This window comes from Maylandia zebra, unplaced genomic scaffold (assembly GCF_041146795.1).
Source record: "Maylandia zebra isolate NMK-2024a unplaced genomic scaffold, Mzebra_GT3a scaffold11, whole genome shotgun sequence".
NCBI classification, from domain to species: domain Eukaryota; kingdom Metazoa; phylum Chordata; class Actinopteri; order Cichliformes; family Cichlidae; genus Maylandia; species Maylandia zebra.
In genome coordinates, this window is record NW_027490041.1 from 5419606 (window position 1) to 5563784 (window position 144179).

The 144179-nt window shown below is 41.8% G+C and overlaps 5 protein-coding genes and 3 long non-coding RNA genes across 10 annotated transcripts in view; 6 read left to right on the forward strand and 2 right to left on the reverse strand.

Annotated features, from left to right (window-relative positions):
* LOC143415952 (uncharacterized) overlaps positions 1–3342 on the forward strand; it is a 4222-nt gene extending 880 nt beyond the window's left edge. Inside the window, exons 2-5 of the long non-coding RNA XR_013096380.1 lie at positions 765–816; positions 2448–2603; positions 2848–2943; positions 3196–3342. This is a non-coding gene — a long non-coding RNA (uncharacterized LOC143415952). The remainder of the gene's footprint in view (positions 1–764; positions 817–2447; positions 2604–2847; positions 2944–3195) is intronic.
* A 472-nt stretch (positions 3343–3814) lies between these two features.
* LOC106674687 (uncharacterized) lies at positions 3815–7426 on the reverse strand. Of its 2 annotated transcripts, XM_076881366.1 has the most exons (5): positions 6978–7425; positions 5838–6088; positions 5503–5670; positions 5287–5382; positions 3815–4836 (listed from the first exon to the last, which is right to left on the reverse strand). In XM_076881366.1, the coding sequence occupies exons 2-5, from the start codon at positions 5979–5981 to the stop codon at positions 4519–4521; spliced, it is 726 nt and encodes a 241-aa protein (XP_076737481.1). In that variant the 5' UTR covers positions 5982–6088; positions 6978–7425; the 3' UTR covers positions 3815–4518. The 2 variants fall into 2 exon arrangements, with proteins under 2 accessions (XP_076737481.1, XP_024656812.1); XM_024801044.2 differs by having other exon boundaries at positions 5838–7426.
* Positions 7427–40025: 32599 nt separating this feature from the next.
* LOC143412319 (phospholipase D1-like) lies at positions 40026–55115 on the forward strand. Its single transcript, XM_076881464.1, has 5 exons — positions 40026–40043; positions 52730–52846; positions 53137–53385; positions 53809–53902; positions 54241–55115. Exons 1-4 carry the CDS (start codon positions 40026–40028, stop codon positions 53860–53862), a joined length of 438 nt encoding a protein of 145 aa, XP_076737579.1. The 3' UTR covers positions 53863–53902; positions 54241–55115.
* LOC143415954 (uncharacterized) lies at positions 42562–82904 on the reverse strand. Of its 2 annotated transcripts, none has more exons than XR_013096382.1 (3): positions 82797–82904; positions 78576–78681; positions 42562–43046 (listed from the first exon to the last, which is right to left on the reverse strand). XR_013096382.1 is itself a non-coding variant. In XM_076881336.1 (3 exons), the coding sequence occupies exons 2-3, from the start codon at positions 78591–78593 to the stop codon at positions 70917–70919; spliced, it is 1224 nt and encodes a 407-aa protein (XP_076737451.1). In that variant the 5' UTR covers positions 78594–78681; positions 82797–82904; the 3' UTR covers positions 70439–70916. The 2 variants fall into 2 exon arrangements, 1 of the variants encoding a protein (XP_076737451.1); XM_076881336.1 differs by lacking the exon at positions 42562–43046 and adding an exon at positions 70439–72122.
* LOC143416030 (uncharacterized) lies at positions 46788–49346 on the forward strand. The gene is made up of 2 exons (XR_013096457.1): positions 46788–47138; positions 47464–49346. It is a non-coding gene; the product is annotated as an uncharacterized LOC143416030 (long non-coding RNA).
* A 19596-nt stretch (positions 82905–102500) lies between the features above and the next one.
* Positions 102501–103978, forward strand: LOC143415959 (uncharacterized). The gene is made up of 2 exons (XR_013096389.1): positions 102501–103509; positions 103835–103978. It is a non-coding gene; the product is annotated as an uncharacterized LOC143415959 (long non-coding RNA).
* A 30518-nt stretch (positions 103979–134496) lies between these two features.
* The window catches only part of LOC143416088 (NACHT, LRR and PYD domains-containing protein 3-like), a 12944-nt gene continuing 3261 nt past the window's right edge, over positions 134497–144179 (forward strand). Inside the window, exon 1 of the mRNA XM_076881465.1 lies at positions 134497–134577. Within this exon, the coding sequence (XP_076737580.1) occupies positions 134497–134577 (81 nt within the window). The remainder of the gene's footprint in view (positions 134578–144179) is intronic.
* LOC143415939 (uncharacterized) overlaps positions 138621–144179 on the forward strand; it is a 282785-nt gene continuing 277226 nt past the window's right edge. Inside the window, exons 1-2 of the mRNA XM_076881328.1 lie at positions 138621–138656; positions 141295–141435. The gene's annotated coding sequence lies outside the window, so the exon portion shown is untranslated. The remainder of the gene's footprint in view (positions 138657–141294; positions 141436–144179) is intronic.

A 144179-nucleotide genomic window follows, 5' to 3' on the forward strand; every position in this document is an offset into this window, starting at 1 on the left:
AGTTCAGAGCAGCAACCATGCTGCTTAGCTTTCTTGTTCTATGTGGGGTCTTTCAGAGCATATAAGACGCTGCTTTCAGCTTTGTCCCGAACAGGGCCAGTTTTTGAGAGAACGCTGAGAGGACCGCCCGGGTCAGCAGATTACCTCATCCAGGGCCGGTCCAAAGTACTATGGGGCCTTAAGTAAATTTAGACTGGGGGCCCTACTTCCTTTCAGATCCCAGAAAATAATGAAAAAAAAAAAGCTTTGGTCCTTTTGGTCAAGCCAAAAGTGCCATCATTTCCAGTATACTGTAGTTAGTATATAGTTGGTTAGTATAGTATAGTTCCAGAAACACGCAGTTTATTTAAATCCAGGTTGAAGACTCGCCTATTCTCAGCTGCATTTGAATAAAGCACCAAATCCACACTTTTAAGCTTAAATTTCAAAACTTACTTTTAACTACTGATTTTATCTACTGTTGTGATTTTATGTGTTTTGATTTTATATACTGTTTTGTTTGTTTGTTTGTTTGCTTGCTTTAATCAATTTTAAATCATGCTTTTATTTGTTTTTGTTTCTAATGTCTCTGTAAAGCACTTTGAATCACCTTGTTGTTGAATTGTGCTATACAAATAAATTTGCCTTGCCTTGCCTAGTTACTCCCAATTTACATAAATAAATGTTTATTTCAATCCAAGCTAAACTTTCTTATAAGAGATGTTGTGGTAGATTACTCAGTGACATGTTTTGTAATGATAAAGTTTTGATTTGTATTTTTTCAGCACCATCTTCACCACCAGGAAAAAAATCTGCATCAACTACAAAGTAAAGCAGGTAATTTTACTCAGAGGACTTGATGCGTTAAATTTTGGAAGGATATGATATTGTTTTATACAAGCTGAGTAGTGGATGGTGATACCACCTAAATATTTATACTGGTTTTGTGGTGGGTTATTTTAGTCATACAAATGCCAAATCTAAATTTTGAGAATTTTTCAGTTCGGCAAATATATCGATGAGTTCATGGTCTGTCATCCAGTGTCACCATGAGTTTGGCGCAGCCCTTTAAGTGGGTATTCCCCTTGTGCGCGCAGCACTGAAGTATTTTAGTCCACGCCCACCTGCTGTGTGGGCCTCACCCTGGTCTAGTATAAGTTACGGTGAGACCAGGAAATCGGCTCTACCGTTTTTCTTCAGCCAGCCAGAAGATGTCCAGCAAGATCATTCGTCTGTGTCCATCCTGCCAGACCGGCTACATCATGTCGTGTGACCGACATGCCGTCTGTGTGGGCTGCCTCGGTCCTCACCATGCGGACCTCGCCCTCACACCTTAATCCTATTGCCGCTCCTGTTAGATCCTCCCGCCAGAGGAAAAGCAGCGAAGGCTGATGCTGAGGAGGCGTTCCCGCTAATAGAGGTATTCGCTGGAAGAAGCCATCGAGTTCTTCGATGGTGGGCCGGAATTGGATGATTCCACCCACCGTGAGGTAAACGGCAGTGGTGGCAGCTCCACTGCCTCCCAGCTGGGCAGCCTGGCGACAGAAGGGAGGTGGATGAGCGGACGCTCATCCACCCCTGGCCTTCATATGTCGGCGAGGACGCTGCTCCCAGTTGTTGGTGCGCTGCTCCTGGATCTGCCTGGCATCATCCAGGAGGCAGCTGGTGAGAAGGGACTTCCCGTCCCTCAGCCTGCTCCACCCCCATCTGATGATCTGGCGGGAAGGTATGGCTCCGCTCACTCTCATTGCCCAGATCCCATCTGGCCTCAGTTCCCGGCGGTGATGACCTACCTCTCTGAGGCAGCAGCAGAGCCAGCGAAGATTAGAGCGCCGGTCTCTACCTAGGGCTTCACAGACCGGAGTTTTCCGCCTGTTCCCCCTCTAGAGCCGAGCCTCGCTTCAGTTTTCGGCACCAAAATGACCAAGGTCGTTGGACAGCGACCGGCCCATCCCGCCAAACTTGACCAGCTGATAGCAAGGTTCACTGATCGTGCACATCAATGCACTGTTCAGTCAGCTGCAGTGACTAACAACACTGCCTTGCTAGCGTTTGTCATCTCCAGGAAGGTGGAGGAAGCAGAGCTGCCAGAGGAGCTGAAAGGCTTTCTCTGTAAAGCCGCTGACACGATTCTGAATATGTGCACCACTTCAGCGGTATGTTCCTCTCGCATCGCTGCCTGGGCAACCTGGCTCCGCCTCTTCCCTCCAAGATTATACAATCTCACAGGGAAATAGTGCAAGCAATTCATAACATAACATTTAGAAGCTTAGTGGAAGATAATACTTTATGTTAAGGTTTTAGTCTGCATACTGAACAACTCCACTTATATGGATTTATGTCTGGATGCGTAAATTAATCTTTTGCATGTTAGAAAATAAGGTCCAGGTTGCAAAAAATGGTAGATTTTTTTTTTTTTGATTGAATCAGAATTTTGGCCTTCAGATTTTTTGTCCTCTCCCATCCAGGTCAGTGCAGAGTTTCATAGGATCACGACCCTGAACCTTGAACCAAAGTTCATGTCATCGTTGGACTTGTATTCATCCAAACTCCTGTCCTTGTTTCAAGCCAAGAAAGCTGCTGCTGGACAACGCCACAGGGCACAGTTAAACCTTCTGCTTCAGGTAAGGAAGATTGCATTTTCTAACCACAAAAACGTTCCAACACAGCATTGAAGAGGCCCTTCCACTAAAAACGGCTTTTCTTAGGTTTCTGTTCAATATTTTAGTTCCACAGGTGTTCTTACCTTGATGGTGGGTGTGAAAACAGGTCAACAACAGAAAAAAAATAGTTATGTTAAAGCTAGAAATGGTAAGTCATGCTTTAAATGTGCAAATTTTGCCTCAGTTGAGACTTCCTGTTTTACAGAGTGGAAATTCCATCGAGAAAAAACGAGAAGTCATCATCAGATGTCTCATTGACCATCTGGGAGAGGATCCAAGTGCCTTAATCAAAACCTTTGAGGTTGGTGCAATAAATCTGTTTTAGTAGTAGTTTATTTTAGCTTGTGAGATCATAGAAAAGTTTTAAGATACTGTTCTAAAGAAGGGAAAAAAACACTTCAAAGCATACAAAAGAATAGCATTTGCTATTGCTATAAGATTTTGGAGCACAGTGTCTACATATTATGAGTACCGGTGATGTCATACAAATGAAACTTTTTGTTTCAATGTTTGGAAATATGTGAGCTTAAAATAGTTGTTTCTCTTTTTAAAGGACGGTGCTGATGCTGTCTTTGTTGAAGAGGCTTTGGCTGAGGAGGTGATGAAGATTTACCTGCTGCAGAATCAAGACAGGTCAGGCGAACCTACTGATGTGGGTATTGTTATTGAAGGCGTTACTGTTCTGGGCAAACTTGGGAATCTGAGCAAAGCCTCACTGTAAAACCCAATAAGTTAATTTTACTCAAAACTTTTGGTGAAACTGATTACATAAAATATTTTAAGTAACTAAAACTTAAAAATAAAAGTTAAATAAACACACTTTATTTATTAGCTTTAGATAAATATTTTTAAGTACCATTGATAAATGTTTTTATGTTATATCCACATTTTTGGTTTAGTACTCTCTACTTGATATTTTGAGTTTCAAGTACAAATCTAGCTCAAGTAACTTTAAGGAATTAATTTTTAGTTTCAAAATGTTAACCATTTTAAGCTAATACAACTCAAAAATTTTAAATACAAATGCTTGTAATATCCAAATCTACTGTGTTTTGAATTTGATTAAAAAAAAAAAAAAAGTGCCCAAAATAATTACACTTGTAAAAACATAAGACAGAAAATATAAATTCAAGTTACAGATTTATTGAGTTACTTTGACACAAAAAGCCCAAGGTGGCACAAGGTTACAATATTAGAAATAAAGAATTTCACAACATGTTTTAAGAGTATTCAAATTTGATTAACACATGAGTATGGCCTTTTTATTAAAAAAAACAAACAAAAGGAAAAGAAAATCCTGCATTATTAGGTGGGAAAACCGAATGAAAGTAATAGTATAGTGCAGCTAATACACTGAAATATAATTGGTAACCTTTTTAATATGCCAGTACTGTGGTTATGCAAAATGCACATTTGTAGAGTGCAATCACAGTCTCAACAACAAAGCAATAAAATTTTAAATAGAAAAATACTTCTTTAGAGACATAAACAAAGTGTTATAAACCTCCTTAGCGCCTTATGTCAGTTATGAGTAGTTCAGGAGGAACGTTCCTTAAGTGACATTCAAGATCCCACCTAGAAGCCAGAAATGAGATTGTCCTTCATTTTCTCTATAGATTTACAGTTATCTGACTAAAAACACAATCAAAATCAACTAAAACACAAGTGATGATGGGGGGAAAAAAATAAATAAAAATAATAAAATCACCCCTTTTACTTTGGATGTGGCTTTTAGATAATGAAGTATGAAACAGTCTGCAAAGATTTCTTTATTCTATTCTCTCTTTTTATAAAAAACTTATCCAGACTTGGAAACATGATAAACTGAATTACTTGCTTTAACAGGCACTTGAGGGCTGTGTAGGAATCCTGGACATTATTCTGCTGCCAAAAGATCATTTTTAAGACTCAGCACTTTGGGCTTCAACTTCCCACCCTTCAGACCCATCAAAACTTTCTGAATAAAGTCAAAAATGTTGGCCAAACATTTTGGGTAGCTTAGGTGCAGGACGTCAGTCAGTCCAAATATTACTAGAAATGCATCAGCCAGGGTGGTGAAAACAATGATCATGTTACCCTCGACCAAAACTGCAGTCTTCTCAGGGCAGAAGAATGTTGCATCGCTGGAATTGGCTCTGATCAGGAGGAGTCCAAGTGGCACTTCACTAATATCTGGTCTATCAGAATGCATCATCTACAGAAAACAAAATTACTACATGTTAGTGCATTCCTATTTCTCTTAGTTTCATCTATACAAGTCACATTTCTGGATTATTACTAGCTCAGAAATCAATTGTTTGAACAACAAAAAAGCCACAACACACAAAGATTTGAGAAAACAAACTGACAAAAATAGTACTTTTAGTAAAGCAAAGTCATACCTCTTCGTAGCAATAACAACAGAAAGTCAATAGGAGTTATATATATTTTTCATTTGTACAGTGATGTATGGTTGGGCTAGGAACATTATAGAAGGTCTACGCACATTAAAAACATGTAGTGTTTCCATTATGTGACATGGACACTGTTGTAGACAGATCCAAGCATGGAGATGCTTCTCAAACTCTCAAAGTGTCATAATGTTTTGAGAAATCTAAACAAGGATGCTACTAAGATATTGTTCACAACTTTGTCCAAAACTTACATCCCATGTTTTGATGAAGGTAGAGGTGTCTTCGTACAAATAGGCAGAGAGGGCATGAAGCACACCAGCACTTTGGGCATGGATATCAGCTTGTTCCTACATCACAAGAAAATTTTTATTTTAAATTATTGGCTAACCTAGTCAAGAATGGTAATTAAAATTGAAAAATTGATCAAATCAAATGAAGCTCAAAAAACAAGACAAAAACTCACTAACCTGGAGATTATAGCTTCTGAAGAGCTGAGACAGGACATCAGACACGTTCCCTGTGCAAACAGCTTTCTTTCTGAATAAGCTCTGGAGCCGGGGAGCATGTTGGTCCAGCACAGCATAAAAGTGGTTCTTCAGGTGGAGGTTTGTAATCCTGTGGAATTCTGCACAGATCTGAACACACAGGATACATTTGTGTTTACAAGTTTCAATTAGTCTATAAATCTTTGCAAAATACATCAAAATCCTTACACTCCAAAGGCATAATTTGTTCAGACAGGCCAGATAACAGGGGTTGATATAAAATACATCTTGTTAGATACATCTATATACATTCTTACCTGGGACTGGGATTTCAGAGTAGGCCAGCAATCCAGGATCTGACCTACTGGTAGGTCATCATTGATGATCTCTTTGCATTGCAAGGCCAAAGTTGTGAGCATCAGCTTTGTAATCAGGATTCTTTTCACTTTTCTCGACTTCATCTACAATCTGTAGTCTTAGCTGGTCAAGGTAAACAGCATCTTCACCCCTGAAAATTTACTTCTGCCCTGGCATGGACATAACAGTAAAACACAGAAGACAAGACAGACTACACAGAGAACAGAAAAGACACACAACCAAGGAGACACAGATGAAACATAACCAGCCCAGAACTCAACTAAACCTTAACTAATAATAACAACAATACAAGAACTTCACCTCATTTCAATATAACATAAGAAAGCAAAACTACAAAATAAACTCAAAATGCTGGTTCACAGACCCAGCCCCTGACAGATAAAAAACTAAGTCTTTCACTAATGAACACTGGGCATCAGAATAAAATAAAACGAAAAAATAACTGTTTGGTAAATATATTATTGATGGATTCACCCTTAAGCTAACCTAAAATAGACCAGGCACAACAATTTTACAGTTCAGAAGATTCTACATTTCAACTTGGTATACATAACTATTTGCAATGTAAACCAAGTTCTACCGCGTAATTATGTAATGATTATTCACTGCTTTTGTAAGTATGTCCTGTGCCTACAATTTTGCTGCCCCAGTTTTAATATGTACAACTCCAGAGAACTAAACGTAAGTTTTAAGTTCCACTAGTTAGCAAATGGGCTAGCCAATATCAATATCCACGTATGCGCTAAGTGTGAAGCAGCGCAGCAGTGCATATTGATTCAACAATTTAACCACAAGGCAGTTTATAATCTGCAAATCCAGAAATGCCTTCTAAAGACTTCTTTTAAAATAGTAAGAGATTAGAAAAGTTATTAACACATTATTAGTCCCAGGGACTAATAATGTGTTATACGAAATATGAGCGTATTAGCATAATTCATGCAAACACTTTGGGGCCAAGCCGACATGGATAAAACGACGCATGCATGTAATTCTTAAATGCCTGCTAGAGTTGTACATTTATGACGATAAAAACCCATATTACAACGGAGAACTATAGTTTCAGAAAAAATAAAACTTACCACAAAGCGCTCCTGAAGATGCCGCGAAGGCGGTAAATGCAGCTAGCCAAGTGCAGAGGGTTAGCTGTTCCAGTTCAAAAGTCCGTAACATACCATAGCATGCCCTCCTTTATCCAGCGTCAAAGGCAATGCCGCAAAAAACCCGTTGACAAATGTTTTTATTTCTGTTCGGATATTAACGTTCCACAAGTTTCTTTCGGGGTAATGAGCGGGCATTCGCACTCGAAGCGAGGAATCCAAGATGGTTGCCAGCACTTCATAAAGAAACAGGTGGCGCACGTAGGTACGTACGTAGGCACGTAAGTGACGTCAGTGTTAAAACTCAAATTATTTGAGCGCAATGCTAGAAACTAATCAATATATTCAAGTACTGATAACTTGAAAAAACAAAATTGTTCAAACTACTCAAAAAAATAAAGGTGTATGAACTTATAACAGGTTTTTAAGTAGTTGGAACTCATTTCATTTATCAAAGTATTACTATTCGGTCTTACAGTGCTGTTGATATCTTTTGGGACTGTGCTATGCTCTGGATCTGAAATACCCCAAGAATTTCAAATGCACATTTGAAGCATTTCAAAAAGTGTTCATGGAGCTGGATCCAGGAAACCTTTCTGTCAAGGTTCAAAGACTGAAAAATGACCTCTGTTCATTGTAGACAAAATTTCACAGGGCTGTTCTTAAAGTGTTAGACTTGTTAAGTGACATGTAATGCTCATCAAAAGGTTCAGTTGCGACATTGTTTTGACATTCCTGTTCATAAATAATGTTTGTACCATAAACTGTGTTTTTGTATTAACTTTCCAGATTCACATTAAGGTGTAAATGGGAGAGTATCTTCTGTATGTTTTTTTTTTTTTTTTTTTTTTTTTTTAGCGCAATCCTTTTTGAAACCTTTTTATTTAAATTATGGATGTTTTTTGGTCACTCTTTAGTTATAATCTTCCCAATTTTTTGGAATCAAAATAAGATGTTCAAAAACTATGTCACAGTGCAAATGTTTTTTTGTTTTTTTTTCAGGATTAATATTTTTTTGGGATCTTAATTTTATTTTTGTCATTTGACCTTTTCTGAAAAGGTAAAGCACTGCGTTCACTTGAGCCACTTTTATTCTTTGTATGGCAGGTACATTTTTCTTGTTGTTAGCATCAATATGCCAGTTTTACAGAGTTTTATCAAGCATGCCAATTTGGATGCAATTTTATTATATAAGGCTGTTGTGACTGAAATTTTATCCAAGTTTTATCTACTGAATGTAGAACAGATTTCAGCTCACTGTGTTCAGAGAAGGAATCTGCTAAATGTGTGATTCACAAAAAAACTGTTTAAAATAAATCATTGTGAACAATGTTGAACTGACGTGGTTCTTTTTTCCTGTGTGTGTGTGTGTGTGTGTGTGTGTGTGTGTGTGTGTGTGTGTGTGTGTGTGTATAAAATAAACTTAATTGTAATTAACGTTTTTGCTTAAGTTAACTTAAAAATATTAAGTAAATTGAACCATTATTTAAAAACAAATAATTGTAATGGTGTAGGTTAAATGTGCCAAGCATTTCAGCATTTCCTAATTAATATTTTATGTACTTTGAACTTTTGGTTACTGTTGTTTTAACTTACATTTTCAATTGTATTTACTCAATTTTGTATGTTACTGTAACATCTTTAATTGTTCATAACAACTTATTCCATTTTAGTTGGATTTACTCAATTAATAAGGTGTATTTAAGAGATGTGATTGTTTTTGCATTTACTCAGTGTAAAAGTGTTGCACCAAAATATTTAAGTAATTATCAGTTTTAGTTCTTAGAGTGTAATGTATTGTTTGGAGTTTAGTCTGATTGGTTCAGGATGACCTGCCATTATCCAATCACACGTCTGCTTACCTGCATCTTTTCTCTTTTTTCTAACCTGAGCACCTGATGGCTTTGAACTTTTGTTGTCCATCTTCCATTGGTTTGAATTTTGCGCTCCAGTACAAATGCAAATCCCCCAACCCGAGGATCAGCACAATTAACCTAACAGCAGGCACGTGCAGGGGGGGGGGGGGGGGGGCTAGAGGGGCCTTTCCTGATGGGTGCCCAAGGTGCCCTTTTGTTGAGGCAACTTTTTTTTTTTAAATTGTTTTTTGTTTTGTTTTTTTATGTGTGTGTGCGTGCGGAGTCCTGTCTGTGCCCCTCAACAATAATATTTAACTATTAATCACAGTTTTGCTAAATAAAAGGATCTGGCTTGCATCAGTCACATGATCACATTTAACCAATGATCGCCCTTGACGGCAGAACGCGCTGGTTACGAGCCGGGAACGAGCTCACAAAGAGCACGCGCATTTTTAGCGGTCCAGAGCTGTAGGAGAAACACAAGTTAACTCAGAGACACAGACTGATGCGACAAAACCAGTAAGTACAGTGGGGCAAAAAAGTATTTAGTCAGCCACCGATTGTGCAAGTTCCCCCACTTAAAATGATGACAGAGGTCAGTAATTTGCACCAGAGGTACACGTCAACTGTGAGAGACAGAATGTGAAAAAAAAATCCATGAATTCACATGGTAGGATTTGTAAAGAATTTATTCGTAAATCAGGGTGGAAAATAAGTATTTGGTCACCTCAAACATGGAAAATCTCTGGCTCTCACAGACCTGTAACGTCTTCTGTAAGAAGCTTTTCTGTCCCCCACTCGTTACCTGTATGAATGGCACCTGTTTGAACTCATCATCTGTATAAAAGACACCTGTCCACAGCCTCAAACAGTCAGACTCCAAACTCCGCCATGGCCAAGACCAAAGAGCTTTCGAAGGACACCAGGAAAAGTATTGTAGACCTGCACCAGACTGGGAAGAGTGAATCTACAATAGGCAAGCAGCTTGGTGTGAAAAAATCAACTGTGGGAGCAATCATCAGAAAATGGAAGACATACAAGACCACTGATAATCTCCCTCGATCTGGGGCTCCACGCAAGATCTCATCCCGTGGGGTCAAAATGATCATGAGAACGGTGAGCAAAGATCCCAGAACCACACGGGGGGACCTGGTGAATGACCTGCAGAGAGCTGGGACCAAAGTAACAAAGGTCACCATCAGTAACGCACTACAACGGCAGGGAATCAAGTCCCGCAGTGCCAGACGTGTTCCGCTGCTGAAGCCGGGGTGGAAACATCATGCTATGGGGCTGTTTTTCTGCCAAGGGGACAGGACGACTGATCCGTGTTAAGGACAGAATGAATGGGGCCATTTATCGTGAGATTTTGAGCCAAAACCTCCTTCCATCAGTGAGAACTTTGAAGATGAAACGAGGCTGGGTCTTCCAACATGACAATGATCCAAAACACACCGCCCGGGCAACAAAGGAGTGGCTCCGTAAGAAGCATTTGAAAGTCCTGGAGTGGCCTAGCCAGTCTCCAGACCTCAACCCCATAGAAAATCTGTGGCGGGAGTTGAAAGTCCGTGTTGCTCGGCGACAGCCCCAAAACATCACTGCTCTCGAGAAGATCTGCATGGAGGAATGGGCCAAAATACCAGCTACTGTGTGTGCAAACCTGGTAAAGACCTATAGTAAACGTTTGACCTCTGTTATTGCCAACAAAGGTTATGTTACAAAGTATTGAGTTGTATTTTTGTTATTGACCAAATACTTATTTTCCACCCTGATTTACGAATAAATTCTTTACAAATCCTACCATGTGGATTCATGGATTTTTTTTTTCACATTCTGTCTCTCACAGTTGAAGTGTACCTCTGGTGCAAATTACTGACCTCTGTCATCATTTTAAGTGGGGGAACTTGCACAATCGGTGGCTGACTAAATACTTTTTTGCCCCACTGTAGGTGTACAGCGCACACTGTAGTGTGTAGCACCCAGGAGTATTAGCTTATTACGTACACGTTGGTAAGCTGTCTTGTTGCAACTGACGAACTGAAACAAACGAGCGTGCTGTGTGTGCAACAGCGCGACAAACATTACCTGTCCTTTTATTAACTGCACAGGTAGTGCTGGTCACAGCTGCTGGCTACCTGTGTAAGGCTGTCATGGGTCTGTAGCTCTGTCACCGTTTTAGGGAACATATTTAGTTTTAAAGTATTTAGAAACATATTTAGTTTTAAAGTAAGTTTCCGGGCTTTTCCTGCCTTTCTGGAGGGATTATATTTCACTAAAAAAACCATCTAATATGCATGTCCACATAATTATGCATTATTATAATTATAATATATTAAAAACATTTTTAAAGAACATACATTAAGAAACAGATTATATTAGATTTATATTTTAAATAAGACAAAATTTGGATGTTACAGCAGTAAAATGATTGTATCTCTACAGTTTAAACATGTAATAAGCTTTGCCCTGCACAGAGTGGATAGTGAAACAAATGGAATCATCATAAATACATTATTTCATATTTATTACTTCCCCCTCCTCTTTGCTTTATTATTGTAGCTCTAGTAATAAATAATAATGTAAGGATTCTGAATCAGCACCATGATGCCCATAGTATAGACAGTATTCTGAAGAAGGTCTAAAGTGTCACTGTGTGTGCGTGCATGTGTGTGTTTTATTTAGATGGATTTTTAAAAAAAATATTACTCATGATATAACATTGTGCAGACATGGCTGGTAAGGACATGAGGAGGAAACAGCAGGAGCTGTGTGAGGCTACTAAAGGCAGGGCTATAACATTTTTCTGTCATCATTTTATTATAGATTAAGTGCAAGAGTTGTTAGGTGTGGATAATTAGATTATAGTTTATTGCAATAGCAAGTTGTGCCTTGTTCTCACATAGACAGCAAGTGGAGAGTGATATATGAAATGATGGGATGGAAGGAAGAAGAGAAGCAAAGAGTGATTCACAGGCAGAGCCTAAATTATTTCTCACAGTTTTTTGTTGCCTTATGGTTCCAAGCGCTGTCACCAATCTTTGCATTTTGTTATTATCTCATGACACTTGTTTAATCAGCTACCATCTCTCCTATGGACTTTTTACTGTCTACAGTCTCAGATCAACACAGCCCTGCCCTTCCCATATTAGATTCTTGATGAATGTGTGTTGTTGTTATTCAGCCTGGTTCAATGTGCCCCTTTTTAACTTTGAGCACCCGCCCCTTTAAACCTCTCTGCACAGCCCTGCCTAACAGACCTACACCTTAGTTCACAGATTCACTTTGTCTAAGGTTGATTTCTGGGATTTCACACAACCCAGGATTCAGATCGTGAATCCATGATGGGCTTGGATTTACATCATTATAAATGAAATGTGCTCTACTTGGAAGCAGCCGGCCCCGCCCCTTTTGACGGCTTGTGTGAGACTTTAAATCATCAAACTGTAAATTATAAATTAAATTGTTATTGATCCTTTACCCCGAGTCCTAAAGTGTAGATTTATTTTCTTACTCTTCTTATATTTATTGTTTGTTTACTTGCATCGCTGTAACTGCAGCCTCGTCGTCTCGTCGTCTCGTCTCTCTATATGCTGGACTGTCTGTAGCGGAGATGACAATAAAGTTTACTTTGACTTCAGCAGCGCGCAGGCGCACCGAGGGCTCTCGCGCTCACTTTATAGAATTTAGAAAAAACATGGGTGCAGATTATAAGTCTGTATCATAATATCTGTTTGTTGTTTTTATTTTGTTTTGCGAGTTGGTTATTAGATGCCGCTCCAGCCAGCCAGAGACTCCCCGCCGCCCCGCCCTCTCCTCCCTGTGCCGCCAGCAGCAGGCGCACCTCGCAAACGGAGGGCGCCCTTACTCCCAGCAAATGGCTGATAGAAAACCGATCGGTGCCTACGAATTTCCCAATATGCGCTGGCATGACGTCGGGGAAGCATGGGTACGACCGATTATTTTATTTTTTTCTTGCCCGTGATGCCCCCCCCACCACGATGCATTCTATTGGTTTGCACACTTACACACACCCAGCTGTGGTTTCCTGTTTTGCTGGACTCTGGAGAGCCCCGCCTTTAACGCTCTTCTCTCACAGAGAGCAACAGAAAACTTGGAAAAACTCCAGATTGACTGAACTCAGTTCAAAGTTACCTTGACACCTTTAGATGTGAGACGTAGTGATGGTCCGCTTGAAGCTGACGCTCCGGTGCGTGTGTCAGAAAGATCAACGCGCTGCTTCAGAAGCACCGTGTCGAGGCTTGATTCGTTTGGCCAGAGTCACGTGATCAGTGACGTCTGAAGCTTCGTTTAGAACGTACCTTTTTTTAAATCGAACTTTATTGAAACACAATGAGTATACAACATACAAACAGATGAAGTTTACAAAAGAACAGAACATGAACATACAGAACCAGGAGTAAAATAATTATGATATGAGTAGGCGAAAAAAATCAACATATAAATATTGTTCTGAGAGGCTTTTTGTTGGTTGAGTCTGAAATTGATTGTATGTACAATTCATATCCTTATAAAAAGGCAGAAATATGGTGTTTTATTAATAAACTTACATTTATGGATATAAAATAGCTAAAAGTATTAACAAATATTTTATAAAAAAACATTTATCATTCTTCCTGGGGAACTTAAAGAAAAAGAATAAAACATTTTCCCATCGTAAAGAAAACTCCCTTAAAATATGGACAATAACAAAACTGCTAAATTCTTCCAGAATCTCTGTGTAGAGGAACCAAAAGAGATGTGCCACAGTTTCTGGATGATCCCCACAGAAAGTTCAATTAGTATTTATGTCTCTTTTAAATGTTACCATATAGTGACTGGCTGGGTCACATTTATGAAGAATTTTATATGAGATTTCCTTCACCTTGTTCACAATTAGATATTTATGGGATCATCCAGACTGTCTTCCAGGTGATATCTGGAACATGTCGGTTCCAGTAAGATATTCTATATATGGGAGAGACATGATATCTTCTTGGAATAAACTACGTATTCTCTTATTGCTGTTACCAAGTTCCTGTGAAAAGCAGATTTTTCCCACTGCTGACTCAGCTGGATCAGGGAGAGTGACTGAGGCAGATATTGAGCTGTCAGTGTTTTTATATAACATTAAAGTCCCTGAGGGTATGGCACCAAGCACCATTGAGAATTCCCCAACACTGACGGGAAAATTATATAGTGTAAGGAATTCATTGTAAGTAAGTAGTACTCCCTCGTTAAATTTTAAAACTTAGTAGCGGCCGCCATTGTTGGCAGCTGAAATTTGGCTGGGCCGCGCTATGAATTCTGGGATATGGTGGGCCACGAAGGACACACCCGACCCATCCTTCAAACTCGGGGGAATGAAGGACGCATTTGAAGGAGTCGAGGAATCGGGACAGCCTTCGTCGCCTGGCTGTGACGTCATCGGCCTTCAAATGCGGCCTCCGGAGGATGCAGCCGACGTTTTGGGACACAGCTTGTGTGTCTTTGTTGGTCATGTGACCTCCCAGGGACTACACATGGAAACGAGCAGTTTAGCTCAAATCTGGCAGGTTTCCATCGTCTGTTTTTGTCCTGATGTCCATGAACATGAACACTGTCCCTGTCAAACACGTCCAGATAATCTGATCCAGTGTTGTTCTTCTTCTGTGGTGTTTGTGATGGAGCAGCAGCTGCTGATCCTGATGTCCTCCACCAAGGGGGCAGCAAATTCAGCTGACTGTCATCATTTATTAAAAAGATGTAACAATGTGACATAATGCAATATAATAGTGTCAGTTACACATTGTGGGTTGCACTGTGGCCAGAATGGACATTACCTCCTGCCTAATGGAAGCTGTCAGCCATCCTGCAACCATGAATTAGATAAGCAGAAGTGAAGGGATTGTTAACAACAATTTAATAATAAAATGTAATGTGATAGTTGCACTTTATTAGCTCCCCACAATCGTATGAATAATAAGCATGAATGCACTGCATGCTCATAGCAAGTTCTTTAGGTTTAAAGTGAGATCCTGCTTTAAAGGGCGCTTCATCTGCTGGGAATGACATGTTTCTTCTAGTATGTAAGGCTCAGCCCATCTTACTGGGACTTACTTTTGTAGATCCACATGCTCTAAACCTGCTGCTCCATGATTGGTGCAGAAGCTTTAAGCTACTATTAACAAATAATGACCATGGACTTAGTTGTTACTACAATAACTTATCATTGAGCAACTTTTAATTTTACTTGTAAAACTATGCAAGTAGAATTGAATGGGGCACAGTGAGCTGAGCACAGGCCCACTCTGTGACACTCAGAGGTTTGTGGATATCATACTGAGAGTATTGGACACAGTGCAGCCAGCTTGCAGCCACTTTCCCACCACTTTAGCACAATGTTTACATGAGACTCAGCCACGCTAATGTTCCTGGGCAGACATGTGGTGCAGCATGGCTGATGGCACTGTACCTGCAGCTGTCATGGACAAGAACCACTCAATACCTCACCCAAGCCAAGCCTGTGCTGATGTTGTGATCTGAGACCGAGACACTAACCCAGGATCATGATATGATGTTGTGAGAGTTTCACTAAGAATTAGCTCTGATTACAAGATTTCAATCTATCGTAACTCTAATTTGTATTTACTTCAGTTTGTTCATCTTGGAGCTGTGTGCAGCTGAGGACAGTCTTATTATTACCAGGTGAGGATATGTAACAGCCACAGTCTGTAGAGATGATGTCACCATGGAGTGGTGATGTCACTGGAGCTGCCAATATGTGCTCCAGCCAAAGCTACACCAGAGGGTTGTGCTGTGTAACAGGTTGGTGCAGGTGGTGTTATCTACATTTGAACATTAGGCAACAGTCTCATGAAGACACTTTCTATTGTTCACTAAAGACCAACAATAACAGAGACAAAGGGAGAGCAGCAGAACTAGTGCTAACAATTAGCACTGCTAGCCTGCCCACCAACACCAGCTAATGTTCTAAAAACGATGATCAATGATTTTGCTGTAACGGCTCCAGCTGTCTGTGTCAGGGACACGTTGGAGATGAAGTGAGTGATCCAGTGACAAAGGTTTGGAAACCTGCAGTCAGCTGAGACTAAAGGAGTCACCTGACCGAGAGACCAAATGTTTCACTGAGAACGTCCAGATGAACAGAATCAACCTTTGGGATAATCTGTTCCACACATCCATGTTTCACTTACTGCATTATATTTCCTCATTGCTGTGCACACAGGCCTGTGGCTTATAACCAACTCCAAGTTCAGACTCAGAGGCTGCTGAAGCTGTTTTCTGGAACAGAGACGTGTTGGATATAAAAGCAACTCTTCTTTATGTGTCAGCACTGAGGAAAGGAGCAGCTTCGTTTCTAAGTGTATGAAGGACTGTAGCAGTGTGTGTGTGAGCTTTATTTCACAGACAGAACCATGTCAAAAACACAACTTCAGGTAAAAACAATACAAAATCAAAGAGTCTGATCAGAAGGATTAAACAGAGGAGTGTGGGACTGTTTTTAACAGACAGCAGGTTAAGCCAGGCTGGAGGAGTAAACTGAGCCTCGGTGTGAGCAGCAGTGTGTTTGACAGGAAGCTGAGATAAACAGTCTGGAGCCCATTTAGTGCTTCATATGAAAGTGTGAGGATTTGAAAGCAAATCTAAAATCAAGCAGGAGTCAGTGTGAGAATGATTTGTGCTTTTCCTCAGTCAGATGCTGGGAGTTTCAGTTCATCCATGTTCAGCGTGCTGTGCTTTGTGTAACAGGAGAATATGACAGTATAAATCAAGTCTTCATGTCACTGAAAGCCTCCACAGTCTGCTATGGAGGTGCATCAGTTTGGATTTACAAGAAGAACATTTCTTAAACCTGCCACAAGATGGCGCTCCAACAGAAGGGATGTCCACAGTGTAACACAGACACACACATACTGTGTGAATGTGTGAGTGAATGGGCTTTCAACACAAGGCTTCTGCTGCTACCTTTAATGACATAATTAGCTAACAAGAACAAACTGTTAATTACCACCAAAGAACGGCTCCAGATTTTAGCTGCTGACCATTTTGTGAAACGTTGATTACATCAGCTTATTGTTGATTTTTCAACCTTAATATCAGCTGCTTTAAAGGAGCCTGGTTCTCTCGCAGTAACACTTTTCTTCACTAGATGCAGTGCAGGCACAGTCTGTGTTTCTAAACTACACACTAATGTTCATTGTTGTGCAGCTAAATCCTCCCTCTGGATGGGAAGAATCCCTGTCAGGCTTCAAACACCTGGCTTGGTGTTCTGGAGCTAATGTGTCACCTGTGAGGACTCTGAGATGAACACACAGCAGACACTTCAGTTCTCCGTCTGTGTGTCCTCAGTTTCCCAGCATGCCTTGGCTGTGGTGGTGGAGGTGAATGAGGGGGAACATGCTGCTCTGTCAGCACTCAGGTTTCATACCTGGTGATCTCAGAGGACAAAGCGGCGTTACAGCAGCGCACGTTGATGAGACCTGATGCTCTGAACAGTTCAGACTTCAGCCTCACTCTGAGAAAACAAACGACTGACTGTCAGCAGCAACTACACCTGCTCCATCAGTGACGGAGAGAAGAACTGAGACTGAGAGACATACAGCTGCAGGTCAAAGGTCAGAAACGCCCGCTCTTTGTACGGGTCAGGAGTTAGTACTGCAGAGGTCAGAGGTCAGCTTGCTGACAAACCATTTGAAACAGTTTGGAGCTAAAAGCACAACAGCAGAGGAAAGAAGAGACACTGCAGAGATGATGCAAAATATTGTGTTTTGTTCTCAGCTGTCAAAAAGTGTAACACACGTGTTCCAGCACAGCCTTTGTGTACTTTCACTTCTCCATACTGTCCATTGGAAATCCTGTTTGTTACTTTTTGATTTCAGTCCATGTGTCCAAAGCAAACTTCTGTCCCACACTTTCTCTGCTGACTCTTCACCGATGCTCAGATGATCTCAGATGATTTCACCAGAACTCATCAAAATTCGGGCTCCACAGAAACCCAGACGTCACTAAACAAGCGTAACAAGCAAAGTGAAAACTGGTCGTTCAGCTTTATTGACCAAAGATAAGCTCACATGTCACCTCATGACACAGACACTTATTTCCACAGCATGCACGAGGACTGACAATAAGTGTCTATAAAGCCACTTCTATCTGCCACACCTGTGCTTCTGTCATGGTTGCTCTCCTCTCACTCTGTCATTTATCCACAGTCTGCCTCCCTCTGCTCCGTCAGCTGACGTCCTCTCTACACCACCTGCTGTGTTTTATCCTGCAAAAACACATTTAAGAAGCGTTGCACCGAGTAACGGGAGGAACTGCTATAAAATCCATTTAAAGGAGGTGGTGCTGAGTGCTGTGACTGGGGTCCCACCACTGACATCACGGGTGGAGGACATGTTGGAAAACTGCTACAAAGTGCTGTGCAGCCAGCAGAGCTTACAGTCTGTCCTGTGTGTCATACAGGCTCTCACACTTAGTGTTTCTGTGACACATTGAAGAGAAGTTTGTGTTGTTCACAGTTGTGCTTGTACTGAGTGACAGCTGACATGACCTAACAGGAATAATGTGTCTGTGCTGAATGAGAAGTAACACACAATGAAGTCTTGATGCATCTCAATCATCCAGGAAAGTGAGTCTGTTGCTTCTGTTCATCTGGACGCAGCGTTTTGTGGGAGAAACGTGTCGTCATCATCAGGTGACGTCTTCAGTCTCAGCTGCAGGTTTCAGTCTTACAAACAGGACATTTGCATAAAGACTGAAAGCAGCTGCAGGAACGATGGGCTGGGAGCTCCGTTCCTTCATCTTAATTATGCAGATTCTCAGGACCATTGATCAACAACCACTGATCCATGTCCATGAGTCCCATTCACAGAGATGTGGGAATGGCTGCAGTCACAGCATGTAAGATGGAAATAAATGAGAAGTATTTAGCTGAAGTGGATTTGATTTATGTTACTTCTTTTTTAACTTGTAGTTCTACATTGGAAGATTATTGTGATATTGAAATATAAAAATACATTTATATTCTATTATTTTCTCAAAATAAGCGTCACACTCGTGGAAGCCGGTGTAGCCGCCGAAACGCCTGCATTTATGGAGACTTTCAGCCCCAGGTAGGCCAGTTATGGATCTTGGGATCCACATTATGTCAGCAGCTGTTCTCCACCGTGAACTGTGTTCAAACAAACACGCTCACGCCTCACAGACGACAGCTTACAGTCCTGTAGAGATAAAGTGACTTCGTACAGCCCCGTCTTCAGTCTTGTGGAGATGATCTCGATGCTTTGGTGGATGTTACTAGCTCCTGTGCAGTATTTTGTAAAGACATGATTATACCCCGTAAGCGCGTTAAAATTTACGCTAACAATAAGCCATGGGTCACTAAAAGTGTCAAATCCTGTTTAAGGAAAAAGAGACAGGCCTTTAAAGAGGGGCTGTTACCGATTTTCAGACAGCTACCAAGGAAATGAAAATCGAGATGTTGAAAGCAAAACAGACAAAATCCTTCTTGAAAGCAAATTTGCTGCAAAAACTTTTGGGTCTGCCTGGACTTGTATGAAAACCATAGCAGGGTTTCAAAATCCCCAGAGCAGCAGTCAGGTCATTTTAGATGTTTTAATTCAGACAGAGATTTTCAAATGCTTTAAACATGTTTTCTGCTCGTTTTAGTTCTTCTGATTTCAGCGAGGATATTTGGGAACTGAAACAGAAACTGAGAGATACTCAGCACTTTATCATTGAACTCAGCGATGTTAAAAAGGCCTTTCATACAGTCAATGTGAACAAGAGCCAGGTCCTGATAATATTAGTGCCGCCTAATTAAATCTTGTGCTGATGAACTCAGTCCTATATTTCAGGTTATTTTTAACAAATCCTTGCAAACACAACATGTGCCCTCTCTTTGCAAAGAAGCAGTCGTGGTTCCTGTCCCTAAATCTAAACGACTTCAGGCCTGTTGCCTCACTTCAGTTGTCATGAAAGTCTTTGAAAAAATCCTCAGAAATGTGATTATGAAGAGACTGAAGGTCAGCTGGATCCAATGCAGTTTGCATACAGGCCCAACAGAGGAGTGGAGGACGCACTTTTGACTTTACTAAATCTAATTCTTAAACATGTACAGAGTAAAGGGACTTTTGCAAGACTTCTTTTCATTGATTTTTCTTCGGCTTTTAATACAACACAGCCCCATATTTTAATTAAAAGACTTTTAGAACAGTTTGAAATCAGGAAAAACCTGCTGGGCTGGATTTTAGATTTTCTAACTGACAGGTCACAAAGAGTGAGAATAAATGGGGTTCTGTCTGACCCAGTGTTCTCCTCCACAGGTTCTCCTCAAGGCTGCGTCCTATCGCCCTTATTATTCACTCTCTATACAAACATGTGTCAGGGCAGACATGAAAACAGGGTCATTATTAAATATGCAGATGACTCTGTTATTGTCAGCTTACTGAAAGAGGGTGAAACTAACCACGGCCCAGTCATTGATGACTTTGTTCAGTGGTGGGAGGAGTCTTATCTCCAGCTGAACATATCTAAAACAAAAGACATGGTTGTTGATTTTAGGAAACAACAAAATGGGCACGGAGTCACTTTAATTAAAGGTCAGAAAATAGAGCAAGTACAATCATATAAATATCTTGGGACCATAATCAATGAAAAACTGAACTTTGATCAAAATTGCAAATCAGTTTGTAAAAAGGGTCACCAGCACCTTTATTGCCTTAGGAAACTTGTTCATTTCCACATTGACCAAAAAATTTTATCTTTGTTTTCTCGTTCTTTTATTGAGTCTGTTTTATCCTTTTGTTTGGTGGCATGGTTCGGTCAGACCTCTGTCACAGAGAAAAACTCTCTGAATCAGATAGTGAGATGGTCCAGTCGTCTGATAGCTGAGCCACAGTCTTGTTTAGCCTCCCTGTACTCTGAGCAGGTACAGAGGATGGCTTTATCAATCCTTAAAAATGGTTCCCATCCTCTAAGGGGTGAATTTCAGCTTCTTCCCTCAGGACGGAGGTTTCTATTTCCGAGATGCAGGACAAAGCGTTATAAAAACAGCTTTGTCCCCGTTGCTGTCACTGAATTAAATAAGAACTGTTTTTGATTCGAAATATTAAAGTATGTGTCACAGTGAGCTTTATATATTTACTAGGTATGTGTGTTTTTAAAGGGATGTCAAATGCTGTCATTTTTCTGTAAAGCAAATTTACCTTGCCTTTGGGTATAAATAAAGTTACCTTACCTGCAGACGCTGTGCGCAGAGGTTCAGGAGCAGAAGTCCCGTTGTAAACATATCACGGCAGACCCGACGATGTTTGCATGAACGCGCTTTTTTTAAAAGTCAGGTCAAGGCTCCAAAAGCCCAAAGGCGATATAACAGTTTGTGTTTGCTACATGGATCATTGTAGTTCAGCTTTCCTTTGTTATATTTCTTTAAGAGCTCAAAATGTGTTCATTACATAAATCAAATGTAATTTTCTCTGTAGCACTTCATGGATTTCATAAGCAACACACTGTAGTTGTTCACACAAAGCATAAAGGTAAAAACAATATACACAGTGTTATCTTCATTTTAGATGTCACAAAGTATTTGCGGCTCCCAGTGTTTTCCCGAACCCTGACCCTTTGCGTGGAAACCGGGTCCAAAAGGCTCTTTGGGTGTTAAAGGTTGCTGACCCCTGCACTAGGCCCAACTGACACATATATTTGATTCCAAATACAAAAAATAATGTGTAACCTGCTGGAAGAATGTAGGAGGTTGAGACAGGATCTCAACACTTGGTGTCTGCAACAAAAGACAACAATATGTGGGCCGATCGTGGCTCAAGAGTTGGCAGCTCGGCTTGTAATCGGAAGGTTGCCGGTTCGAGCCCCGGCTTGGACAGTCTCGGTCGTTGTGTCCTTGGGCAAAAAAGAACTTTGGGGTCCTTAGGGACGAGTAAAGCGCTCTACAAATACAGGCCATGTAATGGCAGAAACGTTCTCTAGTGTAAATCCTGACTAGTTCATTAACTACAGATCAGTTTCAGTGAACATTATTCACAGAGGGATCTGAGTTCCTTATACCAGACTCTACAGAAACTGTAACACTGTACAGCTCTGCGACTCAACAATATGACAACAATGTAACACACACTAGAATCATCAAATAAAGCCCCACTAACCACTAGAACTAACTAACTAGCACTGGACACTTGCATATTAGAGATTTCTACCACCATAGGAGGCGAGATATCATCCTTGAACCAGAGCATCCAGCCCTCAATTTCGGACATAAAAAGCGACGTGGCCAGGCATGATAACACTTTGACTGAACTGCAGGACTGTGCCTCGAACCACTCTGACACCATCGCCACTCTCCAGGCCACTGTGGAGCGTTTGTCTGCGGAGGTAAAGAAGTTAGATGAGAGATGTGGAGCTCTTGAGGCACTCCAGGAGGAATCATTTAAGAACTGCAGGAATACCAGAAGGCACAGAGGGACCCAAGATGACTGAGTTGGTTCACACCTGTTGGCGGAGGCGCTATCTCTCGAGGAGAAGCCACTCATCGATCGAGCACATAGAGTGAATCGCCAGCGTCCCAAACAAAGTCATCTTCCTCGGCCCATCATCTTGAGATTGCACTACTACCACATTGGTGAGGAAATTCTGCTGAAAGCTGCAGAGAACAAGAACCTGATGTATAAGGGTTTTTAAAATAAACATCCTCCCAGATTTCCCTCCCTCTGTTGGAAACGCAGAGCCGCATTTGCAAATATGAGAGGAAGACTACGTGGGATGACCGGCGTCAGGTACAGACTGCTATACCCTGCAAAGCTGTTAGTGACCCATGGTGATGTGAGGAAAAGCTTTAGCGATCCCAAAGAGACCGTAGACTACGCGGAGAAGCACCTCTCCCACCCACCTTCAAATGTATTAAAAGCAAGGATATATCTATATGTCTAACGCTGACACAGCACTGTGTTTCTTCTTTTCCCTTTATATTCCATGTAAAGGTGAATATGGAGCGTTTATGGAGCTCGTTTATTGACCAGCTGTCAGTTAGAAGGTAAGAGTTACTAGGTTAACAGAGGTTAGCAGTAACAGTACGGGGAAGTATATTGTGTTGTTCTTTTGTTGTTTTTTATTTTATCCTACTTTACTTTGTTATTTGGATTTTACCTGTTGTGAGTGCTTCCCGTAATTCTCCTTTTTCTTGCGCCGCTGCGGCCAGAGTTCACAACATTACATATTTTTGTATCTATAAACAGGAAGCTGACACTCTCCAGACTTTATCAAAGGTGTGAGCGTCACAGCAGAGGCCTTTGTGTCAACGTAGCTGAAGACAAAACACAGAAACACATGAAGGAGATTTTCCTGGCCTGGATTTTATACAAATATTCTGCAGTACATCAAAAATGAAAGAAAACCATTAGTCAACATATGAACATCACCTCTGAAGTTACAGAGCTTTGATTGGAGACACAGCTGAGCGTTTTGCATTTTGCATAATTAATTACATAATTAATTATGTAACCATAATTAAATGGTTACATCATCTTTAAAGTCCCCAGAGATCAGGAAAAGGGCCTGAGGGTGCTGTGTTTGGAGTCTGCTGGTTACAGTGTGCAGGACCTCACAGGCTGCTGCAGCGTTAGCAGAGGGCGGGACATACACAGCTATCATAATCACGTGTGTAAACTCTCGTGGTAGATAGTACGGTCTCATGCTAACCGCTAGCAGCTCAATGTCCTTACAGCATAGCGTCTCTTTGATAGAGAAATGCCCAGAGTTACACCATCTATCGTTCACAAACACAGCCAGACCCCCTCCTCCCTTCTTACCACTCTCCGCTGTTCTGTCATAAGAGGCTCAGCAGCTAAAGCAGCACACCTGGGTCTCCCAGCCTATTAAAAGCAGCCCTTTGCTTCACCTGCTTCACTAAACATTATTATTTTAAGCAGAGTGGTGTGATTTATGTAGGCATTGCTGTGTGACAGGATGACTTTTCTTGCACACCCACCAAATGAGGGCGCACATGCTTCCACGCCCACTGGTGACTGCACACATCCTTTCAAGGAAGCATTTCATTCATCCCTAACAAATGGAAGAAAACACTGTGCAGCGTGTTCAGGTTTGAACGTGGCCCTGGCCTCTCTCTGCATCCACCTGGCACATGCAACACACATCCACTCCCTGCTGAACTGCTTGTATTTGATGTGTTGAAGTTTTGGTAAAGTTTGAATAAATTCCACTTTATTTATAGGAACATTTCATCTGTGGACTCCTGCTTCCCCTCTCCTTGAGCCAGTTTGTGACGGGAACATGACATAAGAAAAGTAATTTATCCCTTTTTGATTCTGTGTATCTGGCGCTCATCCAGTGAGTTCACACTTGGCAGAAACAGACTGAATTTGTCTGGAGAACTTTGGCTTCAGCCAAGTTAGATAAACACACTGTGTCTCTGTCAAAACAGCAGTGTAGTTGTGGCACCCCTGTGAGGGAATGACCACATGAATATTATTTTGTGTAAAACACTCATGTAACGGGACATTTTTCATTGCTATATGTATTTATTTTCAGTTTCTTTAAGAGGATAGAAAATCCATGTAACAGGGATTCATTTTATGTTAGAAAGCAGTGAGGGCGGAACTTTGGTGCTTGCTCCGGGGTTTCGGGGAGCAGTAAGTGGAGCCCACCTTCCGCTGCTTCCTCAGACACGTTCTGGAGGAAAGCAGAGACGCATCGTGTCTTCCTTACTCTGCTCTTCACCTGCTTTTACAGGTCGGTACACGGTGCTCGCACCGAAAATGTTGTTTATTGTCACCATGGTTACCCACGTTAATGTGAATGGGAGAGTTAAGGCGGTCCGCCAAAGTTATTTATATGTAAACACGGGAGAAAACCAGAGGAGTGTCCCGCGCGACCGCACCGCGAGCCCGCTCGTTAGGTGGAGCGCTCGTGAAGCAGAGTCAGTGCGCTCCTATGCTCTGTGCAAACGTGTTGTAATGCTCCAATCAAATCAGTTCTGTGAGATGTGAATGTTAATAGTTCTGTTAAAGTGACTGAGTAGATTAGCTAGTGTAACACAAGCACTCTGAGCAACTCTGTGTAGCTAACAGAGGCATTCATGGGTTGATTCAACAAGCTGTGTTTCATGATGCACTAAATAGTGATTTTGCCAGTAAATTACTGGAGGGAACAAATGTAATGTATTTACCAATGCTGTTATTGAATAGAACTGTTTAGCCAGTAAGACACTGCAGAAGACAATGTGATGTGTTTATTGATATGATAAAAGGATGTAGCTGTTATGGAAAGAAGTGTGAACTTGAGAAACTGAACCAGTTAAAAAGAGTATATTTCACTGATGTTGTGAAATAAGTAAATGTAATTGATGTGAATGAGGAACCAGCTGAACAGTATATTGAAAGCTCATGTTTAGTGTTTTATAGCATTTATTTGTGTGAAATAAATCAGACTCAGACACGTTCTGGAGGAAAGCAGAGACGCATCGTGTCTTCCTTACTCTGCTCTTCACCTGCTTTTACAGGTAACATATTTGTCATCGAGGTCTTCATCCTTGGGACCCGTAACATAGTAACTTCTTCATTGTTATACTTCTACAGTTTTCCCATTTTGTGAGCTGTGGATGTGGAAAGTGTCTCAGTGACACATCCACATGAAAACGGCGTTACCTTCGTTCATTTGCACGTCAAATGAACGAGCTGTTTGGACTTTAACGTCACAGCTGATGCTTCGATACTCGAACTCAAGAGTTCAGCTTCCACTCAGAGGTACAAGTACACACAGCAAAGATAAACGTGTACACAAGGTTGAACCCACAAGTGCACAGCTCCAACCAGAGATGGGCAGTAATCCGATTACTTTTTTCAAGAAACGAGTAAAGTGAGGGATTACTATTGCAAAAAAGGTAATTAGATTACTGTTACTTTCCCGTAAGCATGCTGCGTTACTGCGTTACTAAAACCGCAGCTGTGTGCAGATGAACAATGGATAATCTATCGAGTGTGGAGAGAGTGTGAGCGTGCAGCGTTTAAAGCGTGGAAGCACTGACCTTACTTTGAGTTTGACTCTGTAAAAAGTGACAAAAACATTAGCATCCGCTGTTCACTGCGTGGGAAGACAACATGCTCACTCACTATGTGTTAATGGGCATGCTTATTTATAACTTTGATAAAATGTCATAAAAATAATTCCATGCCAGCTCACCATTGGTGATCAGGTAGTTTCTGTTCCAGTTCCAGTCCCATAAATCATGAAGCTTGCTGCCAGAAAAGCTTCAAATCTCCTTTGAAAGCTGTTTGTGGTCTTGATTGTGGGAGCTTCAGTTGTCTGACTCCAGCTGCCACACAGTGCTCACTGATATCATTTGCAAAAACCCCAGTGTGACAATATTTATCAGGGAAGCAGAAATCAGGAAGTGACAACTTTTCTTTGAACATTTGCTAAGGCTAAGCTGTGCTTTCTACCACAGTTGGGAATTTCCTGGTTTACAACAAATTATTGTGTCAACACCGCATAAGATTTCAAACTACAGGAAAATCACTGGAGTTATAAGAGGCAGACAACGACACACACACCACATGCATGCTGTTGCTATTTATTGTGGATTAACCTGTCAAGGGCAAGAACAAAATAATTCTGCCTCAAATACAGGAAATCATAGCTTTCCTGTATTTCCTCCATTGTTGGCATGCTGGTTAGTGCTGTTGCTCCACAGTAAGAAGGTCCTGGGCTAAATTATCCATGAATGTAAACGGCTGTGTGTTTCTATCTGATAGACTGGTGAGCTGTCCAGGGTGTACCCTGCCTGGTAACCTATCACTTCAGGGTTATTTCCCAGCCCTGCTGCAACCAGGATAGAGATAGGAGGATGGTAGTTGTTGTAGACCCATTCAATTTCAATTGAAGGATTAAAATGTTCCAGGAGCTCAACTTACTCCATCTGAACATGTTTCAATCGTGTTTTATGAACACAACATGCAGGTTTACTGAATATGAAAAGGTTGTGTTGATTTAACTCAGTTGTTTAAGTCAAAGGAGCTTGCAAAGAAGTTTCTGCCAAAGCAAAACATTTGTGTGCAACCAGTGTCCACTATTGAATCAAGTAAATCCAACATGTTTTTGTCAGTGCAAAAGGAGTTACGGTGCCTGTATTCCTGCACAATATTGTCCCGGGAGGGAGAAAAACTTTCTGGTGAAGTTTTGGTTGATTTTTGGGTTTTGCTTAACACTAGGTTGATTTTATCAGTGAGGTTTGGATTGTTTTCTTTCTCTAAGAGAGAGAAAGATGGTTTTATGCTTGGACATGTTTGCAATGGGCCCCAGTATTTGTTACTTTATTAGTATTTTATTGGTTGCGTTTGTTTGTGCTTTTGTTACAGTGCACTGAGATAAGAACATCTGAGAGGTGTGATCCACCGGTGGTGATATTTTGGTATTTTGTGAGTTCCCGATTTAACAAATCAGCTCTTTAATCCAGACCTGATTTACGAATAAATTCTTTACAAATCCTACCATGTGAATTCATGGATTTTTTTTTCACATTCTGTCTCTCACAGTTGAAGTGTACCTCTGGTGCAAATTACTGACCTCTGTCATCATTCTAGGTGGGGGAACTTGCACAATCGGTGGCTGACTAAATACTTTTTTGCCCCACTGTGTATATATATATATATATATATATATATATATATATATTAGGGGTGCAACGATATTCGTATCGATATTGAACCGTTCGATACAGTGCTTTCGGTTCGGTACGCATATGTATCGAACAATACAAAATTTGTAATTTATTTTATCAACTTTCCTTCTGACGATGCTGTCTGTGTTGAGCGCTCAGTGAATCTGCGTTCGACTACTCCGCCTAGGCTCGAGAGTACAGCCTAGGCGGAGTAGTCGAACGCAGATTCACTGAGCGCTCAACACAGACAGCATGGTCAGAAGGAAGAGCGCAGGGCAAGCTAGCGAGACAGAAGTGGACCTCCCCACCCTCATTCAGATCTGGCGTTTGGAATTATTTTGGTTTTCATGTGACGTATGACCCTGAAGGTAAGCGAGTCATGGACTCAGGTAAAACAGTATGTTGGATGTGCCATGCAATGTTCAATTACATTGGTGTGAACTAGTGTGTTAGCGCAGTTAGCTGGTTAACGTGTTGGCCGTCTAGCCCCATGCACGGGACGATCGGCGGTAGCTCGTTAACGGAGATTTGCCGTGTTGTGGCGTTAAGGTTATTTCAACGAGATTAATCTGAAAGCACTAGTGGGAACACAACGAATATGACTGCACATTTACGCCGACATCATCCTAGTGCAAAGACAAAAACAACAAGCACGCATGCTACAAACTTTAGCCGAGTCATTTAGACAGCTGTTAGCACATGATTCTCCTTATGGAGACCTGATATGTTTAATATGCTGCTGAGAATATAGCCCAGAAGAAGCGGATAGTATAGCTTTTATTTTGGAAAGAGACATTTTTCTGTAATAAACTCTCTTTTCCAAGATGAGTGATTCCTCAATCAGATACAGGGCTCGCAATATCGCTAGCCCGACGTCCCGGGGCTAGCGATTTTTTCAGTCGGGGTACCAAAATCTATCTCTGCCCTGCCCGTCGGGCTATTGTAGGAAGGAAAAATATATGTCAATACTTTTGCATTCTTTCAGAAATGTAGCTGGGTAATTATGTCATTGGGTGAGCCACTGTCAATATGTGACATATTGAAATCGCGTTTGAATTTGCGCTTGTTTTTTTGCTTTCACTTTGCAATCGCGCGAACTGTGTATAGAGAGCGACAGTACTGATTGGTGAGTGATGATAATTTGTGCACCAATTCCTCTGACATCGTCTTATTAATCGTTAGCTTACTATGCAAACATGACAAGTGAAATCTCCCGCAGCTTAAACATGTGAGAGGTTGATCGCGCAGAGAATCGCTGAGTGCGTGTGTAAAAGCAGCAGGATATATGATATATATTTTATATTATTTTAGTTCTGCTGAGCCAAATAAGACAGGTCAGGGTGAAGAAGTGACAGCCAAAGAAAACCTTACCACAAAACGGAGAAGTTATGACAAATCAGACTATAAGGCAAAAAGAAAGTGCAGCTTTATGGTTTCATGGACAAAAGAATTTCTGTGGCTGCAATATGACGAGCTATATAACCAGGGCTGCACATAAGTGGTCCACAGGTGCGTATTCGCTGTCAAAATAAAAAACACGCACAAGGGTTAGGGTTAAATTTAAAAACTGTACTTTTGAGTTAAAATATATATTTATAATTTTAATAAATGACAAATTAAAAATGCATGAACATTTTTTTGTATCGAAAAAATATCGAACCGTGACACCAAAGTATCGAACCGAACCGTGAATTTTGTGTATCGTTGCACCCCTAATGTATATATGTCTCAACGCTGTTTCTCAATAATATTAAAAACCTAAAAACTATTGTTGTGGAAGATAGAAGTCACTGTGACAGCCCTCTGACTGTGGAGGACGTTTGTAATCCTATTTCTGCACTTAAGGCCAACAAATCTCCCGGCACAGATGGTTTAACTGCAGAGTTTTATGAATCATTTTCTAATCTCCCGGCGCCGTTCTTACTGCAGCTTTTCATAGGAAGTGTAGAGAATAACATCCTCCCTCCTACTCTTACTCAGGGTCTCATAACACTTATTCCAAAGCCAAACAAAGACTTACTTCTTATTGATAATTGGAGACCCATCTGTCTGCTCAATGATGACTATGAGATTATGGCTTTAGTACTTGCTAACAGAATGAAAGAGTTCTTGGACACAATTATCGATGAGACACAATCAGGCTTTATGAGAAACAGACACCTTTCTAAGAACATGAGACTGGTTTTAGATCTACTTGATTACTCTGATTTGGTATCTGACTATAGCTTCATTCTCTTCCTGGATTTTTAAAAGGCTTTTGATACAATTGAACATCAATTTATTTTCCACTCTTTGGAAAAATTTGGCATTGTTCTGTAAAGCTATCAAAACCTTGTACACGAATGGCAATAGCTCAATTAAAACGATTAAGACTCCACCCCGAGATTTGACCTGTTATACAAGGAATCAGCACAGCTGATAAGGAGCTCATCATCAGCCAGCTAGCTGATGACACCACACTCTTCTTGAAGAATGCAAATCAAATCCGTCCAGCCCTTAGTGTTATTAGTGATTTCTCTGAGGCATCTGCTTTATGTCGAAATCTAAAAAAATGTGAATTACTAGCAATTAAAGGCTGCACTGCAAATGCTCTCTGTAACATTTCTGTTAAACAAGAAGTCACATATCCAGGACTGTTAATATCCAAAGACCAAAAGTCAAGATGCTCGTCAAACTTGTCAAACAGTGTTGGGGAATTCTCAATGGTGCTTGGTGCCATACCCTCAGGGACTTTAATGTTATATAAAAACACTGACAGCTCAATATCTGCCTCAGTCACTCTCCCTGATCCAGCTGAGTCAGCAGTGGGAAAAATCTGCTTTTCACAGGAACTTGGTAACAGCAATAAGAGAATACGTAGTTTATTCCAAGAAGATATCATGTCTCTCCCATATATAGAATATCTTACTGGAACCGACATGTTCCAGATATCACCTGGAAGACAGTCTGGATGATCCCATAAATATCTAATTGTGAACAAGGTGAAGGAAATCTCATATAAAATTCTTCATAAATGTTACCCAGCCAGTCACTATATGGTAACATTTAAAAGAGACATAAATACTAATTGAACTTTCTGTGGGGATCATCCAGAAACTGTGGCACATCTCTTTTGGTTCCTCTACACAGAGATTCTGGAAGAATTTAGCAGTTTTGTTATTGTCTATAGTTTAAGGGAGTTTTCTTTACGATGGGAAAATGTTTTATTCTTTTTCTTTAAGTTCCCCAGGAAGAATGATAAATGTTTTTTTATAAAAAAAAATTGTTAATACTTTTAGCTATTTTATATCCATAAATGTAAGTTTATTAATAAAACACCATATTTCTGCCGTTTTATAAGGATATGAATTGTACATACAATCAATTTCAGACTCAACCAACAAAAACCCTCTCAGAACAATATTTATATTGTAACAGTTGCTATTGTAATGCAGTGTATCACCACATGGCGGCGCCTCCTGTCTCACAACTGGTGTCACCCCCTTTTTGTTCTTCTTCGCACTCCTCCTGTAATGGATGCTCCCGTGTGTACACGGACTAGTGTGCTCTTTAGTAATGTGTGGTAGAGGTAGCACTTTTATTTTTGATATTGTAAATAAATGAGTACTTTTTGGAAAGTCAGAAGCTGTTGCTCATTCGCTATCCATCTGCACACCTCCGCGGCTGGCTTCATCTCCACTGCACGTTACAACTGGTGCCCGAACTTTTTCCCCTTGGACTTCAGACGATTTTTGCATCCCGCCGAGGATTCTTCTCTTCTAGCACGTGAACTGTCTCGGAAATCCCCCCAGTTTTGCGGACACTCGGACGTTTTCTCCAGCCATGGCCGCAGCCTCAGCTCAGGTGGGACCCGACTAATTTCTGGATACCGTGGTGTGCTGCTGCTCCGCTTGGGAGAAAGAAAAAGAGAGAAGCTGACTCCGCGACGCGAATGGACTCCGTGGATTTGTTATTTGTTGTTGGTTTCGTCTTCTAAGGATTAATTCTTCTGTGGAGAGCCTGGACATGAACATTTCTGCTGGCTTTTCATTCCCCTTTACCTCTGCTGAGACTGACTGTAGCACATGTAAGTGATAGCTTGGCTGACTACAACCGTTGGTGCTGGTCTTCGGCTCAGTATAACAAAACGACTTAAAACTAATCTTGCATTGAGCTCTAGTGTTGCAGACATGCTATTGTAATAACATGGTTCTGATCACTCCAGTCTAATTTCATTTGTTGGGCGAAATTTTATATGTGGTTTTTCTAAATTTAATCTTGAACGCATTTTTGCAGTTTTGTCTTTCTAGTCTGACCTAACTGACTCTTTTACTGCTATATCAATAACTGTGCTGTGCCCTGGAGCGGCTTAATTTTTTTGAAATCGCAATGGCACATTGCCCAGACGACTCTGACTCAGACATGGAACTTACCTCGTTACCTATGTGCCAGATAGTTGAAAATGTGACTCCTAGCCTTAGCCAACAAGTGGTGGAGTTAAGAACTGAGGTGAATAAGCTTAGTGATTGTTTACGTGACTCACTGAACATACAGCAGAGTTTACTAAGGCAGTGGGACCAACTCACAACAGGAAACTCTCCCCCTCCTGCAGTCCCACAGTCTCCTGTTTTCCCAATGGCCACATCGACACCTCATGTTCATGTGATGGACAAAACTGAACCCACCAACAGTACCAATCCGTTCCTGCCCAGCAACCCATTTCAACCTACAAATCCTTTCCTCCCATCTCACTCACTTGAACTCAGCAGCACTTCCAGAGTGATTGCGGCAGCTTTACATCACGCAAAGCTGGAGCCTCCTGTGTATGCTGGGGACGGAAAAGTGCAACCTGAGGACTGGTTAAATGCAGTTGGCACATACAAAGCCTCATTGAACCTAACTGATGGGCAATTGCTAAACGAACTGCCACACTTTCTTGCAAAAGAGCCCGGGAAATGGTTCAAGGCACTGAGCTCCCACATCACATCATGGGCTCAATTCTGTCAACTGTTTAAGACAGTTTTTCTGCCCTCCGACAACCAAGAACGCATCCTGAGAGGAATTTTGGATCGTGTTCAGGCTCAGGACGAGCCGCTCCCAACCTTTGTCGCCCACATGTTGAGTGAGTTTGACAAACTGAAGAGCCCCCCACCTGAAAAAGACAGAATTGACCTAATTAGTAAACATGCTCTCGAAAAATACAGAGTTGCCCTGTATGGCGCTAATGTCACTTCTGTAATGGACCTGCTGCTACGCGCTCATGAGCTTCACTCAGTGCTTGGACCACAAAGACCACAGCCTGCTTTATGTAGCAAAGACAACTATAAGCCTGAACCTTACTGCTTCAAATGCTCTCAGCCAGGGTTCACTACACGCACCTGCCCAAACTGTAACACCCAACCTCATTTGCCACAACGAGCCTCGAACACCGCTAGGCATGGCCCAGTCCAGCCATTGCCAGCACTCTGGCCCCTCTGATCCTGGCCATGAAAAGGTCAGCACCACATCCCAGCCACAATACAGGCATTCGGGAAACTACAGGGGGGGGAGGACATTTCACAGAGGCCAACCTTCCCCCAGTTACTAACGGAGCCTCACACGCCCGATTCACTACAGGGTGGACACAGTCTTGGACACTTGGAAGACAATTTTTCACAAGTCCACTGGAATACCCCACTAAGAACGAAAGTGAACTTCAATGCTTCATCTGTGGATGCTACCCTCGACACGGGTGCTTCCCTCTCGGCTGTACGAACAGATCTCATTCAAGTAAATGACTCTTACCCTAGAAACACAAGTGAGTGGAATGGTCCTGCAGTTAACCTCGCCAATAATGCTCCCTGTATCCCTGTTGGTGTTATTTGTCTCAATATTGGATTCATGAACAAGAACTTTTACCAGCGTTTTGCCATAATACCAGATTTGTCCTCTCCTTTCATTCTGGGAATGGATTTTATGGCAAGAGCTTCTGTTTCTATTCACATTCCCACTAGAACAGTCTACATTGAGGACATCCCCTGCCCACTTGCAGACAATGAAGAGGACCTTCAAAATGATTACTCACATTCACCTGGAACACTGATGTCTTTGGACTTGGTTCGCTCAGACTTAACAGCCAAACTGTCTGAAGCAAGTCTCTCAGAGAACAACAAGGATGCTTTACTAAATCTGCTCAGCAAGTTTAGCTCCTTGTTTGATGGTCAACTTGGTCGAATGGCTCTCACTGAGCACGCCATAGAGACTGGCAATGCAACACCTGTCAAACTCCCACCCTATCGCACGTCACCTGCTAAGAAACGTGTGATTGAAGAACAGGTGCAACAAATGTTGAAGGACAACATCATTGAACCTTCCACAAGCCCTTGGGCAGCTCCTGTAGTCATTGTAAATAGAGCGGCCACGGAACCAAGGTTTTGTGTGGACTTTCGAGGGCTCAACCAAGTTACCCGAAAAGACTCTTATCCCCTGCCTCGTGTAGATGAGTCTTTGGACTTTCTGTTAAGAGGAAAGTTTGTCTCGACATTGGACTTAGCGCGAGGCTATTGGCAGGTTGCTGTAGCAGAGGACTCGAAGCCTAAAACTGCCTTCATCTCTCACTGCGGTCTCTTCCAGTTTCGGGTGCTGCCCTTTGGGCTCTGCAACGCACCTGCAACTTTTCAGAGACTCATGAACTCTGTGCTTGCTGGCCTCATTTACAAAACGCGCGCAGTCTACCTGGATGACATTGTTATCACCTCACCTACCTTTGAAGAGCACTTAGTGGATCTTGAGGAGGTGCTGGGAAGACTCCAGGCTGCTGGCTTGTCATTGAAGCTCAAAAAGTGCCAATTCTGCCTCGATGAATTCACCTTTCTCGGATACCGCATCACATCATCAGGTGTTAAGCCCGATCCGGACAAAGTAAAGGCGGTTAAGGAGTTTGATACCCCAACCTCAGTGAAACACGTCCGTCAGTTCCTTGGCTTGACTGGCTATTATCGACGCTTCATTCAGAACTATCCCCGCCATGCCGAACCTCTTCACGCCATCACCAGAAAGGACAATGCTTTCCACTGGGACGACAGCTGTCGAAGGGCCATGGACACTTTGAAGGATCATGTCACATCAGCCCCGATCCTGTCATTTCCAGACTTCAACCGTCCCTTTTCCATTCACGCCGATGCATGTGACATTGGTCTTGGGGCAGTGTTGATGCAAAAGGATGACAAGGGTCGTGAGTACGTTGTGGCTTTTGCTAGTCGCTCCCTTCACAAAGCTGAACTCCCCTACTGCACTTCAGATAAGGAGTGCCTCGCTGTGATATGGGCTGTGGAACACTTCCGCCCATATGTTGAAGGTGTTCATGTTACTATCTTCACTGACCACAACAGTCTCAGGTGGCTCATGTCTCGTCAAAACCCAACGGGCCGACTCGCCCGCTGGTCACTTCGTTTGCAGGACTTTGATTTCACAATAGTGCACAAACCTGGTGCACAGAACAAAGTTCCCGACGCACTGTCACGCAACCCTTTGCCTCTGACCTGTGACAGGCCAACTGATCTTTTACCAGATCATGCTGTTATGGGCAGCCTGGACATTCGTACTCTGCCCCCCGTCATTCTGGCTGACCGTTCACAATTGAGACAGCTGCAGTTAGACGATCATGTCACAGGTCCACTCCTCAGAGACATTGAAGCAGACTCTCTGAACAGCTCGGACAATGCCACCTTGTTACAGTATGTTGTGTATGACTCTTTTGTATCACAGAGAACCCAAGTTCACATGTGCTTTGCACCCTTTGAAAGAGCTGAAACTGTTTGCCCCTACTTCCATGAGAGGCACCTTGCTGGACTATTACCATGACCACCCCACAGCAGGTCACTTGGGTGTTTCTAAGACATTGGCTAGACTGCGTTTTAGGTTTTTCTGGCCCAAAATGGCAGCTGATGTGAAACGCTATGTGATTTCATGCTCAGTGTGCCAACTCACCAAGCCAAGTCAGAAAAAAGCAGCCGGTCTTATGGTTCCCATTGTCCCCCAGAACTCCTGGGAGTATGTGGGTGTGGATTTTGTTGGGCCACTTCCCCGCACCCCCACTGGTAATGCTTATTTGATCGTGTTTGTTGACTATTTGACTAAATGGGTTGAAGCCAGTGCTGTCAAAGAAGCTACATCTCAGGTAGCAGCTGGTAAATTCGTCACTGACATTTTTGCTAGGCGTGGTACACCCACTTACCTCATTTCTGACAGAGGGTCTCCTTTTGTGAGTGAGCTTTTTGAACAGGTTGTTTCTGCCTTAGGCTCGGTGCACAGACTCACTAAGGCATATCACCCTCAGACAAATGCTACTGAACGCGTCAACCGGATTCTGAAAACTGCAATCCGCGCTTATGTAGGTGATAAGCACACATCATGGGACAAGTTTCTCCCTCAGATTTGCTTTGCTCTGCGCACCGCCCCCCATGACAGTACAGGTATGACTCCTGCCATGATGCTTTATAGTCGTGAGTTAGACACCCCGCTTGACCTTATCACTCAGCCTTCTACAGCAGGTGTTGATGAACCGGGTGTGCCTTACCCTGAGACTTTGAGAGCCTCCCTGCAGGAAGCTCACAACCACGCCAAAGCAGCTTTGGACTATAGCCATGACAGACAAAAACATTACTATGACTTGAGACATCGACATGCCACGTTTCGTGTTGGTGACCTTGTGAGAGTTAAGACGCACCCCAGGTCAGACGCTCAGTCTAACTTTACTGCTAAACTTGCACCACTGTTTCAGGGACCATTGTGTGTATCTCAGAGACTCAGTGATGTTAATTACAGGCTCACTTGGGTGGACGCCGGTGTGGATGCAGGTGTTTATCATGTTGTGAACATGCAACCGTTCCATACCTGGGACTCTCTCACTTCCAAAGAACATTCTGTTTCATTGCCTGCTGAGAGAGAGACCGCAGAGGGTCGGAACTCTGACTCTCAGGCCCACCCTGGCCCCCCTGCAGACACTGACATTGACTCTAAGCCATTCCCCTTTGATTTACCGGACATTGACTCTTCTTCTGGTGTGGGCGCTGTTCCAGAGAGTGTTTCACCCAGATCTGTCCAGCACCCAGCTGCTGGTGGACATTACAATCTCAGGCCCAGACGTTGCCCCAGAGTTACGTCTGGCTGGAGCAACAAAAGATGGACTAATGATTTTCACACAACCAGGCTTGATCTGAAGTGAAATGTTTTGGTTAAATCTGTTTGATGCTGTCTTGTTGCATTGCTACTTTGAGTCATGATATGTAGATGTTTCTGTTTGCTCTACTTAATCCAGTTTTATGGCTCTTTCGTGCGTTAAGGTTCATTCTTGGCATTTACTTAGAAAAAAAAAAAAAGAACAAAAGAAAAAAGTGAAAAAAACTAAGAAAACTGATTTTCCACTGTACATATTCGTCTTATTTTCATCAATTTCATTTTTAAATGGTCTTTTGCCCTGTGTGTGTGTGTGTGCACCAATCTTAGCTGTAACCTCTATGTATAGGGTACTGTTAGGTGTGGTGTGTGCTTTTTCAGCTGTGTACGGCTGAGGATAGCCTTTTTCTCACCAGGGGGGGACTATGTAACAGTTGCTATTGTAATGCAGTGTATCACCACATGGCGGCGCCTCCTGTCTCACAACTGGGGTCACCCCCTTTTTGTTCTTCTTCGCACTCCTCTTGTAATGGATGCTCCCGTGTGTACGCGGACTAGTGTGCTCTTTAGTAATGTGTGGTAGAGGTAGCACTTTTATTTTTGATATTGTAAATAAATGAGTACTTTTTGGAAAGTCAGAAGCTGTTGCTCATTCGCTATCCACCTGCACACCTCCGCGGCTGGCTTCATCTCCACTGCACGTTACAATATGTTGATTTTTTTCGCCTACTCATATCATCATTTTTTTACTCCTGGTTCTGTATGTTCATGTTCTGTTCTTTTGTAAACTTCATCTGTTTGTATGTTGTATACTCATTGTGTTTCAATAAAGTTCGATTTAAAAAAAGGTACGTTCTAAACGAAGCTTCATACGTCACTGATCACGTGACTCTGGCCAAACGAATCAAGCCTCGACACGGTGCTTCTGAAGCAGCGCGTTGATCTTTCTGACACACGTCAGCTTCAAGCGGACCATCACTACCTCTCACATCTAAAGGTGTCAAGGTAACTTTGAACTGAGTTCAGTCAATCTGGAGTTTTTCCAAGTTTTCTGTTGCTCTCTGTGAGAGAAGAGCGTTAAAGGCGGGGCTCTCCAGAGTCCAGCAAAACAGGAAACCACAGCTGGGTGTGTGTAAGTGTGCAAACCAATAGAATGCATCGTGGTGGGGGGGGGGCATCACGGGCAAGAAAAAAATAAAAGAATCGGTCGTACCCATGCTTCCCCGACGTCATGCCAGCGCATACTGGGAAATTCGTAGGCACCGATCGGTTTTCTATCAGCCATTTGCTGGGAGTAAGGGCGCCCTCCGTTTGCGAGGTGCGCCTGCTGCTGGCGGCACAGGGAGGAGAGGGCGGGGCGGCGGGGAGTCTCTGGCTGGCTGGAGCGGCATCTAATAACCAACTCGCAAAACAAAATAAAAACAACACAACAAACAGATATTATGATACAGACTTATAATCTGCACCGATGTTTTTTCTAAATTCTATAAAGTGAGCGCGAGAGCCCTCGGTGCGCCTGCGCACTGCTGAAGTCAAAGTAAACTTTATTGTCATCTCCGCTACAGACAGTCCAGCATATAGAGAGACGAGACGACGAGGCTGCAGTTACAGCGGTGCAAGTAAACAAACAATAAATATAAGAAGAGTAAGAAAATAAATCTACACTTTAGGACTCTGGGTAAAGGATCAATAACAATTTAAATTTATAATTTACAGTTTGATGATTTAAAGTCTCACACAACCCGTCAAAAGGGGCGGGGCCGGCTGCTTCCAAGTAGAGCACATTTCATTTATGATGATGTAAATCCAAGCCCATCATGGATTCACGATCTGAATCCTGGGTTGTGTGAAATCCCAGAAATCAACCTTAGACAAAGTGAATCTGTGAACTAAGGTGTAGATCTGTTAGGTTAATTGTGCTGATCCTCGGGTTTGTACTAGAGCGCAAAATTCAAACCAATGGAAGATGGACAACAAAAGTTCAAAGCCATCAGGTGCTCAGGTTAGAAAAAAGAGAAAAGATGCAGGTAAGCAGACGTGTGATTAGATAATGGCAGCTCATCCTGAACCAATCAGACTAAACTCCAAACAATACATTATGTTACAGATTTTAATATTAATTAGTCATTGTTACTTGTTGATTTGTCCTTTTCTCATTGTGTGACGAATTATGACGACTGTTTGGTAGCTGTTATTGTCTCTCTCTCTCTCTTCATGTGTGTTTCTCTGGTGAAACAATAGTTTTGTGTTAATGTTAGGGCTGCACGATTTTGCATAAAATGAGAATCATGATTTTTTGGCTTAGAATTGAGATCATGATTCTCTCATAACAATAAATAAACATAAAACAACAAATGTCTCACGTTTTGTTGTTGCAGCAAAATGTTGTCCTGCTTGAAATTCCGTCTCCACCGTTGCTCGACGCTGCGTGTACAGAGCAGGTAGTGCAACAATAGAAAAATAGTTGCGGGACGGCACTGTGTAGCGTTTGTCTAGGGTGTTGATCGTTTTCCTAAATCCCTCGTTTTGCACAGTGTTAATGGAGCCATATCTTTGGTCAGGTGATAAGTGATAGCCTCCGTAATGTCTTTGTGCCTGCGGGAGTTCGACGTGTATAGGGAAGCGCTGTATAAGGTTCCCGTTATTGATGTTTGGGTGGTTGACCGGGACGGATTTTCTCCTGTCACTTTCTCGTCATCCCTGACGTGCTCTCCGTTGTTGTTTCCCTGCTAATTTTAGCATCACACGGCACAGCTTCTGTATCACGTGGTATAAGGCTCCGCCCTTGTCATTTGTTGAGCAGGAAGAGTGAGCGCTTGTTTTCATGCAGAGTACGTCCCGGATCAAAATGTGAAGTTTTACAAATCACCACTTCTTTAGTGAATATCATTTCAGTCTCAGACAATCTCGTTTCTCTTACAGAGGTTGAGTGCACCTTCTGCGGATGGCGGTACCACACAGTGTGCGTGGACTTCCCCTGCACAGAAGGCAACTACAAATGCTGTGAATGCTAAATAAAGAGAAACAAATGATCCCTGTTGTCTTTGCTTGATGATTGGTTTGAGTCTTGACAATCCACATTGCTGGCGTTGCATCTTTCAATGGCAGCAATGGCAGGTATCAGTGCTCAAACCTTTTGTGTTTGTTTCCAACAAGTTGCCCACCTCGGGAAACAAAAATGTGTTCTTTTACTTGTCAGATGAACATATGAGACACTTTGACTCTTCAGTGCAGTGTGGAGCCTAACAAAGATCTGTTTTGTGTCCCAGCTGATCAGCAGGAGGAGGAGAGTCTGACGGAGCAGCAGAGGAACATTTTCAGCTACTTGGACTCAGCTCAGCCACTACAGAGGAAACAATGAGCTCAACACAGAAGGTGACAGACAGAGCAGGACCATATGACCAAAGATATTTATCACCATATACATTTGAACATTTGCCATAACGATGTAGCTGACGATAGAATTGACAGCAGACAAAATACTTTACAGCTGCACAACTTTATTAAAAACCCATCAATGTATTTTCACTGAAACAAGCAGCTGTTGTTTATGTGCATTAAAGTTATATAAAAATGTAACAGTGCAAATGCAAATTCCTCGCTGACAGTTTAACCAAAAGGCGTTTCCAGTGGAAACTGGCCGACACATCCTGAGCATAACCATGTATAATATCCACTAAACTTCAGAAGAGGTTATACAGTCGTGGCCAAAAGGTTTGAGAATTGCATAAATATTGGAACCTGGAGAAGTTGCTGCTTAAGTTTTTATAATAGCATTTTGCCTGCACTCCAGAATGTTATGAGGAGTGATCAGATGAACTGCATCGTCCTTCTTTGCCATGAAAACGAACTTAATCCCCAAAAAGCCTTACCACTGCATTTCATTGCTGTCATCAAAGGACCTGCTGAGACCATTTCAGTGATCGTCTTCTTAACTCAGGTGAGAATGTTGGCGAGCACGAGGCTGGAGATCATCATGGCTGTATCCCGATTCAGGTTCTGCAGCTTTAAAGTCCTCAAGGGCCGCGTACTCAAAGACCGCTAAGGCCGAAGTGCGAGGCTCGTAGGCTCGTGAAATGGGACGTCTAGCCTCCGTCGCGCTGCCCAGGTTGCCTAGCAACCATGATACTAACAGCTGGAAACGTTTCATACAGCTTTGTTTGACAGAAATGAAGGAGAACATATTTAGTTCATTTGTTTCTACATGAGCTCTGTGTGATTTGATGAGTATCTGAGGCTGAGACCACAGGACTGTGAAACATGATTGTTGGGCTTCATTTCTGTGCTGAACAGTCGTTTAAGATTAGCTGTAAATAACAATTAGCTGATGTTGTTCATGAGACTAAAGTCATCTCACTGTGGTAATGTAAATATAATATGTTCAATATTATAGTTATTATATTGTTGGCATTACTAAATTTGGCTCAGTGCTTACATACATGTGTAAAAAGCAAATGTACGGGCTGTGATGTTACACCCCGGCCTAGGCAACCGGAGTGCAACACGAAAAAAGTAAAAATAAAGAAAAAAAAAAAACACACAAAAAAACCCCACTAAAGCTCACCACCAAAATCCCGAAATGAAAGTATCGACAAATCTATTTACAACAAACTATTTATTTACAACAAAACACCAAACTATTTACAACACGGGGGAGATCGCGACCATGACACACTGAAACACAAGGCTTAAATACATAGAAGGAGCAATCAGGGGATGGACCACAGGAGGGAAACACAGCTGGGGCAAATTAGACCTGACGAGACAAGGAAAAGTAAACTGAACACACTAAGATAACACAGACTTTCAAAGTAAAGCAGGAAACGCATAACAGTCACGCCAAAAACAACACACTGACAACACCGAAACGTAACAGTTCCCCCCACCCAAAAATCAAACATTTAACACCAAGTGAAAAGTTTGATCCAGACAGACGAAGCCGATGAAGGCTGGAGCGGTCCCACTGACCCTCCAGCAGACGACGAAGGCTTGAGCGGTCCCACGGACCCTCCAGCGAAGGCGGATGAAGGCTGGAGCGGTCCCTCGGACCCTCCAGCGGAGACGGACAGCTGAAGCGAAGGCAGACGAAGATGATGAAGGCTGGAGCGGTCCCACTGACCCTCCAGCAAAGGCGGATGAAGGCTGGAGCGGTCCCACGGACCCTCCAGCGACGACAAAGGCTGGGGCGGTCCCCGGACCCCCCAGCGAAGGCAATCCCGGACGAGCCCCCATATGTTACACCCCGGCCTAGGCAACCGGAGTGCAACACGAAAAAAGTAAAAATAAAGAAAAAAAAACACACACACACACAAAAAACCCACTAAAGCTCACCACCAAAATCCCGAAACGAAAGTATCGACAAATCTATTTACAACAAACTATTTATTTACAACAAAACACCAAACTATTTACAACACGGGGGAGATCGCGACCATGACACACTGAAACACAAGGCTTAAATACATAGAAGGAGCAATCAGGGGATGGACCACAGGAGGGAAACACAGCTGGGGCAAATTAGACCTGACAAGACAAGGAAAAGTAAACTGAACACCCTAAGATAACACAGACTTTCAAAGTAAAGCAGGAAACGCATAACAGTCACGCCAAAAACAACACAATGACAACACCGAAACGTAACATGTGATAACTGTGTCTGATAGAATGAAGAGTAGACTGATATATGAAATATTCCTTTATTGGGTGAGAAAATCAGACCATGTCATACCTGGTTTAAGTCACACAGAATAGATATCAGAGTCTTAAACAGGCTGACGTCTGCTAAATGGGTCAAACTGGGCAGAAAGTCTACAAACACATAACATCCTTATAGAATATGATGTAACACTATAGATCAACTTAGCTCAGAATATATAAAGCATATAAACAGTTACAGCAATATGATGCAACAAACACAGCAGCTACTGATCCAAAATACTCAAAGCTTCATAGAACTGAAACCAACATTTATTTTTAGCTCCATTCTGCTGCTGATACAGACTTTAGGTTTCTGAACATTAAACTTGTTGCTGCCTTTCATAGTGTGTAACTTGAAGGCCCTGAGTACTTTCTCCCACACTGAAAACACTGGGATGATCACATTATTTGAACATTACCTAATAAGACTGATTCAGCACAGACAGTTATGTTAAACTTTCCTAGCAGTCCTTCACAAACAGGGAACAGTCTGTCTATTCTCTCCATCTGTCAGCTGCTGCTGGCTCTTCCTCCTCCTCTTCCTCACACACTGCTGAGTTTGTCCTGGTGGATCATCAGGGGTGCAAAGCCTCACAGATGATGTGCAGCAGTGGGTCCCTCAGTCTGTCCTCACTCTGGACACTTGCAGTCGTCACACATGGAAATCAAATGTGTGATAAGCTGCAGGATTCAAACACAAGTGTAACTTATAAACACATGTTCATACTTTTATTCCACAATCAGAGAGAAAGAAACAGAGAGAGAGTGCAGGACAGACAGACAGGTGACAGTCTCAGGTGTACACACTGCTACACAACAGCACAGAGAAGCAGGATTTAGTGTTTGTGTTATTACGAGTGTAAACAAGAAGAGTTCCAGATGGTGCAGTGGACACATGTGTGACTGCTGTGATTAAAGCATCTTTCTTTCAGCTTAACGAGTGAACCGTCAGCTCGTTCAAACACACGTTAAAGTCCGTTTGGCTCGACACCACCGAACAGAGGCAGCAATATAACACAGCTAACATTAACAGTGCAGTGGATCCTGCTTGTGCCGTGATGTTCAGGACTGCAAACCGAGCAGCATCACTGACTTTCAGCTTGTTGTGTTTGTGGATATATGACTGACTTTAATTATCCACAAAATCATCACATTCTCTGTCAGATTAAGGTCGACTATTGAACGGCGTATATTTTAAAGGCTTTAAAACCAAGTTAACGCTGAAAGTACAAACATCACTAATGTCACATAACTCTGCCGACAAGGCATAGCTATGGCTATGAAATGCTCTTTGTGTATCACTTCTTCATTATGAAAGATGTCATTAATGCACTAGTAATGTCTCATCTGGAGTATTGTTCAATCATTTGGTCAGCAGCTAATAAGACAGATCTTAACAGACTTCAGTTAGTCCAGAATAAGGCGTCCAGATTAGTGTGAAGATGTTCATACTATACTAATATTGATAAAATGCATAATAACCTTTCTTGGCTTCCTGTACAGGCTAAAATATTCTCTGGCTTACTTGTAGTTCTAAAAAAAGCAATTCTGTTAAACACACCACATTTATTCTGCTCAGCTGCAGTATCCAGATGAAATACATCATCATATTACACAGTTTTCAACAAGCTGCAATTTAGTAAATGCTCGAGTTAAAAGTAACGTTTTGTAAAACTGTTACATTTAGAGCAACTTTTAAGTGGAATAAGTTGCCTTAAAAAATTAGAGAATTATTCAAAACTTCAATGAACACTTAAAAGCCGATTTACAGAGCTTTTAGTTGTTGTAAATATTGTAAGACACGATTTGTTTTTGAAATTTGTGTAATGTGCCTCAATGTTATTGATATTATTATTATTATTATTGATTGCTTATATTTGAACAATTGTGAAACCTCACTGTGGATGTAAGAGTGAAATTATGTGGATATCTTGAATCCACTTTATTGTGTAATATTTTATGTGAGTATTTGACGGACAGTGTTGGGAAGGTTACTTTTAAAATGTATTCCATTACAGAATACAGATTACATGCCCCAAAATGTATTCCGTTACGTTACTCAATGACAGTAACGTATTCTGAATACTTTGGATTACTTAATATATTATCATGCTTTTTACAACAACGTGAATGTGCTATTGCTGTGTGATTTATTACTATTACTGAAGGTCCGCGACTCCGAACTGTAGTAAAGGGACCTCTGACTAATACGGCGGGGTCCCTGTCGGCTCGTAGCCGAAAAATAGCTTTACTTTGTTGTGTGGGTCAACTTTTCTTGCGAGAGACAGAGAGAGGCGTTGAAAGGCTGCTCCAACAGAACTTATTGTTTCGGAGGAAAACACGAACACGGTTTACAGTCGAGTCTTAATAGCTTACTTACAGCTGGGCTCGTCAGGCACTCTTCTTGGCTGCAGTGGTTATTATTATATTTACATGCCTCCAGCTCCCGTTTTTCCTCAATGACAACTCGTACCTTTCCACTCCCCTTTTTCTCCCTCCTCGCTCACAGACCCATAACGTGTATGGCAGTCCATTCTCCCTGCAACACGGACTACACTGCCCATGATGCTACATTCTTTAGAGCTATGCTTGTAGCATTCTGCCTTTTAGCTTAGCACAACAACAACAACAACGAAAAGGCGCTCTCTCACCCAGGAAACACACAGTCGCAAAGAGAGAGAGCGTTGCCCTGTAACCATGGCAACCGTAACGCTGCCGCCTGGAACAACAGCTGTCAAACAAAACCCAAACAGTCCTGACCCGCGACAAAATGAAACAGGAAAGTACCGCAGTGTAATCAATTTATTTCAACCATGTAACTGTATTCTGAATACCACCTTTTTAATCGGTAACTGTAATGGAATACAGTTACTCATATTTTGTATTTTAAATACGTAACGGCGGTACATGTATTCCGTTACTCCCCAACACTGTTGACGGAAGACGAGCAACATCTGTTGTGGAAGCTAACGGGGTTCCTTTAGAATAAACAAACATAGGATTTATTATCACTGAATAATTCTGTATAAATCTATACAAATTATAGAAATATGTAATAGGAAACAACAAAATAATCTAAATTATAAAAGTGTGTGTGTGTGTGTGTGTGTGTGTGTGTGCATGATTTTAGTGTTTGAACAGTCATGAATTATCTTTAACAGCAGGTTGGATGTAATGTGTTAGAACTACCAGCAGGTGGGGATAAGAGACCTTTAAGGTGTTTGGTGCCACGCTCCACCTTCAGGTTTAAAACTAGTGTTAATGGAGTTTGAAGGTTGAGTTTGTTCCACGACTGCATTTCACTCACTGCCTCTGTTTGTATCTCTGTCACTGCAGGACCAACATGGAGCCAGAAGTCAGCGCTCTCAGGAGGCCGACAAACCTCACAGAAGAAAGGGAGAGAAAAAACACACCTGTGACGAGTGTGGGAAGGGTTTTACTGTGAGGGCTAAACTAAAACAGCATCAGGTCATCCACACTGGAGAGAGACCGTTCAGCTGTGACTTGTGTGGAAAGTCTTTTTCCTTGAAGGGTTCCCTAAAAACACACCAACTCATCCACAGTGGAGTTAAAGCGTACAGCTGTGATCAGTGTGGCAGAGCTTTTACTCAAAGTAGCCACTTACAGAGGCATCTAGTTACCCACTCTGGAATTAAGGCATACAGCTGTGACGAGTGTGGGATGGAGTTTACTCTGAAGGCTTCACTAAAACAGCATCAGGTCATCCACACTGGAGAGAGACCGTTCAGCTGTCACTTGTGTGGAAAGTCTTTTTCCATGAAGGATTCCCTAAAAAAACACCAACTCATCCACAGTGGAGTTAAAGCGTACAGCTGTGATCAGTGTGGCAGAGCTTTTACTCACAGTAACAACTTACAGAGGCATCTAGTTACCCACTCTGGAATTAAGCCATACAGCTGTGATCAGTGTGGCAGAGCTTTTACTCGCAGTAGCCACTTACAGAGTCATCTAGTTACCCACTCTGGAATTAAGCCATACAGCTGTGATCAGTGTGGCAGAGCTTTTACTCAAAGTAGCAGCTTACAGAGGCATCTAGTTACCCACTCTGGAATTAAGCCATACAGCTGTGATCAGTGTGGCAGAGCTTTTACTCAAAGTAGCAGCTTACAGAGTCATCTAGTTACCCACTCTGGAATTAAGGCATACAGCTGTGACGAGTGTGGGATGGAGTTTACTCTGAAGGCTTCACTAAAACAGCATCAGGTCATCCACACTGGAGAGAGACCGTTCAGCTGTGACTTGTGTGGAAAGTCTTTTTCCTTCAAGGTTTCCCTAAAAAAACACCAACTCATCCACAGTGGAGTTAAAGCGTACAGCTGTGATCAGTGTGGCAGAGCTTTTACTCAAAGTAGCCACTTACAGAGTCATCTAGTTACCCACTCTGGAATTAAGCCATACAGCTGTGATCAGTGTGGCAGAGCTTTTCCTCACAGTAGCAGCTTACAGAGGCATCTAGTTACCCACTCTGGAATTAAGCCATACAGCTGTGACATCTGTGGAAAAACTTTCAGCCAGAGAGGGCACCGAAATGAACACCTACGCATTCACACCAGACATGATGTGTACTGCTGTGAACAGTGTGGCAAATACTTTACAACAGACGCAGACTTACAACGACACATGTTTACCCACACTGAGGAGAGACCTTATCAATGTGACCTGTGTGAGAAGACTTTTAAATCTCCACATCACCTGAGACGACACCAACAGATCCACACCAGAAAGAGACTCTACAAGTGCAGCTACTGTGAGGTATGTATTTATATTGTTATCTTGTCATTTTAGCCTGACTGTTTGGAACAACTCTGCTCATTAAACTGTGTTAGCATGTTAGCAATTCTACTGCATGGAAAAGCAGCTCTGAGTGATTATTCAGATTTTCCTTTCAGTTATGATTTTAGTATTACTGTAGTATTATGGTGGTAGTATTGTAGTTATTGCAGCCCAGTAAACTGAGTGTGTTAACTGAAACAGTCAAATGTAGTTGGACGTCTGCAGAGATGCTCTTTATTTCAGGCGACGTTCAGGATACAAATGTTGAAGGACTGACTTACACTGTCTTTGTGTCTTTGTTTAGAAGCAGAGCGACACAGATGGATCCAGTTCTCAACCCTGTCATCACTGTGGTGGTGGGAAAGACTTTCATTGTGACCTCTGTGGAAAAACTTTCAGTCGGCAAGCTGCCCTAAAAGTACATCAACGTAGACACACTGGAGACCAACGGAAATACTGCAAAGAATGTGGGAGAAGCTTCACCACATCAAGTGAGTTAAAACGACATGAACTGATTCACAGTGGGGTTAAAAAGCACCTCTGTGATCAGTGTGGGTCATCCTTCACCACTGCAGGTCAGCTTAAATCACACAAACGAGTCCACACAGGAGAGAAACCACACAAGTGCAGACACTGTGAGAGAAGCTTCTCACAATCAGGTAGTCGTAACATTCATGAACGTGCACACATGGAAGGAAACTACAGCTGTGACCAGTGTGACAAGAGCTTCAGGAATCTCAGTTCATACTCTGCACACAAACGATCCCACGTTACTAATAAACTGTTTCACTGTTACCAATGTGCCCAAACATTCACCTCATTGTCTGCTCTGTGCAAACATCAGCGCGATCACTCAGGGCTGAAATCACTCCCATCACTGGATCACAGTGAATCTGAAGACACAGAAAGATCCTCTGGTTTCTGTGTCAGACTCAAAAAGCTTGAGATCAGGCTCCACAGAGTTCAGATAGAATCATTTAAACTTGTGTTGAACTGAACTGGTTGCTGGGCTGAACTTCTACATAATACAGATCTACATGGGATCTTCTTTTCTGTTGTTTTACTGAGTCAGTTTTGTCCTGTTTTCTCTGTCCTGGTTTTGCTCGTCTGTAAATGATTGAAACTCAGTCAAATAGTTCATTGTTCTCCAGCAAAACGTTTTGGAAACTCATGTTTAACCTTTAAAACTCTGACATGTTTTAGCACACAAGGCTTCATCGGGGAGTTCACTCATGATTGGACCATGAGAACAAAGGTTTTTAGTTCTTTCAAAGAGAGTCTTGGAGATGTTTGATGTTTCTGTTTTTCTGAAACCACCTGAAAGAAAAACTATTTTTCTTGCTTTATGTATGTTGTGAATTTTAGCACTACGGTTAGCATTTACAGGATATTGTTTTTGATGATATTATACAAAGGACCCTGTTTCTGCAATGCCCTTTGTTTTAAACTTCATTCCCTCTTCTTGTGACCCCACGGCAACTTCCTTTGGCCTGCTAGTCTGGAAAATCCAACAGTTCATCTATATGTAAAGAAGGCACTTAAACTGGAACAGGCATAGCTGCATTGATCCTGCCGTGGGACAGTGCATTCCTCAGTGCAGCCTGCTAAAAGATCACACACCATTGATTACGTGCCTTTAGGTATATATGGTTAAACATTTCCTAATGCAAATAACTACATGTAGTATTCTACCATGTGCAAACTTATATCACTAAAGGATTCTAACTGTCTAGTGTTTAATGGACCTGTCAAAAGTATGTTGAGATTATAGAAGGCCCCTTTCAGAGCTAGGGGGAACTTCCTTATATGATTGTAACTTGTAACTTGAAACTTGCTGACACACGAACCCTTCTGCCTATAAAACTGTTGCACAGAGAATAAACTTTGAGTCAGTTTGGAATGACAACCTAGAACAGTCTCCGCGTCTTCTTGTTCTTCCAAACTGCTCCCGGTACTCCGGCCGGTACCGTGATTAACCGTTGATCATGCATGAGAATATTTTAATTTTGTTATATGTTAAAGGATGAACTCTGCTTATTGGTGCCCACGCCTTAGGAGGAAACTCGATCTACGGATGACGGAGATTTCCTTCAATGTAGTGTGGAAGTTTTTAATGTTTCTTCATCTGTGATGTTCTTGAATGTGTTCACGTGAAGATGGTACAAATAAACTGTCCTTTCAGCTTTAGCTCCTAATTTATTCATTATTTATGGATGTAGCACAGCAGCCGTCTCTTGATTAACACATGGAGGGCTCGGGATCTGATGGTGTCGTCTCCCTAATTTGCCCACTCAGTAAATCTCACTCATGGCCAAGAAATTGAAATAAACCTTGTTTCCCTGCTGGATAGTGATCCACTGTAACTCTGCTCCTCCTTCCTGTTTAGGATTTCTGTGGCTGAAGTAAAATTCCCTCCATCCATCACTTATCCCAGCTAACCCAAAGTGAAATAAAGTTTTGCTCGTCTTAAAAAAGCATTACAATAATGGGCATTACCAATGCAAACTGAATGATACAGAAGATGAAAGAAGAGACTTTGATCAGTTAATAAAGCTCATGATCTGGATTCATTGTGGCTGCTACACAGATACTTCTGGGTCACTTCTCTCAGTTAGGAACCTTCCTCACCAAACTGACTGTTGGACCACACCCCTGGTTTCATGAGAAATTGTTTCAGCCATGATTTCTCTTCCTGTATTTCAGAGTAAAGACTGAAGTGACAAATGGAAGCATGTTTAAAAAACACAATGTGAGAGAGACGTTGAGGTCCTTAGAAGTTACCCTGGGTTTTTCTGTCACCCTGCTAGATGTTACACACCTTGTTATTGGACTGATTTCTACTGCTGGACGACTCCTGCGGAGAGTAACAATACTCTTACTAATTAGCTCCTGTTAGAGTTTGTATTGTTGATTGTGATTTATGCTTAGAAACATTTACTCATATATGCTTAGTGTATAATCATTTGTAGATTGAAAGAATGTTTCATCTTAAAGGAGGTCTGTATTAACTCTGTGTAGAAGGAAGTGCATTCATCCCTCTAGAGTGTCCTTGGTATAAATCACATACTCCCTAGGAGAGTTTATCTTTTCTTGTTGATTTATGGTATAGCAAGCACACGTATATCTGTCTAAGTATAAGAGCCTTTTGTTAGACGGACCCAGACGTCCTGGTACAAGCTAGCGCCAGAGTCTTCACAGGGTCACATCTTGACCTCACACAGCTCTAACACACACACACACACACACACACACACACACACACACACACACACACACACACACACACACACAGGCAAGGTACTCTTTGTGTGTATGTAGACGTCATATGTTAATTAACCTATGCATATTCATGTAACCACAATAAAAGGAGTGCTATGGGGAGCCTGGCTGAGGGTCTCTGACGGAGGTCAAGTGGTGGGACAACACTTGGCTCCAGCCAGACACCTCCCTCATGCATGAGTAAACCAGAACCTTGTGTCTTGCTATGCAGTGTAATTATATTGTCTTCAACGTTCCAGCGAATAGGTTTATGCTACAAACCTATCAGCTCCCTTTCACACCTTTGGGGATATTTATTTCTGTGTTTGCAGCGCTGTGAGCCAGAACAGCGAGAGAAAAATCTGCAACAGCGACGAGCCGAATGCTTACGTGAATCGCAGCAGCTGCACATGTGCTACGCTGAATTAGAGGATATCTTTGCTCTGGATTTCTATTTCTACTCTTTCATTTCTATATGATTCTTCTTGCATCTAAACAAAGATGATTCAATTTGCTAAATGTTGATGGCTCTTCGTGCTCAGGTGTAAATGAGACGTAATATTTGCTCTTGGTTTGGTTCTCCTGTACAGAACCTTGCAGTACAACAGAAACCTAAAAACATTCTTTGTAGTTGTTATTCTTAGTTGTTCTGCTGCCTAAATACCACAGGGTCTGATTATGAAGTTATTGAGCTGCACATACTTTACGACCTGCTTAAGTTCGAGGTCACAGCGTCTGTAGAGCAGCTGGAACATAATGAAGTCTACAAGGTTAAAGTTTTCTCTTCAGTTATTGTTCTTTCTGCTGCTTGGTTTGATGGATCTGAGAGCTTTTGTTTTTATTATTGTTATTATAATTATCATTAATATTTTACTCTCTAGAAGCTTTAAAATAGTGTTTGTGTTTGAAAAAATTGATTTAAGAATTGAACAGAAACATCTGTCCTTCTGAAAATCGCCCAAAGGCACGGAGACAAAGTCAAAGGATGCAACCTGTAACTTTCTCTTCCTTCATGTCAGGACCATCATCCATGATTTATATAAAATGCATATAGCAACAGTAGCACTTTAGTTTGGACTTTATGATTTCTGTAACTGGAAAATATTATTTTGTTTAAAGACAGAAGTGACCGCATAGTTGCAACATCAAAGGGAAATATTAATTAATTAGCATCAAGTATATTTGTTGCTTAAGCGTTTGCACTATAACTTAAGTAGGATTATAACTTTTAAGGAAGGAAAGATTTCAGATATTTAGTTCACTGTTTCAGTTATTTTATATGAAATTAAAACATTTACGTTGGTCAAATATGATGCTCTAAATCAAATAAAAGTTTGAAAATAAATGATGTATTTTTAAATGCTGCAACAAATGTTCACAAAAAGTAACTATAATTAAAACCAGTTAAACAAAATCAAATGTTTGAATCATGCTTAACCAAATGCCAGGCTGGAGAGCTGAACCTAAAGTATACGTAGAAAGATTTCAACATGTGAGCAGTTTTTAATGTTTTTATCACATATAAATGTCACAGCAGTGGGTCCTGGCCCAATGCTTTGTGTTTTTGGTTTTCTTTGACTCTTGTTTTTCTTGGTTTTTGTTCTTCTTATTTATCAGGCTCTCAGTAATCTTAGTTCTCCCTCCCTCAGTGTTCATTTCAGCCTGTGTTTAGTTTCTGTTCCCGTGTCCCACGTTTCATCGTTTCATGTCGAGTCAGCCCTGTCTCTCTGTTTCCTGTGTCTCCCCAGTCAGCCCCGCCTCCCTCGGGCACTCATGTGTGATACAGAGTAATAAACCTGACTACATTTGCTACACTCTCTTTATTACCTGTTACTTTAAAATTCATACACTAATTATGTCTGCCCATCTCTCTAATGTGAAGGTCAAAGGTCAACATCCCAGTGACATAAGAATAATCCCAAAGGGGCAAAGGCAGCGGTTAATTTAGCACATTTAGCATCAAGGGTACAGCAAGGATATACTTTTACTTATTGTGGCAGGGGTGTGGTCTCTGGCCTGCTGCAGTGGAGGCTGGTGGCGGGACGTTGGACGGCACAGGTGAGGGTGATGGAGCTCATGACTCTCCCCTTTATAGTGACGGGGGAGACTGGCGTGGGGGAAGCGTGTAGTGGAGGAAGCCGAGGAGAGAGCTGGTTTCTGGCTACAAAGACTGCGTCAAACCAGAAAAGATTGCTCGTGGTCAAATAATGTGTCAATCACCTGTGAATCAAACTGTGTGTGGCTCAGTTCATGTCACAGTGTTGTTTAGTATATCTTCACTTGTCTCACTCTCCTTCTGTTCTGTCCATCAGGACGATCCTCAGCGCTTACACAGATCCTCCATCGATGTTTTGGATCCAATCAGTGATCAGTTCTACGAGGAGGCCTGGATGTTCACCAGCGCTCGCTACACCTCCATCTACCAGAAGGTGAGTGTACTCCTTTGTACTCAGATTAACATTTTACTTCTTAAAATACATTTTCATATATGAGCTTTCTATTATTTCATGGGCCATTTAATCAATATTAAAATTACAAGCATATCAACAAAGGTGAAGCTGGTTTTTTCCACTTGCTGTCACACAGTCATGGAGGAATACAATAAATACATAATCAGTCATAGATCCTGAACAATGACATTAAAAGAAAGTCTGTGGCTCTAAAAACTAAACAGTATAAAGACATGCTCCAAGCTGCTGTTTCTCTCCTACTCCTCTAGGTTTTCCACTGTCGGCCATCCAGCGATGCTGGAGGGCTACCTGGCCAATGCTGGCCTACACAAAGAGGTCCCGGCTCGGAGGAGCTGAAGAAGATCCTTGCCTTCCTCGTCAGTTTCCTCTTCAGTTCCTATCCCAACAAAACCTTCTTGCACCTATTAGCTCCAAAGAGGCTATGGTGCCCGTGGAGGTCTGGACCTGAGGCCTGTGCTCATCACGTGGATAGAAAACACTCTGACACCATTCTGGAGGTCTGATGGGACTCTGACCAAAACACAGATGAAATAAAACTTGTGGCTGGAGCTTTTAAAATGACTTTTTCACCTCATAGATTAATGCTCATGATTGCATGTTAGCAAGACAGCATCTCCCCAAGGTGAAACTCTCAGGAGACATTTACTCTTAAACTGTAATCTGGTTGAGACTACTTGAGGAGATCTTAGTAGCGAGTATGTGGATTTAGTCTCTTCACCAACAGCAGACAGACCCATGCCAAGAAAGCAGACGTGTTCTCAAAGAAAGCCGAGAGCAGAGATTGGAAAAAGCTAAAAAGAAAAAGCTGCAGCTTCAGACGACCATCTGCCTGTAAGGCTGAAAAAGTCCAGTTACGCTCTATTTTGGGAAAGCTCCCAGTTTTGGTAACCTGGACTTTTATTTCCCCTCTTCTGCTACAGATGTTGACTGTGACCTCAGAGGCCAACTGGACCACACAGCTGCAGCAGGAGTGAGGGAGAGGAGTCTTCATCCAGCTTCAAAGAAAACATCCAGGTAAAGTGACGTGGATCAGCGGATAAAGCCGTCTCCACTTTCAAAGGAGATCCTCTGAGAGAGAGACTCTCTGAGCCATTTTAGCCTCAAATTATAGGACTTTATAGTACAGCAACACTTTTAAAGGACAAAAATAACATAAACTGTGACTGTAATACAAACAAAGTATTGCATGTGTTTTTAAAAGTGTTCCTCCGATGGGCAGGATATCACTATTAGACTGTCCCACCAGCCAACTTCAACAAGAGACCACAGCAGCATTCAGTGATCAGCACAGATGTTCCTCTAACACTCAGCATCTGATCCCTGTTAGTCTGTGTGCTTCTGCTTTTGCTCAGTTAGAAACCCTGCAGCAACCCGACCCAAAACTGTGTCTTCTTGTTGGCCTCAACGTTGAAGTGTCAAACGTCCAACATCTGGAAAGGAAACCACGCCAGTGTACTGTGATGTTTCACCAACATGTGGCAGACGCTGGTCCTGCCTTTCATGCTGACATCAGCAGAGAGCCCCGCCTACCTCAAAGCCTCCCCTGTCATGTATTGATCAGGATGATTATGAAGATGAGCGAGTGCAAATAAGACTGTAAAAGTCCACGAGCAGAATGTTTGGATGCTTTCTAATGATTCATGAATATCATGAGAGTGTTTGTGTGTTTTGTCTTTTCTTTGCTGACGTTTGTTACTAACAAAGACAATTTACGCTCTGTGTGTGTTTTCATCCTTACCAGCCGCACTCTAACTGCAATGAAGGAAACAAACTGTAGAAATGGTCGACTCAGTGACTTCATAAAATATTGAAGTGGTTCAGGTAGAGCCAGTTTTTAAATGACCATGAACACTGAGCGTATTGTATCTGTACAGCATGTTTTTCTATTAGACAGATTTGTAACAGAGGCCTTGCTCTCAGTAAGTTTGAAATCCTTTTCTGATTTCTTTTGTAATCTCTGATCTTTGTGTATCCTGCTCAGTTTGCATGCTGCCTGTAGGAGTTTCTGTCTTTGTATTTGAAGAGAATTCATTGAATATACTCAGCTGCTTCCCTTTGGTGCCTCACACATCACTGAAGTTTTTCAGTGTCCAGTTATTTGTTTTTAATAGCTGTTTGAATTCTCTGTATGTTTGACCCTGTAGACTGTTTAATGGACTGCTCGTCTTCCTGTTTGTAACCACTGCCTGTTTAGGACTAAAGATTTGGATTTTTGACTTTAACACAGCCTCTGCGTGTCGTCCCTTTGTGTCCTCGTCCTCTGTGAATGTGTCACAGATGTTTCCATGATAATAACACAGCTTTCCCACAGTGGCTTGCAGCAGCATTTATTCACAGCACATTTGAGAAAGGTTCAGATTAACTCGATGAGTTTATATTCAGAATGATTCTGACAGTGGGCCACTGTGAATTGTGATCTTTCATCAGGTCAATGTTTAAGTTCAGTATTTCAAAGCAGGAGCTATGAACAGTCATCATGTTGGCATTAGAATTATTATTATTAATCATTAATAATGTCGTTACTCATGTATAACTTTGATTAGTATACATGAATTTTATCAATAGTAAAAATAATGAATAATTCATGTATAACTTTTATTGTGTTTTGTATATTAATTATATTTAAATAGAGATGTTGACCCTGTCTCTACAGTAGCATCAGTGTAACATACATTATTGGTCCAAGCTGTCATAAATGGGGAGCCTGATCCTTTATTATGAAAACATGACGAGTATTTTTCTTGTCAGTTGGGAAGAAGTTGGTCTTTTTTTCCTTCTTTTTGCTCAGTTTGTCTTTTCTTTGATAATTGAAACTCTGATCAAACCTACTCATGTTCACAGCATGTAAAAGCAGCTGACAGTCCGTGGCATTGTTGTTTGTAGAGGTGCAGTGTAGTGGGAGCATAAATCAAAAGAAAACAGTAACATTTATGTAATAAAACATCTGAATGAAAATGAACAGGCCCTTTATGAACTTCAAAGGGATCTGAAAACAACACTTTTTAAAAGAGTATCTTGGGGTGTAGGTGGTCAAAATAGAAAACTGAGCTGAGACTCTAAGTTCAATCCATCCATTGGTTTTTACTTAGGAGGAAGAAATGTCAGGCTGGTGCAGGCTGGTTAGGTGCATGTGGTTATCTTTACCTAAATGAGTTCACTTTGTGGCTGCCAGGTTGGGCAGAAGTACCTGTCCCCTGTTAGGCTTAGTTAGGCTGTTCTCTTCTAATCAGACAAATAAGGCGATGACTTTCTGTGAACAGTATTTCTTATAACTCAGCAGTATAATGCATCATAAAACAATATCATTCATTCACAATAAATCAGCAGTCTAATGCAAATCAGTTTAATAAATGCAATAGTTATTACCTTTAGGTTATTACCTTTAAACCTTTAGGAGAGCCGTCTCTGTGCTGTGGTTCACCCTAAATCCAGACTGGAATATCTCCAGGATCTGTCTATCATTCAGAAAATCAGTAATCTGAGTAAAAACAAGTTTTTCTAAGATTTTACTTAAAAATGGTAAGTTGGATACAGGTCTGTAGTTATTAAAATCATTACAATCCAAATTGCTCTTCTTCAGAAGGGGCCTCACCACCGCCGTTTTAAAGGCAGCAGGGAAGACACCCAACTGAAGAGAGCAATTCATCATGCATAAAAGCTCAGCTTCAAAAAATCCATAAAGTGTTTTAAAGAGTGAAGAAGGGATTGGATCTAAAAGACATGTGGTGGGTCTCACTGTGGAGCAAACTTTCTGCAGGTTCTCAGCATTAACCAGGACAAAGCTGTCCAGTGTCTCCTCAGGTACAATCGAGCCCTCAGATGTGTTTAAAATCATATCGCGATTAGATAAAATATCAGATCTGATGGCGCTGATCTTTCCCCTGAAGTGGTCTGCAAACTGCTCACAGAGTGAGTCTGTGGGGGTTCTTTGGGAGCTGTTAAAATCAGGGTTAAATAAATGATCTATGGTGGAAAAGAGGACCTTGGGATTATTTTTGTTATTACTGATTATTTTGGCGAAGTATGAATTTCTTGACTTCCTTAATGTATTATTGTACATTTTAAGTTGCTCACAAAATATTTGATGGTTGATAGTGTTTTTATTTTTCCTCCACCTCCTTTCTGCTGCCCTGCAATTTCTTTTGAGTTTTTTGACTTCTTCGTTTCTCCAGGGTGATGCATGTTTTACGTTAATCTTTTTGGTGGTGAGTGGAGCAATGGAGTCAAGGCTTTTCTTCAGTTTGCTGTTGAAATAACTAAAAATCAAATCGCAGGGTGCAGGTAAAATCACAGGGGGGCATTTGACTAAAACCCTGGTAAGATTTGCAGCCACTTCAGAGGTTAGATAGCGCCTCCTCACAGTTCGCACCGAGGTCTCCCGCTGAATAAAACCGGTGATGTTAAAAAACACACAGTAGTGGTCAGAGACAGCCAAGTCAACAACAGAGGACACGCTGGTGGACAGCCCATGGGTGATGACCAGGTCCAGAGTGTGTCCTCTGTTGTGAGTCAGCTGCGTGACGTGCTGGGTAAAATCCAAACAGTGAAGAATGTTTAAGAATTCTTTTGTTGCAGGGTCAGAAGGATTATCTATGTGCAGGTTAAAATCACCGGTTAAAATGATCATATTATATTTTGAGTGTATGTTTGTTAAAAATTCTGAGAATTCCTTGATAAAAGCAGCGCTGTCTTTAGGTGGTCTGTAAACTGTGACAGATGAAACTGGAGGGCTGCTGAAAACAATAGCATGGAATTCAAAAGTGGTAAAATGATCAAATAAAATTTGTTTGGAGGTGAGTGTGTTGTTGGTTAAAGATGCAGTCCCACCACCTCTCTCACCACTTCTAATAGAAAAAGAGAAATTAAAATTTGGTGGGGAGGCCTCAGTGAGAACAACTGGTGCATCCGAACCCAGCCATGTTTCAGTTAAAAATAAACAGTCAAGTTTATTATCTAAAATTAAATCATTAATAATAAAAGACTTGTGCGACAGAGAGCGTACATTTAAAAGTGCCATACTGATTGAGACTGGTGGATTTTTGACAATAGAGTTGAATGGATGTTGATATTTTTGAAGAGGCCGGAGGTTATTACTGTTTTTGGAGTTACTGGATTTATGATAATTCTGTTGCTCTCTGTTTGTGATTATGACGGGTATTGTGTTGACTGTGGGAGAGAAAGGTCCTAGTCCAGAGTTTTGTGTATTACTGTTAAAAGTGGAACAAATATAGGAGCTGGGACCAAGGGGACATCAGTCAGTAGCAGACGGATCAGCAGGTAATGTCAGTTTGGGGTAGTGACAGGGCGATGTGCGGCAGTGCTGTACGGCCAAATGGCAAATTGGCGGACAGCAAACGGCGTCCCCAGGCGTTGAGGTGGAGCCCGTCTGCCCCAAAAAGATGCCTCCTCTCCCAGAAGGCATCAAAGTTGTTAATAAAACCCAAGCCGTGGGAGACACAGGCGGAGGAAAGCCAGGTGTTAAGGCTGAGCAGCCGGCTGAAACGGCCTATCCCTCTGCCACAGGTGGGGGTGGGCCCAGAGATAAAAGCACTCACCTGCAACTGACCAAGGAGGCTGAAGAGTTGGAGGAAGTCCAACTTCAGCAGCTCAGATTGCTGTTTGGGGATGTCATTGGTGCCGATGTGGATGATGAGCCGGTTAACCTGTGGGTGGGACGCCAGAATGTTGGGAATTCTGTCCACTATGTCAACAACAGTGGCTCCCGGGAACGACAGCGTGAGCGCCCCCCTCATCCGCACGTTCCTGATGATGGAATCCCCGAGGACCAGCGTGGAGAGAGGAGGTGCCACCAAGGGCTGTTGGCCATCTGAGACGCCCGCGCCGCGACACCGGAGGTGTTCAGATGGAGATGCGCCAGCCGGACTGCGTGAGTGACTCCCAGGTTTAGCTCTGACTCTACGCTCTGCTGAATCCTTTGAACCTGCTGATCAGTAAAGCTCTACGTGCTGCAGCAGATTGACCTCATCTGTGTTCACAGGTGTGGACCTCAGCGCTGAGGTGCAGGAGAGTTTCATTCAGTTCTCCCTGCAAACAGCATCCAGCCTGGAAATACTGTCATCTTTCCCAGAAATGGTGCTCTTATCTCAGAGAAGAAGTCTGATGTAAATAACTGCAATCAACAGTGATGTTCTGCACAGATCACTTTTCCATTTTGCTCTCTAGATGAGTCCCAGCTGCCTGACCTTGTGTCCAGGTGATCGTCTCACTGAGGAGCTTTTGTTCTGAAAATCTCACGTCCATCACCTGTTTCCTTTTTACTATCTCTGCTCTTTCTTTATTCACAATGCTCATAATATCACACAATTATATTCATCACCTGCATGTTTTTATCCAGCTGCTGTTAGAACCAAACAAATAAAAAGGATGAAAAGCCTGAAATCCTTTGATTTATTACATTTGAAACAAATATGAGAGCATCCCTAACAGCACAGCTGAGACCTTTGTTTTAATCAAGCCTTTGTATCGACACACTTGTAAAGATTCATATACAAAACATAATAGAATAAATCAATATAAAATACACATAATCACAAAAATGCAGCCATGTTGTGAGTTTGCATCTAAAACATGCATGTTTCCCTTTGTACAGGCAGATTTACAGCAGACAAAGCAACACGCTGATCGACTTTGACCGCTGCAAAAACAAAATACCCACCAAGTCTGAAGTCGATCAGAGGAACTGTTGACAGACTGACAGACAAACAGATGCTTGATTCATTAGTGCGATTAAATGTTCTTCTTTAGCAGCATCACTTCATGTGTTTGTGTTCCAGGAATAAAGGTCTGTTTAAACTGGACGTCTCCTCAGCATCACTCGTGCTGTCATGGTTTCAAAGCTGTGCAGAAAGAATCTGAGGGATGATACAGAGGTGACCAAAGTTACAAACATCCAGCTGTGCTGCAAATGTTTGCAGAGCTCCAAACTCTTTGGCTTTCTGCAGAGCAAGTATGGAAGAAGCACCTGAGCTAACTTCAGTTTAGACGATATGAGGAAAAATGCTGCTTCCCAAAGTTTCCTACAAGTATCCAGTTTATATTTAGAGAAGCGAAGGCTCTTTATCCTGACAACTACTCCCTGGTGGATCCCTGTCCTGTGACAGCAGCAAAGACTGTGTATCAGTATCATCAAAGCCACTTCAATAACCAGTGTTTAAAGCTCTCTAGCAGATGGACTTCAGTGGCAGCAGCCTCTGTCTGCTGTGTACAGAAGGTTCTCTGATGAAGCACACAGCAGATGCTGCACTACAACAGCAGCAGCAGCTCAGCTTCAGTTTGCTTCGACGCCCTTTTTGACCTGTGAAACAGCAGAAAATGAAACATTTCAACACCCGTTTGTTAGCGTGAGCTATTCTGCTGTTTTTCATCATTTCACAGGTGAAATAAAATCACAGTAATTTACTTCCTGTAGGAGTGATCGTGTCCAGCCTGACTGAGACCATGCGCTCCATCCTGCACAGATAATAAACCTCTGACATGAAGGGCTGTCAAGTAGTTTTAGACAAATGGGGGTAAAAGAGACGTTAAAAGCTTAAAGAGAAACTACATTTTCTAAGAACTGTCTGACGTTCACCTCTCACTCTCAGAAAGTATACAGACTTTCTTTGATTCACTGGTGAGATAAAATGCATTTCTTGGACAACATGACTTTGATATATTTGTTTTCCAGGAGCAAAGGTCTGTTTATACTGGCGAGCGATGCAGGCAGGAGGACTCTTTACACTGTGACTGACTAATCAATCTCTTCATCATGCTTGACATGACTTGTCATGACATGAACAGGAAACATTCAAACATGTTTACTGTAAGAACTGCACAAAGGAAGGAAACACAATCCTACACACGAGCACTTTAAAATGGACATTTAGCTTTTCAAACATCAGGGAGCTGCAATAACAACACTGTGCCCATTCTGATCAGACTGAAAGATTTATAGAGATTTATCCATGTGCTGGAAAAGGATTTGATATCAACATAGATGCAGATTAGCAGGAGCATTTTCTTCATATTGATTTAGAGTTCAGTACCAGGAATATGTAGAATTAACATCTGTGTGCATGACGAGTGATGACAATTCAAAGTCAGGCTTTCAAAGGATGTCAGAATTGGTGTCTCTATCTGTGACTGTCCCAGAGGAACCTACCTGAGGGATTATTACAGATCTGTCTATATAGAAAGACTTGCATTGATTCACAGTGTACAATTCTTTCTAATCTATTAACATCTTCCTCCAAATCCTGTTTCTGCTGTTTAATGACATATGTCTGAATACAGACAGTGGAAAAATGTCAGTTTTAGTTTTACTGGATCTCAGTGCAGCATTTGATACAGTTGACCACAACATATTACTCAAACGACTGGAGAACTGGACAGGTCTTTCAGGAACTGTACTAAACTGGTTCAAAACATACTTAGAAAACAGGAAATACTTTGTATCAACAGGTAACTTCACATCTGAGCAGACAAGTATCACATGTGGAGTTCCCCAAGGTTCCATCTTGGGACCCTTTCTGTTTAACATTTACATGCTCCCACTGGCACAGATTATAAAGAACAACAAAATAAACTGTCATAGCTATGCAGATGACACACAAATATATATCACAATGTCACCAGGAGACCAAGGCCCCGTACAATTTTCTCCAGCTAAACAAAACAAAACTGAGGTAATAGTCTTTGGCGCCAAAGAAAAACGATTACAGGTCACCAGAGAACTTCAATCTATACATCTAAAAACCACAAACCAGGCGAGAAATGTGGGTGTAGTGATGGATGCAGACCTAAACTTAGAAAAACACATTAAGACAATAACAAAATCAGCTTACTATCGCCTCAAGAATATTTCAAGGATAAAAGATCTGATGTCTCAACAGGACCTGGAAAAACTAGTCCATGCATTCATCTTTAGTAGGCTTGATTACTGTAACAGCATCTTTACAGGTCTACCTAAAACATCAGTCAGACAACTACAGCTCATTCAGAACTCTGCTGCTCGAGTCCTCACTAAGACCAAAAAAGTGGACCACATCAGTCCAGCTCTGAGGTCTTTACACTGGCTGCCTGTCCGTCAGAGGATAGACTTTAAAGTTCTGATGCTGGTCTATAAAGCTCTGAATGGTTTAGGACCAAAATACATCAGTGACCTCCTGACCCAGTATGAACCTTCCAGATCCCTCAGGTCATCTGGATCCGGTCTTTTATCAGTTCCCAGAGTCAGAACCAGACACGGAGAAGCTGCATTCAGCTTTTATGCTCCTTATATCTGGAACAAACTCCCAGAAAGCCTCAGATAAGCTGAAACACTAAGTTTATTTAAATCCAGGTTGAAGACTCACCTGTTCTCAGCTGCATTTGAATAAAGCACCAAATCCACACTTTTAAGCTTAAATTTCAAAACTTACATTTAACTACTGATTTTATCTACTGTTCTGATCTGTTTTGATTTTATATACTGTTTTGTTTGTTTGTTTGTTAATTAGTTAGTTTGTTTGCTTGTTTTAATCAATTTTAAATCATGCTTTTTATTTGTTTTTGTTTCTAATGTCTCTGTAAAGCACTTTGAATCACCTTGTTGTTGAATTGTGCTATACAAATAAACTTGCCTTGCCTTGCCATCAGAAGGGCTCAAACCTCCTGCTGTTTCTACTGGACCATAAATTCTACTTTATGATCATCTTCAAAAATAAAAACGTGAGTTTATTTGTGAACTCTGTGAAATGTGTCTGATGTTTAGTTTGAACCAATCCTGTGTCAGCTGCAGCCACATCATTGCCACACATACAAATGGGTGCGTTCCTGTTTAGACCTGCTGGCTGTCAATGGGCTTCATTCCATTTCAGACTGCCGGTGGTCGGCTGTGATCTAAACTCAACATGGCTCCTGTGTTAGAAGAGCCTCTGATTTTAAACTTTGCACATTTAATAGTTTCTTTCCAACACTGTGGAGCTACCAGCCCAGTATATGTAGCCACAGTAGATGGAGTTATCAAGCTGACTGACAAACATCAGGATTCATGTGATCCCTACATGTGGACCTTTCACAGATGGATCCAAGTGCAGATTCAACTCTGCATCACATTTGACTTCAGCTGTTACACACTTTCTAGCTGTGTCACTTCCTGCTTTTTGGATCAGATAGTTTATTCATGTCCACAAATGTTTGGCTGCATGTTTTTATCATCTATATTTCCAGTCTTCATACAGCCGATATTTCATGTGAACTCCAACCTGCCAGCTGCCATCATGTTTTCAGGGTTCATTCAGTGTTGAAATGTAGGACAAACAGCAGCACATGTTCTCTAAATGTTTGCAGTCATTTTAAATGAAGCTGATACTACATGAGACATTTTCCATATTTACTGTCTTTGAACAGAGAATAATAAAGCCATCAAACATATACAGGCTGTGCAAATACAAACTTCTGTGGTGCATTTGATGACCTGCAGAGGAGAACAAGTCGGGCTTTTCAGCCCTAACACAACCTCTTTGTTCTCAATACTACAAAACCTTCAAAGGCTGATATGCAAGTTTGCATGAATCACCAACACAGTTGTGTTTGTTTCTAGTATAATTATAAATAAGCTGATCAAATATCTGCTCACTGATTAGATCCTGTATCTATTACAGATGAACTGGATATCACAGCGCATGTTGTTGATCCGTCATATCAAACTAAACCGTGTTGCTGGTGTAAATATCCTCCAATAAAGTCAGATGAGGGCTGCTGTTGCCAGGTAACGATGATGTCACACTGGATCTTCTGATCTTTAGCATCGTAGCGCTCGGAGTCTGATGTTGGCTCATGTGTTGTTAAACACCAACATGACGTTCTACTAGTCAAGGAAACACCTTCACCCACTGATGCTGATCACACAGACCCACTAATAGAACTGTTTTATCAGGTTTATGCAGCGTCAGCATTAATGTCACATTTAATCAGACCACATTTACATTACAAGCCCACTACAACCATATGGAACTCCAAAGTGTTCAAAATTAAATAAATAAATAAGTCATGATGAAATAAATAACTATGTGAATAAATAAGACACAGATATGTAATGTGAGAATGATATTGTGAAATAATTGAACACATTTTGAAAAAAAGCTCATTATTGTGAAATATATTGCATTCTGCTATTTACCGTATTTTCACGACCATAAGGCGCACTTAAAAGTCTTAGATTTTCTTCAAAAAGTACGGCGCGCCCTATAACGCAGTGCGCCCTTTGTATTGTAAGGAGGATGTAGTAGAGAACACCATGAGAACGCTAAAGGGTGAAGTGTGTGCGTTGACTTTATTGCACATACCTGTATAAAAGAACAGGTATGTGCGTTATGCAGGACACCGTTGTTTTAACAACCCTGAAAATGGCAAAGAGACACGCTTACGAAGCACAGTTTAAACTGAAGGCCATCAGCTACGCGGAGGAACATGGAAATCGAGCAGCGGCGAGAGAATTTAAGATTAATGAATCGATGGTTCGCAAGTGGAGGAAGCTGGAAAACAAGCTCCGACAGGTCAAGAATACGCAGCTGAGTTTCCGCGGACATAAGGCGATCATCGAGCAAAGAACGAGCGGGAGAAGCGTTTCGACGGTCACCATTCGGCTAAAAGCAGTTTCACTTTCACTTTTTATGAAACGGTGCCATTTTTCCATCCGGACCAGGACTACGGTAGCGCAGCAACTTCCAGCGGATTATAAGGAAAAGCTGGCCATCTTCCGCTCCTACTGCAGCAAACACATCGGCGACAAACACATCCAGCGATGGATGACCGATGGAGACCACAGTTTCACCAAGAGTGGAAGGCAGTGCCGGGCAAGTTACGCCACAATTTGCCAATGGATTGTAGATGCTTGGGCTAACATGGCTGCTGGCACTGTTGTTCGAGCTTTCGCAAAAGCCGGCATCATTTCCGAGGAGCCGCACGGCACGGAAAGTGACTCTGACAGTGAAGAAAGTGAACCTGGCATGTTTGATGGAGATTTAGCGCAGCTGTTCAATTCAGACACAGAGGATGAGGACTTCGATGGGTTTGATGATAAAAATGTGAGTACCAAACTTTGTTTTGCTCCTGCTTTATTTTTAAATACGCACACTTGTATGCTTGTGTGTTGTTGATGATGACGATTACTGGTAATAAAAATGTGAGTAAGGTACCGAACTCAGGTTTGCTCCCGCTTTATTTTTAAATACGCATACGGTACTTGTATGCGCCCTATGATCCAATGCGCCTTATGTGTGTGTTAAATACAGTAATGGCACACATAACTGAGACTGCGCCTTTTAGCACAGTGCGTCTTATGGTCGTGAAAATACGGTAAATTTACTTATTATTGTGAAATATTATTTCATGATCATTATTTTTCACAATAACAGAGTTTATTCCTGAGGCATTTTATTTATTCCCAGCCATTTTTAATCCAAAATGTCCTTTTTTTCAAAGTCAGTCTTTATTTCAAAATCCCGTTTTTCCCAATGGCCTATTTATTTCATTATTATTACACATTATTTGACCACAAGCAATCTTTTCTGGTTTGACGCCGTCTTTGTAGCCAGAAACCAGCTCTCTCCTCGGCTTCCTCCACTACACGCTTCCCCCACGCCAGTCTCCTCCGTCACTATAAAGGGGAGAGTCATGAGCTCCATCACCCTCACCTGTGCCGTCCAACGTCCCGCCACCAGCCTCCACTGCAGCAGGCCAGAGACCACACCCCTGCCACAATAAGTAAAAGTATATCCTTGCTGTACCCTTGATGCTAAATGTGCTAAATTAACCGCTGCCTTTGCCCCTTTGGGATTATTCTTATGTCACTGGGATGTTGACCTTTGACCTTCACATTAGAGAGATGGGCAGACATAATTAGTGTATGAATTTTAAAGTAACAGGTAATAAAGAGAGTGTAGCAAATGTAGTCAGGTTTATTACTCTGTATCACACATGAGTGCCCGAGGGAGGCGGGGCTGACTGGGGAGACACAGGAAACAGAGAGACAGGGCTGACTCGACATGAAACGATGAAACGTGGGACACGGGAACAGAAACTAAACACAGGCTGAAATGAACACTGAGGGAGGGAGAACTAAGATTACTGAGAGCCTGATAAATAAGAAGAACAAAAACCAAGAAAAACAAGAGTCAAAGAAAACCAAAAACACAAAGCATTGGGCCAGGACCCACTGCTGTGACATTTATATGTGATAAAAACATTAAAAACTGCTCAGATGTTGAAATCTTTCTACGTATACTTTAGGTTCAGCTCTCCAGCCTGGCATTTGGTTAAGCATGATTCAAACATTTGATTTTGTTTAACTGGTTTTAATTATAGTTACTTTTTGTGAACATTTGTTGCAGCATTTAAAAATACATCATTTATTTTCAAACTTTTATTTGATTTAGAGCATCATATTTGACCAACGTAAATGTTTTAATTTCATATAAAATAACTGAAGCAGTGAACTAAATATCTGAAATCTTTCCTTCCTTAAAAGTTATAATCCTACTTAAGTTATAGTGCAAACGCTTAAGCAACAAATATACTTGATGATAATTAATTAATATTTCCCTTTGATGTTGCAACTATGCGGTCACTTCTGTCTTTAAACAAAATAATATTTTCCAGTTACAGAAATCATAAAGTCCAAACTACACTGAAAAAAATATGTTGTTGGATTTACTTAATTCAATGGTGGACATTTGTTGCACACAGATGTTTTGCTTTGGCAGCAACTTAAACAATTTATTCATGTTCAATAAGCCTGTGCAATTTGTGTTGATAAAATGTGACTTAAACATGTTTTGATGAAGTAATTTGAGCTCTTGGAATATTTTAATCCTTCACAATTTTCTCACTTTATCCCAACACCATTCAATAACTTTTACCCAATACTACTTGGTCACTTAAATACTACATGTTATCTTCAAATTACATTTTGCTATTATATTCTAGCATCAAATACACAATTTTCAAATGGAGGCCTTATAACAGATTATATTGTTCTCTTCCAAGATGGTTGCTGGCATCCACCAGTAACCTTTCAAAACAAAATGTCTAATTTCACTGCATTGACAGTAGGTAAAGAATTAAACTGACATTACTCCTCCACTGAATCTACATAAATCAACAGTTAAATAATGTCAGTTCTTCCGTGTTCTCTGGAATCAATCACAGCAAAGAAATTAGACTGTTTCTTTTGAAAAATGTTGGGAAAGAACAAATCAAGATCAAAAATCAAGATTCAGTTAAACAACAATTATAACTAAACAATTTGAGATAATGTTAGTTTCCATTAACATTAAATTAGGTTACTGAATTGGCAAACACCTTCCTATTAACATTACCCATTTTACCCCAATAACTAAAGAAATTAGCACTTGCAGGTCAAAACCTTTATTCAAGGGATGCAAAAATAACATTGATACAGTGACTGTCAAAAATTACAGCACTGATCATACTGTGACATGTTGGTTCAAAACAGCACACTTAGAAATATTCAACGTTCTTTACTTCAACTGAATGAAACTGAAAACACCATTTCACACGACCCATATGGGATATTTAGACTGTATAACTGTTCACGCTACATCTCTTCACTAGTAAAAGAAAGAAAAAATACAAAGAGAAATTTAAAAATGCTGCCAAAATGCTGCACAGAGCAAAAGGAAAAACAAACAACAACAAAAAAATGGCCCTGTCCTCATGGCAGTTGCAGTGTATATAAAAATGAACCTTGCGATCTGTTCCTGGAATTGAGCTTCAAAAATGCAGCAGAACAAGTGTGAGATTTAAATGTCTTCTCACCTAGAGCTGATCACCTTGCATGCATAACAGTGAGCTTTCCTTGCAGGAGCAGTTTTGTCTTAGTTGTGAGCTTTTCTTGTACCGGACTCTGCGCCCCAATTTTAGTGTCAGACCACACCTTCAGAGTATTCCATCAACAACAACAACAACAACAATCTTTATTTATAGAGCACATTAAAAGCCAGGGGCATACCAAAGTGCTTTACATGAAACAATAAAACAATAAAATGATTTACACTAAAACATCAGAGTCATATAAGTGTGGGATTATGTTCACAGGTAAAAACCACTAATAGGAATAATCTATAGCACACAGCTATAGCAAAGTAGAACTGTACCATCATACACAGTGATAGAGGACATAGGCTACGCAACAATAAAATAATTAGCACTATAACGTCAGAGTCATATAAGTGAGAGATTATGTTCACAGGTAAAACCACTAATAAAATAAACTATAGCACACAGCTATAGCAGAGTAAAGCTGTACCATCAAACACAGTGATAGAAAACATTGACAGCGCAGGACAACGCAAAACAACCAGACACATTAATAGAACAACTCACTAGAAGCAAGGCGAGAATTTAACTAGTAGAAAAAGCAAGTTCAAACAGATATGTTTTAAGCCGTGATTTAAAAGATTGAATAGAATCAGACGCCCGGATGCCAATCGGGAGATTGTTCCACAGCTCAGGTGCAGCTAGAGCGAACGCTCGATCACCTCTAGACTTCAAGCGAGATCTGGGCTGAACCAACAATGACTGTGAGGAAGATCTTAAGGCCCTCGTAGGAAGATATGAATTTAAGAGTTCCTTAAGATAACTTGGCCCTGTGTTATTAGTAATTTTAAAAGTAAACAACAGAATTTTAAATTGAATACGAAATTTCACAGGCAACCAGTGCAGATCAGCAAGGACGGGAGTGATGTGAGCAAACTTCTTAGTTTTAGTTAGAATGCGTGCAGCGGCATTCTGGACTGTCTGTAATCTATGTAAAAGAGTAGAGTGGAGACCATAATAAAGTGAATTACAGTAATCTAGTCTTGACGTAACAAAGGCATGGATAAGCTTTTCCAAGTCATTGTGTGGGATGTAGTGTTTGGCCCTGGAAATAAGGCGAAGTTGGTAGAAACTAGATCTGACGACAGCAGATACTTGTTTATCAAGTTTAAATGAGCTGTCAAGTAGCACACCCAGATTCCTAACAGTGTCAGGGAAAGAACTAGTGAGAAAACCAAAAGCATCATGAAGTTTGGCACAAAGAGCGTCACTGCCAAAGATCATAATTTCAGTTTTCTTATCGTTAAGGATAAGAAAATTTGCCAGAAGCCATTGCTTGACCTCACACATGCACTCTCGAAAGTTACTCACGGACATAGCTAGATCATCATTCAGCTCAAAATAGATCTGGATGTCATCGGCATAATAGTGAAAGGCAATGTGGTATTTCTCAAAAATGACACTTAAAGGAAGCATATACAGTGAGAACAGGGTAGGGCCTAGCACAGATCCCTGGGGGACACCACAGCAAACAGGTACAGCGGAGGAGGAGGAGGTGGCCAAGTGAACCGAAGAGAGCCGATCGGAGAGGTAAGATTTAAACCAATCCAAGGCAGCGCCCTTGATGCCTACAGTGTGCTCTAGTCTCGCCAATAGTATGTTATGGTCAACCATGTCATCAGAACCAACCACGACGCAAGAGGAACACTGATGACGTGCAACCCCATGACCCAATCTGGGGCAGTGATGTACCAGCGGAGTTCAAGTTGTGGACCACCGGACAGAAGGTCCTGCACTCACTGTTCCCATGGGTCGGAACTGGAAAAAACACGTTAAGAATTGAGACTCTTGACTACCGATTTGGACTTTTCCTGAACAGCTCAACAAAGATAAATAAGGCTCAGAATGAGGAAATCGACGCGATCAGAATAGTGGTCATGCAACACAGGGTCGCCCTGGACATGATTCTCGCTGAGAGAGGGGGCCTCTGTGTCTTATTCAACACCACTTGTTGCACCTATATCCCGGACAACGTGCACTCCTTGACCATGACCACCGCCCTAGACAAGTTGCAACAACTGAGTAATGCGCAGCAACAAGACTATGTCACGAACAATGAGGACTGGCTGACCTGGCTGCTGAGTGGCAGCTGGAAGACCCTCGTGATAAAAGGACTCGTACTGATAGGAGTTCTGCTTCTATTGTTATGCTTGTTTTCTACATGTATCCTACCATGCATAAGATCCATGATTGACAAAATGGTACAGGCCACAGTAATTACCTATGTTGGACTGCCACTAGAAGATGAATCGGATGAAGAAGATTTAGTATAGAAACACACACACACATACTGAATGATGCTACAATTGAAAATGTTATAAGCAAGTGATTGTTGGCTGATAATAAAGTATGATTAAGTGAAAAATATTAACATCAGGAGGGGATGTTAAAGAAGAAACGCTTTAATGAGTTTTATGTTGCATTAAAGTACATGTTCATATTTTACTCTTAATAGGAAAAGAACAAAATGTACTACTCGCTCTGTTTATAGAAAGAGGAAGTTCACCCTATGACATTTATACGAACTTAGACACACACACACACACATATGCAAAATTAGAGGAAACTGCTATGCTTGTTTCACCCTGCTATAAATAATAAACGACTACTGCAGCTCGGTGTGAGTCCTCTCTGAGCCCTCACCCGTGCAGCACCTTAACCGTCTCCAAGTGTCTCAGTGTTGTTTATTCACCTAACTGTTTGATAACTGTAAATCTCTGACAACAGTTTATTTGTACCATCTTCACGTGAACACATTCAAGAACATAACAGATGAAGAAACATTAAAAACTTCCACACTACATGAAGCAAGAAAAATAGTTTATTCCTTTATGTAGAAAAAACAGAAACATCAAACATCTCCAAGACTCTCTTTGAAAGAACTAAAAACCTTTGTTCTCATGGTCCAATCATTAGTGAACTCCCCGATGAAGCCTTGTGTGCTAAAACATGTCAGAGTTTTAAAGGTTAAACATGAGTTTCCAAAACGTTTTGCTGGAGAACAATGAACTATTTGACTGAGTTTCAATCATTTACAGACGAGCAAAACCAGGACAGAGAAAAAAGGACAAAACTGACTCAGTAAAACAACAGAAAAGAAGATCCCATGTAGATCTGTATTATGTAGAAGTTCAGCCCAGCAACCAGTTCAGTTCAACACAAGTTTAAATGATTCTATCTGAACTCTGTGGAGCCTGATCTCAAGCTTTTTGAGTCTGACACAGAAACCAGAGGATCTTTCTGTGTCTTCAGATTCACTGTGATCCAGTGATGGGAGTGATTTCAGCCCTGAGTGATCGCGCTGATGTTTGCACAGAGCAGACAATGAGGTGAATGTTTGGGCACACTGGTCACAGCTGTAGTTTCCTTCCATGTGTGCACGTTCATGAATGTTACGATGACCTGACTGTGAGAAGCTTCTCTCACAGTAGATGCACTTGTAGAGTCTCTTTCTGGTGTGGATCTGTTGGTGTCGTCTCAGGTGATGTGGAGCTTTAAAAGTCTTCTCACACAGGTCACATTGATAAGGTCTCTCCTCAGTGTGGGTAAACATGTGTTGTTGTAACTGTGCGTCTGTTGTAAAGTATTTGCCACACTGTTCACAGCAGTACACATCATGTCTGGTGTGAATGCGTAGGTGTGTATTTCGGCTCCCTCTCTGGCTGAAAGTTTTTCCACAGATGTCACAGCTGTACGCCTTAATTCCAGAGTGGGTAACTAGATGACTCTGTAAGTGGCTACTGCGAGTAAAAGCTCTGCCACACTGATCACAGCTGTACGCTTTAACTCCACTGTGGATGAGTTGGTGTGTTTTTAGGGAACCCTTTGAGGAAAAAGACTTTCCACACAAGTCACAGCTGAACGGACTCTCTCCAGTGTGGATGACCTGATGCTGTTTTAGTTTAGCCCTCACAGTAAAACCCTTCCCACACTCGTCACAGCTGTATGGCTTAATTCCAGAGTGGGTAACTAGATGCCTCTGTAAGTGGCTACTTTGAGTAAAAGCCTTCCCACACTGATCACAGGTGTATGGCTTAATTCCAGAGTGGGTAACTAGATGACTCTGTAAGCTGCTACTTTGAGTAAAAGCTCTGCCACACTGATCACAGCTGTACGCTTTAACTCCACTGTGGATGAGTTGGTGTCTTTTTAGGGAACGCTTGAAGGAAAAAGACTTTCCACACTCGTCACAGCTGAACGGTCTCTCTCCAGTGTGGATGACCTGATGCTGTTTTAGTGAAGCCTTCAGAGTAAAACCCTTCCCACACTCGTCACAGGTGTGTTTTTTCTCTCCCTTTCTTCTGTGAGGTTTGTCGGCCTCCTGAGAGCGTTGACTTCTGGCTCCATGTTGGTCCTGCAGTGACAGAGATACAAACAGAGGCAGTGAGTGAAATGCAGTCGTGGAACAAACTCAACCTTCAAACTCCATTAACACTAGTTTTAAACCTGAAGGTGGAGCGTGGCACCAAACACCACTTAAACCCCCGGAGAGCAGCCATTTGGCTTTTAGCTAGGCTTTAGCTTCAGACAAGTGGAAGCTAAATGGGCTAGTCATTCATATGTATATTAGGTTGTTACCTGGGAATTCTGGAGGGAGGGGAGTGGGGGTGTGTGATTGAGGGGGTGGGGGAGTGGAGTGTTTCAGTTTTCCATCTTAGGGAGAAATCAACACACATGGGTGTATGTCCTTTTTTGCTGACATTTATTGATAAAAACAGTACAAAAAATCAACCATTTGTACACATATGTACAAATAATAATAAAAAGTGAGTGAGTACATTTCAACATTTTCAGCAATCACTCACAATCCTGGCACTGCCATGGTATCTGTAGTCTGCATTGACCACATGTGTATCTGTTGCAGTGAACACATCGCACAGTGGCCTGATTGTTCTTGCATTTGTGTTTGACCTGACACGTGGCTCTTTTTCCAGGGCTCGTTGTGGAGGGTTGTGTCCAAAGCAACTGTTCTTTTCTTGCCTTCTTCGCAGCTACATGAGAGTGAGCCAACTCCCTTGCAAGCTCCACCGGGAAGTCCACCCGTCTTTCCTTCATCCCGGTGCATGCTTGATACAGCACATGTGCATTCAGTGCTGCCATGTCAATCATGTTATAAAACACGGCAACTGGCCAGCGCCGTGTTCCTCTGCGGACAGTGTACTCCCGAACCATCTGGTCCATCACATCCACGCCACACTTTGTTTTGTTGTAAAGGGTGACAGTGTTTGGCTTCCTTTTGGTAGTGTTATCAGTCTGAACCACGCTGTGCATGCTGCTAAGAATATAGACTGTCTTCTTCCGTTTGGCCGCATACGCCGTCAGCGTGGCAGCAGAGGTTGAAAACACCTAAGAAATAAGATAAATTGTTTTTTCCATAGCCCTTTAGAATTCACCACTCAGGTATGTGTAAGTGTACACAGGTAAGTGTAAAAGGGCTATGGAAATAACAATTTATCTTATTTCTTAGGTGTTTTCAACCTGGCCAGTTGCCGTGTTTTATAACATGATTGACATGGCAGCACTGAATGCACATGTGCTGTATCAAGCATGCACCAGGATGAAGGAAAGACGGGTGGACTTCCTGGTGGAGCTTGCAAGAGAGTTGGCTCACTCTCATGTAGCTGCAAAGAAGGCAAGAAAAGAACAGTTGCTTTGGACACAACCCTCCACACCTAGCCCTGGAAAAAGAGCCATGTGTCAGGTCAAACACAACTGCAAGAACAGTCATGCCACTGTGCGATGTGTTCACTGCAACAGATACACATGTGGTCAATGCAGACTACAGATACCATGGCAGTGCCAGGATTGTGAGTGATTGCTGAAAATGTTGAAATGTACTCACTCACTTTTTATTATTATTTGTACATATGTGTACAAATGGTTGGTTTTTTGTACTGTTTTTATCAGTAAATCTCAGCAACAAAGGAAATACACCCATGTGTGTTGATTTCTCCCTAAGATGGCAAACTGAAACACTCCAAGTTGGTGACTTTTGGAGATTTATTTCCCTGGATGATTGAGAATGCATCAAGATGAAACACAAAAGGGAAGTTCACAGCTTTTAGCAGCTCCCCCACCCCCTCGTTCACACACCCCCACTCCGCTTCCCTCCAGAATTCCCAGGTAACAACCTAATATACATATGAATGACTAGCCAATTTAGCTTCCACTTGGCTGAAGCTAAAGCCTAGCTAAAAGCCATTTGGCTGCACTCCGGGTTTTAAAGGTAGAAAGGTAGAAGCCTGGGACTCCTAGTGTTTTAAAGGTCTCTTAACCCCACCTGCTGGTAGTTCTAACACATTACATCCAACCTGCTGTTAAAGATAATTCATGACTGTTCAAACACTAAAATCATGCCCATCCCTCCTGATTGTACACACACACACACACACACACACACACACACACACACACACACACACACACACACACACATTATTTTATAATTTAGATCATTTTGTTGTTTCCTATTACATATTTCTATAATTTGTATAGATTTATACAGAATTATTCAGTGATAATAAATCCTATGTTTGTTTATTCTAAAGGAACCCCGTTAGCTTCCACAACAGATGTTGCTCGTCTTCCGTCAAATACTCACATAAAATATTACACAATAAAGTGGATTCAAGATATCCACATAATTTCACTCTTACATCCACAGTGAGGTTTCACAATTGTTCAAATATAAGCAATCAATAATAATAATAATAATATCAATAACATTGAGGCACATTACACAAATTTCAAAAACAAATCATGTCTTACAATATTTACAACAACTAAAAGCTCTGTAAATCGGCTTTTAAGTGTTCATTGAAGTTTTGAATAATTCTCTAATTTTTTAAGGCAACTTATTCCACTTAAAAGTTGCTCTAAATGTAACAGTTTTACAAAACGTTACTTTTAACTCGAGCATTTACTAAATTGCAGCTTGTTGAAAACTGTGTAATATGATGATGTATTTCATCTGGATACTGCAGCTGAGCAGAATAAATGTGGTGTGTTTAACAGAATTGCTTTCTTTAGAACTACAAGTAAGCCATAGAATATTTTAGCCTGTACAGGAAGCCAAGAAAGGTTATTATGCATTTTATCAATATTAGTATAGTATGAACATCTTCACACTAATCTGGACGCCTTATTCTGGACTAACTGAAGTCTGTTAAGATCTGTCTTATTAGCTGCTGACCAAATGATTGAACAATACTCCAGATGAGACATTACTAGTGCATTAATGACATCTTTCATAATGAAGAAGTGATACACAAAGAGCATTTCATAGCCATAGCTATGCCTTGTCGGCAGAGTTATGTGACATTAGTGATGTTTGTACTTTCAGCGTTAACTTGGTTTTAAAGCCTTTAAAATATACGCCGTTCAATAGTCGACCTTCATCTGACAGAGAATGTGATGATTTTGTGGATAATTAAAGTCAGTCATATATCCACAAACACAACAAGCTGAAAGTCAGTGATGCTGCTCGGTTTGCAGTCCTGAACATCACGGCACAAGCAGGATTCACTGCACTGTTAATGTTAGCTGTGTTATATTGCTGCCTCTGTTCGGTGGTGTCGAGCCAAACGCACTTTAACGTGTGTTTGAACGAGCTGACGGTTCACTCGTTAAGCTGAAAGAAAGATGCTTTAATCACAGCAGTCACACATGTGTCCACTGCACCATCTGGAACTCTTCTTGTTTACACTCGTAATAACACAAACACTAAATCCTGCTTCTCTGGTGCTGTTGTGTAGCAGTGTGTACACCTGAGACTGTCACCTGTCTGTCTGTCCTGCACTCTCTCTCTGTTTCTTTCTCTCTGATTGTGGAATAAAAGTATGAACATGTGTTTATAAGTTACACTTGTGTTTGAATCCTGCAGCTTATCACACATTTGATTTCCATGTGTGACGACTGCAAGTGTCCAGAGTGAGGACAGACTGAGGGAGCCACTGCTGCACATCATCTGTGAGGCTTTGCAGCCCTGATGATCCACCAGGACAAACTCAGCAGTGTGTGAGGAAGAGGAGGAGGAAGAGCCAGCAGCAGCTGACAGATGGAGAGAATAGACAGACTGTTCCCTGTTTGTGAAGGACTGCTAGGAAAGTTTAACATAACTGTCTGTGCTGAATCAGTCTTATTAGGTAATGTTCAAATAATGTGATCATCCCAGTGTTTTCAGTGTGGGAGAAAGTACTCAGGGCCTTCAAGTTACACACTATGAAAGGCAGCAACAAGTTTAATGTTCAGAAACCTAAAGTCTGTATCAGCAGCAGGATGGAGCTAAAAATAAATGTTGGTTTCAGTTCTATGAAGCTTTGAGTCTGTGAAGGTTCTCAGTCATCCAGGTCATCGTAGTCAAAGGAGCTTGCAAAGAAAAGCGTCTGGACTTCTTTAAGTTAATTGAAGACGTTTCACCTCTCATCCGAGAAGCTTCTTCAGTTCTCTCTCTTCACTTGCATACCCACCACGGAGGCCGAGGAGACTGTCAGAAAATGACTACAAGAAGACAGCTCCTTGGAGGACAGGACCAACTTCACAGCCGATCAGATTTGCACCCTGTTAGACCTCTGCCTCACCACTACATATTTCAAATACAACGAAGGCTTTTACAGACAAAAACATGGCTGTGCCATGGGCTCCCCCGTGTCACCTATTGTAGCCAACCTTTACATGGAGGAAGTGGAAAGGAAGGCTCTTGGCTCTTTCAAAGGAAGAGTACCCAGCCACTGGTACAGATATGTGGACGACACCTGGGTCAAAATCAAGACACAAGAAGTGGAATCCTTCACTGCGCACATTAACACTGTGGATAAAAACATCAAGTTCACCAGGGAAGACACAAAGGACGACTGTTTGCCTTTCCTGGACTGCGCCGTGCACATTGAAGAGAACGGCAACCTCAACATCGAAGTTTACCGGAAGCCCACACACACGGACCAGTACCTCCTCTTTGACTCCCATCACCCTCTGGAACACAAACTTGGAGTAATCAGGACCCTACACCACCGAGCAGAACATGTTCCCTCTAAGCCTGAAGGAAAAAAGAAGGAACACACACATGTAAAGGAAGCACTCAAAACGTGCGGCTATCCTAAATGGGCGTTCTTAAAGTCAGCAAAGAGGCACAGAAAAGAAGACCAGACACCAGCGAGGGAGGATAAGAAGGACAGACGCAACAACATTGTCATCCCCTATGTAGCCGGTGTATCAGAGAAACTCAGGAGAGTTTTCTCCAAGCATGACATCCCGGTGCATTTCAGACCCAGCAACACGCTCAGACAAAAACTGGTTCACCCAAAAGATAAAACGCCAAAACACAGACTTAACAATGTGGTGTTTGCTGTACAGTGCAGCGAGGAATGCTCAGACCTCTACATTGGAGAGACCAAACAGCCACTTCATAAGCGCATGGCACAACATAGAAGAGCCACCTCCACAGGACAAGACTCAGCAGTCCATCTGCATCTTAAGGATAAAGGACACTCTTTCGAGGATGCTAATGTTCACATTTTGGACAGAGAGGACAGATGGTTTGAAAGAGGAGTGAAAGAAGCCATCTATGTCCACTGTGAGCGACCATCTTTGAACAGAGGCGGGGGTTTACGACACCAACTCTCTGCCATCTATAATCCAGTTTTGAGATCCCTTCCCAGACGCCTTAACGCCCACTCACATCCTGGGCCATCTGATCTCAGGAATTCGCATGATAAGGTGGGGCCAGGTTTCACAATGAACTCACCCGAAACTCTGGCTGATTGGGACCCACACCCAGTTTCACACCTTGGCTCAGGCGATTAGAGGATCATCAGGGGGTCCTTTTGTCCCTCTGTGGGGGGAAACTCCCACTAGGTTTATATCTGGGACTCTCCACCATTTGACCTTAGAACTGAAGAAGCTTCTCGGATGAGAGGTGAAACGTCTTCAAGCAACTTAAAGAAGTCCAGACGCTTTTCTTTGCAAGCTCCTTTGACTATGAAGCTTTGAGTATTTTGGATCAGTAGCTGCTGTGTTTGTTGCATCATGTTGCTGTAACTGTTTATATGCTTTATATATTCTGAGCTAAGTTGATCTATAGTGTTACATCATATTCTATAAGGATGTTATGTGTTTGTAGACTTTCTGCCCAGTTTGACCCATTTAGCAGAAGTCAGCCTGTTTAAGGCTCTGATATCTATTCTGTGTGACTTAAAGCAGTTATGACATGGTCTGATTTTCTCACCCAATAAAGGAATATTTCATATATCAGTCTACTCTTCATTCTATCAGACACAGTTATCACAGCTCCTACATTTGCTTTTTACACATATATGTAAGCACTGAGCCAAATTTAGTAATGCCAACAATATAATAACTATAATATTGGCCATATTATATTTACATTACCACAGTGAGATGACTTTAGTCTCATGAACAACATCAGCTAATTGTTATTTACAGCTAATCTTAAACGACTGTTCAGCACAGAAATGAAGCCCAACAATCATGTTTTACAGTCCTGTGGTCTCAGCCTCAGATACTCATCAAATCACACAGAGCTCATGTAGAAACAAATGAACTAAATATGTTCTCCTTCATTTCTGACAAACAAAGCTTTATGAAATGTTTCCAGCTGTTAGTACATAAACACATAAACAACAGCTGCTTGTTTCAGTGAAAATACATTGATGGGTTTTTAATAAAGTTGTGCAGCTGTAAAGTATTTTGTCTGCTGTCAATTCTATCGTCAGCTACATCGTTATGGCAAATGTTCAAATGTATATGGTGATAAATATCTTTGGTCATATGGTCCTGCTCTGTCTGTCACCTTCTGTGTTGAGCTCATTGTTTCCTCTGTAGTGGCTGAGCTGAGTCCAAGTAGCTGAAAATGTTCCTCTGCTGCTCCGTCAGACTCTCCTCCTCCTGCTGATCAGCTGGGACACAAAACAGATCTTTGTTAGGCTCCACACTGCACTGAAGAGTCAAAGTGTCTCATATGTTCATCTGACAAGTAAAAGAACACATTTTTGTTTCCCGAGGTGGGCAACTTGTTGGAAACAAACACAAAAGGTTTGAGCACTGATACCTGCCATTGCTGGCATTGAAAGATGCAACGCCAGCAATGTGGATTGGTTTGAGTCTTGACAATCCACATTGCTGGCATCTTTCAATATGTTTGAATGCACCAGTGTAAGTGCAGCCACTCAGACTCAATGTGTTCATAGAAACAGGTGCAGATGTGTCACGAGTTCATCCAGCAGTAGCTATGGCACTTGGCCACAGGGGGCAGCAGTGGACTGACCTGCATTTGAGACTGCTCCAGCTGCTCTGTGACAGTCAGTAGATCTGCTACAAATTGCAGATCATATGCAAGTTTTGGAAATGACATTATAAATATTCCTAACTTAGCCACGGCAGCATTGTTGATGTATTACCTATATTGGCTGAAAATGTTCATTTGCAGAGAAAAGACACAGGCAGACTGTGCTTACAGGACAACAACAACAACAATCTTTATTTATAGAGCACATTTAAAAACCAACGGCATGCCAAAGTGCTTAACATAGAACAAATTAACACAAGTATAATCAGAGTCATAAAAATAAAAGTGTAGAATTATGTTCACAGGAAAAAGCCACCAATAGAAAAAATATAACTACAGCACATAGCTATAGCACAATATAACTGTGCCATCAACACACAATGGGGATAAGACATACACAGCGCAAATAAAAAGCAAGATAGGAAAATTAGTAAAATAAATCACTGCAGACAAGGCCAGCATTTAACCGGTAGAAAACGCAAGATTAAACAAATACGTTTTAAGCCGTGATTTAAAAGATTGAATAGAGTCAGACGCCCGAATGCCAATGGGAAGGTTGTTCCACAACTCTGGTGCGGCCAGGGCAAACGCTCGATCACCTCTAGACTTCAGCCGAGATCTAGGCTGCACCAACAGTAACTGTGAGGATGATCTTAAAGCCCTAGCAGGACATATAAGCTTAAGAGTTCCTTAAGATAGCTCGGTGCTGTGTTATTAGTGATTTTAAAAGTAAACAGCAGAATTTTAAATTGGATACGGTATTTCACAGGCAACCAGTGCAAATCAGCTAGGACGGGAGTAATGTGGGCAAACTTCTTAGTTTTGGTTAGAATGCGTGCAGCAGCATTTTGGACTGTCTGTAAACTATGGAGGAGGGAGAGTGGAGTCCAAAATAGAGTGAATTGCAGTAATCCAGCCTCGAAGTTACAAAGGCATGGATGAGTTTTTCCAGGTCTTTATGCGGGATATACTGCCTGGCCTTAGAAATAAGGCGGAGTTGGTATAAACTCGATCTAACAACAGCAGACACTTGTCTATCAAGTTTAAATGAGCTGTCAAGTAACACGCCCAAATTCCTAACAGTGTCGGAAAAGGAGCTAGTGAGAAAACCAAAAGCATCACGAAGTTTGGCACGAAGGACGTCACTGCCAAAGACCACAATTTCAGTTTTCTTATCATTAAGGATAAGAGTATTTGCCAGGAGCCATTGCCTGACCTCACACATGCACTCTCGAAAACTATTCAAGGACAAAGCTAGGTCATCATTTAACTCAAAGTAGATCTGAATGTCATCGGCATAATAATGAAAAGCGATGTGATATTTCTCAAAGATAGCGCTTAATGGAAGCATGTACAATGAGAGCAGAGTAGGGCCTAACACAGATCCCTGAGGGACACCACAACAGACAGGTACAGCGGAGGAAGAGGAAGTGACCAAGTGAACCGAGGAGAGCCGATTGGACAAGTATGATTTAAACCAATCCAGGGCAACACCCTTGATGCCTACAGCGTGCTCAAGTCTCGCCAATAGGATTTTATGATCAACCATATCGAAAGCCGACGATAAATCCAATAGCACTAGGACCGAGGAGCGTCCATTGTCAGCCATTAGTAGAAGGTCATTGAGAACTCGGAGCAGCGCTGACTCAGTGCTATGATGTGGTTTGAAGGCCGATTGGAATTTATCATTAATGCTATTCTCATCCAGGTAGGCCTGGAGTTGAAGCAACACTATCTTCTCAAGAATTTTGGCCAAGAACGGAAGCTTGGAAATCGGCCTATAGTTCGCATAATCATTATAATCGAGGTTCCTTTTTTTAAGAACAGGCTGAATTATAGCATGTTTAAAGGCTGATGGTACGCAACCAGAGAGCAAAGAAGAGTTCAAAAGGGACAATATACTAGGTCCAATTGCACTAAAACAGTCCTTAACTATACGAGATGGAAGAACATCATATACGAGATTAGTATTGTTCATTTGTTCAACCAGACGCTTAAGAGTAGGGAGTGAAACGGGTTCAAACTGATAGAAGGAAGAGGAACAGTCAGGGGTAAACGCAGGGCCTGTCATTAAAGAAAGAGCAGATTTAAGAGATGAGACTTTATCTAAAAAATAATTTAAAAATTGTTCGCAAAGAACCGTGGAGCACGGCAGCGGCATAGTGGGGCAGGGGTTGACCACAGAGTTAAAAATTTTAAATAAAATTCGAGGATTGTTACCATTGGTAGAGATAATTTTTGAAAGAAAAGCTGCTTTAGCCATTTTGGCAGCAGTTTGAAACTTCAAGCGACTAGTACGTAGGATGTCGTAAGATGCCTGGAGTTTATCTTTCCTCCACCTTCTCTCATCCCGCCGACACGCACGTCGTAGAGCGCGAACAGAGTCACTTAACCAACATTGTGAGTAAGTTCTGGGGCGCTTCATTTTAATAGGTGCCACAGTGTCGAGGATGGAGGAACATGTAGTTAACAGGGTATTGGCAAAATTCTCAACCATATGAGGGGTAAGACAATCTGACGTAATAGATGCAGAATACACAAAAGAAGCAGAGAATTTCACCACAGTATCAGCATCAACAGTACGCACATCACATAATAACGTTACATGTTATTATGTGATGTTACTGAAATCATCATGAATAACAGGAGTGGTGATTCCTGTAACTTTGTGTATATAATTTGGCATTTCTTACTGATGTAGGCCAAAAATAAATACATAAACTGAGCACCTGATGGCTTTGAACTTTTGTTGTCCATCTTCCATTGGTTTGAATTTTGCGCTCCAGTACAAACACAAATCCCCCAACCCGAGGATCAGCACAATTAACCTAACAGACCTACACCTTAGTTCACAGATTCACTTTGTCTAAGGTTGATTTCTGGGATTTCACACAACCCAGGATTCAGATCGTGAATCCATGATGGGCTTGGATTTACATCATTATAAATGAAATGTGCTCTACTTGGAAGCAGCCGGCCCCGCCCCTTTTGACGGGTTGTGTGAGACTTTAAATCATCAAACTGTAAATTATAAATTTAAATTGTTATTGATCCTTTACCCCGAGTCCTAAAGTGTAGATTTATTTTCTTACTCTTCTTATATTTATTGTTTGTTTACTTGCACCGCTGTAACTGCAGCCTCGTCGTCTCGTCTCTCTATATGCTGGACTGTCTGTAGCGGAGATGACAATAAAGTTTACTTTGACTTCAGCAGCGCGCAGGCGCACCGAGGGCTCTCGCGCTCACTTTATAGAATGTAGAAAAAACATGGGTGCAGATTATAAGTCTGTATCATAATATCTGTTTGTTGTTTTTATTTTGTTTTGCGAGTTGGTTATTAGATGCCGCTCCAGCCAGCCAGAGACTCCCCGCCGCCCCGCCCTCTCCTCCCTGTGCCGCCAGCAGCAGGCGCACCTCGCAAACGGAGGGCGCCCTTACTCCCAGCAAATGGCTGATAGAAAACCGATCGGTGCCTACGAATTTCCCAATATGCGCTGGCATGACGTCGGGGAAGCATGGGTACGACCGATTCTTTTATTTTTTTCTTGCCCGTGATGCCCCCCCCCACCACGATGCATTCTATTGGTTTGCACACTTACACACACCCAGCTGTGGTTTCCTGTTTTGCTGGACTCTGGAGAGCCCCGCCTTTAACGCTCTTCTCTCACAGAGAGCAACAGAAAACTTGGAAAAACTCCAGATTGACTGAACTCAGTTCAAAGTTACCTTGACACCTTTAGATGTGAGACGTAGTGATGGTCCGCTTGAAGCTGACGCTCCGGTGCGTGTGTCAGAAAGATCAACGCGCTGCTTCAGAAGCACCGTGTCGAGGCTTGATTCGTTTGGCCAGAGTCACGTGATCAGTGACGTCTGAAGCTTCGTTTAGAACGTACCTTTTTTTAAATCGAACTTTATTGAAACACAATGAGTATACAACATACAAACAGATGAAGTTTACAAAAGAACAGAACATGAACATACAGAACCAGGAGTAAAAAAATGATGATATGAGTAGGCGAAAAAAATCAACATATAAATATTGTTCTGAGAGGCTTTTTGTTGGTTGAGTCTGAAATTGATTGTATGTACAATTCATATCCTTATAAAAAGGAAGAAATATGGTGTTTTATTAATAAACTTACATTCATGGATATAAAATAGCTAAAAGTATTAACAAATTTTTTATAAAAAACATTTATCATTCTTCCTGGGGAACTTAAAGAAAAAGAATAAAACATTTTCCATCGTAAAGAAAACTCCCTTAAAATATGGACAATAACAAAACTGCTAAATTCTTCCAGAATCTCTGTGTAGAGGAACCAAAAGAGATGTGCCACAGTTTCTGGATGATCCCCACAGAAAGTTCAATTAGTATTTATGTCTCTTTTAAATGTTACCATATAGTGACTGGCTGGGTCACATTTATGAAGAATTTTATATGAGATTTCCTTCACCTTGTTCACAATTAGATATTTATGGGATCATCCAGACTGTCTTCCAGGTGATATCTGGAACATGTCGGTTCCAGTAAGATATTCTATATATGGGAGAGACATGATATCTTCTTGGAATAAACTACGTATTCTCTTATTGCTGTTACCAAGTTCCTGTGAAAAGCAGATTTTTCCCACTGCTGACTCAGCTGGATCAGGGAGAGTGACTGAGGCAGATATTGAGCTGTCAGTGTTTTTATATAACATTAAAGTCCCTGAGGGTATGGCACCAAGCACCATTGAGAATTCCCCAACACTGACGGGAAAATTATATAGTGTAAGGAATTCATTGTAAGTAAGTAGTACTCCCTCGTTAAATTTTAAAACTTAGTAGCGGCCGCCATTGTTGGCAGCTGAAATTTGGCTGGGCCGCGCTATGAATTCTGGGATATGGTGGGCCACGAAGGACACACCCGACCCATCCTTCAAGCTCGGGGGAATGAAGGACGCATTTGAAGGAGTCGAGGAATCGGGACAGCCGTCGTCGCCTGGCTGTGACGTCATCGGCCTTCAAATGCGGCCTCCGGAGGATGCAGCCGACGTTTTGGGACACAGCTTGTGTGTCTTTGTTGGTCATGTGACCTCCCAGGGACTACACATGGAAACGAGCAGTTTAGCTCAAATCTGGCAGGTTTCCATCGTCTGTTTTTGTCCTGCTGTCCATGAACATGAACACTGTCCCTGTCAAACACGTCCAGATAATCTGATCCAGTGTTGTTCTTCTTCTGTGGTGTTTGTGATGGAGCAGCAGCTGCTGATCCTGATGTCCTCCACCAAGGGGGCAGCAAATTCAGCTGACTGTCATCATTTATTAAAAAGATGTAACAATGTGACATAATGCAATATAATAGTGTCAGTTACACATTGTGGGTTGCACTGTGGCCAGAATGGACATTACCTCCTGCCTAATGGAAGCTGTCAGCCATCCTGCAACCATGAATTAGATAAGCAGAAGTGAAGGGATTGTTAACAACAATTTAATAATAAAATGTAATGTGATAGTTGCACTTTATTAGCTCCCCACAATCGTATGAATAATAAGCATGAATGCACTGCATGCTCATAGCAAGTTCTTTAGGTTTAAAGTGAGATCCTGCTTTAAAGGGCGCTTCATCTGCTGGGAATGACATGTTTCTTCTAGTATGTAAGGCTCAGCCCATCTTACTGGGACTTACTTTTGTAGATCCACATGCTCTAAACCTGCTGCTCCATGATTGGTGCAGAAGCTTTAAGCTACTATTAACAAATAATAACCATGGACTTAGTTGTTACTACAATAACTTATCATTGAGCAACTTTTAATTTTACTTGTAAAACTATGCAAGTAGAATTGAATGGGGCACAGTGAGCTGAGCACAGGCCCACTCTGTGACACTCAGAGGTTTGTGGATATCATACTGAGAGTATTGGACACAGTGCAGCCAGCTTGCAGCCACTTTCCCACCACTTTAGCACAATGTTTACATGAGACTCAGCCACACTAATGTTCCTGGGCAGACATGTGGTGCAGCATGGCTGATGGCACTGTACCTGCAGCTGTCATGGACAAGAACCACTCAATACCTCACCCAAGCCAAGCCTGTGCTGATGTTGTGATCTGAGACCGAGACACTAACCCAGGATCAGGATATGATGTTGTGAGAGTTTCACTAAGAATTAGCTCTGATTACAAGATTTCAATCTATCGTAACTCTAATTTGTATTTACTTCAGTTTGTTCATCTTGGAGCTGTGTGCAGCTGAGGACAGTCTTATTATTACCAGGTGAGGATATGTAACAGCCACAGTCTGTAGAGATGATGTCACCATGGAGTGGTGATGTCACTGGAGCTGCCAATATGTGCTCCAGCCAAAGCTACACCAGAGGGTTGTGCTGTGTAACAGGTTGGTGCAGGTGGTGTTATCTACATTTGAACATTAGGCAACAGTCTCATGAAGACACTTTCTATTGTTCACTAAAGACCAACAATAACAGAGACAAAGGGAGAGCAGCAGAACTAGTGCTAACAATTAGCACTGCTAGCCTGCCCACCAACACCAGCTAATGTTCTAAAAACAATGATCAATGATTTTGCTGTAACGGCTCCAGCTGTCTGTGTCAGGGACACGTTGGAGATGAAGTGAGTGATCCAGTGACAAAGGTTTGGAAAGCTGCAGTCAGCTGAGACTAAAGGAGTCACCTGACCGAGAGACCAAATGTTTCACTGAGAACGTCCAGATGAACAGAATCAACCTTTGGGATAATCTGTTCCACACATCCATGTTTCACTTACTGCATTATATTTCCTCATTGCTGTGCACACAGGCCTGTGGCTTATAACCAACTCCAAGTTCAGACTCAGAGGCTGCTGAAGCTGTTTTCTGGAACAGAGACGTGTTGGATATAAAAGCAACTCTTCTTTATGTGTCAGCACTGAGGAAAGGAGCAGCTTCGTTTCTAAGTGTATGAAGGACTGTAGCAGTGTGTGTGTGAGCTTTATTTCACAGACAGAACCATGTCAAAAACACAACTTCAGGTAAAAACAATACAAAATCAAAGAGTCTGATCAGAAGGATTAAACAGAGGAGTGTGGGACTGTTTTTAACAGACAGCAGGTTAAGCCAGGCTGGAGGAGTAAACTGAGCCTCGGTGTGAGCAGCAGTGTGTTTGACAGGAAGCTGAGATAAACAGTCTGGAGCCCATTTAGTGCTTCATATGAAAGTGTGAGGATTTGAAAGCAAATCTAAAATCAAGCAGGAGTCAGTGTGAGAATGATTTGTGCTTTTCCTCAGTCAGATGCTGGGAGTTTCAGTTCATCCATGTTCAGCGTGCTGTGCTTTGTGTAACAGGAGAATATGACAGTATAAATCAAGTCTTCATGTCACTGAAAGCCTCCACAGTCTGCTATGGAGGTGCATCAGTTTGGATTTACAAGAAGAACATTTCTTAAACCTGCCACAAGATGGCGCTCCAACAGAAGGGATGTCCACAGTGTAACACAGACACACACATACTGTGTGAATGTGTGAGTGAATGGGCTTTCAACACAAGGCTTCTGCTGCTACCTTTAATGACATAATTAGCTAACAAGAACAAACTGTTAATTACCACCAAAGAACGGCTCCAGATTTTAGCTGCTGACCATTTTGTGAAACGTTGATTACATCAGCTTATTGTTGATTTTTCAACCTTAATATCAGCTGCTTTAAAGGAGCCTCGTTCTCTGGCAGTAACACTTTTCTTCACTAGATGCAGTGCAGGCACAGTCTGTGTTTCTAAACTACACACTAATGTTCATTGTTGTGCAGCTAAATCCTCCCTCTGGATGGGAAGAATCCCTGTCAGGCTTCAAACACCTGGCTTGGTGTTCTGGAGCTAATGTGTCACCTGTGAGGACTCTGAGATGAACACACAGCAGACACTTCAGTTCTCCGTCTGTGTGTCCTCAGTTTCCCAGCATGCCTTGGCTGTGGTGGTGGAGGTGAATGAGGGGGAACATGCTGCTCTGTCAGCACTCAGGTTTCATACCTGGTGATCTCAGAGGACAAAGCGGCGTTACAGCAGCGCACGTTGATGAGACCTGATGCTCTGAACAGTTCAGACTTCAGCCTCACTCTGAGAAAACAAACGACTGACTGTCAGCAGCAACTACACCTGCTCCATCAGTGACGGAGAGAAGAACTGAGACTGAGAGACATACAGCTGCAGGTCAAAGGTCAGAAACGCCCGCTCTTTGTACGGGTCAGGAGTTAGTACTGCAGAGGTCAGAGGTCAGCTTGCTGACAAACCATTTGAAACAGTTTGGAGCTAAAAGCACAACAGCAGAGGAAAGAAGAGACACTGCAGAGATGATGCAAAATATTGTGTTTTGTTCTCAGCTGTCAAAAAGTGTAACACACGTGTTCCAGCACAGCCTTTGTGTACTTTCACTTCTCCATACTGTCCATTGGAAATCCTGTTTGTTCCTTTTTGATTTCAGTCCATGTGTCCAAAGCAAACTTCTGTCCCACACTTTCTCTGCTGACTCTTCACCGATGCTCAGATGATCTCAGATGATTTCACCAGAACTCATCAAAATTCGGGCTCCACAGAAACCCAGACGTCACTAAACAAGCGTAACAAGCAAAGTGAAAACTGGTCGTTCAGCTTTATTGACCAAAGATAAGCTCACATGTCACCTCATGACACAGACACTTATTTCCACAGCATGCACGAGGACTGACAATAAGTGTCTATAAAGCCACTTCTATCTGCCACACCTGTGCTTCTGTCATGGTTGCTCTCCTCTCACTCTGTCATTTATCCACAGTCTGCCTCCCTCTGCTCCGTCAGCTGACGTCCTCTCTACACCACCTGCTGTGTTTTATCCTGCAAAAACACATTTAAGAAGCGTTGCACCGAGTAACGGGAGGAACTGCTATAAAATCCATTTAAAGGAGGTGGTGCTGAGTGCTGTGACTGGGGTCCCACCACTGACATCACGGGTGGAGGACATGTTGGAAAACTGCTACAAAGTGCTGTGCAGCCAGCAGAGCTTACAGTCTGTCCTGTGTGTCATACAGGCTCTCACACTTAGTGTTTCTGTGACACATTGAAGAGAAGTTTGTGTTGTTCACAGTTGTGCTTGTACTGAGTGACAGCTGACATGACCTAACAGGAATAATGTGTCTGTGCTGAATGAGAAGTAACACACAATGAAGTCTTGATGCATCTCAATCATCCAGGAAAGTGAGTCTGTTGCTTCTGTTCATCTGGACGCAGCGTTTTGTGGCAGAAACGTGTCGTCATCATCAGGTGACGTCTTCAGTCTCAGCTGCAGGTTTCAGTCTTACAAACAGGACATTTGCATAAAGACTGAAAGCAGCTGCAGGAACGATGGGCTGGGAGCTCCGTTCCTTCATCTTAATTATGCAGATTCTCAGGACCATTGATCAACAACCACTGATCCATGTCCATGAGTCCCATTCACAGAGATGTGGGAATGGCTGCAGTCACAGCATGTAAGATGGAAATAAATGAGAAGTATTTAGCTGAAGTGGATTTGATTTATGTTACTTCTTTTTTAACTTGTAGTTCTACATTGGAAGATTATTGTGATATTGAAATATAAAAATACATTTATATTCTATTATTTTCTTTCTCAAAATAAGCGTCACACACCACGCCCACCACACGCAGTAACCAGGTAAAATACATACTTAGGCAGAATTTTGCAAATATCTATTTTTCATTTTGTAGCAGCATAGAGCTTTTTTCCAATTATTTTTTAAAAGTCAGGTCAAGGCTCCAAAAGCCCAAAGGCGATATAACAGTTTGTGTTTGCTACATGGATCATTGTAGTTCAGCTTTCCTTTGTTATATTTCTTTAAGAGCTCAAAATGTGTTCATTACATAAATCAAATGTAATTTTCTCTGTAGCACTTCATGGATTTCATAAGCAACACACTGTAGTTGTTCACACAAAGCATAAAGGTAAAAACAATATACACAGTGTTATCTTCATTTTAGATGTCACAAAGTATTTGCGGCTCCCAGTGTTTTCCCGAACCCTGACCCTTTGCGTGGAAACCGGGTCCACTGTGGAGCGTTTGTCTGCGGAGGTAAAGAAGTTAGATGAGAGATGTGGAGCTCTTGAGGCACTCCAGGAGGAATCATTTAAGAACTGCAGGAATACCAGAAGGCACAGAGGGACCCAAGATGACTGAGTTGGTTCACACCTGTTGGCGGAGGCGCTATCTCTCGAGGAGAAGCCACTCATCGATCGAGCACATAGAGTGAATCGCCAGCGTCCCAAACAAAGTCATCTTCCTCGGCCCATCATCTTGAGATTGCACTACTACCACATTGGTGAGGAAATTCTGCTGAAAGCTGCAGAGAACAAGAACCTGATGTATAAGGGTTTTTAAAATAAACATCCTCCCAGATTTCCCTCCCTCTGTTGGAAACGCAGAGCCGCATTTGCAAATATGAGAGGAAGACTACGTGGGATGACCGGCGTCAGGTACAGACTGCTATACCCTGCAAAGCTGTTAGTGACCCATGGTGATGTGAGGAAAAGCTTTACCGATCCCAAAGAGACCGTAGACTACGCGGAGAAGCACCTCTCCCACCCACCTTCAAATGTATTAAAAGCAAGGATGTATCTATATGTGTAACGCTGACACAGCACTGTGTTTCTTCTTTTCCCTTTATATTCCATGTAAAGGTGAATATGGAGCGTTTATGGAGCTCGTTTATTGACCAGCTGTCAGTTAGAAGGTAAGAGTTACTAGGTTAACAGAGGTTAGCAGTAACAGTACGGGGAAGTATATTGTGTTGTTCTTTTGTTGGTTTTTATTTTATCCTACTTTACTTTGTTATTTGGATTTTACCTGTTGTGAGTGCTTCCCGTAATTCTCCTTTTTCTTGCGCCGCTGCGGCCAGAGTTCACAACATTACATATTTTTGTATCTATAAACAGGAAGCTGACACTCTCCAGACTTTATCAAAGGTGTGAGCGTCACAGCAGAGGCCTTTGTGTCAACGTAGCTGAAGACAAAACACAGAAACACATGAAGGAGATTTTCCTGGCCTGGATTTTATACAAATATTCTGCAGTACATCAAAAATGAAAGAAAACCATTAGTCAACATATGAACATCACCTCTGAAGTTACAGAGCTTTGATTGGAGACACAGCTGAGCGTTTTGCATTTTGCATAATTAATTACATAATTAATTATGTAACCATAATTAAATGGTTACATCATCTTTAAAGTCCCCAGAGATCATGAAAAGGGCCTGAGGGTGCTGTGTTTGGAGTCTGCTGGTTACAGTGTGCAGGACCTCACAGGCTGCTGCAGCGTTAGCAGAGGGCGGGACATACACAGCTATCATAATCACGTGTGTAAACTCTCGTGGTAGATAGTACGGTCTCATGCTAACCGCTAGCAGCTCAATGTCCTTACAGCATAGCGTCTCTTTGATAGAGAAATGCCCAGAGTTACACCATCTATCGTTCACAAACACAGCCAGACCCCCTCCTCCCTTCTTACCACTCTCCGCTGTTCTGTCATAAGAGGCTCAGCAGCTAAAGCAGCACACCTGGGTCTCCCAGCCTATTAAAAGCAGCCCTTTGCTTCACCTGCTTCACTAAACATTATTATTTTAAGCAGAGTGGTGTGATTTATGTAGGCATTGCTGTGTGACAGGATGACTTTTCTTGCACACCCACCAAATGAGGGCGCACATGCTTCCACACCCACTGGTGACTGCACACATCCTTTCAAGGAAGCATTTCATTCATCCCTAACAAATGGAACAAAACACTGTGCAGCGTGTTCAGGTTTGAACGTGGCCCTGGCCTCTCTCTGCATCCACCTGGCACATGCAACACACATCCACTCCCTGCTGAGCTGCTTGAATTTGATGTGTTGAAGTTTTGGTAAAGTTTGAATAAATTCCACTTTATTTATAGGAACATTTCATCTGTGGACTCCTGCTTCCCCTCTCCTTGAGCCAGTTTGTGACGGGAACATGACATAAGAAAAGTAATTTATCCCTTTTTGATTCTGTGTATCTGGCGCTCATCCAGTGAGTTCACACTTGGCAGAAACAGACTGAATTTGTCTGGAGAACTTTGGCTTCAGCCAAGTTAGATAAACACACTGTGTCTCTGTCAAAACAGCAGTGTAGTTGTGGCACCCCTGTGAGGGAATGACCACATGAATATTATTTTGTGTAAAACACTCATGTAACGGGACATTTTTCATTGCTATATGTATTTATTTTCCGTTTCTTTAAGAGGATAGAAAATCCATGTAACAGGGATTCATTTTATGTTAGAAAGCAGTGAGGGCGGAACTTTGGTGCTTGCTCCGGGGTTTCGGGGAGCAGTAAGTGGAGCCCACCTTCCGCTGCTTCCTCAGACACGTTCTGGAGGAAAGCAGAGACGCATCGTGTCTTCCTTACTCTGCTCTTCACCTGCTTTTACAGGTCGGTACACGGTGCTCGCACCGAAAATGTTGTTTATTGTCACCATGGTTACCCACGTTAATGTGAATGGGAGAGTTAAGGCGGTCCGCCAAAGTTATTTATATGTAAACACGGGAGAAAACCAGAGGAGTGTCCCGCGCGACCGCACCGCGAGCCCGCTCGTTAGGTGGAGCGCTCGTGAAGCAGAGTCAGTGCGCTCCTATGCTCTGTGCAAACGTGTTGTAATGCTCCAATCAAATCAGTTCTGTGAGATGTGAATGTTAATAGTTCTGTTAAAGTGACTGAGTAGATTAGCTAGTGTAACACAAGCACTCTGAGCAACTCTGTGTAGCTAACAGAGGCATTCATGGGTTGATTCAACAAGCTGTGTTTCATGATGCACTAAATAGTGATTTTGCCAGTAAATTACTGGAGGGAACAAATGTAATGTATTTACCAATGCTGTTATTGAATAGAACTGTTTAGCCAGTAAGACACTGCAGAAGACAATGTGATGTGTTTATTGATATGATAAAAGGATGTAGCTGTTATGGAAAGAAGTGTGAACTTGAGAAACTGAACCAGTTAAAAAGAGTATATTTCACTGATGTTGTGAAATAAGTAAATGTAATTGATGTGAATGAGGAACCAGCTGAACAGTATATTGAAAGCTCATGTTTAGTGTTTTATAGCATTTATTTGTGTGAAATAAATCAGACTCAGACACGTTCTGGAGGAAAGCAGAGACGCATCGTGTCTTCCTTACTCTGCTCTTCACCTGCTTTTACAGGTAACATATTTGTCATCGAGGTCTTCATCCTTGGGACCCGTAACATAGTAACTTCTTCATTGTTATACTTCTATAGTTTTCCCATTTTGTGAGCTGTGGATGTGGAAAGTGTCTCAGTGACACATCCACATGAAAACGGCGTTACCTTCGTTCATTTGCACGTCAAATGAACGAGCTGTTTGGACTTTAACGTCACAGCTGATGCTTCGATACTCGAACTCAAGAGTTCAGCTTCCACTCAGAGGTACAAGTACACACAGCAAAGATAAACGTGTACACAAGGTTGAACCCACAAGTGCACAGCTCCAACCAGAGATGGGCAGTAATCCGATTACTTTTTTCAAGAAACGAGTAAAGTGAGGGATTACTATTGCAAAAAAGGTAATTAGATTACTGTTACTTTCCCGTAAGCACGCTGCGTTACTGCGTTACTAAAACCGCAGCTGTGTGCAGATGAACAATGGATAATCTATCGAGTGTGGAGAGAGTGTGAGCGTGCAGCGTTTAAAGCGTGGAAGCACTGACCTTACTTTGAGTTTGACTCTGTAAAAAGTGACAAAAACATTAGCATCCGCTGTTCACTGCGTGGGAAGACAACATGCTCACTCACTATGTGTTAATGGGCATGCTTATTTATAACTTTGATAAAATGTCATAAAAATAATTCCATGCCAGCTCACCATTGGTGATCAGGTAGTTTCTGTTCCAGTTCCAGTCCCATAAATCATGAAGCTTGCTGCCAGAAAAGCTTCAAATCTCCTTTGAAAGCTGTTTGTGGTCTTGATTGTGGGAGCTTCAGTTGTCTGACTCCAGCTGCCACACAGTGCTCACTGATATCATTTGCAAAAACCCCAGTGTGACAATATTTATCAGTGAAGCAGAAATCAGGAAGTGACGACTTTTCTTTGAACATTTGCTCAGGCTAAGCTGTGCTTTCTACCACAGTTGGGAATTTCCTGGTTTACAACAAATTATTGTGTCAACACCGCATAAGATTTCAAACTACAGGAAAATCACTGGAGTTATAAGAGGCAGACAACGACACACACACCACATGCATGCTGTTGCTATTTATTGTGGATTAACCTGTCAAGGGCAAGAACAAAATAATTCTGCCTCAAATACAGGAAATCATAGCTTTCCTGTATTTCCTCCATTGTTGGCATGCTGGTTAGTGCTGTTGCTCCACAGTAAGAAGGTCCTGGGCTAAATTATCCATGAATGTAAACGGCTGTGTGTTTCTATCTGATAGACTGGTGAGCTGTCCAGGGTGTACCCTGCCTGGTAACCTATCACTTCAAATGGTAAATGGCCTGTATTTATATAGCGCCTTACTAGTCCCTAAGGACCCCAAAGCGCTTTACATATCCAGTCATCCACCCATTCACACACACATTCACACACTGGTGATGGCAAGCTACATTGTAGCCACAGCCGCCCTGGGGCGCACTGACAGAGGCGAGGCTGCCGGACACTGGCGCCACCGGGCCCTCTGACCACCACCAGTAGGCAACGGGTGAAGTGTCTTGCCCAAGGACACAACGACCGAGACTGTCCAAGCCAGGGCTCGAAGCGGCAACCTTCCGATTACAAGACGAACTCCCAACTCTTTAGCCACGATCGCCCCGATCGCTTCAGGGTTATTTCCCAGCCCACGATCGCTTCAGGGTTATTTCCCAGCCCTGCTGCAACCAGGATAGAGATAGGAGGATGGTAGTTGTTGTAGACCCATTCAATTTCAATTGAAGGATTAAAATGTTCCAGGAGCTCAACTTACTCCATCTGAACATGTTTCAATCGTGTTTTATGAACACAACATGCAGGTTTACTGAATATGAAAAGGTTGTGTTGATTTAACTCAGTTGTTTAAGTTTCTGCCAAAGCAAAACCTTTGTGTGCAACCAGTGTCCACTATTGAATCAAGTAAATCCAACATGTTTTTGTCAGTGCAAAAGGAGTTACGGTGCCTGTATTCCTGCACAATATTGTCCCGGGAGGGAGGAAAACTTTCTGGTGAAGTTTTGGTTGATTTTTGGGTTTTGCTTGACACTAGGTTGATTTTATCAGTGAGGTTTGGATTGTTTTCTTTCTCTAAGAGAGAGAAAGATGGTTTTATGCTTGGACATGTTTGCAATGGGCCCCAGTATTTGTTACTTTATTAGTATTTTATTGGTTGCGTTTGTTTGTGCTTTTGTTACAGTGCACTGAGATAAGAACATCTGAGAGGTGTGATCCACCGCTGGTGATATTTTGGTATTTTGTGAGTTCCCGATTTAACAAATCAGCTCTTTAATCCAGACCTGAGAGGTTGAACTTTAAAGCGCTATAAAATATTCTTACTGGAAACAGTGGCAAAGTGTTTTTCTCCATGATTATAATGGGCTTGGGAGAAATTCACTTATATGTGACATTGATCACATGAGAAGTCCTGAGCCTAAAAGGATTGCAGCGAGTCAATCCAGTCCAAAAACAAGGAGCTGTTTTCCTTTAAAATGATGACATCATCTTGCTGGTGATGGAGGCTCGAATAGGCTGCGCGTGAGACTCCATTATCAGCAATATCTGGTATGAATGTGTGTGGATGTATGCATGTGACTGGACTGTGACGGACTGACGACTAAAAGTTTAACTGACTTGATACTGAGACAAAAACGGTGCCGACTTTAGGATTAGTGAATGTCCACAACAATTCACCCAGCCTGTAGAAGAAGGGTGGAGGTTTTGTCTTGCTTTGTTTGTGCAGGAGCAGAAGGATGACAGAGACTAAAGGGGGAGGCTGTAGCTTCACATGAGTGTGAGCTGCAGACTGAACCCTTTGGTTGCTAATGTTGAGTCACTGATGTTTGCATTAAGAAAATTGTGTTTTATTAGCCATGTTTTAATTAAGGTATCACATTATATTGTTGGGAATGTTAAATGCTAAAGTGAAGAAAAGCTTTGTTTTCACTCATGACTGAACATGTTATTATTAACCATAGCAGGCCACTGTAAAGAGTCAATTAACTTTTATAGAGTGTTAAGGTTCAAAATATTGGGGATGGAAACAAGAGAAAAACCACAATAACAACACTGGTCCGGTCGGGTTGAGTCAAACGATGATTTTAATGATCACACGCGTGGGAGATGGACACTGATGCAGACAGCCTCAAAATCTCAAAATGGTGGAGCATTGCTCAAACTTTTATAGCCTCTGGTGCCTCCACCTTATCATACAAAGAAAAAAAATTAAAAATACAAAAAAAAAATGTGAATTACTAGCAATTAAAGGCTGCACTGCAAATGCTCTCTGTAACATTTCTGTTAAACAAGAAGTCACATACCCAGGACTGTTAATATCCAAAGACCAAAAGTCAAGATACTCGTCAAACTTGTCAAACAGTGTTGGGGAATTCTCAATGGTGCTTGGTGCCATACCCTCAGGGACTTTAATGTTATATAAAAACACTGACAGCTCAATATCTGCCTCAGTCACTCTCCCTGATCCAGCTGAGTCAGGAACTTGGTAACAGCAATAAGAGAATACGTAGTTTATTACGGCGGGGAGTCTCTGGCTGGCTGGAGCGGCATCTAATAACCAACTCGCAAAACAAAATAAAAACAACAAACAGATATTATGATACAGACTTATAATCTGCACCGATGTTTTTTCTAAATTCTATAAAGTGAGCGCGAGAGCCCTCGGTGCGCCTGCGCGCTGCTGAAGTCAAAGTAAACTTTATTGTCATCTCCGCTACAGACAGTCCAGCATATAGAGAGACGAGACGACGAGGCTGCAGTTACAGCGGTGCAAGTAAACAAACAATAAATATAAGAAGAGTAAGAAAATAAATCTACACTTTAGGACTCGGGGTAAAGGATCAATAACAATTTAAATTTATAATTTACAGTTTGATGATTTAAAGTCTCACACAACCCGTCAAAAGGGGCGGGGCCGGCTGCTTCCAAGTAGAGCACATTTCATTTATAATGATGTAAATCCAAGCCCATCATGGATTCACGATCTGAATCCTGGGTTGTGTGAAATCCCAGAAATCAACCTTAGACAAAGTGAATCTGTGAACTAAGGTGTAGGTCTGTTAGGTTAATTGTGCTGATCCTCGGGTTGGGGGATTTGTGTTTGTACTGGAGCGCAAAATTCAAACCAATGGAAGATGGACAACAAAAGTTCAAAGCCATCAGGTGCTCAGTTTATGTATTTATTTTTGGCCTACATCAGTAAGAAATGCCAAATTATATACACAAAGTTACAGGAATCACCACTCCTGTTATTCATGATGATTTCAGTAACATCACATAATAACATGTAACGTTATTATGTGATGTGCGTACTGTTAATGCTGATACTGTGGTGAAATTCTCTGCTTCTTTTGTGTATTCTGCATCTATTACGTCAGATTGTCTTACCCCTCATATGGTTGAGAATTTTGCCAATACCCTGTTAACTACATGTTCCTCCATCCTCGACACTGTGGCACCTATTAAAATGAAGCGCCCCAGAACTTACTCACAATGTTGGTTAAGTGACTCTGTTCGCGCTCTACGACGTGCGTGTCGGCGGGATGAGAGAAGGTGGAGGAAAGATAAACTCCAGGCATCTTACGACATCCTACGTACTAGTCGCTTGAAGTTTCAAACTGCTGCCAAAATGGCTAAAGCAGCTTTTCTTTCAAAAATTATCTCTACCAATGGTAACAATCCTCGAATTTTATTTAAAATTTTTAACTCTGTGGTCAACCCCTGCCCCACTATGCCGCTGCCGTGCTCCACGGTTCTTTGCGAACAATTTTTAAATTATTTTTTAGATAAAGTCTCATCTCTTAAATCTGCTCTTCCTTTAATGACAGGCCCTGCGTTTACCCCTGACTGTTCCTCTTCCTTCTATCAGTTTGAACCCGTTTCACTCCCTACTCTTAAGCGTCTGGTTGAACAAATGAACAATACTAATCTCGTATATGATGTTCTTCCATCTCGTATAGTTAAGGACTGTTTTAGTGCAATTGGACCTAGTATATTGTCCCTTTTGAACTCTTCTTTGCTCTCTGGTTGCGTACCATCAGCCTTTAAACATGCTATAATTCAGCCTCTTCTTAAAAAAAGGAACCTCGATTATAATGATTATGCGAACTATAGGCCGATTTCCAAGCTTCCGTTCTTGGCCAAAATTCTTGAGAAGATAGTGTTGCTTCAACTCCAGGCCTACCTGGATGAGAATAGCATTAATGATAAATTCCAATCGGCCTTCAAACCACATCATAGCACTGAGTCAGCGCTGCTCCGAGTTCTCAATGACCTTCTACTAATGGCTGATAATGGGCGCTCCTCGGTCCTAGTGCTATTGGATTTATCGTCGGCTTTCGATATGGTTGATCATAAAATCCTATTGGCGAGACTTGAGCACACTGTAGGCATCAAGGGTGTTGCCTTGGATTGGTTTAAATCATACTTGTCCAATCGGCTCTCCTCGGTTCACTTGGCCACTTCCTCTTCCTCCGCTGTACCTGTCTGTTGTGGTGTCCCTCGGGGATCTGTGTTAGGCCCTACTCTGTTCTCATTGTACATGCTTCCATTAAGCGCTATCTTTGAGAAATATCACATCGCTTTTCATTATTATGCCGATGACATTCAGATCTACTTTGAGTTAAATGATGACCTAGCTTTGTCCTTGAATAGTTTTCGAGAGTGCATGTGTGAGGTCAGGCAATGGCTCCTGGCAAATACTCTTATCCTTAATGATAAGAAAACTGAAATTGTGGTCTTTGGCAGTGACGTCCTTCGTGCCAAACTTCGTGATGCTTTTGGTTTTCTCACTAGCTCCTTTTCCGACACTGTTAGGAATCTGGGCGTGTTACTTGACAGCTCATTTAAACTTGATAGACAAGTGTCTGCTGTTGTTAGATCCAGTTTATACCAACTCCGCCTTATTTCTAAGGCCAGGCAGTATATCCCGCATAAAGACCTGGAAAAACTCATCCATGCCTTTGTAACTTCGAGGCTGGATTACTGCAATTCACTCTATTTTGGACTCCACTCTGCCCTCCTCCATAGATTACAGACAGTCCAAAATGCTGCTGCACGCATTCTAACCAAAACTAAGAAGTTTGCCCACATTACTCCCGTCCTAGCTGATTTGCACTGGTTGCCTGTGAAATACCGTATCCAATTTAAAATTCTGCTGTTTACTTTTAAAATCACTAATAACACAGCACCGAGCTATCTTAAGGAACTCTTAAGCTTATATGTTCCTGCTAGGGCTTTAAGATCATCCTCACAGTTACTGTTGGTGCAGCCTAGATCTCGGCTGAAGTCTAGAGGTGATTGAGCGTTTGCCCTGGCCGCACCAGAGTTGTGGAACAACCTTCCCATTGGCATTCGGGCGTCTGACTCTATTCAATCTTTTAAATCACGGCTTAAAACGTATTTGTTTAATCTTGCGTTTTCTACTGGTTAAATGCTGGCCTTGTCTGCAGTGATTTATTTTACTAATTTTCCTATCTTGCTTTTTATTTGCGCTGTGTATGTCTTATCCCCATTGTGTGTTGATGGCACAGTTATATTGTGCTATAGCTATGTGCTGTAGTTATATTTTTTCTATTGGTGGCTTTTTCCTGTGAACATAATTCTACACTTTTATTTTTATGACTCTGATTATACTTGTGTTAATTTGTTCTATGTTAAGCACTTTGGCATGCCGTTGGTTTTTAAATGTGCTCTATAAATAAAGATTGTTGTTGTTGTTGTCCTGTAAGCACAGTCTGCCTGTGTCTTTTCTCTGCAAATGAACATTTTCAGCCAATATAGGTAATACATCAACAATGCTGCCGTGGCTAAGTTAGGAATATTTATAATGTCATTTCCAAAACTTGCATGTGATCTGCAATTTGTAGCAGATCTACTGACTGTCACAGAGCAGCTGGAGCAGTCTCAAATGCAGGTCAGTCCACTGCTGCCCCCTGTGGCCAAGTACCATAGCTACTGCTGGATGAACTCGTGACACATGTGCACCTGTTTCTATGAACACATTGAGTCTGAGTGGCTGCACTTACACTGGTGTATTCAACATATTGAAAGATGCCAGCAATGTGGATTGTCAAGACTCAAACCAATCCACATTGCTGGCGTTGCATCTTTCAATGGCAGCAATGGCAGGTATCAGTGCTCAAACCTTTTGTGTTTGTTTCCAACAAGTTGCCCACCTCGGGAAACAACAATGTGTTCTTTTACTTGTCAGATGAACATATGAGACACTTTGACTCTTCAGTGCAGTGTGGAGCCTAACAAAGATCTGTTTTGTGTCCCAGCTGATCAGCAGGAGGAGGAGAGTCTGACGGAGCAGCAGAGGAACATTTTCAGCTACTTGGACTCAGCTCAGCCACTACAGAGGAAACAATGAGCTCAACACAGAAGGTGACAGACAGAGCAGGACCATATGACCAAAGATATTTATCACCATATACATTTGAACATTTGCCATAACGATGTAGCTGACGATAGAATTGACACCAGACAAAATACTTTACAGCTGCACAACTTTATTAAAAACCCATCAATGTATTTTCACTGAAACAAGCAGCTGTTGTTTATGTGCATTAAAGTTATATAAAAATGTAACAGTGCAAATGCAAATTCCTCGCTGACAGTTTAACCAAAAGGCGTTTCCAGTGGAAACTGGCCGACACATCCTGAGCATAACCATGTATAATATCCACTAAACTTCAGAAGAGGTTATACAGTCGTGGCCAAAAGGTTTGAGAATTGCATAAATATTGGAACCTGGAGAAGTTGCTGCTTAAGTTTTTATAATACAGATTTGTACTTTATTTCAGATTGAACCTTTAAAGGGGCATTTCTGGACTTTTAAACACCAGTAATGTACTTTTAAGGGAACATTTAAAAAAATGTTCCTATAGGTACAAAAATGTTCTTCTCTCGTACCTCTATTTCTGAGAGTGTATCATGTAACACTATAGATCAACTTAGCTCAGAATATATAAAGCATATAAACAGTTACAGCAATATGATGCAACAAACACAGCAGCTACTGATCCAAAATACTCAAAGCTTCATAGAACTGAAACCAACATTTATTTTTAGCTCCATCCTGCTGCTGATACAGACTTTAGGTTTCTGAACATTAAACTTGTTGCTGCCTTTCATAGTGTGTAACTTGAAGGCCCTGAGTACTTTCTCCCACACTGAAAACACTGGGATGATCACATTATTTGAACATTACCTAATAAGACTGATTCAGCACAGACAGTTATGTTAAACTTTCCTAGCAGTCCTTCACAAACAGGGAACAGTCTGTCTATTCTCTCCATCTGTCAGCTGCTGCTGGCTCTTCCTCCTCCTCTTCCTCACACACTGCTGAGTTTGTCCTGGTGGATCATCAGGGCTGCAAAGCCTCACAGATGATGTGCAGCAGTGGCTCCCTCAGTCTGTCCTCACTCTGGACACTTGCAGTCGTCACACATGGAAATCAAATGTGTGATAAGCTGCAGGATTCAAACACAAGTGTAACTTATAAACACATGTTCATACTTTTATTCCACAATCAGAGAGAAAGAAACAGAGAGAGAGTGCAGGACAGACAGACAGGTGACAGTCTCAGGTGTACACACTGCTACACAACAGCAGCAGAGAAGCAGGATTTAGTGTTTGTGTTATTACGAGTGTAAACAAGAAGAGTTCCAGATGGTGCAGTGGACACATGTGTGACTGCTGTGATTAAAGCATCTTTCTTTCAGCTTAACGAGTGAACCGTCAGCTCGTTCAAACACACGTTAAAGTGCGTTTGGCTCGACACCACCGAACAGAGGCAGCAATATAACACAGCTAACATTAACAGTGCAGTGGATCCTGCTTGTGCCATGATGTTCAGGACTGCAAACCGAGCAGCATCACTGACTTTCAGCTTGTTGTGTTTGTGGATATATGACTGACTTTAATTATCCACAAAATCATCACATTCTCTGTCAGATTAAGGTCGACTATTGAACGGCGTATATTTTAAAGGCTTTAAAACCAAGTTAACGCTGAAAGTACAAACATCACTAATGTCACATAACTCTGCCGACAAGGCATAGCTATGGCTATGAAATGCTCTTTGTGTATCACTTCTTCATTATGAAAGATGTCATTAATGCACTAGTAATGTCTCATCTGGAGTATTGTTCAATCATTTGGTCAGCAGCTAATAAGACAGATCTTAACAGACTTCAGTTAGTCCAGAATAAGGCGTCCAGATTAGTGTGAAGATGTTCATACTATACTAATATTGATAAAATGCATAATAACCTTTCTTGGCTTCCTGTACAGGCTAAAATATTCTATGGCTTACTTGTAGTTCTAAAGAAAGCAATTCTGTTAAACACACCACATTTATTCTGCTCAGCTGCAGTATCCAGATGAAATACATCATCATATTACACAGTTTTCAACAAGCTGCAATTTAGTAAATGCTCGAGTTAAAAGTAACGTTTTGTAAAACTGTTACATTTAGAGCAACTTTTAAGTGGAATAAGTTCCCTTAAAAAATTAGAGAATTATTCAAAACTTCAATGAACACTTAAAAGCCGATTTACAGAGCTTTTAGTTGTTGTAAATATTGTAAGACATGATTTGTTTTTGAAATTTGTGTAATGTGCCTCAATGTTATTGATATTATTATTATTATTATTGATTGCTTATATTTGAACAATTGTGAAACCTCACTGTGGATGTAAGAGTGAAATTATGTGGATATCTTGAATCCACTTTATTGTGTAATATTTTATGTGAGTATTTGACGGAAGATGAGCAACATCTGTTGTGGAAGCTAACGGGGTTCCTTTAGAATAAACAAACATAGGATTTATTATCACTGAATAATTCTGTATAAATCTATACAAATTATAGAAATATGTAATAGGAAACAACAAAATAATCTAACTTATAAAATAATGTGTGTGTGTGTGTGTGTGTGTGTGTGTGTGTGTGTGTGTGTGTGTGTGTGCATGATTTTAGTGTTTGAACAGTCACGAATTATCTTTAACAGCAGGTTGGATGTAATGTGTTAGAACTACCAGCAGGTGGGGATAAGAGACCTTTAAGGTGTTTGGTGCCACGCTCCACCTTCAGGTTTAAAACTAGTGTTAATGGAGTTTGAAGGTTGAGTTTGTTCCACGACTGCATTTCACTCACTGCCTCTGTTTGTATCTCTGTCACTGCAGGACCAACATGGAGCCAGAAGTCAGCGCTCTCAGGAGGCCGACAAACCTCACAGAAGAAAGGGAGAGAAAAAACACACCTGTGACGAGTGTGGGAAGGGTTTTACTGTGAGGGCTAAACTAAAACAGCATCAGGTCATCCACACTGGAGAGAGACCGTTCAGCTGTGACTTGTGTGGAAAGTCTTTTTCCTTCAAGGGTTCCCTAAAACAACACCAACTCATCCACAGTGGAGTTAAAGCGTACAGCTGTGATCAGTGTGGCAGAGCTTTTACTCAAAGTAGCCACTTACAGAGTCATCTAGTTACCCACTCTGGAATTAAGGCATACAGCTGTGATCAGTGTGGCAGAGCTTTTACTCGCAGTAGCAGCTTACAGAAGCATCTAGTTACCCACTCTGGAATTAAGGCATACAGCTGTGACGAGTGTGGGAAGGGTTTTACTGAGAAGGCTTCACTAAAACAGCATCAGGTCATCCACACTGGAGAGAGACCGTTCAGCTGTGACTTGTGTGGAAAGTCTTTTTCCTTGAAGGGTTCCCTAAAAACACACCAACTCATCCACAGTGGAGTTAAAGCGTACAGCTGTGATCAGTGTGGCAGAGCTTTTACTCACAGTAGCAACTTACAGAAGCATCTAGTTACCCACTCTGGAATTAAGGCATACAGCTGTGATCAGTGTGGCAGAGCCTTTACTCGCAGTAGCCACTTACAGAGGCATCTAGTTACCCACTCTGGAATTAAGGCATACAGCTGTGACATCTGTGGAAAAACTTTCAGCCGGAGAGGGAGCCGAAATACACACCTACGCATTCACACCAGACATGATGTGTACTGCTGTGAACAGTGTGGCAAATACTTTACAACAGACGCACACTTACAACAACACATGTTTACCCACACTGAGGAGAGACCTTATCAATGTGACCTGTGTGAGAAGACTTTTAAATCTCCACGTCACCTGAGACGACACCAACAGATCCACACCAGAAAGAGACTCTACAAGTGCAGCTACTGTGAGGTATATATTTATATTGTTATCTTGTCATTTTAGCCTGACTGTTTGGAACAACTCTGCTCATTAAACTGTGTTAGCATGTTAGCAATTCTACTGCATGGTAAAGCAGCTCTGAGTGATTATTCAGATTTTCCTTTCAGTTATGATTTTAGTATTACTGTAGTATTATGGTGGTAGTATTGTAGTTATTGCAGCCCAGTAAACTGAGTGTGTTAACTGAAACAGTCAAATGTAGTTGGACGTCTGCAGAGATGCTCTTTATTTCAGGCGACGTTCAGGATACAAATGTTGAAGGACTGACTTACACTGTCTTTGTGTCTTTGTTTAGAAGCAGAGCGACACAGATGGATCCAGTTCTCAACCCTGTCATCACTGTGGTGGTGGGAAAGACTTTCATTGTGACCTCTGTGGAAAAACTTTCAGTCGGCAAGCTGCCCTTAAAACACATCAACGTAGACACACTGGAGACAAACTGAAATACTGCAAAGAATGTGGGAGAAGCTTCACCACATTACATCACTTAAAACGACATGAACTGATTCACAGTGGGGTTAAAAAGCACCTCTGTGATCAGTGTGGGTCATCCTTCACCACTGCAGGTCAGCTTAAATCACACAAAGGAGTCCACACAGGAGAGAAACCACACAAGTGCAGACACTGTGACAGAAGCTTCTCACATTCAGGTAATCGTAACATTCATGAACGTGCACACATGGAAGGAAACTACAGCTGTGACCAGTGTGACAAGAGCTTCAGGAATCTCAGTTCATACTCTGAACACAAACGATCCCACGTTACTAATAAACTGTTTCACTGTTACCAATGTGCCCAAACATTCACCTCATTGTCTGCTCTGTGCAAACATCAGCGCGATCACTCAGGGCTGAAATCACTCCCATCACTGGATCACAGTGAATCTGAAGACACAGAAAGATCCTCTGGTTTCTGTGTCAGACTCAAAAAGCTTGAGATCAGGCTCCACAGAGTTCAGATAGAATCATTTAAACTTGTGTTGAACTGAACTGGTTGCTGGGCTGAACTTCTACATAATACAGATCTACATGGGATCTTCTTTTCTGTTGTTTTACTGAGTCAGTTTTGTCCTTTTTTCTCTGTCCTGGTTTTGCTCGTCTGTAAATGATTGAAACTCAGTCAAATAGTTCATTGTTCTCCAGCAAAACGTTTTTGGAAACTCATGTTTAACCTTTAAAACTCTGACATGTTTTAGCACACAAGGCTTCATCGGGGAGTTCACTCATGATTGGACCATGAGAACAAAGGTTTTTAGTTCTTTCAAAGAGAGTCTTGGAGATGTTTGATGTTTCTGTTTTTCTGAAACCACCTGAAAGAAAAACTATTTTTCTTGCTTTATGTAGTGTGGAAGTTTTTAATGTTTCTTCATCTGTGATGTTCTTGAATGTGTTCACGTGAAGATGGTACAAATAAACTGTCCTTTCAGCTTTAGCTCCTAATTTATTCATTATTTATGGATGTAGCACAGCAGCCGTCTCTTGATTAACACATGGAGGGCTCGGGATCTGATGGTGTCGTCTCCCTAATTTGCCCACTCAGTAAATCTCACTCATGGCCAAGAAATTGAAATAAACCTTGTTTCCCTGCTGGATAGTGATCCACTGTAACTCTGCTCCTCCTTCCTGTTTAGGATTTCTGTGGCTGAAGTAAAATTCCCTCCATCCATCACTTATCCCAGCTAACCCAAAGTGAAATAAAGTTTTGCTGGTCTTAAAAAAGCATTACAATAATGGGCATTACCAATGCAAACTGAATGATACAGAAGATGAAAGAAGAGACTTTGATCAGTTAATAAAGCTCATGATCTGGATTCATTGTGGCTGCTACACAGATACTTCTGGGTCACTTCTCTCAGTTAGGAACCTTCCTCACCAAACTGACTGTTGGACCACACCCCTGGTTTCATGAGAAATTGTTTCAGCCATGATTTCTCTTCCTGTATTTCAGAGTAAAGACTGAAGTGACAAATGGAAGCATGTTTAAAAAACACAATGTGAGAGAGACGTTGAGGTCCTTAGAAGTTACCCTGGGTTTTTCTGTCACCCTGCTAGATGTTACACACCTTGTTATTGGACTGATTTCTACTGCTGGACTACTCCTGCGGAGAGTAACAATACTCTTACTAATTAGCTTTCTGTATAATATTGGTGACGCTGAGCACGTTTCCAAGGCTACCGTCTGTCGGGCAGTCAGGAATGTTACAGTTGCACTGAAACGTCTCCTGTACTCGTTTGTGGTGTTCCCCGGTCATAGACCCACAAGATTCATCAAAGAGGGATGCCACAAAATTGCAGGTATCAGGATGACCAAAACTTAATTCATGATGTGGTGATACTTGAACTACTACTTAAATTTTACATTTATTTTCAGGGTTCCCAGGCGTGATTGGCTGTACAGATGGCACTCACATTCCAATCATTGCTCCTTCAGTAAATGAAGGAGACTATGTGAACAGGAAGTCTTTCCACAGCATTAATGTACAGGTACATAGTTCCCTGTAGCATTTCAAACTAACAAATTATTTCATTATAGTAATGGATGCTAATTTGTGTTCTCTGCACTGTGAAGATCATATGTGATGCTGCCAACATTATCACAAATGTGGAAGCCAAGTGGCCAGGCTCTGTCCATGACTCACAAATATTCCGTGAATGTACACTGAGCACAAAATTTGGACATGGTGAGTTGAGAATACCTTAAAATATATAAAGACCAATTGCTTCAGGGACATTTGAACTGAAGTGTATCCTTCTGTCTTAGGAGAGTTCACTGGCTACTTGCTTGGTGATAGGGGGTATCCATGTTTACCCTATTTGCTTACCCCTTACTCTGACCCTGAACCGGGCCCACAGCAGCGATATAATCTGGCTAATTGCAGGACAAGAGCCAGAATTGAAATGACTATCGGAATGCTTAAGGCCCGGTTCCAGTGCCTGCAAAGACTCAGGGTCACCCCAGAAAGGGCATGTGACATTATTGTGGCATGTGTGATTCTTCACAACATTGCCACAATTAGAGGAGAACACTGTCCTTCTGAACCAAACATCAGCAGTGATCCAAACCATGAACATCCTGACCCTCCCACGGACATACAAGATGGAAGCGCAGTCAGAGACACCATATGTCACAATCATTTCTTTTGACCCATCACCTCAACATGTTGAAAGAAGAATAAACAGATTTTTTGTTCAACTGGCTTTATTGGTCGCCTGTATTTCCTGTACACAAAGTATTAAAAGCTGTAAACCTCATAAAGTGTCTCTGTTGCTTCCTCCTCTGTAACAGCTGTCAATGTTTCTTCATTATTTTCCTGTAGTAAAGAAATAAACAACATTGCTGTTCTACTGTAAACTCATATAATCTGTGGAGTATTACTCACAACTGCATGTTGGTCTGGCTCAACAGGAGGCTGCACCAGATGCAGTACACCACCACCATCAACTGATAGAATATGAGGTTTATACAGGTCACTTATAACTTACAAGGGACCAAATGGCAATTAACAAACATACCAATCACCTTACACTTCATTGTCATTATGCTCTCAAAGACAACCAAGACTGAGGGAAGGCAAAATCAGTCGGAAAATAACTTCACTACAAAATAATCCATTATGGTAAAGAGTTTATCAAATGAATGAGTAGCACTGCAAAGGTGACTGTGAAGAAAGGATGTATGCACATCATGAATTATTTTGAATTTACCCCTTATGTAGGCACTTGTGTCTTGCGGGGTTATTGACTCAGAGGATGTCCCCGCAGAGATGCCTTCGGCCACAGGGCGCCCACTGTTTTGGCTGAGGGCCAACTGCTGAGCCTCTGTGAGTGGTGGTGGTGGAGGACCCCCACCTGTTTTTCGGGCCTCCGCTTTTTTTCTGTTGGCTATAACGGGTCACATTTGAGCACACAGAGTAAGCAAATATGTACTTGTAATGTGCTCAGATAATTTCAATAAGTGCTTACAGAAAGAAAATTAATGTAGCCTCTAACTGCAATTGATTTACATCGGACAAACAGACCAAGCACTATGGCTCATAATACAATTGTACCTTACCTGTTTGGACTATATTTTTATATTTCATTTTTACTTGCTGCCAGGAACGTTTGGGGCCTGTTGGGTTGCACCTGCGCTCACATCACATCACAAAATAAAATGTATAAAATAACAAATAAAATAACATATGATAAAATAACGTGTTAAATGGGTGGAAATCCCTAGATCAATGTTTATATTAACACTCACGCATTGACTCTGTCGGCTATGTTTTGCCATGCATGCTCTCTTTCTTTTGCAGCTGTGGCTGTGTTACTTTTTTCCGCGGAATTTGCATGTTATCGGCATATGCTGCCATCAGAATTTCGGCCTCAAGCGCTGTAAAATACATTGACCGCGCCTTCTTTCCCTCCGTCTCCATGGTGACTCGCTTAATCTGTGCTCCGCTTATCAGGGCTTTATGTATCCTCGTCCACGCGCTTAACTTGGGGTTAAAGCAACTCCGCGTTGACTGAACTAATTGTTATCAGCCTTTCTGAAACCGAATATTCCGAGTTGGACAGTTCGGGGTTACTCAACCCTGCGTTTGTTTTCATTCAAAGGCTTTATGGTTTTTCCTTTAATACCTGGTGGGCCGGTCTCCAGTCAAAATGCCCGGGACCATTTTTTGTCCCAGTCCAGCCCTGGTGTCAGATCTGCATGCAGTGTCAATGAGACGATCAACAACAGATCAGACAAAACACTCAGGCGGACACTCCTCTGTAGAAGGAAACATGGAAAGTGTGAGGTAATCAGTGCACAACATCACTTTGTATTTCAGGCTGTTTTTATATAGAACTTCAGCACCAATGTAAAAGTTCTGGTTTTAGGAAGATGAAGAACATTTTCAGGAAGGATGCCGTCTGCAAGCAGAGCTGCTTGAACCTCAGCGCTGAGGTCCAGACTACTTCCTGTGAAGCCACGTGATGTAAATCTGCTGCTGTAACTTCACAGTTTACTGAAGCTAAATGCAACGTTACCGTATAATCTGTTTTCAACAAAGGTTTCACTCCGTCCGGTGTTGATGGAATGATTCAGGCCGTACTCGTCAGGCTTCCCGTCGACCACACGCATTTCAGTCACAAACCCCGTGACTGACAACAAGGGAAACAGCAGAAGAAAAGATGTGAAAAATACTGGATGATGATGATGGAGGATTAACCGCGGTGGCTAAACTGTTTCCTGTCTTTGTGGGCGTACTCACAGGGAAGTTTCCAGGCACGTCAGTCTTGGTGGCTAAAGTCTCCATTTTCCAACATGTATCGCTACAGGTGCAAAGACACAACATTAATCATCAGTGTAAATATTTTAATGCTGTCCAAACGGTGTTTGCTTTGTCTGTCCTCTCGCACTCACAGAGGAAATGAGGACGCCACCTTCAACCCATCTTCAGTTGGCTCAACCATGGCCGGACTTCCTGTTGGCTTTGTGACAGCAAACCACTTGAAATTAGAGCAAACTGCAGTCAAGCACCACTTACAGCAACCTGTGGACACGCAAATGGAAAGCACTGAGAATCATACAGAAGCATAAGAGCTGTTTATTGTAACACGTGTGTGTGTGTGTGTGTGTGTGTGTGTGTGTGTGTGTGTGTGTGTGTGCACATTAATAATACACTGATGTATGTTAGTTTGATTTATGCTATATCTGAGAAAACAATTGCAGAATTTTACATCAAAGTTTCCAAAGCTGATGTTTTGTTGTTCACACTGTTTTATATTCATATATCTGTGAAGGTTCTCAGTCATCCAGGTCATCGTAGTCAAAGGAGCTTGCAAAGAAAAGCGTCTGGACTTCTTTAAGTTACTTGAAGACGTTTCACCTCTCATCCGAGAAGCTTCTTCAGTTCTAAGGTCAAATGGTGGAGAGTCCCAGATATAAACCTAGTGGGAGTTTCCCCCCACAGAGGGACAAAAGGACCCCTGATGATCCTCTAATCGCCTGAGCCAAGGTGTGAAACTGGGCGTGGGTCCCAATCAGCCAGAGTTTCGGGTGAGTTCATTGTGAAACTTGGCCCCACCTTGTCATGCGAATTCCTGAGATCAGATGGCCCAGGGTGTGAGTGGGCGTTAAGGCGTCTGGGAGGGATCTCAAAACTGGATTATAGATGGCAGAGAGTTGGTGTCGTAAACCCCGCCTCTGTTCAATGATGGTCGCTCACAGTGGACATAGATGGCTTCTTTCACTCCTCTTTCAAACCATCTGTCCTCTCTGTCCAAAATGTGAACATTGGCATCCTCGAAAGAGTGACCTTTGACCTTAAGATGCAGATGGACAGCTGAGTCTTGTCCTGTGGAGGTGGCTCTTCTGTGTTGTGCCATGCGCTTGTGAAGTGGCTGTTTGGTCTCTCCAATGTAGAGGTCTGAGCATTCCTCGCTTCACTGTACAGCATACACCACGTTGTTAAGTTTGTGTTTTGGCGTTTTGTCTTTCGGGTGAACCAGTTTGTGTCTGAGCGTGTTGTTGGGTCTGAAATGCACCGGGATGTCATGCTTGGAGAAAACTCTCCTGAGTTTCTCTGATACACCGGCTACATAGGGGATGACAATGTTGTTGCGTCTGTCCTTCTTATCCTCCTTCGCTGGTGTCTGGTCTTCTTTTCTTTGCCTCTTTGCTGACTTTAAAAACGCCCATTTAGGATAGCCGCACGTTTTGAGTGCTTCCTTTACATGTGTGTGTTCCTTCTTTTTTCCTTCAGGCTTAGAGGGAACATGTTCTGCCCGGTGGTGTAGGGTCCTAATTACTCCAAGTTTGTGTTCCAGAGGGTGATGGGAGTCAAAGAGGAGGTACTGGTCTGTGTGTGTGGGCTTCCGGTAAATTTCGATGTTGAGGTTGCCGTTCTCTTCAATGTGCATGGCGCAGTCCAGGAAAGGCAAACAGTTGTCCTTTGTGTCTTCCCTGGTGAACTTGATGTTCATCATCAACATATAAAGTCGTTCATAACAAACTGAAAGGCCGGGAGTTTAAAATGCAAACCGATGGAAGCAGCAGTAGAAGACTATAATGTCACAGAGCACACAGTGTCTATTATTGTGTAGACATTTATAAATAAGAGCTTAATAAAGATGCTTAATTTCTTAAGAAATAAACAGGTGGAGGGATCTTTATCAAAAGTGGATGTTGCATCTGTGGCTAAACCCCTGTACCCAAAAACTTTAAAAATCTAGTGTGTGTGAGGCTGTGTAAGTAAAGCTTGCCCTTCACACCCGCGTGTAACAAACCATTTGTTGGGGGTTGTGGATTTGACACCTCAGCATTGTGAAAGTGGGGAAACATGTTTCTGGCTGTGCATAAGATTTCTGCTTACAACTTAGAATCTCAGTTCTAAATGAAATTCAGATGTTTTTTTAAGTATGGCTAATGTATTAATTGACTTCTAAGGCACACACACACACACACACACACACACACACGTGCGCGCACACGAACAACAACAACACCAACAAAGAGAAGAAGAAGAAGGGGTCGTTTTACTACGCATCATAAAAACGCAATCATTCATCTTCCAACTGTATCTTTCTGTTCTGTCTTTAGAATCATTGGTTTGTGACCTTCCTTCTGTGAGGGCACACACACACACACACACACACACACACACACACACACACACACATACACACACACACACACACACACACACACACACACACACACACACACACACACAATTTTAAGTAGGCAATACGGTTACCATCATCCTGTCTGGTTTATTGAGTGGGTTGAGAACTGATACATAGACGACTGAATTAGTATTATTTTGGGGAACATGAGAGCAGGGTGATCAGAATCTTGCAGCCAGAGTTTAAATGAGTGAAACTGGCAGATTTTTGTTTTGTTTTGTTTTTGTTTTTGAAGTACGGGTGTTTTCTCACCTATAAGAGAAAGAACATTTTGTGACAAGTCCTAAGACCGGGCTTTTGTATTTTTTCTTTTGTTTTTCAGTTTATTTGTCATTTTTCATTTTATTTTTATTTTTTGAACAGTGCACTGATTTTTGTTTGTGAATTTCTTTTCTTTAAGCAGATCTGCACGTCGTCAAGAAAACCGTTGCGGGTGGGTTTCTCCACATTAAAATGGGCTCTGGAGAAAGCCACTTATTGGGACAAGTCCCTGTCCAAAAAGGATTCAGCGATGTAATCTGATCTAAAGTTCTTCTTTTCTTTTTGAAATGACGTCATTTTGCTGAGAGTGGAAACTAAATGCGACGACAGGTTCCACTATCAGCAAAGAAAGTAAGAATGGATGAATGAATGAATGAATGAATGGAAATAAAACAAACTGACTGACTGGTAAAAGCTGACAAGACTGACTGACTTAACACCATTGCGTGAAGTCAACCCCCACCTGACAAAGGTGTGGATGTATCTCTGTTGGGGGAAAACTCTGTAAAAAAAACCCAGGAGAAATAAAGACACAATGAGACAAAGTTACTTTCTTTATCAAACGTGTACACGGGTGAGCTGCTAAGAACAACTCACACCATGCACAGTGGCTTGGTAATTTTTATAGGCACAGAGCACAGAGACAGTGAGAACAGGATAACAAATAATAAACAGATAAAATAAAACAACTCCATATATGGTGCTAGTCTCGTCAGCAGAGAGCTAGGGAAGATAAAACAATCTAAAACAATATGTCCCAGAAACAAGATGTGTTTGCTGGGAAAGTCTAAAAAGATAATTCTAAACTAATCTAACCATAGGCAGAGGGCAGACAAAAGGCATCTTTGTACATTTAAAAGAAGGTAAAGAAACATAGAATCATTTTTCCTGTAACAATCTCTGTGTGTGTCTCTGTTACAGGAGCAGAAAGATGATAGCAACATCTGAGGTTGCGTGATGGTTTAACCTTTTAAATGCCATTTTTATGTTTGTGAATCTATCAGAGGTGTGTTATTCATGGGCTTGTGGTACTCACAGAAGTTACTGTGAGAAAGTGTGTACACACCTGCGCAGCGCTAACATTTGCATTTTTTCTACAGCATTGCAGTTTTTTATGTGATTTGATGATGTGGTTTTTAGCAGAACAATTGGTGGATGTTTGTTTCTTTATTACAGGTTTTGTTTTCTTTAAGAGTGCATGTAGCATTCAGCAGAAGTGGACAAGTGACATGAGAAAAACAAATAAGGGATGCAGCTTTTATGGAATATTTGAAGATGGGCTATTGAGCTCATAGTGATGAAATGGGTGGAGTGACATTGTTTAAGGGAAGTCACAGATTAAATTGTGGAATAAATTGGGATGATTCATGATTTGGGACAAATTATGGTAATAATAGTGATTTAATGATTGGAGAAAACCTGCACATGATACTTGTCTGTTATGCTGAGTACTTTATCACTTTCATGATCTATAGTTGGTTGCAAATGTGAAGTTTGATTTAGATTGTTTTAGGGAGACTGTGCAACATTCTTATGCATGTCTCATTGGGGAGTTGACACATGGCGAAAGCCGTGTGGCGAGAGGAGTGTTATTTTTTCAATTTGTAGATGTCGTGAGGTGCCAGAGGCAAAGTGGGTGTGGCTGAAGGTCTACAAACGAAAGTGGAACGAGCCCAGGTGGACGGGTCCATTCGAGGTGGAGACCAGGACCTCATACGTGGTCCGACTGAAAGGGAAAGGGGAAACCTGGTACCACTGGAGCTAGTGTGCTGTAGCGGAAGAGCCTAAGAGGTCGGAAAGGCTCTCTGCAAAGGAAAAGAGGGGGAACTCGGCTGAGACCCCCCTACATGGATCCCAGCCCAGGGACAGAATAAATCCCTGATCCATGCAACGACTGAAGGGTAGTCTACCCCGGAAGTTGAAGAAAGAAGAGTAAGAGAGAATCACCCGACTCAGAAGATAAAGGTTTAAAAATAATAATAACAATAACGACGAAAACAAAAGTAAATAAAAAAAAAAACAAAAAGACAAAACAAAACAAAAGAACAAGTGAGATTACATTGGACAAAAGCGATGAGAGAAATAACTAAAATGGGGTTATGGGGAAAGTGGAGAGCAATGGTAGTGTTAGGAGTGATAACTGTTGTGATTGTAACTGTGATTTTTCTTGCAAGTGAATTGCCCAGAGACAGACCTGAATCCATTCCAGCAACTCCACCATCACAGGCCACGGTGGAGCGAACCAAACGTAGTGAAACAGGTAAATCAGATGAGTGTTTGGATTATTATGGCGGTGTAGAGTTGGACTACGTTAAAGGGTCCACAATCTCGTATGCATTTGATCTTTGTGCTGTCATTAAATGCAAGGGCTTACTGAACAGTTGAGTCCAACGTCTTTAATGGCAGTACTAAATCGGATGGCGTTAGATATGTTGTTGGGATAAAAAGGGGGCGTTTGGGGATATGTATTGTACTTTCATTCCAAATAACACAGTTCCCGACGGCTCTGTGACCCGAGTTCTGGAAGGCCTAAAGACGTCCACCGCAGTGTATGAGCATTCGGGATTAGATGACCTGTTGGAAGCGTGGACGACCTCTGTCTTTGGGCAATGGAAAGATTTTATTACGTATGTCAATTATGGTTTCTTTGTCTGTTTTCATTGCAGTATTAGTGACATGTGGGTGTTGTTGTGTGCCTTGTATCAGAGCCTTGTTCGTAAGACTCATCAATCGTGCTGTGGGAGAGTCTGATACAAAGGCCGACACCATGATGCCACTTTTGGGAAATGGGGAGTCACAGTATGAAAACATTATGGTGAAAGATTTAGTTTAGTTTTATCTGCCATGGAGCAGATAAAAAAGGGGGACTTGTAGGAATGTTTAGCTTATTTTAGAGTTTAGAAATATGTTATCATAGAATGTAGAATTATTGTAGGGACACTGTTTGTAAAGTAATAAAGGCCTCACTCTCTTGTGAAGTTAGGAGTAGATTTTAGAAGGCTTCTCCCCCACTGAGTGGAAATTCCCCAGAGGATGCAAGGTAGGGGTTTATGACCTCTAGGGAGTCATCTACCCCCACAGTGTTTTAACTGTTACACACACACATCCACACGCACACTCACTCATGTGCACTCACACATACACACAGGTATGCGCACACACTCACTCACGAGCACTCACATAGACACGTGGGAACGTGCACATGTAGGCATTCACGTGCTCGTGCACATACAAACAGAGAGAGTTTGCAGCACACCGTAGAGGGGGTTTTATGATGGGGTCACTTCTATAAAGCTGACTGTAACCAACAAAGGAGTGAAGATTTTTGTAGAGGGACACCGGCCTCATCTTCCCTTCTAGAAGTGCATGCTTAAATGAAGATGAATGTAGATGAATAAAGATTTTGTGAAAATGACTACTGAGTCCGGTGCCATCTCTGGATGCTCGAGGAATAAGAAGAACCGGGGTAAAACTGAATTCTCAACAAGACACATTGAAAACCATGTTAATAAGATCTTGTTGTTTCCTGTGGATCCGACACAGAGAGTGGACTTCAGACAGAAAGCGTGGAAGAGATTTTAGAGGCCGTGTGTGGCAACAGGAAGTTTCTGTGTGTTTGCTGATCTTACATGTGGAAAACAACACGTGATGTTTGTGAAGTCCTACAATGATCATTGTTCTCACAGCATTTTGAGTGGGAACAGTTCAAACTGGGAGTAGTGGGAGTTATTTACTGATTGAAACAAGCTGAATGTTTCTGTGACGATGAAGATCAGCAGCTCAGCTGATCAATGAACTGACATCTATCAGTCGTTTCATGAGATGAAGTCATCAGCAGACATTTGTTCTGACTGTGTGATGAATGTCAGAACGTCAGGGCTCTGCTTTAGTCACTGCTTGATGATCATTGGCTCATTGTTGAATCCAGGGCCCAGTCTGACCTCTGACCTTTGCTGCAGGTCTTCTGTGTTATCTCCACTTTCATGTCTGATCTTCTGCTGTATCGTCCAAAATAAACATCTGGATCATTTCCAACACTTCAGCAGATCTTTAGTTTGGGCAGTGCAGCACAGAATAACACATATTGTACTATACTGCCCACTTCCTGATCTTATTGGATCTGTGTGTGAGGTTGGTGAAGGAAACACATGTTTACTGAGTGAGTCGCTGCCATTAGGAACTAGTTTTTATATCACAGCCTGGAAATCACACAGGACCATTTCTGCAAGTGAAAAGTCGTCATTGGAGGAAAATGATTGTGTAGTTTTTTTTTTTTTGCCTGTCCCGTTTGGCTCTTTTTATTATTATTATTTTAATTATTGTCTAAAGACGAAGAAAGATGCCCAACGGATTTACTTCACCAAATGGTCCATTTGATTCACCTTTTATTGTTTATTTTATTTTCACTTGTTAAATATGGGACAGACTTGACTGGGGAAAGAAAGAGGGAAAGAAAAACAGCGGGGAAGAGGGACGGTGATAAAGGGCAAAAAACAAAAAACCAACATAACAAACAGACAAAAAATACATCCATCGATCAAAATGCATCTATCGATCACCTGTTGAGAAAGAAAAAAGAGAAAACAAGCAAAAAAAGAGAGCAACATAATAAACAACATCACGATGATCTATGGGAATATGACAGTAAATACTAAATATTAAACATTATTGTGCAGCACATAAGATCAACAGAACACAGTGTGCTTTGAGGTAGGAGCCAAAAAGGGTGTAGTTTGTGGGTGTGATCACCCGTGTGTACACCTGTGAGCATGGACGCGCTTGTTTTTAAAAGGTTCCTTCATGTAATGATCTGCTAGAGGGTGTGGGGGGGCCACAGCCCCGTCCTCCAGGGCATGAAGCAGGTATGGAGGAGATCAAAACTCCAGACATCCAGAGGCCCCCAGAACACAAGAGACCAAGGAAGACCAACAGAGGGGCAGCCGCGCCACTGTCCCAGAAAGAGCTGAGGAGAGTCCCAGATGAGGGCTCACTCAGCAGCCGCGGAGCAGAAGCCAGGGGGGGTTGCAGTGACGCGCCCGTGAGCTCCGCCGGCAGCCAGCTGTGCCTGAGTGACCGAGCCCCAGGCCGAGAGGCCGGGGGCACCCCACCTCCGAAGTGGCCCGAGCGAGCCCCAGGCTCCAGGCCCCGATAAGCGGCCGCCAAGGAGTGAGCCGGTGTGTACCTGGACGCCCATCCCCAGACACAAAGAACCACCAACGCACCGACACCTGAGGGAGTCCGCCACTGGCAGGGGAAGTGGTGGTGGGGCGTCTGATACCCAACCTGACATATAGACACAGACATACAGGCACACACAGACACAAACATCCATTCCCCCCCTCATGCTCTCATATGCACTTACTCCACACTCAACCGACGTGGAGACAGATATAAAGAGACGCTGTACACACGATCACACTCCCCAAGCGTACTCTACAAACCGGGTCTAGGTACCCTTGCCCCTGGAGGGGGGAACTGCACCCAGACCCAGGTGGTGTTACCCTTTTCCCTGCGGTGGGGAGAGGCATATATATATATATATATACAGTGTTGGGGAGTAATGGAATACATGCACCGCCGTTACGTATTTAAAATACAAAATATGAGTAACTGTATTCCGTTACAGTTACCGTTTAAAAAGGTGGCATTTAGAATACAGTTACTTTGTTGAAGTAAATGGATTACACGGCGGTACTTCCCTGTTTCATATTGTGGCGGTCAGGACAATTTGGGTTTTGTTTGACAGCTGTGATGTTCTTATGTTCTAGGTGGCAGCATTACGGTTGCCATGGTTAGAGGGTGACGCTCTCTCTCTCTCTGCGTGTTTCCTGGGTGAGAGAGCGCCTTTTTGTTGTTGTTGTTGTTGTGCTAAGCTAACAGGCAGAATATAAATAAATAAAATAAAATATCCTGGCTATAACAGTTTGGGTCAAATTGCAGATGTTCCAGATGTTCTGAGTCTGTCTGTGTTTCATGTTAACATGTAGATGTTGGACCAAAGTGAAGCTTTTTGATGTGACAGCAGGAATGTGAAGTGTAACTCTGAGCTGTAGGAAATGAAACTAAACGGACTTTTTCTCCTTTATTTATAGGAAAGTGTAGGAGAGCAACAGATGAACAAGCGTTACTGTAACAGGAAACATCAGAGGACCTTTATGTTCATCATCATCACTGTTTCCTTGTTCTGTCACAAACACACAACACTTCCTGCTCTCTCTCTGATGGATCTGATTGGCTGTTTCATTCACAGGAGGTCAGGGCGTCACACAAACAGCTTTAACTGCACAACGACACACTTTAAATCATCTGCAGACAAACCTGTGTGTTTGATTTATGAAGAAATAATAAAGACGTGTGTACAGCTGTCCATGAAGCAGCTTCTCACACAAACTCTGACACTTCAGCCACTTTAATTCCTGCAAAGCTGTGTAATAAAGAGCTGTGACTGCTATGAGCTGCTGATGATGACTGCATGAAGCTCTCAGCTGAAGCTTCTTTCATTTATTTTAATGTTAATGTCGCCTTTTTAAGTCTGTGTGAGGATTTTAATGACACACATTAAAGGAGCTTCTTTGATTAGAACCAAATTCATGTTGATTTTCAGCCTGAAATGATAAAAACTTTAATAATTCTGTTTATAATCATCAACCTGGAGACTAATGAAAAGTATAATAGTGAAAAAAAGCCTTTATTATTTGAGTAATGCCTGAATCTGCTCAGAGACAACACAGAGGTGTTGATGACAGTTTGACATTAACTGAATTAAAAACAAAGTGCTCTTATTGTGAAAATCTGCCTCCTACTTCTTTAAATCATTTTTATGTATTTTTTAACCTCACAGTGAAACATTGAGGCATTAATCTGACACAGTTTGATCAGCAGCTGTGTTTTCACTGACGTTTCACTTTGATTTGTTCAGACTGAGCAGAGAGGATCGGTTCTCTGTGTGCGCACTGCTGAGAAACACAAGCTCATTTCTGCTGTTTCATGAAAAGTGTTATGGAGGAACAAGAAGTTCAGCCTCTAAACTCTCAGCGTGAGGACTGAGTGAAGAGTTTCAGAGCAGAGAGTTTTGGCTCACAGCTTTTAGCGTCTACACAAAGAGACGATTACGCACTTGATCTGAGAACATCTCCACCTCCTACAAACAAACTCTCCTACGAGCAGCTGTCCCAACCACAACAGGCAGAAGACTGGATTTCTTCAGGTCAGATTTCATGCAGTTTGCATAAATTGTGTGTCACAGACTTTGTAGTTCACATTTGTGTGACTCGTTTAAATCTTCTCCTCCTGAAAGTGAAACTCTTACAAACACATCAGGCCACAACCTGCTGCAGGTTAATGATTGATCTGAAGGCAGCTGACCTTTGAGCAGGAACTTGTGAGTCTTTTATTGTGTTTAGCACTGCCAAGTGCTGGCCTCTGCTTCCACCATCACATTTACACTGGTAGGTTCAGCACTGCTGCCTGCTTCAGACTGAATCCAGCAGCACAAAGACACAAGTTAATAAAATCAGCATCTATTCCTTTATCACTGCTTTGTTACAGAGGAGAACAACGCTCCAGTAACGCGTAATCCCATTATTTTTTTGAAGTAACGAGTAAAGTAAGGGATTACTATTGCAAAAACAGTAATTAGATTACCGTTACTTTCCCGTAGGAACGCTGCGTTACTGCGTTACTAAAACCGTGATTTTTTTTGCGAGAATGTCTTCTGTTTGGAGTCAAGTTAGTGTTTTGTGTCTTTGTTTGAGGCCTGATGTCGAGCAGAGGTGTGTGTAACTGCACTGGTCTGTTATATGTGTGAAGTGTGTGCTTCTCTTCAGCATCATCTTTGTCACTGCTGATTCCTTTGTGTCATCATGTGTTGAGAAGAGAGAACAGTTATAACGGAGGAGCAAAAGGAAGCCCTGAAATCTGCATCAACAAGGAAGTGTTGGCTCACCAGTGATCCCAGCAGAGCCACTGGTTTGGCTCCAGTTGTTCTAGATTCAATGATGTTGTTGCTACAGATACATGTCAGCATCTTTATTGAATTTTATATGAAGCAGAAATGGTGTCATTAGGAGAAGAAGAGGAGAACAAGTCCGGCGAGGAGGCAGCAGCTCTTAAAGATGAAACAGCAGCTCAGCCCTGAGCTCAGAGAGCTGCACATGAAAAAGCTCCTCAAGCAGATCCTGTCAGAGGTTTGTCATCAACAGGAGGAACTGTTCACATCATAGGATGAAGATGCTGTCAGCTGGATGAAGAAGGTTATTTAATGCAAACGTTCACACTGAAGTCAAATTGTTGCCGTGTTGAACAGATTCATGTACTGATCGTCTCCAGAATGTTAGAAGAGCTTCAATGAATCATTAGAAACAACTTACAGCTGCACAGCTGTGTCAAACACATCTGTGTGTCATTGTGGGATTGTTGTGTTTCTACATGTGACACACGTCTAAAACATGCACACAATCTGAACACAAACAGGGACTCATGTGTTCCCACAGCCAGATGCTGAGAGCCATTTCCTTGTAGTCCTGTGTCTACATACATGAACCATTAGATGTTATTGGAATGATTGTCAGCTCTGATAGTTTCATGTGTGTTTAGCTGGACGCTGTTTGATCCTCGACATGTTTAAAGGTGTCCAGTCCTGAGACACTGGGGCTGGAAACAGCTGTGATGTCATTGGACTGTCACACAGACAGAAGTGCATGAAGTGAGCAGCCGAGGAGCCGCTGATGTTTTGGATTCAACAGCATTTGAAAGGTCGACACAGACACATTTGCACACAGAAAGCTGAATCTGTCATATGCCACAGTGAACTCACTGTTCAGTGTTTTTCAGGAAGCTTCTTAACTGCCTCTGCTGCCAAACAAGCAGCTGATGTCCTTGAGAAGAAGCTGAAGAAGTCTTCAACAACAAATACAGGAAGTGGACTTTCAAATACTAGATTCACTTTAGACTCACAGAGAAATGACTCAACCAGCTGTGTTTGACTATATGAAAGGTCAGTGTGTGTCTGCACACAGACTGTTGTGTTGGACTGTTATTCAGTTGTCTGCTGAATGTTTTCAAATGTCTGCATCTCAGCTGTGATGAGGCTGGGGGTCATGGGAGGCCACCGTAGCAGCCTCTTCAACATCATGACATCATCATAAATGCTGCTGGACTGTCTGATGGGCTGACGGTGAAAAAGCCGTCGGGAAGGAAACAGAAGACATTTCAGAGGCTGCAGCAGATTTCTTTGATTCGGGGCCTTTTTCAGCTTTATTGGACAGAGCAGTGAAGATAAGTGACAGCAAAGCAGAGAGAAAGGGGGCGTGGCCCGGGTCAAAGCCAGGCCAGCTGCTCTCCACCTCGTGGTCACCTGCTCATCCTAGTGAGCTCCACCAGCAGCCCTTTCACACACTTTACACTGTCAAACACTGTGTGTGGACCTCAGCTAACAACAGGCTGCATTTAAGTCTGGACTACATGCTTTTATATTGTTTTTATTCCATCAGCAGCTCAACATCATGAGCAGCTTTGACATAAAGACATCAAACTCAAGCTGACTTTAAACTACTTTTAATACAGGGGCTCAAAAACAACAACATCTTTATTATATATCAGGACACAAAGTCATTTCATCTCAAAGGGAAACAGCTTTATTTGGAATAACCAGCACTATCAACTGGTTTGGGATCTCCACCAGTTTCATGTCTTTGCAGCTTCTCCAACAAAGTTCCTGTAAAATCAGCATGTTTGTCTTTATTGGTTTGATAGTGATTGATTATTCAGTCCCAATCTGCTGTCATCTAAAGAACAAAATGATGTTTCTATGAGTCACAAAGCTCCAGATGTTGTCGGCTTCACAAAGAAAACAAAGAACTTAAACACAAAGTGTTTGGAGCCAAAATGTTCCCAAGCTGCTCTTTTTGAAATGGCAGAGGTACAGTGGTGTCTAACAGCACACTGTGGAAGGCAAACATGTTATTGTTGGATGAAACTTCATGAATCCTTTGTAGATTTGAGCTGTTGGAGCCTTTCTTTTCTCTTCAGGTGTACAGATGCTGAGGAGGCAGGTGGAGCAGGTGGAGCTGTTGTGATGCTGGCAGAGGGTGTGTCTTAGTAACTCTGTGAGGCAGAACTGGATCCAACATTGTGGATGTGTTGATGTTGGAGCCATTAAGAGTCTCTGGCCACACTGTAGGATTTCCCTTTGATCCACTGTGGGGGCATTTTGGAGTCTGTCAGTGAAACTCTTCATGTTTGTGTTTGACTCCAGTTTATAGAAACAGAGAAATGTGTCATGCTTTTGTTCGGCCTCCACAAATACACACATTTGTTCATTGGTTGGACTTTTTGGAAGGAGACACATTGAAAACCATGTTAATAAGATCTTGTTGTTTCCTGTGGATCCGACACAGAGAGTGGACTTCAGACAGAAAGCGTGGAAGAGATTTTAGAGGCCGTGTGTGGCAACAGGAAGTTTCTGTGTGTTTGCTGATCTTACATGTGGAAAACAACACGTGATGTTCGTGAAGTTCTACAATGATCATTGTTCTCACAGCATTTTGAGTGGGAACAGTTCAAACTGGGAGTAGTGGGAGTTATTTACTGATTGAAACAAGCTGAATGTTTCTGTGACGATGAAGATCAGCAGCTCAGCTGATCAATGAACTGACATCTATCAGTCGTTTCATGAGATGAAGTCATCAGCAGACATTTGTTCTGACTGTGTGATGAATGTCAGAAGGTCAGGGCTCTGCTTTAGTCACTGCTTGATGATCATTGGCTCATTGTTGAATCCAGGGGCCCAGTCTGACCTCTGACCTTTGCTGCAGGTCTTCTGTGTTATCTCCACTTTCATGTCTGATCTTCTACTTGTAGTCCTGTGTCTACATATACAGTGGCTTTCAAAAGTATTCGGCCCCCTTGAACTTTCCCACATTTTGTCACATTACAGCCACAAACATGAATCAATGTTATTGGACTTCCAGGTGAAAGACCAACACAAAGTGGTGCACACGTGAGAAGTGGAACAAAAATCATACATGATTCCAAACATTTTTTACAAATAAATAACTGCAAAGTGGGGTGTGCCTAATTATTCAGCCCCTGAGTCAACACTTTGTAGAACCACCTTTTGCTGCAGTTCCAGCTGCCAGTCTTTTAGGGTCTGTCTCTGCCAGCTTTGCACATCTACAGACTGAAATCTTTGCCCATTCTTCTTTGCAAAACAGCTCCAGCTCAGTCAGATTAGATGGACAGCGTTTGTGAACAGCAGAAATTGAAATTGAAATTGCAGTGAAGTCAGCTAGAAACTTACAGTGACGTGGACATCATGCAAAGACTGCCAGACTCTGTAATACTGCAAATGATCAGTGACTCAGGTTAACACTAAACTTTAAACGGCACCTCTGTGTCTCTGTGTGCTGAACATCTAGGATTGAGTCAGGCTGCATCAGCTGAAGCTGTTATTTGTATATATCAGTATTTTTTTATTCAGGTGTGGGGAAAATACGTAAGACTGCAGTGAAGCGATGCACCAGATGAATCCCTGGCCAAAGGTATCGTACTCAAATCAGACTACTGATCCAGCCACATCAGCCTTTTGTGAGGTCTGTTTAAAGTAGACTAAAAGTGAACTGCAGGTTCCTGAGAGGTGGACTGTGAGCACAGAAACACATGTTCATACATACAGCTGCAGCAAACTTACATTAATTTTAAATAGATTTGTTACTCTGATGTCTGTCTCTGTGTTAGTCCTCTGACAGACTGGTGACCTGTCCAGGTGTGCTCTACCTACTACTGGGACAGGTTCCAGCCTCTGTAATAGAAATGTTCTGTTATTCTCATTTAAAGTGTTTAAGTGCTTATGCATATGCTTAGTTGTGACACTGTTACTGTTCAGTGAAAGTTGCTAAAACTAGATGAACTTACTTCAGCAGTTTGAGAAAACAACTCCCTTTACAGGTGCTGATAAGGCCAAGGGCACAAAACAGCACAACCATTGATGCGTTAGGTTTCATAGCGAGACACGTGAAGTGTGGTAGGATCAGTTTGTAACTTCCTCCCTCTTCCTTGGAAGGCGTAAAGGAGGAGGAGCACGACCTCTGTGGCAGCGCTGACATGACTGAACTGTGATGTTTGATGTGTGTTGGCGCAGTAATAAATAGCTTGATCACAGCTCTTTCTGTGTTGCAGACTTTATTTAAAAAATTCCACGAAACCCCCCCCCCCCCACTGTGAACCTGAATTGAATATTCAGAAGACATTTGTTTAAATAGTTCTACAAATCTGAGCTGTTGGTGTGTCCTTGGATTGTGTGGTAATAATATTAGAGCCTGCAATCTTTCTTACTGGATCTCTACTATGAGTCATGTTACCTGAGATTAGTTCTATGTTTACCTGTCAGCCTGGACGAATGTGCTGTGTGAAGAATGTAAATGACATCAGATCTGAACTGCTTACATCTAAGGAGCCTGTTCATATTTAATTGTAATATGAACCAATGATTTTCTGATTGATTGCTGATATATACAGTGGGGCAAAAAAGTATTTAGTCAGCCACCGATTGTCATCATTTTAGGTGGGGGAACTTGCACAGAGGTCAGTAATTTGCACCAGAGGTACACGTCAACTGTGAGAGACAGAATGTGAAAAAAAAAAATCCATGAATCCACATGGTAGGATTTGTAAAGAATTTATTCGTAAATCAGGGTGGAAAATAAGTATTTGGTCAATAACAAAAATACAACTCAATACTTTGTAACATAACCTTTGTTGGCAATAACAGAGGTCAAACGTTTACTATAGGTCTTTACCAGGTTTGCACACACAGTAGCTGGTATTTTGGCCCATTCCTCCATGCAGATCTTCTCGAGAGCAGTGATGTTTTGGGGCTGTCGCCGAGCAACACGGACTTTCAACTCCCGCCACAGATTTTCTATGGGGTTGAGGTCTGGAGACTGGCTAGGCCACTCCAGGACTTTCAAATGCTTCTTACGGAGCCACTCCTTTGTTGCCCGGGCGGTGTGTTTTGGATCATTGTCATGTTGGAAGACCCAGCCTCGTTTCATCTTCAAAGTTCTCACTGATGGAAGGAGGTTTAGGCTCAAAATCTCACGATACATGGCCCCATTCATTCTGTCCTTAACACGGATCAGTCGTCCTGTCCCCTTGGCAGAAAAACAGCCCCATAGCATGATGTTTCCACCCCCATGCTTCACAGTAGGTATGGTGTTCTTGGGATGCAACTCAGTATTCTTCTTCCTCCAAACACGACGAGTTGAGTTTATACCAAAAAGTTCTACTTTGGTTTCATCTGACCACATGACATTCTCCCAATCCTCTGCTGTATCATCCATGTGCTCTCTGGCAAACTTCAGACGGGCCTGGACATGCACTGGCTTCAGCAGCGGAACACGTCTGGCACTGCGGGATTTGATTCCCTGCCGTTGTAGTGTGTTACTGATGGTGACCTTTGTTACTTTGGTCCCAGCTCTCTGCAGGTCATTCACCAGGTCCCCCCGTGTGGTTCTGGGATCTTTGCTCACCGTTCTCATGATCATTTTGACCCCACGGGATGAGATCTTGCGTGGAGCCCCAGATCGTGGGAGATTATCAGTGGTCTTGTATGTCTTCCATTTTCTGATGATTGCTCCCACAGTTGATTTCTTCACACCAAGCTGCTTGCCTATTGTAGATTCACTCTTCCCAGTCTGGTGCAGGTCTACAATACTTTTCCTGGTGTCCTTCGAGACGTTACAGGTCTGTGAGAGCCAGAGATTTTCCATGTTTGAGGTGACCAAATACTTATTTTCCACCCTGATTTACGAATAAATTCTTTACAAATCCTACCATGTGGATTCATGGATTTTTTTTTCACATTCTGTCTCTCACAGTTGAAGTGTACCTCTGGTGCAAATTACTGACCTCTGTCATCATTTTAAGTGGGGGAACTTGCACAATCGGTGGCTGACTAAATACTTTTTTGCCCCACTGTGTGTATATATATATATATATATATATATATATTTTTTTTTTTTTTTTTTTTTTTTTTTTTTACATACATAGTTTTTTGTTGCCTTATGGTTCCAAGCGCTGTCACCAATCTTTGCATTTTGTTATTATCTCATGACACTTGTTTAATCAGCTACCATCTCTCCTGTGGACTTTTTAATGTCTACAGTCTCAGACCAACACAGCCCTGCCCTTCCCATATTAGATTCTTGATGAATGTGTGTTGTTGTTATTCAGCCTGGTTCAATGTGCCCCTTTTTAACTTTGAGCACCCGCCCCTTTAAACCTCTCTGCACAGCCCTGCACTGAACTCACTATCTTCTCCCTCTAACAGCCTCCACATGTTCTCACTGTAATTTCCCCTCATGAATGAATTTATGCTGCACTAATGTGAATGTTTGCAGGGAAATCAAACGCATTTCACACGCAGTACTCGAGCTGACTTACCTTTGTTTGAATGACGACTTGTACGCGCTGACTCCACAGATAAGGTACGAAAATATGTCAGGCTACGTCTTCAGGGTTTCTACTCCACGGCCGTATTTCATACGGGTCCACATTTCCACTGCACGCTATTTTCTGCAAGTACCGCCGCTTCGCCTCTGGACGCAATCGGTCTCTATACAGTCCGTTCTCTTTTGAGCTGCTTTTAAGCATCTTGTAATCGTCGTTCCAACACAGTGTGTTTGTTTTGATTCGTAGACCTCGAAAATGGTGCCGCGCTCCCACAATGCATTGCGGCGTGACGTCAACTCCAAAGCCCTATAGAACATGTTCTTTTTCATTGTCAAAATTATCAGGAATAAAGAAGAAAACTGATTCAAAACCTGTGGAACCTGCCAAAAAACAAGTTTTACTGCAAAGGATTTCTAGATGTGAAGGTTTTGTGGCTTTTTTCAGTTTCTAAAACAAACTCATTTGTACAGAAGGATATGAGGATGTATATGTCCGGTGGTGGGTTTTTTTCTTCTTGATTTAATGTATTCATTTATCTCTTCACTTAATCTTTCTTTATGGTTTTTTTTTTTGATTTGGCATGAGCGATTTCCGGTCCTCACTCCAAGCCAGTTGGTGGCGGTAATGCACCACATGTTCTATCACAGCTGCGTCCGAGAGGACAGGAAACGTCTGTATGCGTCTGCAAACCAGGTAACTACACTCAGCTGAGCCTCTCTGCTAGTCGTTATTAGTTGGAGGGTTTTGCGTCACTTTCTCTCGGCTTGATAAAGGGCTGTATAGAAATCTCTGGTACATAACACGTAACGTCATTTTTAGGGAGCGTCGCAGAGAAGTGAGGCTGTTTCTTTGTTTTTGTCGAGTTTTGATTGAAGACATGTTTCCAGTCCGTTTTTTACTCGTTTGTTTTTTCATTAATAACTTTACATTATCACAGAGAACAAGAAGGCGCTTTGTTTGTCACATTCACCTTATGTCTGTGAAGGTTCTCAGTCATCCAGGTCATCGTAGTCAAAGGAGCTTGCAAAGAAAAGCGTCTGGACTTCTTTAAGTTACTTGAAGACGTTTCACCTCTCATCCGAGAAGCTTCTTCAGTTCTAAGGTCAAATGGTGGAGAGTCCCAGATATAAACCTAGTGGGAGTTTCCCCCCACAGAGGGACAAAAGGACCCCCTGATGATCCTCTAATTGCCTGAGCCAAGGTGTGAAACTGGGTGTGGGCCCCAATCAGCCAGTTTCGGGTGTGTTCATTGTGAAACCTGGCCCCACCTTATCATGCGAATTCCTGAGGTCAGATGGCCCAGGATGTGAGTGGGCGTTAAGGCGTCTGGGAAGGGATCTCAAAACTGGATTATAGATGGCAGAGAGTTGGTGTCGTAAACCCCGCCTCTGTTCAAAGATGGTCGCTCACAGTGGACATAGATGCTTCTTTCACTCCTCTTTCAAACCATCTGTCCTCTCTGTCCAAAATGTGAACATTAGCATCCTCGAAAGAGTGTCCTTTATCCTTAAGATGCAGATGGACTGCTGAGTCTTGTCCTGTGGAGGTGGCTCTTCTATGTTGTGCCATGCGCTTGTGAAGTGGCTGCCACTTGGCAGCCACAGTGATAAATGGCTGAGATGGCTGCAGCTGTACGTGTGAGGTACCTACATGTTTCAAGATGAATTTGCAGAGATGTCATGTTTGGTGCTTACAGACATCACACTGCATTTTGTGATTTCGTAGCTATTGTGATATTTTGGAGCTTCCCATGATCACCGTGACAGTCATTCATTTTAACATAACCTTTCTATTCCTTTCAGGGATCCTCATTTTTTTGGTGAGGAAGATCAGCAGCTGTGTCGACAGGCAACAGGTAACGGCATGCTTTTCTGTTAGTACTGTAGACCTTGGTCTGGTGCTCTTTTTTAGTTTAACACAGTATTTTCATTTGCCGAAGTGTAAAAAGCTTGTTCCAGGAGAAACAAACTTTAGTGAGTTCTGCAAAATGATTCCCACCATTGCACACTCTGTCAGCCTCCAGTGTGCCCTTTTTTTGTCCTTTAACTGAAGAAAGTCGGTAGTCAGAACATATGAGATAAGTGAGATCCTCATTTTGCCTGCTTATTTCAAGATACAACATTTTCACAAACTGCTGTAGGATAACCTTGCTATTTGTCTTTTCCAACACTTCTACATTCATCCATATTTCCTTGTCTGCTTCTTTCCAGGTGAAAAGTACCTGAAATGGGTGAAAGATTTTGTTTCCAAAAACAAAAGCATGTGCGTTCACCTGAAGAAGCCAAGTGGTGCTGAACTGTGGATAGAAGAGCTTGAGAACACCAAATACAACGGGGATGATGATGAAGTTAACGCCTGGGGAAAATTCTACCTTCCCGAGATTGTAAAAATGCAGGTTATTGGTGTGGTAAAGGGCACCTCATGTCCATGTGACGAGCTTGTGCTGATGACGCGTGAGGACAAAAAGCTGTACGGCTATGACGGAGAGGAGCTGCATCTGGTGGCTTCCAGTTTCCTGGAACTATGTGACAAAACGATAGAGTATCCAGCATCCAAGCGCTACTACAATGGAGAGGCCTTCAAAGATATGGTGAGAAGTTAGACTGCTAAGAATAAGACTGGGGATGCCTAGTGTTAGAGATCAATCACCTGAGCTTTTCTTTGTATTGTTGTGTGTTCTGTTTAGACTGAGGAGGACTGGAAAAAAGTTAAGATGAGTGATGTGGGGAGGAAACTGCAGGAAGAACATAAAAAGCTGGTAAATGAAACCCAGTCAGCGTTCGTCAGCCTAATATCATAGGTGGGTATTGGAGCTGAGTATCATCACTGATTTCTAGAACCTGTTCAATTCCAATTCACAAGGTCCCAATTAGATTCCATTTAATTCTTACTCAGAGAGTCAGAAACATTATAATTCTGATCATTTATCAGTACTGACACTTGTGAAACTTCATCAGAGGTGTGAGCATCACAGCAGATGCTTTTGTGTCAAAGTAACTGAGGATAAAACACAAAACCATGAAGGAGATTTTCCTGGCCTAGCTTTTTACAGTAGATAACCTTAAAAATATTATTCTGCAGTAGAACAAAAGCAGACGAGAACCACGACTCAACAAATGTACATTGGCTGATGCTGCTGAAGTGATTCAGAGGTTTTAATAAGAGGTTTTAATAGAGACACAGCAGAGCATTTTGCAGTTTCACTTAATTTGAAATAAAAATAAAATAAAATTTGGTATTGAACAGCAGAAATGAGGCTGTCTTGTCGGAAGTCATTAAAAAAAATGGCTGTAAACAACGGTAGACTGCTTCATAACAAGCAAGCGAATAATGCCAAAAACAGAGATTTGAGATGGGAAACGGTGTTCTTAAAGTACACTGAGAGAGGCAGAGAGCTGTGCTGTGTTGTTTTTCTGTGTGTGTTTTAATGGTGGTGGAAGCAAACCAGCAAAAGTAAGAGGGAATTCATGACAATGTTTATGTCAAGCGAAATGTGTCTTCTTTTGCTGCTGGTTTGGTTAGAGAGAGACAAAACGTGCAGCTTCAGGATCTGAGCAGCTTTCAGCACCAACGGCATCACAGCTCAGACTTGGATTCAGGATTAAGCCCTTTATGTTTGACTGTAGTGATTGTAGCTCTGTCCTTGTTATTAATCGCTTTAGTCAAACACAGCTATTGTTTGCTGGGATGTGTATATACTTGACAGTTTGTATCTCAGAGTTATCAAAGACACTGTGGATAATCATCAAGAGATTGTTGTCCTCTTAATAATGACCTATTTGATTGTTTGTTTTTTCTTCTTCTTACAGATTCTGGTATTTGGCCAAAAGAGAGCTTCACAATTCTTGGCTTCACCTGTGGTAGAAAAATGACTAAAGTTATGCAACACTCTCTAAAATTAAAGCTATGCAACGCTTTAACATGAATGGCGAAGGAGTGCATCTCTTTCACTGTCTCTTCCTGTCCTCTTCTCAGTCTTTGTTGTGGCACCTCTGCTATGTGTTATAGAAAGCACTTGGAATCATGTTCAATACAAAAACACCAAACTCGTGGGATTGCCCTAGCAAGCAGTTGGTAAAAACTAATTAAAACTGATATATATCAGCTTCACTTTCTAGCTGCAAAAGCACGTTTCTGCAAAAGCATGCAGTTTCCTGTCAGCACTTTTTGGCACAGAGTGTACTCAGAGTTAGGCCTTTCTTATATAAAGCAATATAATCAGCATATAAACATTTAAGATGATAAATTTAAAGCTCAACAGTAACTGCTATAAATATTATAACTACACATGTAGTGCTTTTGCTTAAGTAAATTATAGTTGGGATCATAATAAGAAAACATGTGTTTTTATTTTCTGTGTACCCTGGGTACAGACCAGTATAAACATGGGATTCTTCCCAATAAATGCTGTCTGATAATGCTTCATATTGCATTAAACACTAGATATGTAAGCAAACAAACAAAAACCCATAGAAGCCAGTTTTAATTATTAAATGTGACAATTACATGGAGATGGAAAGTAAACATGCTTATACACGTCTCTGTGATTACAGAAAATCCACACAGATGCTGTCAGAGCAGAGAATCTTTGATTTATCAGAATGATGAATGCAAATGATTTCATGAAATCTCACTCTTGTTCTGGGTTGTAAAATTCACCTGTCCAGTTAAACCGAATCCTTTGCAACACGGTTCTAAGAACCCATCAACCTCATCCTCAGCTCTCTGCCTGTTGTCCTTTTCAGCTGAGTATTCATCCACATGTGTTTCAACTTCTCTCTCATTTTCAAGCAAATTGCTCAGGCTCTCAGCTTCAGCACAGTTACCATATGGCCACTCTCTGAGGTCTTCTGTGTTCAAGCCAAACAAATTCTTACATGATCTGCAAGGCTTCATTCTGGCACCATCACGGAGACAAAAAGCCTCACACCTGATATTTCCAGGTACTTCAATTGTTCCATCAAAGTAATCTTTCTGGACTGTGTTTGGATAATAGGTCATCACCGCACCAGATACATATTTATGCCATTTGCTAAGACAGGAGGCAGCAATCATAATTTTCCCAGCGTTAGGACCTTTGGTGGACATGGAGACTCCGTAGTACCTTTCTGATTTGTTGGTTTGGGATTTTTGAGAAATGCAGATGGTGGACGAGACGAAAGCTGTTTTTTTATTATTCTCTTCTAAGTCCAAGTCTGTGAGGAGATCTTGCAGACTCTGCTTTATTTGCTCTTCATTCTCTGAGTTATTTTGCAGGACGATCTGAAAACAGTTACAGATCTGGTCAAAGTGTTGCACCTGATTATATAGTTGTTTTTCATAGAAAGTTGATCAACATGTTTGTTTCGCTGCTTGACTTGTTTAACTATGCAGGACCATTGGATGCTTTTGGTTTAGACATTTTAAGATAGGGGGTGAAACATGTCACAAAAATCTATTTAATTTTAAATCAATAAGCAAAAATCCATCTTTGTTCTCACTAATTTATAATTAAATTTGCTAATTGACCTTTTTTTTTCTATTTTGCTATGCCGGGCTGTCAAAACACGCTGAATTTAGAGTCTTTGAGCTTAACAGATCCAGCAGCTACACAGTGACAGCATCATATACGCCTTGAAGACTGTAAGCATCTCCAATAATGAGTCTGTTAGACATTATTTAGAACTAACAAATTCTGAAGCAAGTCTCCAGCTCTCCTGCAGTCTCTGTGTTTGGTGGAGAAGTATAGCTAGAAGCATATGTTGAAGTATAAGGTACAGTATGGATTTTCTTTGGATTTCTCAGTAAAAAAGCACTTTGCATTATACTTTCCTAAAAACTGGAAGTTTGTCAGATTGACTGAAAATGTGAGAAGAGTTATCTTACCATGTCGAGCACACAGGAGAAGGGACTTCGCCTGGGAAGCTGAGTCGAATACAACTTAAAAGGCCTGGGATATCTTCTCATTAAAGAACCCAAAACAAAAGGATTAGGGAAGATTTCTTCTGGAGAAAAGGGGATGTTGTTGATTTTGCCCAGAAACAACATGCTGTGAAGGATCTGTTGAGTGAAAACATATTTGCTTATTGTTAGTAGTGATAAACAGGACTGTCTTAAAAGTGTCAAAGGTAACACACCTCATCCACCAAGTGTTGACTTCCCAGAGTCATGTAAGAGCCCCGAACCCTCCTCTTGGTAATCTTGTAGGCATTAGTTTTGAACCTCCTTTGAGAAATTGTTGTCTTCTAAAATGATAATGATCGAGCAGTTAGGGATTTAAAAACACAGGAGATCTGATAACTTTGGCTACAGCAGAGTCTGCAGACATACCTATTTTGCTCTTGGTCGGCCTATTTTAAACATGAGAGAAAACATAGTTAGTGAAATGTTGATAACATACAATGACTATCATTGGTGGCTGAAAAGATGCCAGGTAACAAGTGAAAAGCTGCTACTTACCATCGCCACAGTCTAAGAATGAAACAGGAAACACTGAGCGAGTTGCCTCCATCTTAAAGCTGTTGATCATGTGATTTAAAGGAAAGCCACACCCAGCTCTTTCCTGGAATTTTACTCGACTGTAGAAAACTGCTCCATTTGCCCCGCCCACCCATGATCTTTAATATCTACCAAAAACAACCTTTTGGTTGTCAGTAACCAGCCGATCGTTTCCGCGATTAAAAAATGACTTTTTGCGGCGGCGTTCCCACCGCGAGCAGAACTCCGGCTCAAAAACCGCTGTTTTTGAACACTTTTATTTACTTAAGCACTTTAATGGGCTTACTTTGAAACAAAGTGCGATTGAATGATTATTGTTATGTGTTGCCTTGAATTCGGCTATGCTGTCTGTTAGACAGCTGTTTTCCTTTATTGTTGTTTTTGTATTGTTTGTAGCGAACGCTACTGGAATGTATAGATTAAGCTACGTAGCCAAGATGATTAATAATTTAACTGTTGTACATTGGTTGATGATGATTTGCATTGTTACATAGGCTTGCAGAAAAATATATTTGTTTACCGGTAAACTGAATCGAACTTGATGTGCTAATGGACGTTTTTCTGACCTACAGGTCAGGTTTTGTTCCCTCCCTTTGAATTAATCTTCTTCATATTGAAGTGGCGAGCCGGTAGGACCATTCTTTGTTTCCCCTCTTTCCCCCACTTAGCCGTCTTTGGATTACGGACATATTTCCCCATTTGTATGAAGCTGGACTCTAAGGAGGAATACCTTAAAAGTGAACTTTAAAAAGAAGAGGACCAAAAAGGACTTTTGCACAGAAAGATCACAGCATTGATTTATTATTTAATTGTGGGCATTTATGTTGTGTGTTGTGTTAATTATTTTGTTCCATTTCCCCTTTCCTCCATTTATTCAATATATTTTTGGTACAAGATATTGCAGTCTTTGGTCTCATCATTCACACCATCTCGGCTCCATAAAGAACTATTTCTTCTGCGCGTCAGTCAGTAAACTCATCCATTGAAATAAACTAGTCCTTAAATAACTTTGAGTTACACAGTGGCAAATGTAATAGAGAAAGACACAGGGCCACCTGAAATCTGTCGTCCTATCTGATTCAAAACCAACATGTAGGAGAATCTGGAATCTTTGATTTTGAGTTAAAAATAAAATATGGGTAAAATGCAGAAATGTTTTTACTAACATGTACTAACAGAGACTTGGAGGAGAGAGACCTAATGTTTAATAATCCACATTTCACTGCTTTACTCTTTGGTTCAGATGTGGATACTGTATTGTTCTTTCTTTGTGATTGTTTATGTTTAAGTTGTTTGTTGCTGGTTTTTAGTTTGTTTTTGTCTGTTTGGAAGCTGACACAGTCTCTATGGAGATGGGTTTTTGGGGGGGTAGCAGGAGGAGAGAAGCTGCAGAGAGGCGTGTAAGACTGCAACTCTGCTTCCTGGTCCCAACTCTGGATAGTCATATTTTGGGGGGTTTAATAAACTACTACTGCATGATGTAAAGCTGAAGTATTACACAGCTTTATGAACCTCCTGTTATCCTGGTAGACGAGTACAGCAATAAATCTTTTACTTGAACATCTTCTGGCTCCAATAAGCTTTGAAATGTGACCATGAAGTTAGAGACACACTGACTGAAACCCACAGCTGTGACTGTGGATCACATCCACACACAGTGTAGCTGCTGTCTCTGTGTGAGGTCTGTGTATATATGTACATATTTATGCTTATATTCATATTCTCTTATTCCCCTTTATTTGATATCCTAATTCTGTGCTGTGTAAAAGTTTGTCGGTGTTCTGCTGCTACAAACTGGATTTCCTGGAGGATAAACATGAGGGATTCATAAAGTTCTATCTCTCTGTTAAAATCCCCCAAAATCAATGAAATGTGAATTTCAGGCAGACGTGTTTTTAAAAGAGTCTCTTTAATGGAAAAATGTGTTTTTAAAACCAGCCAATAGGAGCGTCTGTGGATATCAGCTGAGGCTGAACTCAGGAACACCATCACATATAAATACACAGAATTAAATCACTAGATAAAAGACGTCATTAAATAAGGATCGAATCAACATGTCAGAGGTCAAAGGTCAGTCAGAAGAGGTGTGGTTAAACACTGGCAGTGCAGCGACCTAATGCAGTTTGGTTACCGCCACGGGAAAAGCCCCGCCCCCTCTGAGCCTCCGCTGTGTCCTCAGCACATCCAGGAGCAGCAGGTCAGAGGGGGCGGGGCCATGTCAGGACTTATTTTAAGTAAAATTTAAAGTGGAGCGACGGCAGGAGTCACACAGCAGTAACCAGCTCTGTCTGCCAGGGTCAAAGGTCAAACAAGTCCTGCAGCTGACCCACACACAGACTTACACTGATCCACAGAGAGTGATGAATCCACACATCACTCGGCTGGAGGAAGCTGGGTTTTGTTAGATTATAATATTATTTTATGCCATGTTATACCCCTAATTAAAGATTGTGAATTATTATGTAGTTTTAGTTTGCATTATTCTCCTGAATTAGAAGAAGCTGATAACTATTGCATTAGTTAAACTGATGTGCATTATATTAAACTGCTGATTTATTGTGAATGAATGATATTGTTTTATGATGCATTATACTGCTGAGTTATAAGAAATACTGTTTGCAGAAAGTCATCGCCTTATTTGTCTGATTAGAAGAGAACATGCTGGAGTTTTCTGCCCCATCTCAGCAGGAGCAGATAAACAGGGAGCCAAGGTCGTAGCTTAGGCGCTGTGTGAGAGAAAGCATGTGAATGTTTAGGCTTTTATGATAAGGTGGGGGCACCAGAGGCTATAAGAGTTTGAGCAATGCTCCACCATTTTGAGATCAGAGGCTGTCTGCATCAGTGTCCATCTCCCACGTGTGTGATCATTAAAATCATCGTTTGACTCAACCCGACCGGACCAGTGTTGTTATTGTGGTTTTTCTCTTGTCTCCATCCCCAATATTTTGAACTCGTAACATTTTCCACACCGTCCAATCAGAAACCAGTGTTGACGCTGAGACCCGTCTCTGTAACAGGAAGTCCATGAACAGGCAGACCCTCTGCAGCAGGCTGACCTGTGACCTCTGAGACAGAGGGAGGAGTTTGTGTCAGCAGGGGGCGCTGCAGCATCGCCTGAGAGCTTTGAGAACAACAGCAATAAACAGGAAGTGAAAGTCACACTTCTGTTGGTGTGCGTTATCAGCAGACCCCACCCTCTGCAGGAAGCTGAGATAAGAAGCAGCCAATCACAGAGCAGAGAGCATGTGACTTCCTGTTCCTGCTGTTACTGTGACAACAGCTCCTGGGACAGAGAGCAGCTTTCTAAAGAGGAAAGATGTTGCTGTCACCCCCGGGTGTCATGTGACCCGCCTGATGTACCGATTTAAGACTGTAAGAACAATAATAACAACATGTTTTAGTCAGGTGATCCATGCAGAGCAGATCCATGTGACCAAACACAGCTGGATCACATGTTTCCTCTCCTGGAAACAGAAAGCCTTCATGTATAAAGGCTCATGTACCCACTGAGCCCTGCTCTCAGATCTGTGAGGCTTTAACAAACAACAGTTTAAAGTCATGTTTAGCATCTTCTGTCAGTGTGGAAGGTCACACACTTTCCTGAGTGTTGAACCCTGAACTACTAGCTGTTCATGTCAGCCTGGACATAAATACAGACCTGCCTGCTGTCATAGACCCCAGCACTCACATGTTACTTATAAGTGACTCATATGTATGCATGTATATATTGTGTATATTGTGCTATTTCTTACTGAGTGTGTTGTGTCTTTGTTCCTGTTTGTGCTGCAGCACTGTAACCTAAATAATTTCCCCTGGGATCAAAAAAGTATTCTGATTGTGATTAAATGAAAGCAGTCAGAGCAGAGGACGGTGATGTAAGGAATGGGATTTTAATCAGCCAGTCTCCTTTAACTCTCAGCATCACAAAGTAATGTGGTAACATCTGGACTGATGTGTTTACTGTCAGCTAGTTTAAATGCTGTAGGCTGCAGCCGCTGCTCTAACACTATAACTGTAACAGGGCTCAGTGCTGCTTCTAACAGTCTGAGCTGCTTCAGGCTTTATTTGTGAGGAGCACAGCAGCTTACAAACACGTGGCTGGGCCTGGACCCAAAGGAGTGTTTGTTAAAGCCTGCAGTGAATCCAGCAGCAGAATGATGGAAATGCAACACAGCAATGATGAAGAGGAGCAGCATTAAAGCCAAAGTCCAGTTCATACAGTTAGGTCCATAAATCAAATAAGGGAAAATAAAATGTTGTTGGATGCACCTGTCTGCACCCTTAATGCTCTCTGGTCGCTATGGTAACGCGTAAACATTTCTTTCAAAATAAGACACACGACTACAACACGGGAAAAGACCCAGGGAAACGAAGTTAACGATAAAAACCCTGAAAACCATTGTTGGATTTATATTTATCATTGTCATTGTTATTGGGGAATATCTAACCATATATGCTCAGAGGTGTAGAACCAATTGTGTAATGATAGTAGTCTTTAAAGACTTTGTGTGACTCCAGAGTGTTCTGGCATTCACACCCACGTCCTGGGATCATGGGAGAGGTGCTACCTTCTTATTGTTTTGTGGTAGGATGTCTGTTTTAGTCTAAGTGCCTTTTGTTTAGATGAACTGCTGGACTTCCAGACCAGCAGGTTTAGGGAAGTCGTTTATGGGGTCACACTCTGACTCCACACACACACACCTTGTGTATTGTGATTGTATTGAACGATCCAGCGAACAGGTTTATGCTACAAACCTATCAACCATCAATTTCACACCGAGCCTCGACTCTCACGGCCCGGTACCAAACGACTCACGGACCGGTCCGTGACCCGGGGGTTGGGAACCGCTGAGTTAACGCATGAGTAGTTCAGGGCTGCACGTCATTTTCATTGTTAATATCTTTGTGAAAAGCACATTGATGTGAAAATCTTCATGAGAGTCAGAGGCCCTACAACACGATTAAAGATTCATTCAAAAGAAAATCACAAGTTATTATCATCTTCAGAACATTTCATTAAACATTAGAGACAGACTGCTGAGTACATCTCATCTCTATCCAAACAACCTACAGTCCACAAACACATCATGAACCAGTGCTCTGGGCTGTGGTCTGTCCCCAGTTACATGGATCAGCTGGTTCCCTGGAGGTGACTGCTGCTGTGGTTTGGAGCGGATGAATAAACCTGAACTGAATCAGGTGTCCAGTTACTTTTGGTCCCTTTAAACCAGGCTGTCACATGTTCAGGATGTGAAACTCCTCCTCCTCCGTGAAAACGGGTGTGGGTCACAATCAGCCAAGGTTTTGGGTGAACCCATTGTGAGATCTAGCCCCACGCTATCATGTGATTTCCTGTGATCAAATGTCCCAGGATGTGAGTGGGCGTTAAGACGTCCATGTCCCTCATCAAGCAACTTAAAGAAGTCCAGACGCTTTTCTTTCCAAGCTCCTTCAACAACATCATTCATAGAACAACTTCCAGCTTCTTTTGCTCGGCTACAGTTTGGATGGATTTGCATTTAAAGATGCAACAAGACTAAAATGGTTAGGGTCAGGAGGTCAAAGGTCAGAGCTCCTGTGGGTCTGAGGGCGGCCTCACGCTGGAGAAGGATGAAGGAGTCTGACCTGAGCCAGTGTTTGACATGAACACATCAGCACTGCTGTCAGTGAGCCTAACGACAGCCGTTAGCATCATTTCAGTGTTTCAGTCATAAAAACACTTCCTGTCACTGTGGTGGTTACAGTGACATCATGCAGTTTGTGCTTTGACCTCCAGAGGGCGACAAATCAGCACAGACAGAGAGCTCCATTCAAACTTTGCTGCCATCAGGAATAATTCTTCAAATATAATCATCAGTGTTTGAGCAGTTATGATATCAGGGACAATCTAGACATGTGTGACAATACTGAACATGTCACATGACACACCTCAAACATCATGTGATCCACTCTCAGTCTGCACTTTCATTCATGACTTCAACAGGTTGAAATGAGCTTTGAAGAAACATCAGTTCAGTGCTGAAATATTTAAACGCTGCAGGAAGAACAACAACAAAGTGATGACGGATGTTTGTGCTTCAAACAGGAAAACCAGCAGAAATAAATCACAGCCTGCCAGAGGTTTGGAGTTTCCGAGGTGCAACTGAACGCAGCACAGTGTTCCAATGCTCCTGATTGTCCTCAAACGTCTCTTTGGGTGTTTCCTTCCTGCTCAAAGTTTAATTTCACTTCCTGAACTTCGTGGAGTGGAGCTTGTTGTTGGTGTGTGAAGAAACTGTAAGTTTGCTTTGTTTCCTCCTTTAACAGTTTGTCTTTAGGAACTTTACTGTTTGTTCAGCTCGTGTTTGATTTCTTCACACAACAAACTGTGTGTGTTTGTATTTCCGGTCTCTCCATTAAAGTCAGTGTGTAACGTTTTCCAACAAGGCCGAGTGTCTCCGCCATTTTCTGGCCTTGTGTGATCAGAGTCCGGGAATCAGACTAAACACACTGAATGTGGCCTGAGCTCAACCGGAGAGCCGCTGAGCTCCGGATGTTTTTATTTACATGCACAGCAGGAGACAGAGAGCGGACTTTGTAAATGAATACTTCGTATAGATGTGTGTTAGATACAGGTTCAACATGTCGGTCTTAAAAACACTGCGTCACAAACTGTTGGCTCCTCTCCAACAGGAAGAAGTGTTACAAAACACACGAAACTGAAACTCAACTTAGAACTAGAACAGCTAGATCTGAAAAGAGTTAAAGTAGAAATAAAAACTGCACACACAAACTAAAACTAAATTATTGAGAATGATCAATGAAATGATTTTGGAAAACTGATTAACATTTTACAGGAAATGGCCTGTTAGTGTTGTTAGTTTGGCTAAAAAAAAAGACTGAGTCACTGCTTTCAAAAAGTTCAGTTTTTATCATAAAATCTACATTAATCTACGTCAGTCCAGCCTCTGACCCCGTAAATATATAATAAATAAAAAATCAAATATAAACTGAAACAAGCAAACTAACTGAAACTAAACAGAATTAAAAACACAAAGTGAAAAAGAAATGCAAATAAAAACTAATTAAAAATTACAAAACTACAACAACCTTGCTGTCTGTGGATATGTTTTGGGTGGAGGTTTCAGCCACCACAGACGTCTTCCTTCATTTGTCTGTAAGTCAGTGAGATCATTTAAAGAACGTTACATATCTGCCACAGTGTTAATTTAAAGTTCTCACCCTTTGTGTTCAGAGGCAGCAGGTGGAGGGACAGCAGAGGACTTTTTAAAACAAATTTGATTCAGCAGGTCGGCCTCTGTTAAAAATATCACGAACTGTCCGCTCAGACTGTTCACACTGAAACAAAGATGGAGGATAAAACATGTTTTACATTTCTCAGACTGAACAAAAGTTACTGTATTAAGTTTAAAACACTGTTAATAAATCGGAACATTTAAAGATGCTTCAGTCACGGTTTTTATATTAATAGTAAGTCAGATGTTGAGCTTTGACGTGAAAAAAGTTTTTCTTTTTTCCTGGTGAGGAAAAAAGTTTGAAAAAAATCAGTTTAAAGTTTTATATATACATATTTGATTTGTACGGGACTCATATTTTAATACTAAAGTAAACCTTTTGTCTTCTGTCTGTACAAAATACCAGATATTAAAGTGCAGATGTTACAGATGTTTATATCTATATTTTATTATGAAACAGAACAAATGAACAGTTTAGCACAAACAAACGTTAACATGTAGATATTGTACTAAACTGCAGTGAATATGAACTCAAACTTTGACTTTTAGAAGATTAAACTTTATAGTGACGTGTAGGAGAGGAACAGATGAACACGAACTCTGACATTTGAATACAAACGAGTGATTCTGAGCATTTTTTTTCTCACCTCATCATCTTATAATATATTTGCTTATTCTTCATAAACAGTAAAAAAAAATCAGATCAGTGGATCTATTTTACCGTTTTAATGGCAGAATGGACAGAAGTTTCATATCTCTGTGTTTATTTTTGAGGGGATCACTGTATATCAGGACTGTTATAGTTTAATATTATTTCTGTACAACTGCTTGAGCAAAAAAGCTTAAAGTGTGAAACCAGGAGTTTAACTTTGATCAGAGTTTCCATAGTGAGTTAAAAATATTTGCACAGCAGCTCCGAGAACTTTTATCAATATTTCTTTGAATCCTCTAAATTTCATTCATAGGTGTTGGACTGTTCATAGGTCTCAATAAAGTTTGTTTCAAAAGAAAAAGACTGACACAGACACGTCATCCGTCTGTGTTCATGTCACATGAAACTTAGTGGAAAATTCCTTCTTATGCTGCATTCAGGAGCACCAGTAAAACCTCGGTTCTCCAGAGATTAGAAACACTTTGGGTCACGTGAATGGCGGCCATGAAAACGACATTCTTGTATCAGAACCAAGAAATGTTGATTTCTCAGGGAACATTACTGATAATTAAGAGTTTAGAGAAAGACACAAACATATTTATTTTAATAAAAGCTGAACCTGCTCAGTGGAAAAACAGAAATGTGTTACGGCCCTAGCAGGGCCTCCTCCTGAAGGTGCCTGTGTGGGCGTGTCCTTCAATGGCTTCTGCCTGAGGTGCCAGCTCTCCCTTTTACACAGCTGACTCTCGTCAGTAATCAAAAGTATTTAATCCCAGGGAAAGGTGAGCTCTGGGCCAGAGTGCCATGTGAGTGGTTGCAGCTAGTGAGCTGCTCGCTTTCTTTTTGGCTTACGTTTTACTTTATTGACCAATGCCTGAGTTTTGTTTGTTTTCTTAAATGGTGATAGCGGCTTGTCCGTCTCTGTTAGTTGAGCTACTTTAATAAAACTCTTTAATTTAACCCCTTTGCCTTCTTGTCTCCTTTTTCTGACCCGGACACTTTTTGTTACTTCCCCCTCACCGCCTAGACCCCTCAGGGGAACGTAACAAATGAGACGAGATTAAATCTGACATCACCAAGTTAAACTGTCAGAAACTCTTCTGAAAATCTGCCTCCTCCCCCCCTGTGCTGAGCTTCAGGTGGAGTCCCGCCTCCTTCCAGGACGGCTGTAAGTTTGCTTTGTTTCCTCCTATAAGAGTTTGTCTTTAGGAACTTTAGGGGCTTTTTCTCTCCTCATGAACATGATGTGAGACAGAGGACAGAGCTGCTTGTGTTCTGCTTTTTTGGGTTTCCCTCAATAAGCTGCTCCCTTTATGTTCTCAGTTCTTCTGTATCTAATGTCAGCATGTGAGTCATCTTCAAACACAAGCTGAACATGTTTTCATGGTAGCATCGGTAGGATTCATGGAAAAAGCACTGATTCAGGTCACTAACCAGGTTCAGGGGGATGACTGGAGTATTTCCCAAACAGAGACATCCTGCGGGGACCTTTGTTCTCTTTTAGACTCTGATATTGTTTCCAATGTTTCCAATAACAAAAGAGAAAATCTGTTTGGTTTGTTTTTCTTTCTTTCTTTTGTAGATATAGAGATATACCTCTAGGTTAGATTTATTTCTCTGAACCTCCACAGCTGCAGGTGGAGGAGATGGTGTCTCCATCAGCAGATTCAGTGGAAAGGCCGGACTTAAAGGAGGCTTCAAAAGGCTTCCAGACAGGATGAACTGGGCTAAGTGAAAGAGGATAGAAAGGATTGTTTTGAACTTTGAATCATATAAAATCATTCCTGTAGTCCCAGAATAAAAACATTGTAACATTTGAATGTCACAGCATATCTGAGTGAAGAATAAGTCAGTGTCATTAGCTTGTATAAAACAGCCTCAATTCACCAAAGACATCTTGCTTAACTATAGCTGAGAGCCAATAAGCAGATTTTTAGAGCCCAGATCTAAAAATGTCTAAGAACAGTTGGTTCATGGACCCTTGGTCTGAGAAACAGAATATAGCAACACACTACTTAATCTAGTGAGTAACTAAGTAATGTACTGCATTACTTTTAAGAAAAGCAAGAAGAACCCGAACAGAGCAAATCAGCATGTGAACTTTACCCTGACTCAGTCTGAGCAGTCAGACGGCTTTTTTTTTTTTTTTGGAGTAACACATAAAGGTGTGACACACACACTTAAATCCAATCTGAAGTGAGACTCAAAGTTCAGTTTGTACATAAACAGTAAAAGAAACTGCATTTACAGTATTTCACAGAACTGAGTACACTGATTTTCCTGCCTCCATCAGTCTGTGGAGGAGGTGGAGCTGCTGCTCTCACTGACACACTGACTGCAGAATGAGCTCAGCTGCTGTTCCACAGTAACTGCTGCGAGGTGGACACATCTGTTTGACCATAACCAGTTACTGTGTCAACAGCTGTTGGAGGTCAGGGGTCTTTATAATTACTGCACCATATGCATGCATATCTATGAAGCGCCTTGAGGTGACTTTTGTTGTGATTTGGCTCTATATAAATAAAATTGAATTGAATGTAGTGTAGAACTGAATTAAACATGCTGATGTTATCTGTTTAAAATCCTTCATTACAAATTTTGGATCTGCTTCAACAGGAAGTAATTATGACAACAATACAAAGGTTGTTGGGTTTGATATTTAGACTGACTTAATTAGATAATGGTAAATGGCCTGTATTTGTACAGCGCTTTACTAGTCCCAAAGGACCCCAAAGCACTTTACACATCCACACATTCACACACTGGTGATGGCAGCTACAGTGTAGCCACAGCCACCCTGGGGCGCACTGACAGAGGAAACATTCCACAACGTCAACACAACATCAACACAAGTACAGAAACAAACTGTCACTTCTAATTTTTCTTATTAATAGTGAATCAGTGTGTGTCAGTGAATGCATCGTGTGTGCTTCAGGCTCCATCTAGTGGACTGATAGCAGAGCAGCTGATGGCAGCTTCCTCTGCCTCACACTGCTGTCTGACTGCATTCAGCTGACACTGAGATGAAGCAGGAAAGAAGCAGCTGATATTTGGACAGCACACATGATGAAAGGAGGATTTCAGCTGATGTGCACATGAATGATTTGTGTTTCCTCTGCAGGTAGAAAGTGTGTGTGAGCTGATGTGAATCATGTGACCTGGTTTCTAGGTCACATGACAGGTCAGAGGTCAGCGACTGTAACTCAGTTCCTCCTGTTAATGTGAACTCACTGAGTGTTTGTGGTTTACCTCTCAGACTGACTGAAGATGATGATGGAGGAAGAGGAGGACAGAGCAGAGTCTGCAGGGTCCAGCTGTCCGTCTGTGAGGAGTGACCGGTCCAAAGGTCTAAATCCAGCCTTCAGTGGTGAACCTGGAGCAACGAGGTCAGAGAGCTGAACTCACTGAGTAACAGAAATAATTCTGCACTGACATTATAATCAGTGTTGACTCTGGTTGATTGTCTGACTGTGTTTGTGAGCTGAGAGGAAATGAAAATGAGTTTGTAACAAAAATCAGTTTTGTCCAGTTTTCCTGTAAAAAGCTGAACTCTAATCTAAGAGGATGTTACTGACAGGAAACAGCTGCATTATCTGCAGTCTGTGTGATCACAGCTGCTTCAATCATGTTTGTGTCTGCAGAGGTCAGAGGTCACAGTCTGCAGGGTCCAGCTGTCCGTCTGTGAGGAGTGACCGGTCCAAAGGAAACCCTCCATTCTTCAGTGGTGAACCTGGAGCAACGAGGTCAGAGAGCTGTGATGACTCCTTTACATGTTTGTGTTTCCTGGATAAATATGACCTGAAACATCCTCAGATTGTTACAAAGATCCATTAAAAAGAAAACAATGAAAGAGAAAAGATCCAAATGTTCGACTTGGTCATTTGCTGTTTGAGGACAGTGATGCTCATATCT

Excerpts from the sequence above, each read along its gene's own strand:
- LOC106674687 (XM_024801044.2), bottom strand. The coding sequence starts at position 5,981 with ATGAAGTCGAGAAAAGTGAAAAGAATCCTGATTACAAAGCTGATGCTC. Across the intron at positions 5,671-5,837 it reads CTCTGAAATCCCAGTCCCAG|ATCTGTGCAGAATTCCACAG; the intron begins GTAAGAATGTAT and ends CTGTGTGTTCAG. Across the intron at positions 4,837-5,286 it reads CCTTCATCAAAACATGGGAT|ATGATGCATTCTGATAGACC; the intron begins GTAAGTTTTGGA and ends TGTTTTCTGTAG.
- LOC143412319 (XM_076881464.1), top strand. Across the intron at positions 52,847-53,136 it reads ACACCTCCATCTACCAGAAG|GTTTTCCACTGTCGGCCATC; the intron begins GTGAGTGTACTC and ends CTACTCCTCTAG. Across the intron at positions 53,386-53,808 it reads ACTCTGACACCATTCTGGAG|ATGTTGACTGTGACCTCAGA; the intron begins GTCTGATGGGAC and ends CTTCTGCTACAG.